A 137,699-nucleotide genomic window follows, 5' to 3' on the forward strand; every position below is an offset into this window, starting at 1 on the left:
GGTGTCCAAAAATGGCCATGGAGAGTTGTCTTTAGCCCAAAGATTTTCTGCCCCCATCAATGGCTATTCAGTCCAACAGTCTGGATTCAGATGCCTCTTCAGAGGTCATTTCATTTGGTCTTAGTTCCAACATCACCTTGTGGTTCTAACATCTCTAATTCAGATCACAAAAAGATGGTGCAGCCCCTGGGCTTCATCCTGCTGGGGAAAATTCCCCAGGCTGCTCTACACATGCCATGGGGTTTGCCAGGGCTCATCCTGCTGAAAAGCAGCCCTCCAACTTCAGCCATCAGTCTGCAGTGGTTGTGATGGACATGCCACCGAGGAACAGGCAGGAGGGCTGTAGTGGGTCTCTGAGCAGACACTGGGTAACTGACAAAGTCAACAAGCTGTAAGATGAGCTCTGGGTTCATGTGAGCACTGGGGGTGTTCATAGTACCTCAAGGAAGTTGAGGGGAGCACAGCTCCACAGAGTGAAATCCCAATTCAGACATGAGTTTGGGTGCAAATTGCTCATTGCACTGTGTGCTGTAGTGAAAGCTTAGAGCAATAAATACCTGTTTAGAGGTCTCAGTGAAGTGCTTAGAATCAGGTGAGCTAAGTCCTCCCTGAGTGACAGCACTCAGACAACCACTGGGGTGCTGGATGATTCAGAACACTTTGTGATTTGCTATGCAAACCTTTGCTTCGTGCCCAGCCAGGTGGCTCAGCTGAGCTCAAGGGACCTCCAACATCTCCATGGTGTCCCCTTGTCCCAGCGATGGGCCCACTTTCCATTGGGGTCCAATCACCCCAACACCACCAGAATTAGTCCTTACTGGGAAGGGAGCTTTTCTTTAGCTTATTTATATTTTGCTCATAGGGCTCCCTGGGCTGGCTGCTCACCGGGAACATCATCAGCAAAATAGCAAACAGATGTTATCCAAGATCGTTCATAAATATTTCATAGCAGCCTGTGAGCCACCCGGTGAAAGACAGAGACCTCAGCACCAGGTCTCAGCTTATTACCAAGCACCAACAAATGCTTCTAATTGTGTCAGTGGCGATGCCAATATTATTGACAGCAGCAGAGAGAACAGCCCGCTGCGGTTATTTGCTTTGCTGTGGGTACCTGGGCTAATAAAACGGAAATTGAAGGTGATGGATAAGACTTTGTGGAGAGTCTCTTCTTCTTATTAGATTAACACAGAAACATAAGCAAAAAGGGAAAGGCGAGGAGGAGAGGGAAAGCCTACAGAGATGAGCAAGGGAGCTCAAATGGATGGGGAGAGGGTGCAGGACTTGGAAAAACTTGCTCCACGCCAGTTATTTCCCAGCAGCAGCAGTGCTGTCCCATGTCACCAGGGATGATGTGACACTCGATTCGTTGCTGTTGCAGAGCATTTTGAGGTCTTTGCTTGAAAGGAGCTTTTATTAAAGTTCCTGCTTGCTAAGAACTGCCTGGGACTAATAAACACGGTTTAAGAAAAGTAATTTGGGGACATGACAGCAGCTTGGTGGTGTGTGCTTTTGGGTGCGGAATTGTGTGTGTGTGCAAAGCAGGCACTGCTCTGGTGCGTGGTGCCATCATTCAGACCCAAAGCAGCTCACTAATTCTCCAGAGATCCTCCATTTATTTGGAGGCAAAAGACTCCCATGTGAACATAAGACTTGCTATGGCAATATTTTATATGCATGTTTTAATCCTCTCTCTAAGCAGCCCGTTTATTAAAACTCGGCAAGTTTCAATTTTTGAAGCTGGTTTCTTGAGCTGTCATTATCCTCCTGCTGGAGCAGATTAGCGGATTGCTAGGAGGATGCAATTTGAGCTCAATTAATTCTGCTTCAAGTCCCAATTCAGAGCTGCTAAATAGCTCTCAAAGCCTCCCATCAGGATCCCAGCACTCCTCTCCCTGGTGAATTCAGCCTTGGGAGCACACTTCTATTGGGATTCCTGCTGCCACTGCCCCACAGCAGCCCCATGGCACCAGTGGGCACAATCCACGTCTCACCATTGCTCTCCCATCCAAAAGGGCTTTTATGAGACTTTCTGCTGGGTCTCTCTAAAGCATCCTGCACCCGGGGAGCGAACACAGAGCTGATGTTGCAAAAAGCCATCCCCAACGTTCGAGCTCTCTTCTCTTCTGAATCTCTTCTGTTAGATCAGCTCAACCGTTGGCGCAATCATTTTCATGTCTGCTTGAGTGCAGTAATGAGAGGGAATGGCAGAGTAAAGCAGATAATATGTAAAGCAGTGAAATAAAAATAGTCAGTCCGCAAGCCAGGGCGGTTTTATTTCCTTTGGGTAAGGCTTGCCTTGGCTGTCATAAGCAGGATTAAACCAGGGCCTTGAATTAACCTGCCGGGCCCAGGGCTGCAAATCCTCACTCGTGCAGTTGGGTCTATGCGGGTGGAAACTGGGCTCTGGGAGCTGTGTTAAATCACCATTCAAGCACAGGCATCGGCTGCTCCTTCTGCCAGCAGCTGTCCTTCCTCACATTCCTCTGCACAACCTGTACCACCGGGCCAGGATCCAGGACTGCCCAGACCATCATGAATCTTGACCTAGTTTACAAACAGGTATCGAGTCCATTTCCTCCGTTCTGGCTTTCATCTCTCTTCCTTCCTTGCTCTCCCTCTTGTGCTCACAAGTACACACTGCACGTCCTCCTTCCAGCTGCCAGCCAGCACCGCTCGCCTCCAGCCTGCCCCGTTTGCTCCCATCATTGCACAGTCAGACTGCACAGCCTCCCACCATCCTGCTGGATCTGCTCTCTGGAAGCCCAAGAGAAGTGAGCTGAGGTACCACCATCACCACGAACACAGAGCAGACGTCTCTTGTGGCTGCTTCTACTGCTTTTCTGTTAAGACAAGGAGGATTTCTAGAATGCAGATCACCTGGAAGAGAACAGACTGGGGCAGGGGGCACAGAGCCATTCCCTTGGCAGTACAGTGCTGCCCACAGCAGCTTTTCACAGTGAGGTGAAGACCTGAGACAGCTGCACTTTGCCCACAGCCTCCCCTCAGTGAATGCAATGAAACAAAAGAGAGCCCACATCACCAGGTGGGACCTCAGAGAAATGCCCATATTCCTGTCTTCCTGATGTCTGGACATCACAGGACTCACTTCTGTGCTGCCTGCATCCCTCAGAGCATCATCCCACTGTGAAGCTCTGGTCTTGTGGCCTCACTGAGAGCAGGAAGGTGCAAAGCAGGCACTGCTCTGGTGCGTGGTGCCATCATTCAGACCCAAACAGCATGCACAGAAACCTTTGGAGCTGGTACTACCTCACACGTGAGCCTTTCTGAAACTGTGTCCCCAAGGCAAGGCAGAAAACATGACTCATTGCAATATGTTGGCTTCAAAGGGATTCCCCAGCTGCCTGATGGACACCTGGCCCTGCAGGAAGTGGGCTGAAAAAATACTCAGTCCCTGAAGGTCAGCATGTGGCACACCGGTGGCCTGGCTGGGAGTGAAGGGCACAGCTGCAGGCGTGCCAAGATGTGCTGCTGGCACAGGTGCTGCACATCAGGGATTCTCCCTCCCAAATGCCTCCGCTGTCCCTTGTACATCATTTCATCCCTCTTTGCATGTTGCAGTCTTGACTGTCCCACGTCTTACAGTCAAGCACACAGGTGGGCTGCCCGGCTTTCCTGTTGCTGTCCATCATTTGTGGGCACATTACAGTGCAGGAGTGCTCCCACAGGTGGATGCTAGCACATGAGATTTGCTGTCTCCCAAAGATCCAGCTCTGCCCTACAGAGGTGACACCCACAAAGGGAAAGCTGCACACAGCCCATGTCTTGCAGCAGTGGGTCTGCTCACACAGCCACCAGCAGCTGTGCTGGAAAAATCTGTGACCTATCTCCATGTCCTCTGCCACTGCTGTTGCGCTCACAGAGATGCCCCCAGATGATGTGAATCCATCCAAACAGGAGGTGCTGGGCTGCTGCACCCCTCACATTGCCCCATTCCCAGGCAGCCAGCAGGGCTCAGTAGTGCCAGGGGAGGGTTCAGACCTGGTGCTGGGAGCACTGGTTGTGATGGGCACAAAGGCTGTGAGCCCGTCCAGCCCTCTCTCAATAAGCAGAGAGCAGTAGAGCACTTCCTGCTCATCAGGATCTTGCTGTAGTTAGGGGTGCTTTGTGCCTATTGATTAAGGGAGCTGCCTTTGTGTCTGGGTTCCCCTAAAACACAGCCAAATGCTTGGGAAGGATCACGGGAGGACTTTGCAGTTGGGGATCATGACCTCATCAGGTGCCATTACCATGAGCTGCCTTCCCCAAATCACCCATGGGTGATTCCCAGTTCATGGGAACCACTCCAAACTCCACAGACAGGGTCAATCACTAGCACATAGCCATCAGCTTGCCTAGGCACAGCCTAGAGCTGCCACCTGGAATAATCTTCATTACAGTGCACAATTCCCACCTTGAAGTCTTTATGGCACAGAGCTGAAAAAAACAAGTCAGCCTCAAAGCTGTGCTCTGCATCACAGCACCCAGCAGAGCCAGGGCAGGAGCCACACAGCATCCCCTGGACCTAAGGAGCAGGGCAGGTGGTGGAGCTGTGAAAACTTCTCCATACACATTAAATTTCCAGAGAAAAATAAAAGAAAGGGGGAAAGTGGTTGGAAAGCTAATGAGAACATCAACTAAATCGGTAGTGCGCAGCTCTTGCAGGCAGAGCAGAGGGGCTTCAACTGTTACACTCCCCTGCTGTAATTTCCAAAGCGGTTTTGCCGGCTTACACCAACATTAAGTCCTTCATCCGCTGCTCTGTCTGTCACCCAGAAGCTCCTAATGCCCAGCACAGCTGGAAAGAGACCAAACAGCTTCCAAAAGCAGCTGCCCTGAGCCTCACCGCCAACCCCAGTGCGAGGAGCAGGGGCAGGGGCTGTTGGCAGATGAGCAAAGATTCTTTTGGCAAACTGGAAAAAAGTGAAAGAGTGGAGATTTTGTTGTTGTTGCTGTTGTTGTTGTTTTTAATGGGTCCTTGCTGTGAAATGGGGGGATATTTATCAAGACATTTCCCAACAGAGCTGAATCTCTGCACCTAAACCCTATAACCAGAGCGCAAAGGGCTGTCCCAGCTCGAGGACCAGGCTACTGCTGGAGCAGCCAACAGATCTCCAGACCCCAAAGCAGGTGATACGTTAAAGCCAAGGGCTGTGCCTTTGTGCAGAGCCGGACATCTGGCACAGGGCTGCAGTGATGGCTCCAGCCCATGGCCTGCACTGCGCTCATGGAGACCCCAGTGGCGATTCTCATGCAAATGGCTGGACGGTGTGAACAGATGTGAAACATTTGGTTCTGTTCTTGTTGGCTTGTAAAGAAATTGTGTGACTGGAAGGGGAGAAAAAAGGGGCGAAAGTTTATAACAATGGTTCTCCCTTGGTGGCCCAAAGCGATGGAGTTTATGTCAGGCTGTGCCAAATCCATATCTCTGAGTGAATGGGACCGGCCCTTCAGGCTTTGAGGTAGAGGCAATGCACAAATATTATAAATATAGGAAAGTGTGGAAGCTGTGTCATGTCCAGCGTGGAGCCATCCATCACCTCCTCCCCATCCTGAGTTTACAAAGTGGTTTCTGACGGTGCTCAGACAGTTTACTCGGCTGCACGGACGGGCTGGAAAAGCTGACGGCATGCTGCAAGTATGTCGCGCTCACTCACAGGGAGCCCCGCCAGGAGATGCCCTGGCAGGTTTTGTTGATATTAGCAGACGGAAAGGAAAAATCCACCGGTGCAGAGAAGCAGGCGAGGTGGAAGCACGGTGCGGTGCGGCTGCCCCATCACCTCCTGCTGCCCCTCGCTCAGGGTGTGGGATGGGGACACAAAGCCTGACGGTGGCACAGCACGTGGCAATGCTCAGCCTCCTCGGCTGGTTTTTCTCCTGGCTCTGTGAGTACAGAATTACTGCAGGGACACCCAGCAGTGTGCGTGGGTAGAAATGTGCATCAAGATATTTAGCCATGCGGAGCAACCTATTCAGTGAGAGTGATGCATGGCATGCCCACACGTTTGCATGCTGCAAACATGCAGACATCCCAGGCCCACGTGTGCCCATGCCTCTGCCTGCTCTCCTGTGCATGCACACAATGTGAATGCTCACACAGCAGCATCCACCCCTCCACATATATACATCACATCCTGAGGTTGACTTTTCCCTTCTTCATCTGTGTGGAAATCTGGGACAAATATGGACACAATGAGGGGAACCTCAAGGCTGAGCTCTTTCCAGCTTGAGCTCTCCCAGGATATTTCTGTAGATGCTCCCAGTAGAACACAAAGGATTCACAGGTGGATGTGGAGGGCAGGAGGGAGCAGAGACTGGGTGTCTGGAAAACAGCGGATCTGATCAGTGCATGACAGATGTAGAGCCAGCCAAGAAGAGCCACTGTGGGCCACCGATGTGTCCAACCCAACCTGCCCTCATCACCTGTTCACCACGCAGATGTGACCACATCTCCCTGCACTTGCCCAGTTGAGGCTCATAGGGCACACACTGGGCACACGCATGGAGGGCAGGATCTCCCACCCCTGGATTTTCCCGTGGGCTCAGCACAGTGGCTGCTTATGGCCCAGCCCTATCTCAAAGCCTTGGCAAGTTCTCCAGGCATGACTTCACAGCTGTCCCCAAGCTGGCAGCGACTCAGCATCGCCTAGCAGGAGTACGCTGTCTGTGGACAGGATGCTAAGAATACAGGATTCAGCCCAAACTCCCGGGGTGATGTACGTGGGCCAAATTTCCCATACAAGGCAGGAATGCGCGTCTCGCCTTCACTCTTCCAGCAGGAACTAATGCTGCTTTGCTTCCTTTTAAAGTGCTCTCTCCAGCCCAGCCAACGCAGTACGTGGAGCTGCCACCAGCCCCATACTGCCAGGACACAGAGCTGCAGCCCAGCTCATAGCCCCCTGGTTCTTTTCCCCACCTCAATTGCCCTACTCCAGCCCTCAGTGATCTCCAAGCATCACTCAGTTAAAAAAAAATGACCCTTAACTTCAGTGCCCCTGGTTTAAGGTTTGGAGAGAAGCATGGCTTTGCACACTGTGATGAATGAATCCAGGACACGAGCACAGACAGCTCCTGTGTCCACTTAGGTTCAGCTTCACCATTGCAGTTCCAGTGGCTACTGAGCCCAATCTGGACCAGAACCCAAATCCTAACCCTAACCCTGGCCAAGCACAGGTGAAAACTTCAAGAACCAACTCTTCTCCTTTGGACCTTTTTCAGTTTCCTCAAAAGCACTTTTTTAACAAGAAAAAGAAAAAGGCTCTGTCAACAGTTTGAGAACAGCCTTCCCTGTGTGTTTAATATGGAAACATAAATGCAGATTTAGGGTTTAATTTTCCCTGTATTGTTTTCATTGTCTGGTTTGGCTTTTTTTCTTTTTTTTTTTTTTTTTTTTTTTTGGAGTGAAGAATAATATTAAGAAGCACAAAAGGCCCCGACAGTATTTATTGTTGTTCCAAACCACGGCTGGTCACAACCGTACCAAACCTGGCACAACGAGGCACATAGCAAACAAATAAAACAAGACACAAACAAAGGTAATAAAAGAGACAAGTATCTGTTTCGAAAGCACAGGGAGAGCAGCAGGAGTGTAACTACTTCATGTTCCAGCTAATATAGCTGTCTGGAGTGATGCTCCAAAAGCTATACCAAGGAGCATTTTATGGGTTTCCCTTGGAGAGCTCTTGTAAATATTTGCCTGCAGTGACTGCGGAGCACTGGTAATGTTGGGTGATTGCTTTGCTTTGCAGGCCAAGCAGAGAGAGCAACCAACAGGTAGGGGTGCCTGAATAGTGCAGCCCTCACCATAGGCAATATGCATGGAAATGTCAACACCCAAAGCCCAGCATGGAGCACCCAGACTCCTCCATGGTGCACCCAGCTCCTCTTATATGGCATGTATGGGGCACACAAACTGCCCCATATAGCAACCAGCCCCACCAACTAGCACCCAGACCATTCTACAGCACCATGCAGCCAACCACCACCATGAAGCACCCCATGTATATGCTTCATGCAACACCCAATATCAACATGTATCACCCAGAGCCCACCATATAGTACCCAGACTGCTCCATGTTGCAACCAGAGCCTCCGTGCAGCACTCATACGGCTCCATGTAGCACCCCCTGCATTCCATGTAGCACCCAACCCAACCATATGTCACATTCCCTTCCATGTGGCAACCAACCACCCCAGTGTAGCACCCAAACTACCCCATACGTCACCCAACCTCACCATGTAGCATCCACCATATAGCACCCAACCCCATCATGTGGCACCCAACCATCCCCATGTAGCACCCAAACTGCCCCATACAGCACTCAATGCCACATGTAGCAACTGCCATTTAGCACCCAACCCCATCATGTAGCATCCAGACCCACCACGTAGCACATTGCAGCCTTTGGGAACTGATGCAGCCACTTTCACAGAAGGCTGAGCCATTAACAATCTGCAGAGGCACTCCAGATATACATCAGCCTGTATGTTTCAAATGGGTTCATTTGAACACCAGCCCTTTTGCCCCCTAGATGCAGAAGCATTATCCCAAAATCCCAGAGGTCTTCCTCCCATCCATCTATAGGGTCAAGGTTTCTCCCTGAGCACACTGGGAAGGGCAGGGTGAGGGACAGGGACTCTATAAGATGATTCAGCCCTGAGCCCACGCAGGGCCTTCAGCCCCATTCAGCCTCCTCCTCTTACCATATCTTATTAATTCATGCTGCTGACCCAAGGCTCCCAGATGTCCACACACCGTGTGCCAGCTTCCTAATCAAGTTGGCCCAGCCCCCATTGGGAGGAAGGATCTGATATGGGTGGATGGAGCTGGATGCCAGCAGTGGCTGTTGGATGAGTGCCTTCTGCCTCAGCCAAAGCAGGATCAAGGTTTCATCTGCTTTCTGCTCGCAAGTCTGCTTGCTTGCTGGGGGCAGGCATTCAATATTTTGCAATGGGTCAAGTCAGTTTGTTGGGTTAAGTGAGGGCAGACTGAAAATATCTCCCAGAAAAGTCCTTTACTGAAGGATTTGGGAGGCTCTGCTCACATGGATTCTGTCCCCAAAGGCCTGGTGGGACCAGGACTCACCCAGGAACCATAGCAGGAGTGAGGACCCAGTGGGGCTCTCAGGGACAAGATGAGTCCCACAACTTGCAGTCAAGATGCCCTTGAACTTTCGTTGTGATTTCAAAAGAGAAAAACCCAGTAGATGGCTGAGCTCAATGGAGGGTTGGGATACGACAGGGCCTTCCTGCTCCCTCTCCTTCAGGTTCTCAGACCCGCAGGCTGCTGCCAGACTGTCCCCACTAGCTATTGTTCCTATTCATTTTAGATGAAGAGGCTTTTGTTTTCAGAGCCCATGCGGGGTCACATAGCCCCTTGGTGATCAGCCTGCTTCCCCCTGCCCTGTCCCAAACCCTGCTCCCCATCACAATGAGATGTTTTCTTTGGGAGCAGCTCTGTGTCAAGCCATGCTCCCTTTGCCTCCAGCCCTATAAGCATTCATAAAGCATTGGGTTCCCCACTCCCTTTTTGACCACGCTCCCAGTTTAACCCCTGATCCCATGTAGGCTATGTCAGTGGGAAAGGGGAAAAATCACAGCTATGGTGCTGCACTGGCATGGGCTGAGCGTTTGAGAGGATCTGGGCTTGAAGCCTTTCCTTGTGAGTTGTATGGAAGCATTTGGAGAGGTTGAGTTGAGTAAAAGGGAAAGCACCCTTTGCTCCATACCTCTAAAAACCCCCACGGTCTCCCTGGGATCATTATTTTGGCACTGGGACTCAACAGATACGAGCCGCACATCCTCAGAAGTGAGTATAATGCATCACCCCCAGGTTTCCTACCTTTATCAAGCTCTGTTCAGCAAAAAGTCCAAGTACCAAGAGAAACACATCCAAAATTAAGGACAAAAGCCAATCAACCTTCAGGAGCTGTCATGTTTGCAGCTTTGCCAGCAGAGCCTGCAGCAACATAGGTGCAGATGGGTAAACTTTAGGAGATCTCCCAATTGCTCTGACCAGTGAGTAAATCCCCTTTTTGGGAGACTGCTGCTGCAGCCCCACACTCAGCCCCGGCAGCAGCAGCAGCAATGAGTCAGGCTCTGAAAAATCACAGCACAGCCTTAAATATCGCAGCGCCGGTTTAAACACAGATATATTGAGCTTACTGCTTTCTAGACACCAAAACTCTTAAATAGAGTCTGGTCGTATTTTCCCCAGGCAACTGGTGACTGTTTCATGGAAAGCTGAGGTTCTCACCCATATTTCCAGGAAAAATAAAGCAGCAAGCAATGAGTGCTGTGGCACGGCGTCGTGCAGGCACTTGTCCCATCCCCTTCTCCCTTCTTGTTTTCCCCACTTGAAATGACCATTTATTCAAACTGAAAACGTAGCATTGTTCTGAGCACCCAAGAAAGAAGGCCCATAATAAGCAGCAGGGAGAAGTCAGAGCACTTCCCATTGATCGAATTCCTTCTGCACGGCCCACTCCAAAGCCCATTGATGTCAGCAAAGTCTTTTCATTGACTTCAATGAGCCCCGGATCACAGCGTAGGCTTATAAAGGCATTTAGGTTCCTAATGATGTAAGTAGTTGCCTAGAGGTGTTGGGGGCCTAACCTGCTTACAGCCCTTTGTAACTCACACCAGGCATCTGCCTGCATGTCAGAGCAGGGAAATACCTGGAACACAGCAGCATGGCCAAACACACACAGCTGGAACTGCATTTGCAAACGTCAGGTGAAGGGATCTGGTTGCACTGCTGCTGGGTGGGTTTGGAAATCCCAACATTCAAGGTGAGTGTCTGCATAGAGAGGAAACTTCATCAAGTTGAGAGAAGATCTAGTAGAATAATTCATTGCAAGTAACGTTTGTTATTAATTTTGGCCTGTTTATTATTTGGAAACACATTTCTAGTAGTCAGCCAGCTCTGCAGATGGCTGATTATTATTCACTGCAATTTTTTCCCCTTTTCATGGAATAATTTGTAGACACACCAGCTTAACTTCCAAAGAGTTGAAGTTTAATTCCTTAGTTAGGTCCACACCAAACAGAGGCAGGGGGGGGGTAGAGGGGGGAAGATCTAAGACAAGTGTTTCATGTGTGAGTTTGTTTAAAAATTCTGCAATCTATGACAAACATTTCAAATTAAAAGGACATTCCCACAGGCAATGAAATAATGAAACCCTCAGAACCAGGCAGCCGAGGCGAGGAGCTGATGGCTGCTCCGGCATTTCATGTGCTCTCAAAGGAGGAGAGCAAATTCAGAGGGCAGCATCGTGTTGTGTTTGTGGGAATGTCAGCATGTGCAGATTCCACAGCCAGCTTGCGAGTCATTTGCTCAGGGGAGTGGGGAAGAAAGTCTGATTTCAGATCTTTCAGCACTGATTTTAGATCTTTCAATGATGATTACTGGGCTATCAGCACTGATTTCAGGTCTTACAATGCTGAATTCCGATGTTTCCTTGCTGATTTTGTGTCTTTCAGCACTGATCTCAGGTTTTCCACACTGATTTCAGGTCTTTCCATGCTGATTTCAGACCTTTCAGAATTGAATTCAGGTCTTTCTGTTCTGACTTCAGGTCTTTCAGCACCGATTTCAGGTCTTTCCATGCTGATTTCAGGTCCTTCAGCACCGATTTCAGGTCCTTCAGCGCAGCATGAATTACAGCTCTCAGTGTAACAACGTCCCCGCAGCCGGACAGATGCTATAAGGAGGATGGTTCCGTGAGAAGAATCTTTCCCGGGTAAGGATACAGCCATAAGGCACACCAGGACTTTGTCCCGGGCACCGGGCTGATGACGGACACCGCGGGGGGGAGCTGAGACCCCCCGACAGACGCCCGCCGGGCTCACCGCGAGAGCGTTGGGCCGACGACGGAGCCGAGAGCGACGGATCCCTCCCCGGACCGCTCTCCACCGCCGCTCCCCGCGGACTCCCCGCAGCCCCCTCCCGCCGGGATGGGCGGTGCAGCCCCCGCCCCTCCATTGGCCGCCGTTCCTCCCCGCCCCGCCCCGCTCCCCGCCGGTGGTTCGGGCGAACTTTGCCGCGGCGGCCGCCGCACGTGGGAGCCCCGCGCCGAACCTCCCCCCAAAAGCGCCGGCGGCTCCCGGCAGCGATTCTCCCCACCCGGCCCCGGAGGCGGCGGCTCCGCCGAGGCGATGCCCCCTTGAAGCTCCGCCGCGGCGAGGCCCGGGGGGCGGCGGGGATGCGGCGGAGCGCGGTCCCCTTCCTCCTCCTCTTCCTCCTCCGCCGCCGCTGAGCGCTGCGGGGCGGCGGCGGAGCATGGCCAGGGCGCCCGGCCGCCGCCTCGGGGTAGCATGGCCGTGAGCGCGGCGGCCGCCCCCGCCGCCGAGCCGCTGCCCCGCAGCATCTTCAAGAAGTTCCTGGTGATGCTCTGCTCCCTGCTCATGTCCCTCTACGTCTTTTACTGCCTGGCCGATCGCTGCCAGACCTTACCCGGACCCATCATCGCCGCCGGCGCCGCCTCGGAGGAGGAGGAGGGCGGCGGCGGGGGGTACCTGGGGGGCTCGGCCGAGCTGCCCCCCTGGCAGGCGGCGGCGGCGCGGAGGAAGCGGCTCCTGCAGCGGCTCAAGCAGCGGCGGCGGCGGCAGGAGGCGGCGCCGGGCCCGGAGGTGCCGGCCGGGGACGGAGGGAGCCGGGCCGGAGGTTCGGGAGGAGGAGGCGGCGGGGGCAGCGCGGCGGGCACGGCCGGCACCCTGACGCTGCTGCTGGGAGAGGGCAGCAAGCGGCTGCCGCAGGCCATCATCATCGGCGTGAAGAAGGGCGGCACGCGGGCGCTGCTGGAGTTCCTGCGGGTGCACCCCGACGTGCGCGCCGTCGGCGCCGAGCCCCATTTCTTCGACCGCAACTACGAGCGGGGCCTCGCCTGGTACAGGTACGGGGCGGGGGGGCGGGCGGCAGCACGGCGGGGCCGGGCAGCGCTGTACCCGAGCCGGCAGTGCCCCCCGCTGGCCGCCGAACCTCAGCCCGAGCGCTCCTCTCGCTCCCCGCATCCCCCAGCCCGCGGCTCTCCACCGCTTCCCCCGTCCCTGCCGCTCCTGAACCCTCTCCGCCAGCCCCCTCCCTGACCCTCAGCTCCCCCCGCTCCCGGCGCATCTCCCGACTCTCGCGGGGCAGAGCTGCCGGATGCTCCGGGGGCTGCCAGCGCGATGAGCTCCGCGTCCCGGGGCTGTGCGGGGATGCGGGGTGGGAGCCGAGCCCCGAACCCCGCTGCTCCTCTGATTCCCAGCCCTTGAAAGCGGCTTTCCTGCCTCCTGCGTGCAGAAGGCGCACGTTTCCCATGCAAATGTTGCAGCAGCCCTGCGATGAGTAAACCCAAACTGTCAGTTCCAGGGCAACCCACGCGCTCACCTGCCTCAAAAACAAACAGTACGGTGGATGGGGTTCTTATTTCAGTGCGTTAGTGTTTCATTCAACCAAAGGGAAGGAGTCCCCTTGAGAAGAAAGAGAACGTTACAGCCAAGGGGCATTGTTGCTGTTCAGATGATTTCCTCATGTGTTTCAAAGTTCGCAGAGGAGCATCTGCCGGAGGTTCCTATGGAAAAGATCGGTTGGGGTGGGGGAGAAACAGCTCTTCTGCATCGCGCGTTTGTGGCTTTTGTGAATAAGCAAGCAAAAAGGAGAGGATTCGGGGCAGCCCCGGAGCTTATTTTGCTTGCAAGTGAAGCACGGCTGTCAGTAGAGAAAAATCAGCTCAGCTCGTGGTGACAGCCTGGAAATGTGGAGTAGGATAGTACCGACAGTCCAGTGTTTATGTAAAGTCTTAACACGTGGAAGTGATGAGCTTCCCTGCGTGTCCGACGGTGTCGGGAGCGCGCCGGGCTGCTGCCGGCAGCAGGGTGTGGGTTCTCCAAGCAGAAAGATTTCCTTTCGTGTGGGCTGAAGCTGTCTACAGAATTATATTTTTAGTGCACGCTTATCCAATTTCCACATGCCGACCCCGTATCAGAAACGAAGCATTAAAAAGGAATCTGCAAACCTCAAGGAGTTTAATCAAGGCTTGACTTTGAAAAATAAACACATGGCTTTGGGATGGCATCTACTGAAATTTATGGGGGATATGCAGGAAAGCTTATTTATCAAAGACGCTCTCGAAGCGCTGGGGAGCAGACAGCAGCGGGTTTGCCCCGCTGGCTTTGAAATGAAGCCTGGGCGAGGAGTGCAGACCCAGACAGAGGAGGAGCCATCGGCAGTGAGTGCACAGCACAGCCCTCAGCACAGGGGGTTTCATTTCCCAGAGGTTTGGTCCTGATCTGGCAGCTCCTACCGTTGGAGGTGCTGCCCTGCAGGCTGTTTGTGTAATGGTTATGTCTGAGCACTGGGTACGCGAGGGCTCCCATTAATTGCTGCAGTTTGTTTGTTCTGCTATTTGATGTACTGAATTTCACCATTTTTTTTTATTAGCCCTATGGAGGCTGAGGTACAGTGAATGCTTTGTATGGGATTATTCCTCTGAGACCTAATCTTGCCCGCTTTGCTTGTGTGAGTAATCCCTCCGAACGCACACGGTCCCGTTGTGATGGCAGTGCGGTGTCAGCCCACCAGTAACCCATTATCCACCCGTTGTAAATGCTCACTTTACAATGTCTCTCTCCATGGGTTTGCTGTAATCTTTGATGAGGGTTCAGTGCTGGGGAAAGGGCCAGATGTTTGCCAGGGGTCCTCATTTCTTATCTTTGGCATCAGAGTCTTAGGTTTCACGTGCATTTCTGTTTCCCAGCCGTCAGACTAAACAGCATCATTACAAGGCATAAACATGGGGTTGGCTTTCAGCGCCCACAGGAAGCCGGCCCGGCCAGCACCCTGTTGCAGGGAGCACCACGTTCATGGCTGTTTGCATGGACATAGGTTTGTACCAGGGGAACTACTTCTGGGTCAGTGGGTCCAGGTGGCACCGCAGAGGAGACCCTGGGAAGCACAGAGGTGAGATGTCATAGAATCATAGAATGGCCTGGGTTGAAAAGGACCACAATGATCATCTGGTTCCAACCCCCCTGCTATGTGCAGGGTCGCCAACCAGCAGCCCAGGCTGCTAAAAGCCACATCCAGCCTGGCCTTGAATGCCTGCAGGGATGGGGCATCCACAACCTCCTTGGGCAACCTGCTTCAGATGCAACCTCAGGTGTGAGAGGATTGTGGTTCCTCCTAGGAACAAAAGAACACCTCCAGTACCCGCTGCTTGATGTGGGGTGCACGGATGGCAGTGGGTCAGCATGGCCCTGGGTGCTGCACAGTGCACACAAGTGATGGGAAGCGCTGCCTGTTAAATCGAGCAGAATAATGGCTCACCTCACAGCCAGCATTGTGTCTGGGCGGGAAGGCAGCTGTCTTAAAGAGAGGCTGATTTTTAAAAATCAATCTGACTGGTTTAATTTGGGAAGTGTGACACCTCCGAGCTCGTGTGTGGGTTGAATATGGAGGGAAGATGTGTGCTGACGGAAGCTCTCTCTGTTTTGGGTTTGCGAGTCCCCTGTTTGTATGGGGACAAAGGGAGGGGAGGGGGCAGCCCACAAAGCTCTCATTGACTTCCCAGCACAGAAATCGCTGCTTCAGCCCTGAACAAGGCTATTGAGCTCACAGAGTTCAATAGCAGGTGAGCATGTGTTTTAATAGCGTTCAACTGCATCCCCCACCCGGAGCACGGCTGCACACAGCCTGGGGACAACTCAGGAATAGGGGCTAATCCAGTCAAGGGAAAAAAAAAAAAAAAAAAAAAAGCCTGAATAAAAAAATATCTGTGTTTGTGGGTGATATTGCAAGTCTGGCTGGTTCCCTCTGATCCTTTGTTAGCCTCGCGCTGATTGAGCTGCCTGTTGGAATGTCATTAGGCTGTCAGTCACCCCAGGAACATTTATTTCATATGTTTTAATCTCCCTGCTCTGCAGCACCGATGCCAATTCCACTAGAGCGAAGCCAAGCTAATGTCATTAGATTACACCCGATCCAGGGGAAGATGAAAGATGCTTCAAAGTTACCCCGTCAGGTTGGGAGTGTAAGTATCACTCCTCCCCACTGCTCCCAGATCTGGGGAGTTCTCTCTCTCATAATTAATGGCCTCTTGAGATTTCTCTACAAGGCTTTCTTTATTTTTCCTTCTTTTTTTTTTTTTTTCTTTAAGTCCGGGCAACCAGTGATGTTTGTGAGTGGAAGGGAACAGAGGATGTCTTGGGATGGTTTGGTTTGGGAGGGGAACGTGATCAGAGCTGCTGCTCACAGCTGCGTCCCACCTTCCTGTGCAATTTCCCAGCCTCAGATCACAGCAAAACGAGAGCCCTGGGGATGGAGGTGGCGGCCCACTCCTGCAGTGGTGGCTGGCCCAGAAGTCTGGGCTTTGTGGTCCCTGTGATTCAGCAGCACCATCTGAGAGTGCTTTGTGACCCCAGCAGTGGGACAGGAGGGCATGGATGGTGGCGGGAGAGGTGCTGGGGAGTGAGTGCAATTAATGAACATTGCAGCAGGCATCAGGAGGTGCAAACCTCTCTGTAGGAGGGAGATGCTGTAGCAATAGCTGCCTTGGAGCAGCATGATCTTATCACCTGTCCTCGCATCATCTGCAACACCACCAAGGCTGTGTGTTCATAACGTGCCCTGCCAGAACGTGGCGTGTGCTGTTGGACATCAAGTTCGTGCTAGTTTTGGTTTTCCACTCCCTGCTATGCGTGTGTGAGAAGTTCTGGTTTAGCAACGGCTGCTCCTTGTCCTGAGAACACCACGTCTCCCAAACACATCTGAATTGCAAATAGCATCAAGTGCAGCCCGCAGCAGTTTTTCTGGAGCGTGCAGCCTCGGACAAACCCATGCTGAAGAGGATCAAGGTCCTTGTTTATTTATTAGCTGTGTAATCAGATAACGTTTCACACTGAGTTCATTGTGCCAGGTGCTGTATAAAAAAGGAACAAAGGATGGTCTTGGCCGCAAAGCACAGATAATTCACTGTCGATAGCAGGTGGAGACTGGCTGGGGCAGGCTCAAAGTGCTCGTCTCCTGGGCAGGGAGTTGTCACAGGATGGTAACTGACTGGTTCTGGTGCTCAGCACTGCTTTTGCAGGGAATCTGAGCTTGGACACTCTAGGGCATGTTGGTGAAGGCTTGAAGCAGTTGGAAGGCTGTGCCCTATGACTTTGGAGGCACGAAAAGTATCTGCCCATCTGTAAAAGCAGGAGGGATGTCACTGCTTTGAGTTTGAGACATCTGGATGTGGCACTAAGGTTTAGCGATAGGACTCGGCCGGTCAGGTAATGGTTTTGCACTTTGTGATGTCAAAAGTCTTTTCCAACAAAACCACTTCTGTGATTCTAAGGCACTGAGAACACCAGGAAGGCAGATACAGACGGGCCTTTCCTTGTCGCAGATGCCTGGGACAGCCTCGGCTCGCTGTCACCTCGCAGCACGGCAGAGTGCCATCTAGTGTGTGTGCCTGATGGCACCGTCAGATGGTGGCACCGTCTGGACGCAGCACCCCAACAAATCCAAGTGCAAAGAGCTGGGGTTGGGGCTCTCATTCCTCAGATAAACCCCGCAACGTTATTATTATTGGTGGTGCTTTTAAATATTTTGCATCCATATGTATCACTTCTCTTTGGGCAGCGAAGAAGCACGTATCCAGTGCTGATGGTGGGGTGAGAGCTCCCCTGTTGGCACAAAGGGAGAAGTCAACCCCATCCCCATCAAAAAGCATCCAAACAAGTCAGTGTTTTATTGGACTCATTTTCTCAGTTCTGCCTGGGGACGTTCAGAGATTCAGAAGTCTGTGAGGCCCATCCTCCTCTTCAGCTCAGCTTCTCGCCCTGTTTGGTGCCCGGGTGCAGGAGGTCAGTGCCACCTGTGTGCCCCCCATCGCTCTGCCCATGCTCCAGGGGATTGCAGCAGGGTCTGTCCCGACCCTTCCTGCTGGTGCTGAGCAAGCTTGAAAGTATGGCCCGGCCGTCCAAGATTTTGTCAGCTAAATTCATAGAGCAGCATCTTGTGAAAAGCAGCGCGAGGCTCCAGCTGGCTGGGGCCAGAGCCCATTTATGGCAAAAATTGCGGTGCTTCTTTAGGGAAGCAGCAAATTCACCCTGCTTATAAATCCCATGTCCTCCTCTGGGATCGGATCTTGCAGATCCCAGCGGCCCTCCCTCCTGTGATTTCTCCACTGCCTGTGGGGGCTCCTGCCAGTAGTTCTGCTGGATCTTTGGGGCTGCCCCATCCCTACCACCGTGCCTGCAGCTGAGCTTGGGTTTCACCCCGACCTTTTGAAGTCTCTAATAAGAGCAGTTGGGTCTGGGGAGGGGGAAGGGAGCTGGGTCCTTTCCAAGAGCTCAGAGCAACGAACAAGTAAGCAGCAAATCGGAGAGTCACCTCCCCCCTGCGTGCCCTCCCTGTCTGCATTAAAACTCCTGAGCCGCTAATTACGCTTTTCCCCTGGAGAGCGTCGAGGTAACCCAAACTGCCTCCGCAGTGAAACAGAAGAGGTTGGCAACGGGGAGCAGGGGCTGCTGTTGTGGCCATAAATCTTTGCAAATTCATTACGTGCAGGTATTAGGGAAGGGAAGCGGATTAGGTTGCAGCTAAGGTCATGTTCCTGGGGTGGGATGCTGTGGGTATTTCCCCCGGTGCAGAGCCCTTTTGGGGTAGTGGGGCTGTTCAGGCATGGTCTGGAGGGCTGGGGCCGCCCCACTGTCCTGGCTGCTGTCCTTGCACTGCCTGGAACATGCGGGTTTTCATGGCTTGGGGTTAAAAACATTTCCCCCCAAGCTGTGGGACCATTAGCAGGACGTGAATCACAAATAATTCCGCAGGAAGACGTTTCTCAGAAATCCCTGATTCCCTTTGGGGACAGACAGCCCATCCTCCTTGCTTCCTGCATGTGCTGCATAACTTGCTTTTTTCAGTTGCAACACCATCAGTTGTGCAGATAGAAAGATCCCAACTTCAAACTCCCATTGAGCCACAGGCTGGGTCTGGACAGCATCCCCTGCCCTGGATGGTGAGTGGGAGCTGAAAGCAGCCCATCAGACCTTCAGCTTCCATTGCTGCTGTGCCATCTGAAGCTGCTCAATTTTCATTATAATTTTTTTCCCCTAACAAGACACTTTTTTCTGCTGAAAATGTTAGAAAGGGTGATTTGTTGTGATGTTTCCAGCTGGAAAAGGGCACCCTCCCGGAGCCCGTGCTTGCTGGGGTTGCCTTTTAAGGGAAAATACCAAAACTAATTGTTTCTGATTTCCGTGTTTATCTGATGATCGATATGTATGCACTTTCACATGCACATTTTTGGGCTCTAAAATGTTGCGTTTTATCAGTAACATTCAATTTCACTTTCATGTTCCTTATTATATCACCGTATACCAGCACCTTTCACCACTATTGGAACGTGTTTGTGCTGTCGGACCTGAGCAGTCCTGGAAGCCTTTCTGGGGGGAGAAATCCCACATCCCAGCTTCTGGGTTTCCCACCGTGACGAAGCTGTGTCCTGAGCCCTGTGGCATAGGGTTAGTGAGAGAAGGACCCTGTGTTGTACCTTGACTGGCCTTGGGAAGCTCCTTTAGCCTGGCTGAGTGATGATGAGCCAAGGCCATGCCCAGGTTGTGCCTCAGTTTCCCCAGCTGTGAAATGGGGCTGCGCTTACCCACAAAGGACTTTGTGAGAGCTGCTCTGCCTCCTGTGCTTTCCAGAGCGGTGAATCCACAAGAAGGGGCTCAGAGAGGAAGGATTTAGTGGGATGGGATGTGCACACCTGGAAGCCTCCAGAGGGGCCAGAAGTGGGGGAAGGGCTTCCTGGCCGGACCCAGATGCAGAACATGGCAATTAATTGAGTTTGTCTGCCTCCAGCATCATGGGGTCAGCATGGGGGTGGGACACAGGCAGGAACCCTGCACAAGCCCCCTGTGAGCAAAGCATTTGGGTGCAGATATCACAGGATTCATCTGCTCATCGCTTCCTGATTACAAATGGGGTGTCTGGCCGGGTGACAGTGACCTGCCAGCTTGCAGCTGGTGCCTGGATTTGTCCCTGTTTCTGGCTCCCATCTGTGCACCCTGATGATCCCAGGGGCTCTGGCAGAGTCGGTGCCACTGAGCAGCCATCACCCTCCCCTCGGCTCTGCTGACCCCGGCCAGCAGCACTGCAAACCCACAACTGGCCAATACCTTATGATCCTGCAGGCTTTCCTGACTACCACAGGGATGCTGAGGAACAAATTGCACTGAGGAGTCCCACACACACCCCGAGGGGTCACAGGACTGTGGACTGTTTGCCTGCTTTGCCCTACAGCTCACAGCAGTGTGCTTAGGGCCAGCATTTCTTACACTACAGAGCCATACTTTTCCCTCTAGTTTGAGGTGTAATCTAAATTCTGTTAATCCTCTTGTAGGAATCTGGCTGGGAGTCTTCTCCATCTGACAACTTGCTGTAAGGGGTGGAGGTGTAGAAGGGGTGATGGGCACCCTGTCCTGAAGATCCTGAGCAGTGGGGTCCTACAGAGGGATACCCCATGGCATCACGTCGGAGTTGGGTTTCCTCTGCTTTGAGTATGCCTCTCCCATAGGGTGTTACTATAGGATCACAGGGAGAAGTGAGCGAGGCTACCATGTCACACCTCAGCTCAGGTGCTTTTCTCCTCTCCATCCAGATTCACCTTGGTACCCATGCTTGTGATCTGGCACTCCCTGAAGGCTCCGATCATCCTGCTGCACAGAGCTGCTGGAGCTCACTGGGAGTTCTGCCATGCATGAAAGCTCTTCCCTCCATCTCTGGGAGTTTCCCACGGTCACACCTGCAGAGTGCCTTGGTGGGTCCTGCTCTGCTCCAGGTCACCTTGCCTTGCTGGGAGCCAGCTCATCCAGCAGCTTTACCTTACTACCCCAGGAATATATATATCTATCAGACCAGTGAGTTTTGCAAACTCTCTGGAGTCTGTCCGTCTGTCTGTCTGTCTGCATCCCACAGTGCAGCTGAACCCATCATCCTCACACTACAGCAGCAGTGCTTCCTCACCAGTGAGTCCTCCCCAGTCCTGCAGCTCTGGACTCCCAGGGCAGGTTTCCAGGAATGCCGTCCTTAGCATCTCCTGCTCAGCAAATCGTGGCCATCATATGTTTAGGGGAAAAATTGGATTTGCCTTGTAATCTAATCGATGTTAAATAACAGTAATTCTAACTCCGCGGCTCTATGTTTAAAGTGCAGTTGGTCTCTGGGGATCATCGGAGTTATTTAATCTAATGAAATCACCATTACTGTCTAATGAGGGTGCACCACGGGGATACCTTTCACTGTGCCTTTCCTTCCCTGGAAGAAAGCAATGGTTTAATAACTGGCAGCCAGAGCAGAGCATTCAGCAGGGATAAGCAGTTATGGTGCAGTGGGGTAAAGGTGGGGACCAGAGCTCTTTTGCTACCTCTGGTGTCTTCTTAATGTTAGGTGCTGTTTCTTGAGCTGTGTCAGTGCTGAGCACGTTTTCTGGCCCAAACAGGAGTTACGGTTTCTAACACCTCTCAGTACTTCATCCCACCTCACAGGCTGACTCCAGCAGGTTGCTCCCTGCATTTGCTTTCCCTGTCACAGTCCAGAGTGTTTTTGCCATTTTTTTTTTATTTTTAAATGTTGTCCCCCAAACTTGTTGTGCTTTTTTTGTTCTCATTAAGCAATGTTTCCTTATTTCCTTATATCCTTGTAGAGGGAGACAGGGCCTGTTCCCATGCAGTTTCTGAGCCTCCCAGTCAGCTCAGACTGCAGTCCAAGCCAAGCACATGCTGCTCTCCTACGCACGGAGCTCATTGTGTGCAAATAAATGAGAGTTACGGTAGCAGCAGGCAGGGGCTGTGCTGCTGTCAGCTGTCAGCGTGGCTGCATCCCACCTAGCCAGGGCATTGCTCCTTCCCCATAGCGTGTGCTCTAATTTCCCATTATGATTTCTTTCATAGAACTGATACTTACTGTACGTCGCTCATTTGCTGCTAAAATGGCAACCATTAGAGCAATAAGTGGCAATTACCGACGGAGCAGCATTCAGTGCTTCCCTGAAGGCTGAACCCTGCCTTTGTGGAATGGACACCCACAGTCTGCAGTGCTGGGGCTCCAGGGCAGATTGTTTGGGATGGGGTGGGGTGGGATGCAATGGGATGAAATGCAGTGGGATGAGATGTATTGGGATGGGATGGGATGGGATGGGATGGGATGGGATGGGATGGGATGGGATGGGATGGGATGGGATGGGATGGGATGTATTGGCTGAGATGCACTGAGATGGGATGGGATGGGATGGGATGGGATGGGATGGGATGGGATGGGATGAGATGGGATGGGATGTATTGGCTGAGATGCATTGAGATGGGATGGGATGGGGTACCTGCTGTAAGGGTGCCCGGCAGTCTCCAGGTGCAGAAACATACTCCATGTATGCCAGGAGTGGATGTATCTGGCTTGCCATTGGCAGCTGATGTGGATAAGGATGGGTTGTGGCTCTATGCGTGCTGCTGATCTACTTGGGGATGTGTCCCCATCCTCTGAGCAGCCCTTCCTCAGGCTTTTCCCGGAGAAACAGTTTCCATACTGAAAGAAAAAAAAAATAAAAGTGAGGGACATGTCTACTAATTCAGTCAACTCCTAAAAAACCATATCCATGCTGCACAATAGCACATCAGAGGTCTGTGAAGGATCTGACACCCCGGTGAGGTTGGGTGCAGGTTGGGTCCCCATGCATGTCAATGAGCACCAGGACGGCTGCATTCAGAGCCTGCAGCCCTCTCACACCGCCTTCATTATTTGTGTGCTATCCAGCGTCATTAAGATATCAAGTTCATTTAGGTACATCCACATTGGCAGTTTAATTATGTCTGGGTACTACTCTGTATTTTATTCATGGACTATCTGGGGGCGGTTGTCAAACACAAGCCCAGGAGATAAAGGTTTGGTGGTTGCAGAATGCTAATGTCCTGCTGGCTCCCTTTTGACAAATACACATGCCAGTTATTACCAAACTGATTATTTCATTCATTAACACCACATACATCAGCTCCCTTCACCCAGTATTATTGTATACATTCATCTTTTCATAAACAATTACCTGACAAGGTTGGGAAAGGCAAGTACTGGGGAATTAATGCTCTGATGGGAATTTCCTGGCGTGGGCTCGTAACAAGGTGCTGGGTGTGTGTGGAATGCCCCGTTAGTGTGATCGCTTCATTAATCAAATTAGGGACAATAGCACGTCACATGAGCCCTTGTCCCTCAGTGGGTTGGGAGCCGCTTGCCTTGTGCTGGGCGCAGCGGATGTCTGTGATGGGAAGAGGGGACCTGCAGTGGTGCTTACAGAGCATCCCCTGTGACCAGCCCACAGTGTGCAGCTTTTTATTAGTGTTATTACTGTCACAAGGAATATTTGCATGAGAACAGGTTCTTTGTTCATTTTTTGTGCCTATTTTCCGACTCTCTTGTGTTGCTTTCCCTTCCTACATTGGTGATGGGAAGGAGTAAGGCACCGAGGAACCAAACAACTGGGGAGCATCTGGGGAACAAAACCTCCATGTCTTCTTGATACATTTTTTTATAGTAAAGCAGAAAAGAGAATATGGGCAGACATGAGCAGTGACGAATAACCAAACCCATGTAGTAATCAGTTCTTGCAGCTTCCTTAGAGATAGTGGAGAACACATCCCACAGAGGCTCAGTGTGTTGTTGGTCCCATAGTGTCTGTTTCCATATATTGGACCCTTCATGTTTTCCACCCAAAGCTGCCACTCAGGACGAGTAGCTCTAACCCAGCCACAATCAGTTCAGCTTCTTCCTTGGAAAGTGCTTTGGGGTCACATTGCTGCTCTTCTCCAGCGTGGGATTTGCAGACTAAATAAGGGATCTGAGTGAGATTTAAGTGCCTATCTCCCTTAGTCCCCTTTGAAAAAAGCCCCACTGGGATCACTAAGAAGCTTTTGCAAAAGGCATTAATCCTCCTTGCTATCTCTGTCCATCTCTTTGATCACACTTAAGAATCTTCAGTTTCAGGCGTCCCAGCTTTTCAAGTGGCTTCAAAGAGCCAACATCTCACTGGTGGGAGCCCCTGGGTCCTGCTGGGAAGGAGCTCCAGTCCCTTTCAGTTGGGTGCCAAGGGGGGAAGATGAGGTTTATTGGCCTGGATCCCAATGACTCCTCTCCTCTCCTCTCCTCTCCTCTCCTCTCCTCTCCTCTCCTCTCCTCTCCTCTCCTCTCCTCTCCTCTCCTCTCCTCTCCTCTCCTCTCCTCTCCTCTCCTCTCCTCTCCTCTCCTCTCCTCTCCTCTCCCCTTCCCCCTTCCCCCTTCCCCCTTCCCCCTTCCCCCTTCCCCCTTCCCCCTTCCCTTCCCTTCCCTTCCCTTCCCTTCCCTTCCCTTCCCTTCCCTTCCCTTCCCTTCCCTTCCCTTCCCTTCCCTTCCCTTCCCTTCCCCTCCCTTCCCCTCCCTTTCCCCATCTTATCCATGAATGAGCTGGATCACCTCATGTCACACTGATGCCCAAGTGACTGCATCCCCATGCAGGATGTGGAGGGAAGCATGGGGTGAGCATCCAGCCCCACCTCTGCCTCTCCCCTGCTTGCTGCACAATGTGCTCATGAAATTTAGATCTGCAATCAAGTGAGAATTCCTGAAATATGTAAGATGACTCTGTTTGATACCGGGTGAGACAGTGATGCATTCCCTGGGATGAGGTGGAATAGCTGAGCATATAAAACAGCTCTTAATGCACGACCTTTTGAGCTGTGGCTAAAATGCCTCAATAGACAGCGGAGCTGGAGGAGGCCGGGTGAAATTGCTCTGCATCTTCAGCCCTGGCCCCCACCCCACACAGAACTTGCAAATGAGGCTACGAGGAATCTTTTTAAGCTTTCTGTTTTCTGGAGACTTTTGCCCTCTTTGCACTTGGCTGCTTTGCTCCAGGAATGAAAGTGGGCAGCCCTTTCCTCACCATTAAAGTTTCATTTAGCAAAAGGACAAAGAATTGGCACAGGAAGGATGAAGAATGACTGTGAGGGTAAACTTGTGTGACTCCATATATTTTAGATCATAGCCTGAGGTCAGTCCCTCTATTTTATAATACAGATAAAGGATTTTCTGGCCTTGCAGCAGGAGATGTGTGGTGATATATAAAGAAGTCGCTTCTCAGCATAATTTAAGAAACAACCTCTGTTCTCAGAAGAGTGGGTTTGGCTCTCCTAAAACCCTCCATTGTGCACACAACACACACAGGTGTACTTCTCCAACAGGAAAAGAACACATCACACTATGCTCCAGAAATTAAAAATCTCTTATCAAATCATATAGGACTCCAGCACAGCATCTCACAGGATGTTTTTACCTCTAGGAGAGTGAGGCTCGCCACATGGTGCACTGCTCCTGTTGCCATGAAAGTTGGCACTTGATCCTACAAAATCTGCAGCAAGGGAAAGCTCTGGTCCTGCTCCCGGGACAGCCAGTGTTCGTGCTGTGGCCACTTTTTTTTTTTCACTTGAAGAACGCGTGCGTTGCTGTGATCGTGCATGTCTAAAATGTGTTTGCACAGAAGAAGAACGAGCCAGACATGGAAAACAAGCAAATCACATTATGCACTGGAGGCAGTAATGCCGCTCCCGAGGGACAGAGATAATAGAGCAAAAGACAAAAGAACAATGGACTTTGCTGGCCTGAGCGCTCGCCTGATTGTGGCTTTGCTGGAATTACCCCCAGTGTCCTCAGTGTCACTGCTGGAACTGGACTGGGCACAGCGTGGGGCTGTGCAATGTGTGCTTCAGGTGCCAGCATCCCTACACTGCTCTGAGCACAGCTCTGCACAGCAGTCCCATGGCACGGCAGGTGTGGGTTCCTTCCAAGCTGGCTGTCATTTGGGTTTGGAAAAACTCTTCGTCCCCAGTTTTGGAGGCGATGGAATGGGATGCAGAGGACAGGGCAGGGCCCATGGGTGGGTGTAATGGGGACGGCTCTCCTTGCCAGCTTGGTGAAGGAGCCTCCAAAGCCAAGGCACCAACAGCTTTTGGAAGACCCTGGTTGAGCTATACCCTAAAGGCTCCTTTGAACAGACCACTGAAACTTTGAGATATGCTTCAGGCTTTCCTCTCTTCCCATTCCTTCTTTCTTTCTTCTTTCTTCCTTCCATCTTTCTCACTGTTCACTTCTGTCCTTGTCTTCTTTTGTTTTTCATCTTCTTGCTTTTCTTCTCTTTTCCTTTCTCTTTCTCTCCTTTTTCTGTCCATCTGTCTATCCTTCAATCTTTTTTAGATCTCAGCAAATTCCAGGGAGGCATCAGTTGTCTTTAACGCCCAAAGGAAAAATTGAAGGGAAGGGTTCAATTACTCGTGTGAAAAATGAGTCTCCTAACCGAGGTCTATCCATTTGCTAGTTGTGCTTGTTTTAAAACTGAATTATAGAGACTGCACATTTTTCTGGAGACAAATGCATTAATTTTTCTCAAAACAGACAAGAGGGAAGCAGAGGGAAAATAAGATAATAAGAGTTTCCACAGTGATTTATATGCCTTTGTGAAAAATAATGGGGGAGGCTGCAGCCGGCGGCTGGGGGGAAGGGGTGGCGGTGGCAGGGATGGCTGGGGGAGAACTGCCAGAAGTCCGAGCAAGACGTTGGCTTTGGATGATATAAGATAGCTTTACATCTTTCTCCTGCTTGAAAAATCTCTCCTTCTCTCCCTCTGTATACACACACATGAAATATATGCCATACGATGCTCTTCAAATCAGCGCAGGCCATGCTGTTTATACAGGAAAGGATTGTGTTTCTTGCCAACCTCTCCCCAGCCCTCCCTCTTCTGCCAAAGAATAAACTGGGACCTTCTGAAAACAAAGTGGTGGCTGCAGTTTGTAACAGATTTGCTCTTGTGTGTGTTTACCCAGGGCAGGAAAGCCCTTCCCCGGGGCGGCTGCCTGTGCTCTCAGGCGCAGAGCAGCGGAGTTGAGTTTATTTTCTTGCTATATCTGTTCCCTTTGGTTTGATTTACACGCAAAAAGAGATATTTTTATGATAGCAATAGCAAATTGGGTTTCTTTATGGCTCATGAGAGCTGTTTTACAAAATTGGACTATTTATGTAGTGTACTGATTGCGATGTAGTTCCGAATTTAATGTCTAACTGTAGGGGATAAAGAAAAAAAAAAAAAAACCAACACAGCAAATGGTGTTTTTTTAAAAGCTACAAGCTGTTTGTGAAGCAAGATGCAATGAGTGACTTTTACTTGAAAAGACAGTGGACATCAGCAGCTCTTAACGTTTGGCCAAGTGAAGGTGAATGGAGAACCCCGAGGGCTGGGGGCAGTTTCAGCAGTGGGTGTAATTCATGGAAACCCCCCAGGAGGACAACAGCTGCCCCGGTGGCAGTGCCCGTGCTGGTGGCTCTCTCCAATTACTCACAGGAATGACTCAATGCCTTTATTCCCTGTTGGTTTCTGAGTAGAAAATCCCACGGTGTTCAGAGGGATCTGAGAACAGAGAAGCTGAAAGCGATGCTTGAAAGCAAAACCCAAACGTCGTCCAGGGCAGATGGTTAATGGCGTGGTTCGGTTTATTTGCCCAATGCAAATCACATCCCGTCTGCCCGTGGCTGCAGGGAGGCCAGTTCCTGTTTGTTTGGCTAAAGCAAGGCTGAGATTTCTCCGCGGCTCACAGGTGAGGTCCCCAGGGACCACAGAATTATAGAATGGGTTGAAAAGGGCCACAATGATCATCTCATTTCAACCCTCCTGCTACGTGCAGGTCGCCAACCAGCAGCCCAGGCTGCCCAGAGCCACATCCAGCCTGGCCTCGAATGCCCCCAGGGATGGGGCATCCACAGCCTCCTTGGGCAACCTGTTCCAGTGCCTCACCACCCTCTGTGTGGATGGGGATGAGACATGAGGCTGTGGGATCAGACCTCCACTTCCATGCAGACACAGCTGTCCTCTGGGGGCTTCCATCAGCCATTTGTCTCCTTCTCCCAGCCCAAAATCTGGCAGCACTCTGTTGGTGGGTCTGTCCCCCCTCCCTGTGTTCAGACCAGGAGGGCATTTCAGGGGTCCTCATCTTCTCCACTGGCCCTAATTGAGGGCTGGAAAGATTCTTCACAGATTCCCAGGTTTTTAAAGAGGAGGCATTTGCATATTAATAAGAAGCTGTTCAGACTGATTGGCTTAATGTGTTTGGGGTAAGTATAATTAAACGTCAAGGGAAATATATCATGGAGTAATGAAGCTGAAGCTAATTTATCAAAAAATGAGGCCTAGAGAGGGAGACATTCCCAATAATAAACAGTTCCTCAACCTTCCTCTTTAGGTGCTGTGCTTGAAGCATACGCTCTTGGCAATCCGTATGGGGAGAAATGACCTGCATATTGCTTTGTCCTGGAGGTCCTTCTCATTTGTGCCCCAGTGCCAGCCCCCTGCCATGGCTGAGCCCATCTGTGAGATCTGTGGGGCAGAGATGGGGGATGGTCCCTGTGGGGCCAGCAGCAGCACTGGGGAGGGTGCTGGGGTGGTTTTACATACTGAACACTTCGGGAAAGAAGAGCAGTCATGCGGGTTTGTTGTACCAGACTCAGTTTTGCTACTGGGTCACTTATGCCTTTTTTTCTTTTTTTTTTTTTTTCCTTCTCATCTCTCTGTCTTTTTACTCCAGAAGCTTTTCAGAGCACATGCTGTCTCCTGCTCTGTTTATATACTAGGCTCCTGAATATCAACTCCTGTAGCCACAGCTTTGCTGTGAACAAAAAACGCAACCCTCATTCAGGACTGCAAGGCCAGTCCCAAAACAGGGTTTGCTAACATCAGGGTGGAAGGTGAGGCTCAGGCTGAGGTCCACACTCATCCCCACAGAAGCTGTGACCCATCTGCATCCCAAAAAAATCCCCCTTTGGCAAAATCTGGCAGAATTGGTAGGTTGTAGAGTAGTAGAGGCAGCTGTAGAAGGTCACTGCCAGAGGTGATGGGATGGATCTGGGCATGATGAGGAATGGCAGGGTGTGTGCTGCCTGATGCAGGGCATTCCCCAAAGGTGTTTGCTCTCTGCCTTCCCTGTGCCCTGCAAAGAGCACTGAGGTTGAGGAGCAGCAGGCTTGTGGTCACGGCCAAGAGGAAACACTGCAGGGCTCCCCTGCTGCAGAGGGGGCTGGGAAAGCCAAGGGAAGATGCAGTAAAGCCAAGGGAAGATGTGGTGAAGTCAACCCCAGCAGATGAAGCTCCTGGTGGCACAGCTTTGATGGCTTTCCCAGCCTCTCAGAAGGGAAAAGGGCTTTTCCTGGGGCTGAGCTTGGAGCTGGGCCATCGTCCATGGAGGCTGTGCCCAGGTCCCTGCTGTGGGGCAGCAAAACATTCTGGAGTGATTTTCTGAAGCACTGAAGTGACTGAACCCTTGCAGAGATGCCTGCGATGCTTGGCATGCAGCAAGGGAATAAATTAAAGAAATTGCTTTTTATAAAATAAGTGAAAATCATATAGATATATAAATATATGAATTATGTATATATATATAAATTATGTATTTAATATATTAAAAAAAAAAAACAACAAAACAACAACAAAAAAAAAAAAAAAACACCACCACCCCACTGCAGTGCTTTGTGCACAGACAGCAGTGCTGCTATGGCAGCACTTTTAGGTCAGAGCATCCCTAGACATCCTCTGGCTGTAAAGTGGCATTCCCTTTACCCAGCCCATCCCAAAGGAACAGGATGAGGGCTGGGGCAGACACACAGGGCTGCATTTTAGGGATGCTGTGTCAGGCTGTTGTCGTTACCCTTAACTTGTGTTTTGCTGCAGTTTCCTATGGCAGGAGCTACAATTCTCTGTTGGGTGAAGTAAGAAAGCACTTGCAGCCAATGCCATGTTGCTGTCTTCCTAATCTAGGCTCTTTTTAAGTATTTGGTCCTCCAGGCATTAGCGATGAGCAGCATGAGAAGGACTTGGCTGGGTGCCCCAATGGGCAGCGGTTCTGCTCCCATGCATCAGAGTGGGACATGAGTGAGCAACACTGATTTTAGCCAAATTTAACCATCCCTTGGGGATGCTGTGCCCATCCCACAGCCCAGAGGAGGCTGGATTCCTCCTCTGCAAGGGATGGCAGAGGAAGGAGAGAGGGGTCGGCAGCCATGCTGATAAGATGCTGCCTGACAGACGCAGCGTGGAAACAGATGCTCCCAGCTGCAGCTGTAATGAGATCCATAAATACCGAGGGTTGCTCAAATAAACGCCGGCATCCGCCACACGATGAGCTCAGGAGCTGCTGTTGTCAGCAGGCACAGGCTGGGTAGATTTGGGGCAGGAGGAGCACAAGGCAACGTTGCTGCAGCTCTGTGTGCAGGCTGCGGAGTGAAGGTGCCCATGCTGTGCCCAGCTCCAGATTTCAGGGTTGTTTCCCGGGAGCCTAAAAGTGCAGAGGTTGTGGGTATGTCAGCATGCTGAATGCTTCCTGCCCTTTCAGCTCAGCACAATTGGGCACTGGTTTGAATATCCTCTCAGGAACACTGGGGAGAACAAAAATCTCTGTGCCCTGAGAGGTGTCATTTTGAGACTGATGTCAGCAGGAGTTGGGTTTTACCCAGTAGTTCTACACCCAGTGTCCTGTTTTCCCCATAGGTGCTTCCAAGCATTTTCCACTCATGAACGTTCCTCGTTCCCATGGGTTTCCTTGGGATTTTTTGGTAGTCCTACCAGATTCCCGAAAGGCATCTCACCATATATTGATCCCACGTGATGTCTGAAGGAATAGGAGGGTCAGGGAGCTCGGCTGTGTCTCTGCTGCTTTCACAGCCCTTTCAGAGCTGCCAGTCCCCAGCCCAATGTGAGGACAGCTCCGTCTCGTTAGGCATTGGTTTTAATTTATTTATCTGTGCACACTCCAGGTTACATTATCACTCTTTCCAGAGCATCTTTCTTTTTAATCTCCTGTACGTGCTGTAATGGCCCTCCTGGGAGCAAGGGCCTAAGAGGAGGGAAAGGGAATTGCATGTGATGGCAGTGCTTGTTTTCTTTTAGCATTTTCTGATGCAGAAATGCTTGAGATGCTTTGGAAGAGGAAGGGAAATGGAGTGGGAAAGAGGACGAGCCCGCGTGGCTGGGGGCTGTGGAGGACAGAGAGAAATACACTGTGCTGTGGGGCATGAGGCTGCATTGCATGCACTGTGCCTCAGTTTCCCCACTCTCCTCAGCCAGTGGCCTCATGCCAAAGAAGGCTCTGTGCTTCTGTTAAGGCTGCTGCATGCGTGCCCTTCCGTCAAGGCTGCCACAGGCATGCCCATCACCGTGACACCAGGCCTGATCCTGGTTCCCATTTCTGCTTCATTCCCATCACCTGCCCAGTGCAGCAATCCTGTCCCCTTAGCTGCCAGGTGTCATGCTGCAACCAGCACCTCTGTCCCTGTGCTGCTGCAACGGGCTGGGGAAAGCCCCCAGGTGTCCCAGCTTCTTGCTCCCAGCTGTGCCCCCACACTGCAGCTTAGGACTTTTCTGCTGCAGCTGTGACACCGCTGCAGGCTGCAAACCCTGCACGAACACACCCTCCTGGGTGCTCTGCTTGTAGGGATGGAGCCTGATACATTGCTGCCGTTTCTGGACGTGAAGCACTGCTTTGTTCCCCAGAACCTTGCTCTCACAGGGACACACCACCAACTCCTGTCTCTAAGGACTCTGATCCCATGGCCAGGGTCAGGCCAACGCCCTGCTCAGATTTGTAAAGGGATCATTATGCAGTCAGTCAATAAAGAGACATAAAAGCCATAATAAACACGACATCAAAGATCATTCCTGCACCAGAAGTGCCTGAGGCTGGGGACCAGTTATAGGGACGTCCCAGGGTGACCCCAGCATGAAGGTGCCCACGAGAACGACTCACCCATTGGGGTGCATGAGCCACTAAACCCAGCACAGCACCCACTGCACGGCTGAGACCTTGGTGCAGCCCCACTAAGGGCCAACTGCGAGTCCGCACGCAAATCCCAAATGCACCCTTTGAGGAGAGTCCTCCTCTCCTGTTAAGTAATTAAATAAAGCCCCGAGCTCTACTAAAATTAAAATAACAGAATCCATTTATTCTGGCAGGGTCTGCTGGTGGCTGCTCTTGCCAAAAACATTTTTGTGGTTCTTGTCTTTTCAAGTGGCTCTTTCGCAATAAAACCCAGATGCCATTAGTCCAGGGAGGCCTCCAAGCAACTGTTTACGTCCATGAAAGATGCCCTTTGTAATTAATTAATCTCCTGGAAGCTGTGGCAGCACATTCCCGGTGGGTCCCAGCATGTCCCTGCCCGCCGGGCTGGCAGCCGAGGTGCAGGTTCATTCCTGAGCACTGAAGAAAGCCTTTGTGCTGCAGCTCAGCCATTGAAGGGGTTAATCTGCTCCTCAGGAAGACGCAGCAGAGATTTCAACACTTAAACTACCAAAACCCAAACAGAGGTTGGCATGACATTGCACGGGCTGCTGCTCTTGCTCAGTGGCCAAGCACAGTTGTAAGAAGGTGGCTCTTAAGCACAGAAGCACAGAATGGGTGCAGCAGGCACAGCTGAACAGTGGTAGGCAACGTTGGGTGCATGAGAACAGGCAATGTGCAGGGGTATTTTTGTCATCTGCATCCAGCTGGGTGTGATTAGCATTGGGGATTACTTAAGGCTGAAGTCAATCAGGGGTTCTTGCATCTCAGTGCCATCAATTGATTTAACCCACCAGAAATCTGGCCAGGCTATTTCTGACCCATACATCCTTTTGGCTTTGCAGCATCAGGTGATAGCAAATCCCAACACAGAAATATGGCTCTGCTTGGCAGAGGTCTCCCTTGTTCTGGTTTTGAACCTACCTCCATCCTTAGTGTCCAAAACGATATTCTATGGCATCATGGAATCATTAAGGTTGGAAAGACCACTAAGATTGTCTAGTCCAACCATCAGTTCATCACCACCATACCACTAAACCACACCACTCAATGTGACATCTACGCTCTTCTTGAACACCTGCAGGGACAGCAGCTCCACCACCTCCTGTCAGGGTGCTGTAGAGAGCGATAAGATCTCCCTTGAGCCTCCTCTTCTCCAGACTCAACCATCCCAGTTCCCTCAGCTGCCCCCCATAAGACTTGTGCTCCAGACCTCTGATAGCTCTGTTGCCCTTTGTCGTCCTTTAGCAAGTGACAGCTCTCTCATACCACTCAGCTTGTTTGTCCCTAATTCAGGGATTTTCCCCCAAATAGAAAACCTCAACAGACACCAACTAAGAGGTGGCTTCTGTAGGGACCATGCCTCTGCTCAGCCTCTATGCAGCTCGGTTTCAAACAGCAAGAATTGCACTAGGAACGGTCAATCCTCACTGCCTCGTTTGTTTCATAACGACTCAGCCTGGGATCTGGTTGTTATTGGTGTTGTTAGCTGTTGTTGGCTTTTCATTGTTGCTGTCTTGATAGATGGGTTTAATTTGGCCGGCGTATTGCCCAGCTTTGCACACCAGATGTTGCTGCAGCAGGGAGCAGTCCGTCACCATGCGGCATCACATGGGGTCAGTGCCTGGGGTCAGGGCATGCAGGACGCGGGTCCCAGGGCTGCAGTTGCCATGAGAACAGTGGTGGCACGGTGGTGAAGCCCCATCCATCTCCTGTTGCCCTTGGGCTGCTGGTGTAGGAAAAATCCGCTGCCTTGGATGGATGTCATGCAACCAAATGGTGAACCTCTGGCATTCTGCAGCCCCCATTTGGGGGTAATAACTGGGTGGTGTGAATCTGATGGATCTGATGTGGTGTCTCTGTGCAAGGAGAGCTAATGGAACTCCCGGGAGGAGCAGATGAACATTTGCTAAAATGTCCTGCACCTTTCTAGCTTGCCTTGTTTAACTCAGACGTCATCCACTGGCCAAATCCTGCATTCTTTTAGCATATCCCACCCAATGCCCAGCCCAGGAGAGCAGGAGTGACCCAGAACTGAGCCCTCATCTGGGCCAGGAGAGCTTCCCAGCATCCTGTACGCAGAATTTCTTTGGGTGGAAGAAGGAAATTGCAGAGATCAAGGCGCTGACATGGCACATTTTTATGTGACATCAGCTTGCTGCCACCTTGAAAATACCAAAAGATGGAGTCTTACATCCTGCCCCTTGAAAAATCCCTTGTGCCCTGAAGAAAGAGAGTCTTGTTACTCAAGAAATTCACTGTTATTATGGGGAATTTAAGCCAATGTGCAGGAAACGCCAGTGTGGGCAGGATGGAATTTAAAAGGGGTAGGATGTCAGGATTGTAGAGGTTTGCTCTGTTCTTCCAGTGTCATGGCATAGAATCATGGAACGACAGCATGGTGAGGTTGGAAGGGACCTTAAATGTCCACAGCCCTAACTCTGCCATGGGCTGGCTGCCCCTCACCAGCTCAGGCTGCCCAGGGCCTCATCCATGGCCTTGGGAACCTCCAGGAATGGGGCAACCACACTTCTCTGGACAACACCTCACCGCCTCTGGGTAAAGGAGTTCCTCTTCATATCTGACCTAAATTTCCCCTCCTCTTGTTTAGGACTGTTCCCCCTTGTCTTGTCACTATCTGTTCATGGTAGGATGAGAGGGGGGATCCATCTCAAGAAGTCCTTTTGAGGGCAGAATAGGATTACACCAAGTTTCTGGTGTGTGCTAAGATGCTTTCTGAGTTGGAGCACTGTGGGCTGACTATCCATGCTAGAAGGAAAGCGAGCTGCGTTGGAGTCATGAGGTGTGAGGACATCATGGCTGTGCTACTTGGACACCTCTAAAATACTTGGCACTAACGTGTCCCTCTCCTTTCAGGGACCTCATGCCCAGGACTCTGGAGGGGCAGATCACCATGGAGAAGACCCCCAGCTACTTCGTCACCAAGGAGGCCCCAGCCCGCATCTCCTCCATGGCCAAGGGCACGAAGCTGATCGTGGTGGTGCGGGACCCCGTGACCAGAGCCATCTCGGACTACACACAGACGCTCTCCAAGAAGCCCGACATCCCCACCTTTGAGAGCCTGACCTTCAAAAACAGGACTACGGGCCTGATCGACACCTCGTGGAGCGCCATCCAGATCGGCATCTACGCCAAGCACCTGGAGAACTGGCTGCTCTACTTCCCCATCGGGCAGATCCTCTTCGTCAGCGGGGAGAGGCTGATCAGCGACCCCGCGGGGGAGCTGGGCAGGGTCCAGGACTTTCTGGGCCTCAAGAGGATCATCACCGACAAACACTTCTACTTCAACAAAACCAAGGGCTTCCCCTGCCTGAAGAAGGCGGAGGGCAGCAGCAAACCCCACTGCCTGGGGAAAACGAAAGGCAGGACCCACCCCGACATCGACCAGGAGGTGGTGCAGAGGCTGCGGGACTTCTACCGGCCCTTCAACATGAAGTTCTACCAGATGACGGGGCAGGACTTCGGCTGGGACTGAGGCTGACAAAAATAATTTAAGAAAAGGAAAATATAATATAATATATATTTTTTTTACGTATCAGTAGGGGGCGGGGGGAAATACAGAAAAAAATAATAATAGTTGTGCTGAAACATGATTCATTCTTAATTTTTTTTCCTTTTGACCCTACTTGGTTCTTTCTTCTCTCAGAGATTTGTCACCAAAAGAGGCTGTGAACTGCAGCCTGGTGCCATGGACATCCCCTACGGCTTGGGTGCTTCTTCCAGCAGGCCCCTGGTTTTGCACTGGGATCCATAAAAAGAAATACTGGGGTACAAAGCTGCAAGGTGTCTTCAGGTCACCTTCAGAAGTGATAGGTGAAAGGAGGAGCTCATGGCCTGGCAGATCAGCTAGACTGTGGCTTGGAAATGCCAATTCAGACCTTTTTGTCCCGTTCTCATAATGAAACAAAGGAGGTGCAACATCTGATTTGGTTTTCAAAACCTTACTCTAGGAGATATTTTTTACTGCATAAAATCTTTGAGAGTTTTTCATTTATCCGTTTTTTGTTTGACATTTGCCTCTTCACTAAATCAACCTCTTTTCATTGACCAAATTTAATTTTCACCTTACAGAAGCCAAAAGCAATGTTCCTTTGGTTTGTTTTTGACCCCCCCCAAAAAAAATCACCAAAAAGAAAACAAATTATTCTTTTGACTTTAGGATGGAAATGGTCAAGCAGTCAGAAGTTCCCATTCAAGGGAAGTCCCTGCTCCCAGGAGCATGCACCCCTGTTGCTGGGCACTTCTTCCACTGGGGCCCATCTGAAGGGATTTGGGTGATGGGCAGGGAAAGGTTCATGATGCATGTGGACCTGTTGGGGATGCTCATTAAACATCTGGAAGGTGGTGGGACCCCGCCATCCCACTGCTCACACACAGGAACCAAGTTTACAGTGTCTGGCGGATGATCTTTAAGCCATAATGAAGAAAAATTGCATTCAGAATGAGGAGAAGTTGGTGGAAGGTTTCTTATCCTTTCCTGAAGAAGAACCGAGGGGGAAGTGGGAATGAGAGCATTGGTTGTGCAGGCCTTTGAAATTGTCAGGCAAAACGAATCTGTTTGCAATAACCCGAAGCTTTAAATTCTTTGCTTTGATCATTATCACCTTTTTTGGACAGTAGAAATGGCTCAGAGACAGAAATCTATTAGTGCAGCAGGATCCTGCATTACTGTGGGCTCCTTTATCTGCTGGTTCTTTATCTCCAGCATTTTCTAGGTGATAGGAGCACCTAATTATGGCATGGTGCTGTGTACCAACATGATGCTCCCCTTCCTAAGCCCAACTTGAAGAAAGATGTGATGGGGGCCAATAAACTTAACTGGGCATTATGGGCATTACCTGGAAAAGCTGGCTGGGAAGGATCATGAAGCCTCTGCTCACTGCCTGTCTGCATGTCTTCATGCCCCATCCCAGGAGGCATTCAAGGTCAGGTTGGATGGGCTCTGGGCAGCCTGATCTAGTAGCTGGTGCAACCAGCCTGCAGCAGGGGGTTGGAACAAGATGATCCCCTCCAATCTAAGCCAGTCTATGATTCTATGTTGGCCATGATCCTAATGAAATCACAGCGGAGTTTTCAAGGAGTCCAAAGAATTTCACAGGGAAAAGATGCAGAGCATGTACCAGAAATTGCCATTCAATAGCAGTCATTTCCAGCTTGACTGTCCTGCTTGCTGTGTCAGGAGAACAGCTCAAGACCTGGACAACTACATGGCACCAAGTCCCACTGCAGGTGCTCAGCCACATCCCCTCCTGGCTGCCTGTAGCCCCCATCCCTGCATCCTTAAGGACACAAACCCACCTGGTTCTGCATGCAAGGCCAAGTTCCCAAGGCAATTAAGACCATTTCATTTGCACTGTGGGATCCCAGGACTTTCCCCCACCGCTGTACCCTCAAAGCTAGTCTCAGGTCCCCGTGCCCTGATGGCAGGGCTGTGGCATGGGGCTGGTGGCAGCAGCTGTGTCCTGGCCCTTGGCTCAGTGCAACCCTATCTGGCCCCACTGCTTATTCTCCCCTTCCCACTATCCCTACCCCAGGCAACAAGGAGGTTTTCCAAGCTGCAAAAAAGAGTTACGCAGGTAGCTCCTTTGAGACTTAAGGATGGGGTAAGCTGTACATGCTTTTGACAAGTACAAATATCATTTGAGCATAATTTAAAAAAAAAATCAATATCATTATATTGCTACTGTCTCTCATATGGTCATATTTAGACTAGCATAAACTGCTTTATAGTGCTACAGATTGTTGTCCCCATATTGAACCAGCTCTAGCAGTATGAAGCACCTTCCTACAAACGAGTTTCTACAACTGCCAGCAAATCACTGCCATTAAATCCATACAGCTCCAGTGCATCCCCAAGCCCAACTCTCATATGTGCCTTCAAAACACTCCCAGCATCCCAAATTTAACTCCCATCAATGCTCAAATGCTCTACGTCCATTAATTTCTGACTCCCTCGATGCACACCTAGTCAAACCATGTAGGGATCGGGGGCTGTAATTGATTTATTTTTTTTATCTGGGCCATAAGTAGTTTTGAAAATCCCTCCACATATGAACAATGGCTTTTAAAAAGAGGTCATGCAATCAGATCGCTTTGAACTCTAATGGTGTTTAAGCCTCTAAACTCTTTAGGCTTATTTTAAAATCCAGCCATGAAGTTTAGATTATTTTAACCTAAGAAGAATTGAAAGTCAAGTGTTGAAACCTGCAGCCCTCCTGGGCCCACGGCACTGAGTATCTGTGTTAGGAGGACTAAGCAAAAGCAGCTATAAGTAAAAATGAAAGTGACCCTATAGAGTATGATTTTTTTTAAAAAAAGCAGAGAAATCAATACATTAATGATGAGAAATTAATTCAGGTAACTAAGATCTTTCTGATCTCGATAATCCAATGCACCCTTAGGCACTGTAAAGCTCGGGCTCCTACACCTCACGGTGTTTACAGTCTCAGAACATCTGCTTGAAAAGAAAACTTTACAGAGCCCTGAAAATTTCAGACCAGTTGGGATTTCCTTTTTGAGCCCAATTTGGCACTGTGAGACACGGCCTCTGCTGCTGGGACCTGGGGGAAGGCAAGGAGGGGCTGTGAGCAGCACTGATTGCATGCAGTGAATGTCCTCAGCTCCTACAAAACGCTGCTAGACAAGAATGTACCCAGATAGAAAGAACACAAAGGCCAACACGCCATGTAGAACAGTGAAGGTGACTCCTGTACGTGGAATTCGGAGTGGGCTTTGGGCTGCAGCACCACAGAGTCCAATTTCTGGAGCATTTGGTGATGCCCAGCCTTCACTGAGTCATTTTGACTAACCCTGATGCACAGCCTCCTTGGTTCTCTGGCACACACACTAGCATATGCAATGTTACATCTCCACATTTGGGGAAAAAATGCCCGTTTTCTTAACCATTAAAAAAGTTCTTGTTCTTACACAATGGTTTCTGGATTTTCTCTCCTCCCTCTCCTCTGCTCTGTGATGCTGTCATCTCTTTCCCTTTGGTGCTATTCCAGTATAAAGCAGACTGATTTTAATTTAATTTAAGAATGAAAAAGCACACATTTAATAAAGTTTACGGGTACTGAGAGGCTGTGCTCTCTTTTTGCTGGCGGCAGCAGCCTGGAAGGAGCAGGGAGCTCTGAAAAAGGCAAAAGCAGAATTACCCACTCGTGTCAGAGTCAGTCTACAAAACCACTTGAGCTGGCACTGCTTGGTTGGAGATCCCCACTTTGGCTCTTGATCTTCTTGGCATCACTTCCACAGCCTTCTATCTTGCACTTAGCGACGCTTGATGTCTTACTACAGTCTTTAGGCAGCAAAACACCTCGGAAAACCATGTCTTTGCATTTCGCTCCTCTGTTCCCCATTCAGCAAACCCTGCCATGTCCCTTTGCCACCATTCATGGAATTCCTTCTTTCCCAAAACCCTGCTCTGTGTGAAACCTGAGGTGGGAGCAATGCACCAAGAAACATAGACAGCCCCCATAGATCAGGTTCTCTGTGTGGTCAAGTAAAGCGATATTCTATTTACTTTTTCAGACGTATAAACAGAGAAAGTCCCAGGGAAAATATGTTCCCAAACTTCATAATATTTTATTAAACCACCGAAGTTTAATATAATCTTTTGGCTTCCATGGAAAAATGTTCCATTTCTTTGCTGAGCACCTTTGATTTTATTTTCTTTTAATTACTCCTATCCGGACTTAACAATGTGGGTTTTGCGCTCCACCCAGCGAGGAATATCCAGATTAGAAGTGTGGAATTTTGCTGAAATACAGAAATATCTGTGCGTGGTGAGGAGTCAGCAACGCCTGGGTGGAAAACTCTGGGACAGCCAACGTGTAGAATGAATTCCCCTCAGCCAGGCAATAACAAGACTGCATTCCTCAATCCACAGCATTTATTACCAGGACGTTGGCCAGCAATGTTCCTGGGGAAAAAAAAATCAGACCTCCTTCATCTTAATGCTTGTCCACAGCCTGCACAGGGGCGGCAGCTCTGCACTCCGTGGGGAAAGCTCTCAATAAATCAGAGCTGATGCAGCATCAGTGCCCAGGGTCACACGGTGGGAATGCCTTGGGATGTGGCATCCATCCAGGCGCGATGCTATTGCAAAGCCAACATCGCATAGAGCCCCAAAATCTTCAACAGCACTGGTGAGCCTGTGGGCACAGCAGAGGTGTGGAAGCCAAGCTGGGCTCTCAGAAAAGACTCAGCACTGTTAAATAGTAATTATGGTAATAATCATCTCATGGTCCCCAAGATAACTGCGTAATTTCTGGAGGCCAAAGCTGTCAGTCTGAGCATTACCTGAAGCTGTTCATGCAGGAACCTTAGGAGCAGCTCTCAGCCACCTTGCTAAACTTCCTCACTGTTCAAAACCTGCCACCAGGACAGCCCTGGCAATGGAGGGCCCTTTATCAATGACATCCCATCACCTGCCTCCATGCTCTGCTCCATCAGTGCTGGGCAGCAGTGATGCCCTGAGCAGGATTAGACCCATTTGGCCAAGTTCCCCCAGCTCTGTTCTTTTGTTCTTTCATCAACAGCGGTGATTCAAGGTATGTGAGCAACATCTAAAGGAAACAACTGAAAGGTATTGGCTGGGGAGCACTTAACTCCCATGTACGAGGCTTATGGAACAGAATCAATACATTTTCTATATGGCTTGCTGCAGAAACCCCCTGCTGTTGGGCACAGAAGAGATGGCAACAGAGCAAAGCAATTCTCCTGAGAAGAACAATTTGAACAGCACAAGTAGGGCTGAATGCATTGCATCGACCCAGCAGAACAGCCACTGAGCTAATGCCCAGCTCTCAGGGGTCCTGGGATCCTGGCTTCGAGTGCACAGCCTTTGTGCTTTCATCATGCTGGATTTCACCTCCTTTTGTTAAGTGCACAGAGATCATGAAAGCAGCCACAGGCTTATGATGCTCTTGGAGCCTACAGTGAATGCTGCAGGGCACTGATGGCACCCAAGACTGGCAGTGTCTGCCTTTCAAGGCTGTCCCAGACTCATGACCCCCAGTTTCAGATACACCAGCTTCCACCACAATGGAGACTGGCTCCCTGCTATGAGAACTCAAAACCAGCACTGGCTTGAGGCCCACCTCCTCCACTTTACACACTGAGAAGATTCAAGGTTAAATCAAAACATTATCTCTAAGGCCACACGTGCTCTGCTGGCAGGGCTGCTTGTTCACAGATACATAGAATCACAGAATCATTAAGATTGGAAAAGACCTCGCAGATCCCCAAGTCCAACCCCAGCCCAATCCCACCATGCCCACTGCCCATGTCCCCATGGTTCTTAAATACCTCCAGGGACAGTGACTCCTCCACCTCCCCAGGCAGCTGTGCCCTTTCATCACCACTCCTTCACAGAATAAATGTTTCCTACCATCCAGCCTGAACCTCCTCTGGCACAACTTAAGGCCGTTGGAAAAGGTTCCTAGAGAGCTCATCCTGCCCCATTCTGGACTGCACAGCTAAAGGGAAATCAGAGGAGCTGAGCTGTCCTTTAGATATCAGCTGCCAGCACAAACATACATGGGAAACAGGTTTTGAGTTCTTGAAAAAATGTCTAAAGAATTTCAAACAATTCTTAAGGCATGTGGGGATAAATAGCGAGAATCTCAATATTGTTTATAGTTTAAAAAAACACAACAGTCGGAGTTCAGTCAAGCCACGCATTTTGGACACATAGCTTTAAACATTTGGTTTCAATTCTCTCAAACCTTCAGCAAAGAAGCCCCATTCATGCGATACTCAGCTCACAATTCCAAACGAGGAGTATTACGGGCTGGAAAGCAGGATGCTTCTATTTCCAAACAGAATCTTGGCCAATCTTGGAACATCCTTTCAGAAAATAAAACAAAACCAAAACACTCAGTTGAGCAATTTGTCCAGGCTGCTCTCCTCCTGCTTCAAGTTTCATTAGGTTGAATTAGCTGTTTTTCTTAACAACAACAACAACAAAGGAATACTCTGTCGAAAACATCCTGAGCAGTAACGTCTGCAGGCTGAGTGCCTCCTCTGTAGAGTGGGAAAGTCATCACTTTCCCCCTTGCAGTGGAGTTCATTGGGAAAAGTCCAGAGCATCTCTCACTGAGATGTCAGCATTTGCATTTCTTCTATCAGTGTTCAAATAATGTTTTCCTGAAGGCTTTTCTTGTCCCTTTTTTGTCTTTTTCTTAGGGGATGGAGACCCCACCTGCACCATTGGCACTGGCCTCCTTCTCTGCTTATAATTAATTCCTGAAATATTTTTTTTTTACTTCAGACATTCCCTCACGTGGACAGCTCTCAGGACCACAGATTGCTGGGGTCAACAGGGAATTCTCTGTATGTGCTGCTCTGCATTGGTGGGTATTGTTAGGGTCCCAAGGCAGCACACCATTCTCAGGGCGGACAACAAACATCTCAGGAAATGAAAAAGGAACAAACTGGTCACCAGCATCCCTCATGGAGTGCACTGGGGATGATTGGTGGCCCCTCTTAAACCCATCAGATCTGGAGCAGAATGCAACCAGAGCAGAAGCCAAAGCTTGTGTGAGCCCATAGCATCAAACCCACAGCATCAAACCCCCACCGTCTGAACGCACGAAGAAGAGATTCTGCTCTTTTCTTCATGAATACCCCAAAAGACAACAAAATTGGACACTTTGTGCCACAACCCCCCCTAGCAAGCAAGTTGCTCCAGAACAGAGCTCTGCTCCAGGTTTCCTAGACAGATTTGGGCAGCGTTTTTGCAGATGTAGGGGTGTTCGTGTGGGCGAGGAGCACTTTGACAAGCCCTGCATTACCTCTGAGAGCTGCTGCTCAAAAATAAAAGGGAAAAACACAGGGAGAAAAGACTCCCAGATGTTGCACTTGACTTCACATCAGGCTCGCTGCTACCTGTGTGGCCCTGGCAGAGCAATGGGGCTCTTGGATGCGAGCACCCGCGCTGCTGCTGGATCCATCCCGAGATAGGAGCTGGCTGGTGGTCAGGGAGCAAAAGCCAAACTGCAGCCTTCCCCTCCCGGCCCGTGGGCTGCACTCCAGTATCTGCTGAGAGAAGGAAGGAAGGGTTTTTATTAGTGAAATGGAATAAAGGGATGAAGGGGGAGGTTTGAGGAACTGCAGGTGGGGAGCCACCGAGTGACTGCGCTGCAGCAGCTGCTCCTGTTGGGTTGGCTGCTGGAGATGGGCCACCGGCCCTCCGCACCCTTATTTCTGCTCCATCTCCTTTCTCTCCAGCACCACCACATCCATCCCCAGCCAGAAGCACAACCCAACCACCCATATGCAGAAGATGTAGCTCCATCTTCAGGCTTAGATTTAGGCACTTTTCACCATGGGCAATTGGAAACAGAGACATTCAATCATTCTCCTCTTCTTTTTATACTGCTTCCCACAAGCACTGAAATACAGCCAAGTTTGGGAGGTATTGGTAGTTTGGTGGACAGCTGATCTTTGTAAAGTGATATGCAAGCAAGCTCAGGAGGATATAATGTTCCAAGGCAACCAAAGCATATTTCTGTTTTTACATGAAATTTTCTGCTACCTTTTGGCAGAAGGTCTACACATACAGTCTTGTTGAAGATCTGTGCACTTGGCATCTCTGTGCTTAGATTAGGTGCAGAATTCTTAGTCCACATTATCTGTACCAACTCAATCTGAAACAACGAAGTGCAGGTAACTTCTGAAGCCCTGCTGTGCCATCAGCAGCCTTATGGGAGGTTCAGGCTGGAAGGTTCAGCCTCCAAGGAGCCAGAGGAGACTGCTCATGCATCTCCGTAGGTGTCTTCAGTATTTGAAGTACCCCACAACATCTCTCCAGATGTGTATTCATCTGGTGACACACACAGAGCCCCTTTTGTCCTTCCAAACACACAACTGAATTTTTTTTGCAAGCATCCAAAGGCATGATCCCTCTTCCCTTGGCTCTGCATGGAAGTCCCCAGCTGGGGTGGCTGGCTGCACAAACACCCAAAAATGTCGGTTGGATCCCATCTGCAATGACCTTGGCAGCTCCACACCTTGATATGTAGGCTGAAACACTGGACGAACATTCAGAGAAGACCCATGAGAATGGCTGAAAGCCCTGGAAATGCTCCTATAGGTGCAGGAGCCAAGCAAAATTACTGAATTAACAGCAATCTTTCCTTGGTCTGTAAGAGAAGACATACAGGATCTGAGCATGGGGCACAGTGTTTAGTCACTCACTGAGGTGCTTAACTTTGAGCATCCGGGTCTGGGTTTCATTGTCCTCTGATGCACACTGGCCAGTTGTATTATGGAGCATGAAGTAATTCTTAATTTTCCACCTTGCAGCTCTGAGACATAATGGACCTAAATAAATCTACTTTACACAAAAGCACCATGGGTGTACTGAGAAAATAATTCCTACACGTGTTCACCCAGACAGCAAGGCAGGCAACCAAATAAAAAGCTACACAGAGCTTTTCAAAAGAGCAATCTCAGAAAAAAAATCAGTGCTTGCCTCTAAAACTCTGACCGTGGCATCATTTTACAAAGAAGGGATTCCTGCATGGGATAATTAAAGACAGGCGTTTCAGTAAGGCACAGCTTGGTGGATAATCAGATAATGGGGAAAGCAAGGAGCTCCCCAGGCAGCCACCCCTGGGCTACAGGGCCAAATACTGCCTACCTGCCAGCAACCATCTCCTCCCCATCTTCCCTTCAGATTTTTGAGGCCGAGGGCCTACAGCAGCCAGATTTCAGCCATAACACTTCACCACCAACACGGTGGAATCCTACGTGTGCTGGAGCTTGGTGCTCCAGTGTGGGATGTGGCACAAACACGATGTTCATGAGTCTGATGGAGCAGCATCGCTAGCGGCGAGCGGCTCTGAAACAGGACCTCCATGTCTCCTTGGAACGAGAGGAATATCAATATTTTTGATATTTCAAAAATATCAACAGCCACAACCCAAGAAGCAAAATGTCTGTTTGTGGGTAATAATCCCAGACAGATGCCTCCCGCACACAAACAACCCGTGTCTCTGAGACGGGAGGCTCTAAATAAATAATCAACAAGTCCTAGAGCTGAATGCACAGTTGCTATTTGCATCATAAATAAATGAGGAGTCTTTTATTTACTCATTCTGGTGGCAGAGCACACAGCACAAGCTCCTCAGAGCTCTATTGGTGCTGCTCCGGCACAGCTGCTCGGCTGGGGATGTGGTGGCCACAGCACAGCTCTGTTTGCTGGGAAGGTTGGATGAGCACGGTGGGAAGGTCTCTTCATCCACATAGATGGGAGCAGGGGTATAGGAAACCCAATTCCTATTTGTTGCTGATGCTGTACGACGTTACGACATTTATAAGTGTTGACCCTCGTGGGTGCCTTCCAACTTGGGATTATTCTATGACTGACATTGTTTTCCACCAGTGTGAGGAAGAATTAATGCTCTGGGAAGTACCTTCAGAAGGAGCAACCCAAAGGAAAATCAGATTTTTTTATCAAGAGAAGTAGTCTTACAGTGGTAGAGAAGGGCTGGAAAGTGGGCCAAAACTCCATGAAATGCTTCAAGAAATAGAAATGTTCTATAAAAATTCTGGGAAAACTTACTTTTTCTCAGTTTTTCAAGACGTCGCACTGCAGAAGACACCTCAGTACCTCCCTTCTGCCATAGATTCCACCTGGGAATGCAGTGAAGCAGCAGCTGTTCTTTCTGCTAGGCACATGGCAAATCCTCCACCCACCATCACCTCTGGGATCAAATCTGCTCCTGGAACAGCAGCTACAGTGCAACTGCACAAACCTTGCAAGGGGCCAGAGCTTGGGTGCTGAGAACCAGCATTTGCGGTGTCCTCAACAAAAGTGAGACTGAACCAAAAAAAAGGCAAAAGTCCCCATCTATTTCCTTTACTGTCCACAAGACATGGTGAACAGCCATGTGCCGTTTCCAAGGAGAAAAGACACAAAATCTATCCCCGGAGACCCTGCAAGCCATCGGCCTTGGTTTTATGTAGGTATGTATCAAGTGTCACTGATCCATTTGCTTCAAGCAAACTAGCCAGTGGTGAATTAGTATTTTTTCTGCTCTTGGTGTCCTGAAAATCATGTTTTTTTTTCCTTTTTGGGTTTGGGGATGACAGATAGCAGCACTCACGGAGTGCACGTGGAATCCAACCCCATCCATGCACTGTGGTGGCATCTACAACCTTACATCCTCTTTTGGCTCATTGGTAAAACACAACCTGGACTCTAAGAGGTAAATGTGGGCAAGAGAAGCAGTGGTGCTGAGCTTGGAACTGAATTCAAGTCTTGAAAGTATCCCAAACGCAAAGTCATCCCTCCCCAAAAGCCACTGTCCCACAACCCTTTGATGACAGAAGGGCACAGACAATGCCACACTGACAGTGGAACTTTGCAACACAATAAGGAGGAAGCTCAAACAAGACCTTTTGGGACAGTTTCTGTCCAAATGAGGTTGTTCTGGAACCTCATCAGGACCCCAGCTGTCTATTCACACAACTGTTTTACCATCCATCCAATGGTCCAAACACGTTTGTATGCTTGAACAGTTCATCCCAGGATTTGTAATTCTCCTCTATCTGTGACCATAGCAATGTCACAGCACAGCATCGACCTCACTGCCGTGGCCCCCACACTGGGGTGCTCCTATCCACTGGTCCCACTGAGAAAGACACAGATTGGGAAATTTGGTGCCAGGAATTTGAGCTGCTCCAGCACTCAAAAGGCTGGCACCAAGCTACTAATACAGTTCAAAATTAGAGCTGGTAGAAAAATGTGTCATAGCACTTATTTTGCAAAGGAAAAGTCGTTTTTAGCATTTCTTTTTTTTTTTTAAGAGAAAGTATTTCCTCTCCCCGCACTACCAGCGCTCCATCCTCTCCCACCCCACTGGAATCATGTCTCATCTTGCAGAGGAAATTTTGATTTTTCATCAGGGGAAAAAAAAAAAAAAAAAAAAGTTAAGCAACCCAAAGTGAATTATTTTGGCACAAGTCTCATCCACTGCAGTTCCAACACTGTCACGACACCTCCAGCACAGAGCACCCAACCTGGGAACAGCTGCCCCGAGGACGTGCGGCAGCAGAGCCAAAGCAAACTGGTTGGGTTTTCCAGTAAAACACACCACTTCCAGCTCAGAGAAAGGCTGGTTTACCTCCTGGGACACGCACATTGGTGTACAACCTCTTGCTGTAGCAGAAGGGGAGGTTTCCTATAGGACCTGGTGGGTTCTTTATCACGAGGTTTGAGTGGATGGAGAAACCCACTCAAACTTTAGATTGTAGAGTGGTCAGGCACTGGTACAGAACGCGGCACAAGCAAAGGCTGCAAAGGCAGAGGAATGCTGGCTTGATATCCTCCAGGGTGCAGGAGTTGGCAGCTTTATCCACCACTATTTTTAACCCCTCTGGGATTTTTGCAATGTCGCAGCTTTATAATAAACCCGAGAAGAGGCAAAGCTTCACCCAGTGGCATCCCATCACGGATGGCACACAGATGACCGCTCTAACCTGAATGATCTGCAGTCCTAAAACAACTGTAACAAAGCTGTGATAATGGGAAACAACAACAGCAGAGATGAGCACCCTGCCTACACCACACTGCTGCTGCGTTCAGCGAGCTTGTTATATGTGATGTCAACAGCTACACACAAGCTGTGAATAGTTTCCTATCTCCTCCAGCCTATTTAAGTCTAGAGCGATTCGACTGACTTCTTCAGAGCTGTTTTGGATTTACACTGGCTCTGCTGAAACCAGGATGCACCACAGGGGTCTAGGAAGCGCACTGGGTCCCCATCTCTCCTTGGCACACAACAGCACTGGAGTTTGAGCAGAACTGCACTGATTTCCTGCCATTGGGCATCAGGACTTCTGCTCACAGTGTGTGGGTCTGAGAAGGGAAAGCCCTGATATGGGACATCCCCATCACCCCCAAGCCCTCACCAACCCATCACATTACTCTGTGTAAGAGAGGTGGCTCTTCTACGCAGGGCAGCCCTAAAAATAAGCAAAGAAACAAAAGAGATCCTCTCTCCAAAAAATAAACTGTGATTAATTATTCCGAAAAGGGCTGTTTATAGCTTGGACTTCATGAAACGGAATGCATGATTTAATGCACAATCTGACAATGTGCTGTTTTTCATTTCAGCACAATCAGGGCCTAAATCTGTGTCTCCCTCCCTCATCTGAGCTGGAAATGGTTTTATATTCCATCTCGCTTTAAATTATACACATCAAGTTTATAATGGGACACGGACTATTTTGTTGCCAAAACCTGCTCTGTAAGATCATCTATTAAACTGTATTTATTTTTTATGACAAACAAGAAAAATGACAAAACAGCTACCGAGCTTCTGCTAATGAGGACCAAATGCCCCCTCAGGCACCCTTCCCATCATGCTGAGCTGAGCTGAGATCCTCTCATCCAGGGACACGTGGAGCTGTGTTATCACTGTAGGCCTGCACTTGAGATCTGGGATGCGGAGTTTTATCCTACTGGGATGCAAGCAAGAAAACACAGCACTGGCACAGGAGGGGAAACGCCATTGGGAATAGCAAGATTGGCCAAGCTGACCTTCAGGAGAGTTCCATCTCAGCAAGGCATCTGGATTGGATTCCTCTCATCCATGCTCCTCTGCAGGGCTCTCATCCATGAGACTGTGACCTAAGTGGGGCAGAGCCAGGTGCAGCCGTTCCCAATGATTTCCTCTTGGACATGACAGCAACAAAAAGCCCTTCTGATCGGTACAAACAGGCCCTCATCAGCGTGGGGTACGTTTTATACACCTCAAGCTTTTCAATGTTGAAGGAAAAAATCATCAAGATTTTAATGCTATTTCAGCTTGAAATACTGCTCCATTTATATTACACTGTTAATGCAGAAAATCCCTCTACTGCCATCTTTGTTTATTTTTGCCACGCTAGTTACTAGTGAGCACAGCAGCAAGTTTTTATACCGAGCACAGCAACCCATCTCATCCCAATAAATTCCTTATGTAGCCTATGAATAGCCAGACACATGAATAATTGAACCATGGTTTAATCAACGTTAAAAGAATGCTTTAATCAAGACCAAATACGTCATTTCTCCTTGAAAGAATTACAGACCAAGGCTCTGGTTCTGGTTTCACAGCATAGGAAGAGCACACATCTCCTTGGTGAAGCTTTAAACAAATTAATCATGCCTTTCTCCAGGGCACCAGCACTGGAGCGGGTTAGCCAACCCTTCTGCTTCACCCAAAAAGTTTGGGATTGTAGAATCATAGAATTGTTGGAGTTGGAAGGGACCTGAAAGGTCATCTGGTCCCACTGCTCTGCATTGAGCAGGGACACCCACATCCCCATCAGTGCTCACAGCCCATCCCCTGACCTTGGCTGTCTGCAGGGATGGGGCACCACCACCTCTCTGGGCTACTCAAAATTTAACATGTGCTTCCTGCTGTAGCCACACAGTGAATGGGATACAATGGAAAGGAGATTGTGGAAGCAAATGCCCTGTCAGCTCGGGTGTGTGTCTGTGTGTCCCCTACCACTTCTGTGGTTTGTACTTGGTGGGCTGCTCAGCACCATACAGCAGTTTGCTCATTCCTTCAGGGATGGGGAAGAGAACTGGAAAAAAGGTAAAACTCATAGGCTGAGACAAAGATAGTTTAATAGAACAGAAAAGGAAGGGAAGATGATAATGATAGAAGAATATACAGAACAAGTAATGCACAATGCAACACTCACCAGATTCAGCATGATCCCTTTTGGTATGGGATATCCTTTTGATCTGCCGTCCCGGTGCTGTCCCTTCTCGGCTCTTTGTGTCCCCTCACTGGCAGAGCAACAGGAGAAACTGAGACGTCCTTGGCTCCATGCAGCACTGCTCTGCACCAACAAAACCACTGGTGTGTTACCCACATTATGAATCATAGAATATCCCAAGTTGGAAGGGACCAGAAGCATCATCCTAAATCCAAAACAGAGCACCATCCCAGCTATTAGGTAACAATCCAATCTATTCCAGCTGAAACAAGGACACCTTTCACTAACAGGGGACAGCCATGCTCCAATGGGACATCTGTGACCTAGGACATCTGACCAAGGACAGCACCAGCAAAGCTGCAAGTTTTAGGTTTCCATTCTCAAACTTGCCACAGAAAACACTGAGGGAAGCAATGCCTTCTGCCATCACACCTCCAACATCCTTTGTGCAAAACGTGGGGTACACACTGCTCATATCCAACACTGTCAGAGAAAGCAGCCCTGGACATCCAGTCCCCCCCCTCCAATCCCCCCGCAAACATCAGCTTCTTCGAGATGTGCATTTATCAGCTGATGAGATTTTGAAAGAGAAAATCATCACTTACATGCTCAAATACAATAGCAGCCAGTCCAATCTTCCCTCTATGGGGGAAGGGGAGGTCATGCAAGCTCTCAGCCCGCACTGCTGGCTCCGAGCTGCAAGTTTCCTCCCCTCCAGGACTCTCAGCGACGCTGTTTTGGTTCCAGGCAGATGGGGCACCCTCCAGTCCGGCTGCTTCGCCGTCTCCAGCTTTCTTAAAAAGGTCAGGAAACACTTTGCCTGGCAGATAGATGAGTCGTGAAGCCTCAGGATTTGTAGCAGAAGAGGCTATTACATTGCAAACTCCATCCTGGGGAGAAGCAACACAAAAAATCTGTCAGGAGTTTTTCAATGAAAAGGATTTTTCTCTTTTCCATTTTCTTAAAAAGATCAAAGAAATAAAAGAAGTTGGATCTTAAAGCAAATAATTCTCTTCTTCTGATAACTAGTTCTCATTCTTCTGGTGTTTATTTTCCAACCTGTTGCCCTCAAGGCCCTTCCACACTTCACTTTTTTTTTTTTCTTCCCCATTCTCACTATTAGAAGAAGGAAAGAGGAAAAAAAAAGCATAGAGGAGAGGAAATCCTTCCCTCCCTTAAACATTCATTCAGCAGCTCTTCAGTTCCCACTGCCCTTGTGTTGCACCACAAAACCCAGAGCATCAGATAACCACAGTGTGTGCAGGCAGCGGCTCTGAGAGCACCACGTGAGCAGTGATGGGGCAGCTCTGGGCTGGGAAGGGGCAGGTCAGTACCCACACCCCATAGCCACGTCACACCTGGGTGCCACAGGATGCCACAGAATGGCACAGGCGGAGTGAAAGCACAGCACTATAATTCCAGGTACACTCTCCATTCTAGGAGTGCTGCGTATTGAGTCTCCGACGTCCACAGGAACTGAAATGCTCAGGAGCTGCTCCTGCTCAGCCCCACGTCCCCTAATGCTATCCCTAATCCTCTGCCTTCCCTCAGCCCATTAGCACAGATATCACAAATGCCTGCCCCAAGTTGCCAGCCAAGCAGTGCCCAGCAAAACGTAGACTTTGGGTATCACAGAGCCCGGGCTGAGCTCTCGCATAAGCACAGCCTTTATCAGCTCCAGCATCTGCTGCACCAAACACCCTTCACAAAACCCATTCCGTACCAGATCTGCAAAAGTTGAAGGTAACAAGGTAACAGGCTGCAGCAGCATCAGGCGTAGGTGGCAGATCCACAACTGCTGCCACCAGGCAAAGCTCAACAGATGGGTAAGGAATAGGTGGCTTGACCCATGTACCTGCACACCATGAGCTCTGAGTCTCATTGAGTACATGGGGCTGTGAAAGGTTGAAGGGCCCAAGAAATGATCCTGGTTCAAGAAATGCTGTTTGCACCTTAGCATGCCTCAGAGCCGAGCTGCCTGCAGCCAGGCCAATTTGCAACAACAGAGGATGGGGGCCTTCCATCCCCTTTGGGAACATCACCCCAGGCTGCTGCTGCTCTGTGACCCCTGCTCTGTGATCCCTGCTCGCGCTGCTCCCTGAAAGGCAACCCAACGCCCAGCACCACAAAACAAACCATTGTACCTTTAAGGCGCTGCTCCAGAAAGAAAAGGCCTTTCATCGCAGCGAACAGCATCTCTTTTACTCCACGCACCATCTGTTTGCCAAGATGAAGAGCTCTGGGCTGGCAGAGGCTTAGTCATTCGGACAAGAATAGGTCCCACTGTACTGACACTTCCCAGCTCCCAAAATAAAACCACAGCGAGTCACTGGCTTTGCTTAGCCCATGGAGAACATGGAGCTGCTCTCGGGAGCATCTCAGCTGTTGCCTTCCCCTAAGGCAGAATCAAAAAAGGAACCCCCATCCCTGCGGGTGCTCAAGGTCAGGCTGGATGGGCCCTAATGTAAAGCCTAATGTAGTGGTTGGCAATCCTACCCACAGCAGGGGTTGAAACTGGATGGTCTTTGAGATCCCTACCAACCCAAGCCGTTCTGTGATTCTAACACAGCAGTGGGAACCCTGTGGTCAGTGGTCCCTACAAAGGCAGCCTTATCAGGTCAGGGTATTCTAGGGATGGGAGACTGCTGTACTAGAGCATCCTTACAACCATGCCTGGCAACTGAGACACATGAAGCCCCTCCTCATGTCATTCTGCTGGGAGGATCCCAATGGCCCCAATGCTCCAACATGAGCAGTGGCTGGGATGGGTGGAGGGGAGCTCTGATCTTCTGATCTTGCTGGGGATTTCCCAGCTCCTTGTGGCCAAACCTAAGCAGTATTTAAATACCATTGCCTTGCTCCCCCTCCCTTTCTTATTGTCACCTGCAAATTTAGATTAACAAGAAGGTTTGACAAAGTGCTACTGCATATGTTAATAAAGCCATTAGTGTCGGCCCGCCTGACATATAACCTGCAGAGCCTCCAATGTTTACTAATATGATTGTCAAAGCAGAGGAACATTACTTTTTAATGACATTTCATATCACTTCAGTTGAAGTAATATCCTGGGACATGATAATCAGAAAGCCATTTAGCCACAGAACTATGTGTCGAATAGAGGCTGGTGCATGAAAAATGCTCATTTTGTCAGAATTAAAACATTTGTGTTTTTGCTTCATAAGTTGCAAGTGCACTTGTGGTGAAACACATCGTGAAATATTCATTGGAAGCAGCTCGGTTTAGGTAAATGGGGCTTCCAGATGAAATGCAGGAAAAGGTTATTATTGCATTTGCTGTGTCTTTTACAAGCCATACAGCGATGGGCAATTGATACCTATGATATGCTTAACAAACCAATGAGGTTTTGGAACTTCTCCTTAAATAAAACTTCTGAAGTGGTACGAGTGGTCATGATGGCCCCAGCTGAGTCTGCTGCTGTGTGCTCAGAGCAGGGGAATGGCTGCAAGACGGAATTTGTCCTGGGTCCCTCAAGTAGATTACGATACAGAAATAAATAACTGAATAAGAATTTCTCCTGAAATAAAGTATCAAGGGGCCATCAATCTGATCAGAACAGCTTTCTGATAGAAACTAGCAATTGATTCAGTTGATATCTCCCGTCGGATGGGGGACAGAGCTGATTAAAGCTGTGCATGTACTATTAATAGGAGCAGGACGTCCTTCTGTCATTATTATTAATTATGCTTCTGTGATTACTATCTGTTCATCCATCCACCCATCCTTCTTCTTTAATCCCATCACTGGCCAGGTCTGGATGACACAAATTCTTACTCTCTTTTTGCTGCCAGTTTGTCAGGGTGAGGTGGAAAGACAAAGTCTTTTCCAGCCCTTTTCCTGTGTGGGCATGGTGAGGGTGGACAGATCACAGAATCACAGAATGGCTTGGGTTGGAAGGGACCTCAAGGATCTTCAAACTTCAATCCCCTGCCGCATGCAGGGCCACCAACCTCCACATTTAATACTAGACCAGGCTGCCCAGGGCCCCTCCAGGGGCGGGGGCATCTGTCCATAGATGGTTGGGCTTTAGTATCTTAGAGGTCTTTTCTAACTTTAACTGATTCTATGACAATTATGAGAGAGTGGGGGGTTGGAGATGTGTGGGTGTGAGCATTCGTTTGAGAAAAAAGCACAAAAATAGAGTTGCCAAAGCAGGAGGCCTGACCCCAGGGCCCCTTCCCACACCCACAAGCTCATCCCTACCTGGAGGCCAGGTTCTCCCAAATCCCTCAGCCACTGTTCCCAAGATAGGCAGAAATTTTCCTTGGCCAAATAATTAGGCTGTGATAAGAGGAAACAAATGGGCCCTCAGAGCAGTGAGGGCTGCAATAAGAGATGAATTATTAGTCCAAGATGGAAATCTCTTTTGATAAATGACTGGCCTCAAGCAAGGAAGGATTCAACAAAACACAACAACGTCCTTGTTGTGACACGAGGAAGGGGAAGGAACAAACCGTGCACAGTGCAACAAAGCCTCCGTGCTACTGCCTTGACCAATGGATTAATCAAGTGTGTCCCAAGTGTCACCACGCTTCTCTCTTTGCATTACTTCCAGCCTCCCCATGCGGAGGACAGCGATGGAAGGTGCTCACCATGACAGATGTCACTGTGGAGGGCGTCAGGAAGAAGTGAGGAGCAGAGCCTGCAGATGCATGGGGCACTTCAAAGCAAACACAGAGCACTCAGCCACGGCGGTCTAGGAACAGAAAAAGGAGAGAGAACTGTTTTTGCTGTTTTCCTGCAAGCAGTTGGCTTAGTAGGGTGGGGCAATGCCTCGTACTCCAAGTGGAAGAACTGCCATTTATTAATGCTGGCCCAGTTCCTGATATTTTTTTTTTTTTTAAGTACAGAGCTAGGGAAGAAAATCCATTGGTTGCTGAAAATAAACTTGACAATGAGGCACTGGGCATGCCATTGAAATCAGCAGGTTTTAACATCACAGCTTCTCCCGGACTTTGATGTTTGGGGGAATGCTGCCTGTGTGCTGCATGCATAGCAGAGTTCAGCATGTCTAACAGCAGGAACGTACAAGAAAACCTTCCCAAGACCCCTTCTGATCAGTATCCAGCCCCATGCAATAAGACTGATGGAGTTTCCTACCCCCGTAGCCTGGAATGCATTTATCCTGGGGGATAGGGCCTTTGGTACCACTACATTCAGTGGGATATTTAAGTAGAAGTGGTTAGTAGGAACATGCACACAAGAGCATACATACTGTGTATACACACACCCATACATACATGCTTTTGAAAAATCTGGCAGAAGGAGCTCGAGCATGAATTGCTAAATGTATTTCTTTCTCTGTCCTTCCCCAGAAACCGCTACCAAAACATACCTCTCCATCTAATGAGATTAGCAAGGTACCATGCTAGATCTTTATTAGTTAAAGCTGACCAGAGTGCTAAACTTGGCCTCAATTTTAAATGAGCTGATTGCCAGATTGAGGAGCGCAGCCAGCAAGTAGATTTATTCCAAATGGGTCTCTGCTGTTTGCCTTGGGGAATATGCTTCCTTCTCTTTAACTCCTTGAAAAATGGTAGCCAAATTTCTGCTCTCCTTACATTCCCCAAAGCCAGCAGTACTGCTGCTTCCCACTCACACTGACCTATGCAAACTTAATCACCCTGACCTTGGTGATTTATTTGAGTAGAAGGTAAGAGGGAATCAAACTTATTGGCTCTGGTGGCTCACGGGAGGATTTTGCACCAAGGATGTTTAAATATGGAAGTTCCTGCCTCCTCCACTTTGTCTGACTGGCAGCTTGAAGAGGCCAACACTCTAAATACTACGAGGGGAGCTCTGCATGCTGATATCAGAAGTGCTTGTTTACAGCATCTTCTGCACTCAGTTACTTTGGCTCCCAGTATTTCTCTTTTGTAAGAACAAAACAAGTGAGAAAGACAATTTACATTATGCAACGAATGATGCTAGCCTACCCTCACATGTAGTGATCAGTAGGAAATCTTTCATGAGATCTGCACATTCCTTTCCTCAGTCACGCCCAGAACCTCCCATTAAAGGTCTCAGAAGGACCAGCACATGCCTTGGGGGAAGGAACAGAGGCCAAAGCATGGCCACGTATGAGTGTTTCACCACAAACAACTTTCTTGCTTTGGAGTAGAAATGGGAAGCATACGCAGAACAGATCTGGTTTCCATCAGTCTGTTATTTATAGTGCTGGTTTCACACCGTGGCTTACACACACTCATGCTTGTTCCTTCAGACTCTCGGCGCTCTGCCCTGCTTCCCTCTTACCTGAGCAATGAATCTGTGAGTTTTGCCCTGCTGCAACAGGCCTGCCAGCACCTCAGCTGAGCATCCACTAAATAGCTCCACAGAGCTTGGCTGCTCATGAAATGAGAGTCAGTAAGCAGACTATCTCCAAAGCATCCTTCTGAACCTCAGGCGATGGTAGAGAAGACAGACTAGTTTATCAAGAGTGCGCAAGAGAGAGATCTTCTGGAGCCTCTGATTCACAGGCCCCAAAGAACTAATTGCATGTTTATGGCTGGATCAATCGAAAACACCTTTGGCACAGCAAAAAATACTGTCTGATGAAACAGCAAGTTGCTCTGTTCAGCTACTGCACTCTAATGGCTGCATGGTGGCAAAGGCTTGACAGAAAGTCCCACTTTGACCAACTCATCGGAGGCAGCAATGAGACCTCCCATACAAGCATCCCGTGTCTGGGCCTGTGATCCTACCCAGCACAGCTCCCTGGGAAGCCTGCAGCCCATCCACTTGTTGATTGCTCCTGGAGAGCAAAATGAGGGCGGTAGGGCCCATCTGGTGTGCCTGGAGTCATCCAGTGCTGTCCTAAGCTGTGAGCTCAAACAATGGCTGTTTGGTCTCTGCTGTTGATTGAATGAGATTTGTTGTCTGTAATAAAACTCCTGGCACATGATCAGTCGCTGCATATAAACCTAAATTACTCTAGGAAAAGCCAGGATACTGTCAAACAGCTCTAAAACATCAGTAAAACAGAGGCCAACCCCAGGCATGGCTCTGAAGAGCCATGAGTATGCCGGCGATGTTCTCCAGCTTCCCCTCAGGCAGACGCGTGGGCAAAGGGACTGAGGACAATGGCTATCCTTGAGAATTCCCTGCCAGCAACTGCATCACAACACAAAGGCCAGGGCAATTTCTAAGACGGCCAGGACCAAAGAGCAGAAAATGACAGCACACTCTATCCATGAGCCTATAATCAACAAGTTATCCCCACTGGATTTAGCTGGACAAACAGCACATGAGTTATGAAGCATGGCACCTTCTCCCAAACTTGCAGAAGATAAATTGATAGCAGACTGGATGGGAAACCAAAAGATGTGAGTTTGCCCAGCTGCCCTCCAGCAGCACCTCGCCATGCCAGGGGCTGCACAGCTGTGGTAGGCAGCAGAACAGAAGGTACTCCTTCCAGCAGCATTCCCTGGGCTACTGCAGCTCAGTGAGCATTTACCAGGAAAGCGCATAAGCATTTAGCCTAAGCAAGATGCGCCCAGGAGACCAGGTGATAATGTCTGGCCTACTGCTAAATCTATAGGTGGTTCAGGTTAGGGGAGATGGATGTTGCACCCTACTTCTGGAGTCCTAGGACCTGAGCCAGGGGCCTAAATACAGGTACCTGCACCTAGTGCCTCTGCAGACGAACACAGATGTCTCAAACTAGATGATGTGCTTACTGGGAACTAGGAATGAAAAAGGGAACTGCAATTACAGTTTTGAGGGCTTGGGATAGAAGGAACCACTTGCATCAAGATACTTATGGTGCTTTAAAATTTAGTTTACCAAAAAGAAGAAGGAGTAGTAACTTATTAATGATAAAGAGCACCTACTAGAGAGATCTCTAACTGCAAAACTCTCTTTTATCTAACACACAAAAGCCTATAAAGATCAAACTGCTGGAAGCCAAAATTAGACAAATTCAAACTGCAAGGAAGGTGCCAGTTTGTAATTGAAAGAGTAATGAGCCATTGGAATTACTCACCCCAGACTGTGATGGATTGTCCATCATCTGAAACCCTTAAATCCAGAGTTCTAAAATATGCCACACTGCAGGCGTATCTTTCCGTATTTGGAAACTATTGGTAAAAGCTTTCCAACTTGCATGAATCATCTGGGCTCTAAAAAACAAACAAAAGAAATATCATGCTGCCTGGTTAGAAAGAGAGAAAGGGTGCGAAGTGAGAATCTCTCTTTCCTTCTCTTTCCAAGGAGCATTCCCAACTCTTGCATACTACATAAGACAAAGTACATGTGAGATCTGTATTTTTATCATCTTCCCAGCAGGCAGGAAAGAAAAAACCACAGGGGAAATGGTCATCTGCCAAGACACCTCTGTGCTGGACCCATTGTGGGAGAGCGCCTGCTGCCAGCCATCGTGCGAGAGCAATAAACACCCAAGGCTCAGATACTCTCTCATTGAGGAAGTCTATTTTGCTGACTTTAAGGGCACGTAATAAAAATTAGCAGGAAGGGCAAAGGGAGGTAAAAGAGCTGAAGGCTCTGAGCTGACTCTCTGTTGGGCTCTGAGAAAGAGTTAAGCCCCAGAACTGTGTGAATAAATGATTTCTTTGCTTCTTTGGTGAATAATTTCAGGCTGCCCTCACAAAAAGACATAGAGATCAATTCAGCCCACTTGAAATAAAAACAAGATTTAAAGCTGCTGAGATATCAAGTGAAGTATTTCACCAACTTCATCTAGTTCCATTCTGAGGCCATGAAAAAGGGGTTTGAGAAATTAAATGTAGGTACATTTCTAAGACACCTGTTTTGAAATAACCAAGAGAAGTATGCCAGCTTGGAAACAGCAAAATGAAACCTTTTGACTCAAAACTGTTAGAGATAGTCTTTCTTGGCTGAAAAGATGTAATAAATTTGCAGATAGTTTTTATAAAACCCCCGCAGTTGCATCGGTAGGATTGCACGTAGACCATAACCAGGAAGGCCTTTGCAACACACCAGCTTGGAACAGCCCAAACAGAGAAACTCTGTTCCTCCTCCTTTCCCCAGTCCTTGCCTGCAAACACATCACTACAGTTAACACACAAAACACCATTCACTATAGTCAGAACATGGGAGCACACAGTTAGCTCTTACATCCAGGTTGGAATCAAAATGTAACAAAAATCTTAAAAAGCAAGGATGAAATATTGAGCCTTCTGAAAGCTCGAGCAGAAAGAAACGTTACTGTTCCTCAGGCAAACGTGAAAAGCGAATAAAAGTACTTTTTTCTTTATTCATTTGAGTTTATTCAGCCATATCCAGGGAAGGTGCTCCAGACTTACTCATGGCAGAGTGGCTTAGAGCAAAATTCAGCCCACAGTGACAATACTTTGGGTTCACACCAACACCATGTGGCCAGCTGCAGGCCCTCAAAGTAGCCAGCACTGCTTGATGTTCAGCCTTATTCTGCCTTCTATTACACTGAGCAGGTCTCTAGTTCAAGATCTGCTTTGTCTGAGGTCTGTTTGGGCTCCTGAACTTCTACAGAACTCCTAGAATTGCTACATCATCTCAGCACAAGTCATGGCTGCAAGTAGACAGCATCTTTATGATTCAGAAGCCAACAGAAACATGCAGACCTTTGCTAAGAAATTATACAGCTAAAGCATAAGTGTTTCCCCAGCTAGAGTTATCCAGGCAGTTCTGGATATAAATCATGTATGAGGAATTGTTCTTACATTGATATATTTTTTCAGGTCAGGACCTAACCACAGAGAGACTGAAACAACCCATGTGAAGGCAAAGAGGAGGTCAGTATGTGAGAGGAAAATCAAACCAGATCTGGCCATACTCAACCCAGCAGCTTGCCCCTCCTGGGCAATGAGAATAAACTGGAAAATGAGAATAATCACAGAATCACAGAATTGTAGGGGTTGGAAGGGACCTCTAGAGATCATCGAGACCAACCCCCCTGCCAAAGCAGGTTCCCTACACCAGGTCGCACAGGTAGGCGTCCAGGCGAGACTTGAATATCTCCAGAGAAGGAGACTCCACAACCTCCCTGGGCAGCCTGTTCCAGTGCTCCGTCACCTCACCGTGAAGAAGTTCTTACGCACATTCGTGCAAAACTTCCTATGCTGCAGCTGATGTCCGTTTCCCCTCGTCCTGTCTCCACGTACCACTGAAAAGAGACTGGCCTCACCGCTATGGCCGCCACACCTCAGATATTTATAAACCTGGATCAGGTCCCCTCTCAGTCGTCTTTTCTCAAGGCTAAACAGACCAGGTTCACTTAGCCTTTCTTCATAGGGGAGATGCTCCAGGCCCTTCGCCATCTTTGTGGCCCTCCGCTGGACTCTTTCCAAGAGATCCTTGTCTTTTTTGTACTGGGAGCCCAGAACTGGACACAGTACTCCAGATGAGGCCTTACCAGGGCAGAGTAGAGGGGGAGGATCACCTCCCTCGACCTGCTGGACACGCTCTTCTTAATGCACCCCAGAATGCCGTTGGCCTTTTTGGCCACGAGGGCACACTGCTGGCTCATGGCCAACCTGTCGTCCACCAGGACGCCCAGGTCCCTCTCTACAGAGCTCCTCTCCAGCAGTTTATCCCCCAGCCTGTATTGGTGCATGCAATTATTCCTCCCTAGGTGTAAGACCCTACACTTGCTTGTGTTGAACCTCATCCGGTTTCTTACTGCCCAGCTCTCCAGCCTGTCCAGGTCTCGCTGAATGGCAGCACAGCCTTCAGGCGTGTCAGCCAATCCTCCCAACTTCGTATCATCAGCAAACTTGCTGAGGGTGGCCGCTATCCCCTCATCAAGATCATTGATGAAGATGTTGAACAAGACCGGACCCAGCACAGACCCCTGGGGGACACCACTGGTTACAGGTCTCCAGCCAGACTCTGCACCACCAACGACGACCCTCTGCGCTCTGCCAGTCAGCCAGTTCTCAACCCACCTCACTGTCCACTCGTCTATCCCACGCTTCCTCAGCTTTGTTATAAGGATGTCGTGGGAGACAGTATCAAATGCCTTTCTAAAATCAAGGTAGATTACATCTACCGCTCTTCCCCCATCCACCCAGCATGTGAAAGTATCATAGAAGGCCACCAAGTTGGTTGAGCACGATCTCCCCTTGGTGAACCCATGTTCGCCAAGCTGATTACTCCTGATAACCTCCTTTTCTCCCAGTTGTCTGGAGATGGTATCCAGCACAAGCTGTTCCATCACCTTTCCAGGGACGGAGGTGAGGCTGACAGGCCTATAATTATCCGGATCTTCCTTCTTGCCCTTTTTGAAGACCGGAGTGACATTGGCTATCCTCCAGTCTTCAGGGACCTCCCCTGTTGTCCAAGACCTCTCAAAAATGATGGAGAGCGGTTCGGCAATGACCTCCGCCAGCTCCCTCAGCACACGTGGATGCACCCCATCAGGTCCCATGGACTTGTGGACCTTAGTACTGCCTAGGCGCTCACGCACGTCCTCTTTCCTGACTAAAGGGAAGTCTCCCATTCCCCAGACCCTCTCACTAACCTCCAGGGTGTGGGATTCCTGCGGGAGAGCCTTTTCACTGAAGACAGAAGTAAAGAAGGCATTCAGATCTCTGCCTTCTCAGCATCCCCTGTTACGAGGAACCCCCCCCCACTTATTAAGGGGCCCACATTCTCTCTAGTTTTCCTTTTGCTGTTAACATACTTGAAGAAGCCTTTTTTATTATCCTTTATCACTTTAGCCAGATTCAATTCCAGACGGGCTTTAGCCTTCCTTGTTGCATCCCTGCAGGCCCTGACTACATTCCTATATTCTTCCCAAGTGATCACGAGCCTGAGAAGGAAAACATAAAGGCTGAGCTTAAGGGAGAATCTCCTGCCTGCAATCCTGGTTGAACAGATGCCTAAAACCATTTCAGGATGTTTGTCTTGGACTCAGTGAGCCCTACAAATAGAGTAAGCAAAACCCTACAAAATGCACTTTGCATGGGTGGCAGATGGGCCCCATGGTCTGAGCAGGTATTGCCCAAATCTCACTCTGGTGTTCTGGTGTTCCTGCAGTGTAACTCTAACACCCACAGCCAGATTAGCTACAAGCCTATGCTGTACCCTGGCCAGGTCCAGCAGGAGAAGCTGTGGTCACCACTAGTAGAAGTACTTTCAAAGGACCTCAGGTTGGATATTAAGGAAAACTTCTAGAAGAGAGTGGTCAGACACTGCCCAGGGAAGTGGTGGAGTCACCATCCCTGGAGGTGTTCAAGAACAGTGTGGATGTGGTACTTGGACGTGGTTTAGTGGGCAGTATTGGTGGTAGGTAGACTAGATGACCTTAGAGATCTTTTCCAACCTCAACAATTCTATGAGTCTATGACCCACGTTTTTTTTTATTCTGCTCCACCAGAACAGTTGATTTTAACACTACTTGCAAGAAATCAGAGACCCTAGATCTTATTGGCCTCTTTGCTTGGAACAGCAACAAGACTCCTTAGAAATGCCTCCTAAACAGAAACAATCTGTCATTCAGACAAGCATAAAAACAATCGGGAGGCAATAATCATTGATGCGTTCATCCTTCCTTCTCCCAAACTTCCAGGCTGTTTTCCAGGTTTGGATCAGCTTGTGGCCCCAAGTGGCTGCATGCACACACAGCCACAGATTCCCATTCCCATCAAGCAGTGGGTACGCACCAACTGAGCCACAGGAACAGCGGGACAGAGGAGAAATCCTCCCCTCACAAGGGGAAATACAGCAGGCAGGATACCGAGAGGGTGGTCTGCCTGTTAATTCAGGAGACAGAATTCAAACTGAAAGCTCCATGTGGTGCAAATTAGCAGAAACTAATTCTAATCCATCCCACACTGGCACAGAGGCACGTCAGCCCCGCTTAAAATTGCACCTCCCTTCAGATCCAGGCTGCCCCTGTTTTGTGCGGAGAGAAAAAAGGATGGGAAGAGGCGGCACGGCGGCCTGCGTGCAGATGGTCCGGATTATCGAATCGCTGTGGAGTATCAGCCACTTGCCCTGTGCCCCATGATAAATCCCAGTCCCCTTCCATGTTTGTGGGGAAGAGCAACATGCTCCTGGGGCTATGACTGGGTTGAAAGCCTGCCTCGTTAAGGAGATGTAAATACCCAGCCCTTCTCAGCCTGTAATTGTCATCATCATCCTGTTTAGGAAACGAGCCACATCTTTGAGCAGTTACCCCATGTCTCCTCCACCTCAGGAGAGGGGCTGGGGCCCATTTCCGGCAGCCGGCAGCGAGCCGCCTTCCTCGTGGTGACGCAAACCGAGTTTGTCAGCTTGTGCATCCTCTGGTTCTGCTCGGTTTGAAGGTCCTCAGAGCAGCTAGAAGCTGTGAGCGCACAGCCTTCACCACAAAGCTGCCATTGAGCAGCACCAGGCCCAGCCCAGCGCAGTGCCTTCAGGGCAGAGCCTGCATCCCCACCTGAGGGGAAGTGACACTTCCAGTGGCTCTCGCAGAAAGCAGAGCCAAAACGCGCGCGTTCACTCCCTTTTGCAGGCAGAAAACTGAAGAAACACCCAACTGGGCCAAAATAAATACATTTGGCACCTTTCCTGCATCCGCACCGGCACGTTTGTGGTGCTGGGACTGAAAACAGGCCCAAACTTTATTTACACTACGGCCTCTTTCCATCACTTTGGCAGTAGGAAGGGGCTTAGTCTTGGTACATATTATATTTTCTTTTCAGCATGTGTAAATGAGGATCGAGCTTTCACGTTGCTTAAAATAGATGTAAATGACCCTTTATGCCATCAGAATGGTGCTTTCCTGCAATAAAAAAATCGGCCCCATTATGCTTTCATATCGTGCTCCACTCATTTAGTTTTGGTTTCCCAAACTCAGGCAATTCCCCTTGACCTTGGCAATCTGTGCTGAGATTTTACACAGCTGGGAGTAAATCCAGGGGCAGCAGAAGGCATGTGAGCTCAGATAGAAACCTTCAAACTAAACTGTATTTGAAGGCCAGCATATTCTCAATGGCCTCTCATTTATCTGTGACAATTTGTTTTCTTTCTATCAGTTGTTTTGAATATGGTTTTAAAAAACTTTGTATATTCCAGTCTTCTTTTGAAACTATGAAAAGGAGAAAGGAGAAAGAGGGAATAAAGAGACATTCTGGGCTTTCAGAGGGTTCTCCTGCCTCACAGATGGACTTGCCATGCTCCTGCTCTACCAGGAGAAGCCACCACCATGTATTCCTGCCCACAACACTTGCTTTGCTCCTTCACCAGCTTGCTCTACTCACTTCAAAGGAGGCCCTGATGAGAAAAGAACTGGCCTTCCTCAAATCTCTACTGTCACATGTTTTAATCTTTCTTGAAGTGATAGTGTTTGAGCACTGACCACACAGGCAGCCAAGCACGTGGCTGTGAGCTACTCGAATGTTTGGTGGCTCAGGTAAGTGATGGGACACCAATCCCTTCATGCAGAGGAGACCCATTAGCCAGCAAGAGCTGTCCAAGGAGCAGACTTGGTCCCGACACCTAGAAGTCTGGCGGCAGCCCATGGTCTTAGGCTCAGTCCTGAACTAAGTGTCCTCAGGCAGCTTTAGTGATGCACAGAGCCCTGCTCTTCCACTTTCCCCTTGCTCTGTAGGGCAAGCAGAGCCCTGTTAGGGTCTCTAAAATAAAGCAATATATTTTCACAGTGGTGTTTCTGCCAGTGAGTAGGCTCTAGAGCCAGGAAGGGGCTGGCTGTTAGCTTGATTAACTACTGCTGATGCTCCTCACTGCCCACTGCTTCTCCCCTTTCAGCTCCTACTTGTTGTCTGGACTACTGAAAAAGAAGGGCACCTTCTGGACTATTAAACCCAGATACCAACCACACAATTGCAGCTCAAACTTTTCTCATTCCAACAAATATGGTCTGCTTATAAACTGCCAACCAGCACACATAGAGACATCCTGACAAGTCATCAATACCATCCATCTGCCTATAAGAGCAGGAGAGAGTGATGCTGAACCCAACTGCAGAATAACTTAATGGAATATGCTGAAGCTGTGTCAGCCCATCCATTCCCAGAGCACTCTGTGGGCACTGCCTGGCTCAGCACAGCAGTGAGGCCACAGGATAACCCAGCCAAAGGGCAGAACATTTACAGTAACTATCATTTTCTCTTCCTTGCAGAAGAATGCACAAGGGATCATCGACACTTTCTTGCCCCCTCCTCTTTCCCTCTGCAAAACAACCTTTTCTCCATAGCTTTTCTCCAGAAGCAACTACAACTGCAAACCCAGACAGATCTTACCCAAAAGTTTACGAGGAACAGCTCACAGACACCCTGAAAACTTCAGCATACTACCTAGAGTGCTGCAGGTTATTATTACTTTTTAAATCTTAGTATAGTTCTGGGTAAGGATTTAATTGGGCATTATATTTCAAAGCCAGGGAGTAGGATCTATGCAAAGCACTGGCTAGTTTTTGCATTAATTGACCATCAAATTCTTCCCCTTTGCATCTGCATTCTATTATTAGAGAATGTAAAGCAGTTTACAGGGCTTTTAACCTCTTCAAGCAAACACTCTGTGCAAGTTATGCTGCTGCAGGGACCATACTAGCTTTATAGACTTCGTTTCTAATCCAAGGAGAGGGAAAAAAATGGAGAAGAGACGGAGCAAAGGAATGATTTTTGATAGTAAATTCAGCTGGTGTAAATCAGCAGAGCTCCATTACAGTAAGCCAGCAAAACATCAGCCATTTGATCTGCAATGAGGTCCTCATTCCCATAAGACCAAAGTGGTACCAGACTGTGTGAGCACACAGTCACTGGGAGGAAAATCTGTTTTATCGAGGGACTCTGATGACTTCTGCGGCCACAAGCCTGTCCCCAGAGTTCCCACTGTGATGGCTGCCACACTGCAAGATGGAAGCCTACAAATTTCTAGTGTGCAAGGGAGATGCACAAAGAACACAAGATCAGTATGGCACACATGGTGTGCACACACACTACCTTCCCTTCTGAAACTTGCAATCCACTAACAGAGGGGCTTGACAGCTGCACACCTGATCAACTGCTGCCCTGGTTCCACCTTAGAGCACAGCAGAAAAGAGAACAGGTAGCTGTGTAGTCTCCTTAAGAAAAGTCATATGAAGGGAGAAGATAAAATCTATCCTTACCAGGCAGGAAAAGCACTGTTTGATCTCCCATCTCTGTGCAGCAGGATCAGAAGGAAAACTCACTCCGTTTGCTGCCTTTGTTTTCTTTGCACAACAGTTCCAGCACCCCACAGCAGGCAGGATTCCCATTTTGCAAATCCCTACCTTATTCCTTTCTTTCACAGTAACCCAGAATGTCACTAAGCTGAGACCAGGACAGTGATTATGAGCTTGCAAACAATGGTGTAAGAGCCAGTATAATTATCTTGTTCCTAAGCATTTGATAATGCTTCCAAGTATCTTGTATTAGTTACTTTCTAAGGTCCTGAACGTCTGGCTCTCAGGCACTACGGTTTTATTGCTACAGAATGAGCCAGGAACCATTCAAAAGCTTTAAAAGGTCTTTTTAAATACTCAGAATGAATTTACAGTGTTGGCTGCCTGGCAAACGCAACAGGCATTTCAAGTGGAAAGGAACAACCCTTTATTGCATCTGCTGTTGGCATTTAGGGCACTGTGATCGCTAGCAATTCCTCAGCTCTATTGCACAGCATCCTGCAGACTGCTGGCTGTGCAAAGCCAAGGGCAGCCACAGGCTGGGCTGGGAAGAAAAGGTTCAGGTGATAGTAAAGCCTGGTTTAAAACTGACTGGGAGATTTCATTGGAAGAATTCTGTAGAAAATGATCAAAAGCTCCAAATGTCACAGAAATGCCTTGGTTCCAATTACCACCCAGTGAACCATAAGCTGGGCTCCACCAGCAGCACTTTCCCAGCTCTGTCGGTCCAGAACGTGTCCCACCTGCCTTGCTGTGCCACCTCCTTGTAGGCTATGGGGATTCAAGCAGCCAAGCCTGCCTCTCTGGACATTCCAGAAATCAGGTTGGCTTTTTTTTGCCAGACAGCTCTGGGGTGGACTTCTGAATAGTGCTGAGATCCCTGAGCATCACTGCTGAGGACACAGAATCACAAAGGTTATAGAAGGCTTCTGAGAGCACCTAGTCCAACCACCCATCTACCACCAGTACTGCCCACTAACCATGTCCCTAACAGAACACTGACCCTTCCCTTAAATATCTCCAGGGACGATGACTCCACCACCATGGATCTGAAGATGTGGATGCTACAGGGAAGAGTTTCTCCAAATTCTTCTGCTCCATCTCTGCCAAGACAAAGCCTGTAAAGCCTTCGCTGTTCCCATGGTCCCACTGCTCTGCTCTGCGTCTGCCAGCATCTCTCCCCCCAAAACCTGCAGGGTCACACTGTCCCACCCCAGAACAGGTCTCTTCCCTGCACAACATCTTGGCCTTATCATTTCAAATGCAGAGAGTAGTGCAATTATATGGGGGTTCCTCCATTATCTTCTCCCCTCCCCCATAGGGACTCTTTTCCCTATGAAGAGATGTGGAGCAGGATCTGACCTGCAGCCCCCTTTTTAAGATCCAGCTCCTATTTCCCATTCTAGGAGTGTGTTTCCTGCCTTGGTAGGATACTGGTGCTTTGGGGCCTTTCTCTGCCCATTCTGGGCTCAAGAAGGTCCATGAAAATGGTATCTCACCTCCACTGGCTGGTAAAGGCTGCTTAGGAAAATATCAAGATATATATAAGAGCCAACTGCTGTGTCCTTCCCTGGCACAGCTTCCAGAAAACACAAGTTTCCTCGGGACACTAAAGGAAAGCAATTGGCAAAGAAAACAACAGCCAGGAAAACGTTTTCCAAAGACTGAACAGGATAATTTAAAGATGTTATTATTAATGATGGCAATCACAGTGCTAGGAAGCTCAGTGCTTTTTCATACAAGGCTGAGAAAGGAAAAGGAACAAAACTAAGTACCGTCTATGAGCAACATGGAGCTGTGGAAACCAAACAAGATGAGTCCCTGAACAACCAAGCCAAACCCTCCACTTGAGTGAGCCAGTGTGGGTCCTACAGAGTTCAGGCTGGAGAGAACCAATGCTACATCCCACTGATCAGGGCAGAGGATATTAAAGCAGAGCTTTCCAAAGACCTTTTGGGAAGTAAGCTCAAACTCGCTGCAATTAAATGAGCCAAGGAATTCTCCGGAGGCTGCAAGAATCCCTGTCTGCTCTCCGAGCCTCCTGAGAGCCACCAGAACTGCTGTCACCCATATCACAGCCCTACGTGCGCCTGTGCTCCTGCACACACTGTTGGACTTTTGCCTGGGATGTTTCCTGAGGATCGCGCCGGGGCCAGCAAGCCAACCGGTCATTAATTCTCAGGAAGCACCTACTGCCTCATTGGTAATTACTTAAATAAACTTCCCTTTCACGGTGCCTGAGCCAAGGCCTTTCTTTCCGACACGTCCCAATAAAGCTTTATTTAAGGTAAGATAACACGAGGGCTACGCACGAGGGCTGCACCTGACTAAACACTCAGCCACGGGCGATGGCCGGATGGCTCCGGCAGGATTTCATCACCTCGTGCTCCTCTCCCCACAGCCAGCTCAGCCCCATCGAGCTCACAGCGAGCAGGGAAACGGCCCGTGTATGATTTCCCCTTCTATATGCAGCATATATCCTTCATGCAAATCTGTCTCATAAATCACTGCATCCCAGGTGCACCGTGGAGTCATTTGCTAGGAAAATACTGTTCCAACCGAAGGACCCAACATACCGCAGTGGTCTTTATGAAGGGTAATATCCAGGATGGGGGTGACTTGGAGGCCTGCCAGGCTCCGAAAATGATTCATCCTGCCTGACCTTAAATCTTGGGTTCTGACTATTGCAGCCGTGTTTGCAGGCAGGAAGCGTCAATCATGGCGTGCTCATATCCCAGCCGTGGTGACAGAGCCCTGGGGCCACACGAGATCCTCCACCTGAGAACCTGGGGGTAACGAACAACTCCATATTAACCAAAACGAGGTCTCCGCAAACACCAACCCAACACGTCATGTAGAGCTTTGTACACCTTTTGCTTTCTGCGCCTTCACTAAAAGCTGCAGCCCACGCTTTTCTCACTTGCATGGCTTTGAGAAGATTGTATTGGTCTCAGAGATTCAGACTTTAGATCCCAGTCCCAATGCTCCAAGAATGTCTCAGATTTTAAGTGCACAGCTCTGTCCACTGATAGGGAATTCTACCCAGACAACTGCTTGCTACAGTTCCAAAAAAAGCCTGGGATCTCAAATTCTCAATTTTTCCCAGAGCATTCAGTATGTGCCCAAATAACTTATTTTTTATGTCAGCAATAAGATTTGCTAATCAGACCTTTGACTCTCTTCCATGCAGACCACTGAGATATTTTAAAGTAGCTCGTGAGCACAGGACTCATTTTTCAGAGGGCAGCTTTAAGTTACCAAAGGAAAGATCCATTTAAATGCAATGTCTAATAGCTTTGTTGTGGCAATAGGGGATATCAAAGAGTCAAGGGAGGAATATTGTACTCAGCTGAGAATATGGACGAGCAGTCAGACACAAAAGCCTTTCTACGGCTCTGACAAAGAAACAATAAACTTAAGCTCTTGTAGAGCTTAGCTTAAGCCAAAGGGATAGAAAAAGAAAAAAAAAAGAAATGCAGAATTAAGATGCCCAGTCTATTGATATTAAGTACAGTAATGAGGTGACATGCAATACCATAAAAATTATTAAAGCTCATAAGAAAAAATAAAATAGAAAGACACGCGGGTCAGGGATTTTCAGTAATATCCTACAAATGGACATTTTAGACTATTTAGCACCACAAGTCCCCAAGGCTTTATCCATATTCAGCACTGCCAGCACCAGCAGCAGACAGCAGGAGCTCAGCTCTCACTGTGCCTTGGCCCCAGAGCTGCCCTTGGGTGTTTTAACCCTGAGGACAGAGAGATGGTTGATCAGGATCGATCAGGAGCAGGGAGAAATGGCAACACAGGGCTGCTCAAATGCAAGCACCTACAACTCGATGTGCTAGCAAGCAGCTCTCCTGCATACCACAAAAGAGATGGGGTTGCCTCCTTCTCCCACGTAGCTCGTGGTTGGCATGTGGCACCAGACAGAATTTCCATTCTTCAGTGTTTTCACCACTGCACCTCTCAAACCCATGGACCGGTTGATGTCTACCATATATTCAAAGCCAGTGTAAACAAGCCCTGCTGCTCTGACAGCCCTTCTGTTGGGTCCAGGCAGACACACGAACGTCTGGCCCAGATGTCATGCAGGAGGGAGCAGATTTGCCCAAACACACACCAGGGACATTCAGCAAAATGCTTTGACCTCTGCCCTCCTAGAATGAAAACAGCCCCTCCAAACTACCAGAGAGGGGAAGAGAAAATTGTAAATGACTTTAAGTGGGATGGAAACCTCCGAGGTTGACGATCACAAGCTAATCTTCTTGTCACAGGAGCAGACTCACCAGGCAGAAGGGAATTCCTGCCTTTGACTGGCCTAATTAAAGGCATCGAACTCTGCACCCGCTATGGCTTGATGTGCCTTAATGCAATCTGACATTCGGCATACGCGAGGAACGCTGACACACACATACGGTTCTCATTGCTTGAAGGAGTTGGCATCCACAGTGTCCCAGCTGCAGTATGCTTCCCTTCCTATTCCTGCTGTGGGGTGGCAAAGGGGGGATATCTGTGCATCCAGCCCCGTCCAGCTCTCTCAACTCTGGGGGGCTAGACTTGATGCAACAAGGTCCCACATAGGGAGAGGACCCTGGTCCAACCCAGCAATGAAAGGTCATTCAGGGCTGGGATTCAGAGCTTTTCTCATGTGAATTGCAAGTGGGAGGCTCTGGCTGTCTCTCTCCTTTGCAGGGACAGGAACAACGTGTTGCTGTGCCTTTAGAGCACAGGATAGTTCCAAGCATGAAAGTACAGAAGACTGCAAAGATCTGATATCAGGATCTGTTGGAGCACATTCAGAGGAGAACCACAAAAACGCTCCCAGGGATGGAACACCTTCCCTACAAGGACAAGCTGAGAGCTGGGACTGTGCAGCCTGGAGAAGGGAAGGCTCCAGGGAGACCTGTGAATGGCCTTTCCATACCTACATATAGAGAGAAGGGGACAGACTCTTGGGCAGGGTCTGTTGTGCCAGGATAAGGGGAAATGGTTTCAGACTAAAAGAGGGAGATTTAGACTGGATATAAGGAAAAAGTTGCCCACAGAGGTGGTGGAAACCCTGTCCCTGGAGGCACTCAAGGTGAGGCTGGACAGGGTTCTGAGCACCTGATCAAGCTGTAGGTGTCCCTGTTCAGTGCAGAGGAGTTGGACCATATGGCTTTAAGAGTCTGTTCCAAATCAAACAATTCTATGATTCTACAGTTTAGGATACAAGATGAACTAACTGGGCATCTGCATGCAGTGATTTGCATCACAGACACTGTGTCCCTCACCTCCTGTTCCAGGTCTGGCCTCTGTATCAGGGGATACATCGCAATGCGTGACATGCTCCAGAACAGCTGGACCAGCCCTGAGAAGAAACCTCGCCTTAGGAATGGATGGGAAGGAGGCGCAGGAAGGCAGTTGGTGGCAGGTGGTCCTGTGCTACGGGAGCACCTGGCTCTGAAGATCCATGTTGAGACTCAGACCCTGAAAAACAATAAAGCTTCTCAACGGCACTGTAAGAAACTAACTTTCCTCTTCAGTTACTGCGTAAAAGATTAGAGTCCCGCAGTACTATTACTTGTGCTGCAAGAACAAATGTTGGTCTGCTAGGTCATACGGCAGCAGGCTGTGTGTTTACATCGGAAGGTCCCAAGTTCATTTCCAGTTAATGATCCGTAAGAGAGACTGCAACATTTCTCACAGGAAGACTGCTTGGAAGCTACAGATAGGCTGCTTGGACTGGAGTAGAAACAAAGCAGTGAAATACTTGTCATGAGTTATAAATCAGAAGCCAGCGATGCTCTACAGGAGCAATAAGGTTTGATGCATGCTTGTACCAAGAGCCAGTCAGTAAAAGCTCCTTCAGAGTGAAAAGAAATATAGAGATGGTGAATTCAGTGCGACTGAAATGCAGAACATGTTCAAATTCATATTTAATAAAGCAATTATTGTTTATTATTGAAGTATCAATTGATTATTAAAAACACATTTATTGAGGCTGGACCACAAGGTAACAGATATGTACCTCTGGCATAGTTGCGAAACCTCAGTAAATAGCGATTATTAGAAACACATTTATTGAGGCCTAACGATACCATAAGATGTGTATCAGTTACAGAGCTCTTAAAACCTGATCAGCGCGTTCTTAAGCCGTATTTACTGAGGGTTTATAGCAGCAGCAGAGCTACATGTCTTCATTTAGGGTTGCTAAGCCACACGGAATATCATCTTAATGCTCATTTGATACTTGATTAGGTCACATTTACAAGGAAAAGGCTACACCAACCAATGAGAATGAGGAAAAAAAGCAATCACTTTCCTGCTGCCAAAAACACAGATCTGAGCGACTATTTGACCTGTTGTCAAATCTTTTGCTAATCGCTGAGCACCAGATTGGCTGCAGCAAACGGACCATGGGTGAGCTGAGGATACGGCCGTGCAACGCTTCCATCCCAGTGCCTGGTGCTGAGCAGAGCAGGAGCCTTACAACCAGCCCTGAGCTCAAGCCTCCATCAGGTACTGATCAGCCTGCACTCAATAAACCTCTGTTCTCCCCAAGGAACTTCACTGGGTCCCTCTATTTCGGCACTGCCACTGAAAACGGACCGTCACTAAAACTGCACTGATGTTGAAATTAAACAGAGACTGAACACTGCCCAGAAGGAGGGAGCTAAGCAGCAGAGAGGACTGAAACTGGAGAGTGACCTGAGAAGGAAAATATCCACCAGTGACATGACCTGAAAGCACGCAGACAGCAAAGCCTTCCACTATCAGTGAGCATCGTGCCCAACCAGCACAGCTCCTAAAGATCTTGGGATACATCATCTGGGGCACTGGGAGGAAGGAAGACATTGCACTGATCTACAGCAGCTGGAGTGTGGCTCTGCCACTGCCAAGGTGAAGGAAGACACATGTCAGCTGGTGCTGCAGGAACATTCACCTTTGGAGCTACCTGCCCAGAAAGGTGGTGGATGCCCCTTCCTTAGAGATACTCAAGGTCAGGCTGGAGGGGGCTCTGAGCACCTGATGGAGCTGTAGCTGCCCCCTGTTCATCACAGGGGAGTTGGACTAGATGATTTTTCAGGGTCCCTTCAACTCAAACAATTCCGTGATTCTACTTTCTGCTTCCTGAGTATTTCCCAGAACTCACCAGGCAGATCCCCTCCAGCCATCCCTCACCTCCAGCCCCACAGTACCTGCAACCCATTCTGCCATCTCCATCCCATACACTCAGGGCACCCCTACAGCACAGCTACTGGGGACATCCCTGCACCAGCTGAGCCTTCCCCATGCCTTAGGATGAATGCATGAGATCAGCTCCAAAGGACACGGTGAGCCAAACAAAGAGGCAGGATGGAAACCACAGCGAAAGCAACAATTTTGCCCACATCACGCAGAACGGTTTAGGAAAAGCCCAGGGGAGAAGGGAAGTCTGCTCCTTTTCTTTCGCCATGCCTCAGACCTCCCTGCCTCCCCTGCAGAGGAGGAGGGGAGAACAGAGCAGAGATTACCAAAGAACTCCCCTAGCTCCAGTCTACACTGTTCAAATTTATATATTCCACTACAGGTGACATCATGATTGCTGGAGTCTGACAGGTGATGCTGTAAAATGCATGAAACCATAAAAATTTCAACAGCAGCAAGCTCTATTGCTGCTACATCTGACAGCACTTAGCTGCCCAGCTAACACAAATATTATAAAAGCACTCGGGAAAGAAATCCAACCTGCCTGACCTCAGTTTTGGACTAATAAACAGTACAGCATGACCAGATTTCACCCACATATAATAAACAGAGGGCTTTCAAAGAAACCAAAGCAGGGTGTTGGTAGGTGTAAAGAACTAAGGAAAGGGATGAGTTAAAAGTGGGCAGTTATTGCTGAATGCAGAGGGCTCAGTTCCCAGCCTGGGCTGCCCCTCTGTCTCTGCTAAGAGGACATGTCTTAGAACTGCTCAACCACAGCTGCAAAGATGGGTAATTCTCTAAAGTAATGCTCATTTCTTCTCTCTACTGAGAAATAATATGTAGTCTTGTATCAGAAAGTTGCACAGTAGATGAAATCCAAAGGAATTACTGCCCTTTATTTCACACACTCAGTGCTAACCATACAAGTGCAAAGATCTGCTTCTATTTCTTTCTGCCATGAGGTCCCTTTAGTCTCCCTGGGGCAGGAGAGCACCTTGCCTGATGGAAGGAAGGAGGATACCTGCAGGCAGCAGCCTCCCCACAACCACCAAGGTGAGACAGGCAGACACAGGCTCCAGCCAGGCAGGAGAAGCTGAAATGGTGCTCGCTTTCTCCAAGGGAACTGGTTTCCATGGGTCTCCTCAGGGTTCATCAAACAGACAAACAGGCAGAAGGAGCCTGTCACCTTCTGCACACTGTCCTCAGACGGGCAAACCCAAAGGTCTGTACACAGAATATGGGGAAGGGATGTTTTTTTGAGAGGTGTTATGGCAAACCAAACAGCATACAGCTTCGGAAGTATTTCCAACTGGCCACCCCAAAGGCTTTATGACTGGAGGTGGGGATCCCTGGAAACCAGTGCTGGGATGTTCCAGCTGTCCTCAGCCACCTCTCGGGTCCCATTTCCAACCCATCCCACAGCCAGGCACCAGCTGCTGCTACCCATGCACAGCACACCCCTGGCACTGTCCCAGCATCCAAAGCCACCAGCGACTGTGCCCAAAAAAGAAGTGGGCAACCTAACCTAGCAGATCCATCAGTGCCAAAGCACACCTGCAGGCTGATTCACAGTTAGATCACGGTGACAGGCAAGCAGCAGAAGTTGCTATAAATACCAACATAGCTCTATTAAGTCCCCCTTTATTCACACGACTGGAGAGCTCTCGTTGAGCTGCTTGCTTTCATGGATGCACACAGGAGAGGCATAAGCCGAGCAGCAGGCACCCACCCATAGGCTGGGGCTGCTCCCAGGCAGAACAAACAGCATCACAATCCCTTTGTTGCCCATACAGCTATTGCAACTGGCAACCTTGGTCAAACTCCTAAATATGGTTTTAATTATTAAAGCTAGGCGTATTTAAATGCCAATTTTCAACCAAGGATGGAACCGCGAAATTGAATACAGTATTTTTAATCACAGGTTTCAACAAGCACTTCAGCGGAAAGTGTATGATTATTTGTTCACAAAATCATTGCTGCTTTTCCACCACTACAGATTTCCTCTTTCTATTGAAGTTACTGTTAATAGATACGGCTGATTTTTGAAACAACTTTTGCAGTTCCTGGAAAAATACACATATTGAAAAAACCAAAAGGATGTCCACCGGACCGAGTTTAAATCTTTTTCACATAAATGGTTTCTTATTTTGCAATCAGATTTATCCGAATTAAGCTCAAACGATGGAAACGTGATGGATACAAGCAGTGATTAGAAGCACCCAACAAAGACCCATATTTGAGAGGACCTCCTCAGCGAGGAACATCACTGTAATAAGGGACAGCACAAACTGCAACCAGGTGGGACTTCACCTCTCCTGCTCCACTTCCTCTAAATCTCCAGCTACAAAAGCCCCCAGCCACACATTTGAGCCCCCCATGGAGCTGTGGGTGACCCCATCCATTGCAGGGGAGCTGGACTAGAAGGCCTTTAAGAGTCCCTTCCAACTCAATTGATTCTATGATTCTATTTTTACCAATAGAAGCAGACATTACAATAATTCCAGTGTGGTCTTTGCAGTCATCTTTATGCAGAGCAGAACGATATTCAGACACCTCATTTCAGCTAAAATAAAAGTGATGCCCATGGGAAGTTTCTATCTAATCACACCTTGGATCTCATCCCACATCTCCCTGCAAAACGCAGCAGAAAACGCCAACGGGACTTCCAGAGTGGCGTCAACTTCAATTCCTACTTGGGTAGCGTGATGGCTCAGCTCCTCTAATTAACATGAGGCCGTTATCAGGAAATGAGCTCTCCCTGCCTCACTCAGGAGAGCAGCTCTGCATCAAGAGCTCCCACCTCCCGCAGCTGTTCTTTTGCTGGATAATTTCCCCACCAAGACTCCAGACCAAAGGGAGCAGAAGCAGCTGCCCCAGCGGACGGAGCAGCACTAACAGAGCCCCAGTTAATTCCTATCGAGCCAGGAGATGGCACTCCACATCGTGCAGAGCAACGCTGGGCTCTGCAGCCCCCAGCACCTCCCTTCTGTGCCTGGAGAAGTTTCTTGCACCATCAGCACCTACACGAGCTGCAGGGCTGTCCAGGACCCCCAGAGCCACCCACCCACCCGTGTGTCACCACTGCAGCACCTGCAGCACTCCTCGGGCACCAGCTGGCTGCCAGCGGCTCTGCTCTGCAACCCAAGAGTCTCTTTACTGCAATTCCCCACTTTTTATGGAATAGGCAAAAAAACGTAATAATAACCGATCATAAAAAATCAAACTCGTTTACCTTTCAGGAGGCAGCTCAGCACAGACTATTACAGGGTAATTTGGTACATCATAAAGTTTCCTATTAGAAAAGAAAATAGGGCTGCTTGCATGGGCTGCCAATTGGAAATAAAATAGTAGTGGGGTCGTGATCATTAGCACTGCTTTTTCTGTTAGGTTTGCTTTCCATCAGGGTGGGAAGAGTAGGGAGATGGAGACTAGGTACAAGGAGATGAGATGGGTCTGGCAGAATGGAGAGCTGAACAGGAGGCTCTGAATTTAGATGGGATCTCTTCCTGCACCCACTGCATTTACAGCAGCGAGCACCACTGGTATGAGTGAGACAGGATGAGTTTAACCACTGTGCTATTCAGGATCAGCACTTTTTTCTTTCCTTCCCTTGCCCCTTCCCCTTTCCTTTTCCTTTCCATTTCCTTTCCTCTTTCCCATTTCCTTTCCCTTTCCTTTCTTTTTTTTTTTTGCAAAAAAAGTGAAATTGAGATTAAAAAAACAGGCCAGCTAAGACTACACTGGCCTCTCACTGTGACTGCTCACTGTCATGGACAAAGGCCCAAAGTGCTGCATTTGTGTGCACTTCCCAGCACATTCCCCTTTGCTGCAGGCAAACTCCGGCACTGATTCTGTGCCTCCCATGCCCAAATATTTCCCCAGTTCCTGGTTGTACTCAGGCAATGCAAAGCACCCAGCAAAACCCAGCCTCCTGCCAGCTGTATTACAGGGCACAAAGAAGTACCCTGGGTCCGTGGGGCACAGCAAAGCACGAAGTGTTGTGACTGAGGCCCCATAGGGAAGCAGAGGCAGAGGCAGGGAGGGCGCCTGGGCTCAGGATTGCACTCCAGGATCCGTGGCACCCACCCACTGACACCACAGAAGAAACCACTGCATGGAGATCCAGGGCTGTCAGCTTAGAGTTTAGGGCACAGAGGTCACAAAGGGCTTCACCACAACTACACTGCTCACACTGGGACACAGAAAAATGCCCCTCATGCCAACAATATCTATGGTCCAAAGCCTCAGCTTCCCACCACACCTGCTCCCCACTGCCTTTGCAAACCTCGTGAGATGACCACAGGAGCAAAGTGCCAGGGAAAGTCATGCAAAACCATTCATCTCATGGCCACCCTGGTCCCAAGCCAGGCTCTGATAGATCCACTCCCAGATACCAGCTGGGTGCAACGCTCACACGGGCTGATCTGTTGATGCTAAAGCCAGGAAGGTCAGCAGAGAGGTTGAGTACTGAGGTGAATGTTTGATTAAATGAGGTTGGTGAAGGGTTTGGAGGGATCTGTTGGAGATGGAAGTGAAAGCTTTATGGAGTGCTGGTGGGTGCTCCTGACAGCACTGGAAACGACAAGGATTTGGCATGGTTCTTCCCCTGCCATCTGACTTCCAGGCTCCAAAGGCACTGGGTGACTGATGAAACTCTGCTATGCAACATTTTTGGCTTTAGACTCCATTTTATCACAACGAGCCCTGAGCCTCGTTCCGTGCAAGGGGCTGTTCACATTTATTCTTAACATCCTCCTAAAAGACTTTCTGCCACCCCCACCCACTCAAACCCCGCAGATCTGATAGCCCCTAACTGAGTTACTAGCCAACAGGTACAACGTGATGCAACTTTCAGTCATAGTCATCTTTTATTACTAGGACTCATTCCTTAAACATTTTCTTTGACTTCTGTCCTTCTTCCATTTTGGCTTTTCCTATTAATTAAAAAGGCAAGTTTCAATAGCCCAAGATTGAATTATAGGGCTTGTTTAGAGCAGGAGGAATGATCAGAGCAAAGGGTAGAAGCTATATATGTAATATATACATATACTTACGATACAGAATTTTGCTTCCAGACGTTTGGAACAAATTAAATAGAGGATCAAATTAACTAGTGATTGAATTAAGTGGAAAGCATCTCATTACCTAAAAGGCGGAAACATGTGTCACTTTAAAACAGCTAAAAATAAAGCAAGAATGGGTCGAAATGAAAAGCAGGAACCTTGCAAATCTCAGCCAAATCTGGGCTCTGTTGAGCCCTCCAAATGTGAAGGCTGTAAATAAGGTGGGTTTTGCTGCATAGTGGGAACTGCTGGGAAATGATGAGCTTGGGAAACAGATGTTGCAAAAATGAACTGCTGCACATCGCATTTCATATGCTGGCAATCAAAGGAACATGTGCAGGGTGAAAGGGGTCTCATCTGCAGATCACAGCTTAGCAGGAAGGGTTTGGGATGCCCAGGACATCACCTTCCCCCACAGGGAGATACCCAGGGCTTCAGATCTGTTACACGGCTGAAAACAGAGTAACTGCTTATTCTGTCAAGTGGATTAACAGTTCACTGTCAGTCAATGTCTGCAATTTGCTCTTGCAACTCACCGCCCAGAGAGTTATTCAATCCGACTGAATTCCAAGTATTTCGCAGAGAGGACCAAGCCTGGTGATACATTTGCATCACTTTAACCCAAAATGAAGACATCTTGCGGCTGTCTTAATTCAGCACCTTTGTTCAAGGGCTCGCTCCTCTGGTTTCCTGACACTCAATTTCCCCTGAAACCAGAGAAAGACTCAGAGCCTTTTGTTTCATCACGAGAGAAGTGAGATCACTTCACGTGTTTCTCCCCTCCTGTGACACTGATGCTCATCTTCCTTCCTGCTCATCTGGACTTTGCCAATTCCAGCTACTTGCCTTCTCCTCCCGACACAACATTTCACTTAGCACTGCATCAGATGGAAACCGTACTGACCTGTCCCTGTGAGCACGAAATCCCTTTTTCACTCCACCTAACTCCAGTCCCAGACCCAGTATGAAGAACCAGGCTTCAGCCCTCTCCCATCTAACGCCGTATTTCTTCCTTTTGTTCCTGTTATATATCACATTGTGACAAATGCGAGTGGAAGTTTTCCAAGATAAATAACGTTATCTTTGCAGAACCCTACGGCACCCCATGGCAACTCATTATTTTTCAATTAAATTTACTGTTCATTGGCAGTTGCTCTGCTTTAATTTTCTGCCATTTGTTTACTGAAGAACGAAAGGCATAACACAAAGCCCTATAAAAGTCAGACTAAGTTAATTAAATGTGAAACTAGGAAAGCCTAACTTTGCCTCCAGAGCAGTTTTATCATAAGATCTCCTTAAAAATGTCGCTTTTTGCAGGGATTTATTTAGACATATGCAACCACTATTAATTAAACGTGCGGTCCCTTCGCAACTCCCTCCAAAAGACACTTAGCAGTATTTTGTAACCACTGACTGCAGAAACAAGAGTTTGCACGACTCACAAAGCCAGATGAGGAACATATTTCTCAGTCAGTCCCATATCTTCAGCCCCCTTCCTTACATGATTCTGAAGGAGCATATAGACAAGAAGGGGAACAGCTGTTTACGTGGGTGGGTAGTGATAGGACAAGGGGGATGGTTTTAAACTGAGACTGGGGAGGTTTAGGTTGGATATTAGGAGGAAGTTTTTCCCCCAGAGGGTGGTGAGGCACTGGAACAGGTTGCCCAAGGAGGCTGTGGATGCCCCATCCTTGCAGGCATTCAAGGCCAGGCTGGATGTGGCTCTGGGCAGCCTGGGCTGCTGGTTGGCGACCTGCACACAGCAGGGGGTTGGAACTGATGAGCATTGTGCTCCTTTTCAACCCAGGCCATTCTGTGATTCTATGATTCAGCCATGGTAAGTACCACTTCTGTTTGTAGCAGCAGCCTCTGCAATTTCCTTAGATAAGTCACCACACTTTAGATTGAAAGCTGGGCGCAATGTATTCATAAAATCATAGAATGGCTTGGGTTGGAAGGGACCTCAGAGATCACCTACTTCCTACCTCCCTGTGGCAGGCAGGGTTGCTGACTGCTAGATTTCCAAGCTATTAATTCAATTTGACAGGTCACAAGTAGATTTTCAGTGCTAAAAGATTCCAAGGTTGGAATTTGAAGCTATCTTCCTGAGGAGGAAAGGAAGAGCACAATCTTGTCAAACACACAAATTGGAAAGAACATGAATAATTAACAGATGATTACAACGTTGAAAGAAGTTGTCATTTAGGCACCCAAAAGCCAGTCTGAACAACACTGAAGTCAAGGCTTCAGTATTTTATTGGGACATACTGCATACTGATCACACCTCTGAAGTGCCCATGTTTGGTCCATACTCTTATTGAAGGAATTTGCGACCCTGACTGCATGGAAGGAAGGTTTCTCACAGTACCAAGAATCTGAAGACTTCCTGGACAGCTCAGGTGATGCCAGGTGCTGTCTGCTCTCATTTTGAGTGGATAAATGCAGGTGAAGGCTTGCAGGGCAGCATGGAGACACTAGACAGAGAATACCAAATGCATCAGTGTGTGCTTGATCTCCCTGCTACTGATCTCCTGGGAAGCAAAAAGCGGTGCTGAGATGGCAGCACCTTGAGGCAGGTGCAAGTGAAAGGCAGTGTGACGGCGTTGAGGTGAGCTTTACATCTTGGGCAAGGTGAGAGAAGCACAGTGTCAGCAGCTAATAAGTTTATAAAGGGGTTTCTTCCTCAAGCCAAATGCAGCCCAGATTTATAACTCCCCCATACCACTCTGAACTTTCCGACACTCCTCTTGAAACATTTCATTATTGCTCCATTACTGTCATGTTCTCTTAAGGACCTGGAGGGGGGAGAAGGTCTCCATTTGGAGACCAGATGCCATTTCTATAGATACTCACAAAACTGCCCAGTGCAATAAATCATCCATTCACCCATTGGAAACGGGCTTTGAGGATATCATAAGCTTAAAAAAGAAAAAGAAAAAAGTGAAAACTGTGACATGCCCTATGTGTAACAGAAACTATCCAGAAACAAAGATGTTGAATTGGTAGCAGGGCACCTTCTGCTGTTTGCAGCCAGACTGCCTATCTGACATGGAGAAAGCAAAGCAGAAAAATCCTCAACAGCCTCCACACTATCTCCAGACACACACCAAGACTCATGGCTGTCTGTACAGCATCACAAATCCTGGCCAAAACAGGCCGGTAGCAACAATTTGTAGCAGCTTCTCCCAGACAGCCCTGGTTGGACTAACCCCAGAATGAGACTGGCACATCAGGGAGGACCAGTATGGAAGCACGATCCTCAGCCCACCTTCCAGGACACACCACCCAAGCTGAGCTCTGGAAAGCGAGCAACCAAGTATTTTCCAGACCTAAAAGCTGATTTGACCTCTTCTTCATACGGCCAGAGCAGACCAGACTTCAGGCAGAATCACAAACACTACAGCCCCCTCCAGTACTGATGTCCTGCAGTCAGTATCCTCAACCAGAAGACCAGGTTCGAGGATCCCACTGAGCTTAAAACCCACTCTCAAGTTTCGTCTTAGAATGCATATATCAACTGACAGCTCTCCTCCATTCTCTGGACAGACACTTCTACAGCATATTACCATCCAAAATGTTCTTACCACTTTGATACTTGTAACATGTCTCCGTTTCTACATATGGAAACCACATTATATATTCCAGATGGAAATTCATACGTTATTCCAGAGAAGGAAACGAGAGCTATTTCATAGTAGATGCATAATTTGTTGTGTGAATATGAAATACGTGACTGCCTCACATGTTATGTTGCGAGCTAATCATAAAAAAACATAATGAAAAAGGTCCCATCTGTCTCTAAATCCTATAATCCAACTGTTCGCAGCTAACTCCAGCTCTGGCAGTACCTGGTATACATACAGCAAGGAGAGTTTTCTGTGCCAGAGAAATACTGGAAACCAGAGGAGCATGTAAAAAGCTCCAACTACAGTTTCATCTGAGGCAGCCTTAGAGAGAGGGGACACCTTACGACACCTCTTCAGCTGGCTGAACTCATTCCCCAACTCTTCAAACCGTTCTTGACCTGCCTTTTTATCCAGGCTACCCTGTAATTATCTTCTTAACATAATTTCCCTGCATTTCCCCTAAGAGTCTTAATGGGATCACTGGGAAAGATCCAGCTACACATTTGAAAGCGTGAGGGCAGAGTGCTGTCCCCAGAAGACCATGGGAATACTGCTGCTCATGTTGTCAGGCTTGTGATTGCTAACTGGAGTTTGCTGGCAGCTGAAGCAGATCTGCAGTGCTGAGTGCTAAGCAGGTGGGTCTGCCCTGCTCTGCTTCTAATGCTGCAGTTTCATTTATCCACAGCCAAATTCCTGAGCTTGATCTTAGAGTTTTACTGCAGTATCACCAAAGAAGCTGCTCCACTGGCACCTCAAGGACCACTTTGAGGTTTGGCTTGGATCTAACATTGGGCAAGGGGCATCAATGGGATGGTTACAGGCTCTTTGTGCCCTGGAATCAGGGGGTGCCAAATCTTTTGACACACAGCAGCTTTCACTCCTCTCCATTAACTTCAGGGACTCTCTCCGCTTTGTTCACCCCCTGCACCACCCAGGATCCTGCCCTACAGCCAAAGCAGCATGGCTACACTCATCCATCCATGGAGAAGATGCATCCCTCTTAGAGCTGAGCTGTGGCAGCAAATCCATCACTTGTGAATGATGGTGGAACTCCACAGTTATGTCACTGCTTCTCCGTGCCCAGGACACAAGGATTTCAATGCCAGATGGAACAGCTCACTTTAAAAGAGCCTTTTTTTTTTTCCCTAACCTCTAACAAAGTATTTCCAAACAAGAGCCCTTTTATTGTTATGCCACTTTCAAGTCATGATGAAGTTCTTAAACATCTGGGCCCGGGCCATTGCCTTTTGAATTTAACCAGTCCATCAGCAATTGCATTTCAGCAGTATGAGTTGTGTCTGTCTTTCCCCAGGCCTGCACTCCATTTCCCACTCAAAATAAGCCTTATTTATCATCACTCCTCCCCCTCCCCCCCAGTCTCTTTTCCTATCTTTCACAAAGTCTGGCAGAAATGGCATGGCAGAGCCCTCTCCCCTGCGGGCTCCTCATCCTGAGGAAACACAAGGAGGACATTAGCAGGGAATTTGTTAAATGCATCTCCTAGGAGAACATGGGAAGCAGACCCTGTTATGCAGAAGGACAAAACAAACACAGCCAAAAAAAGAAAAAAAAGCTCTACCTACCACCACCAAACAATCTCCTACAGTCCTAAGCAAATGAATCTGGATGGAAAATTCCCTCCTGACCCCATATGTGGGGACTGAGCGCAGCGCTCAGGCATTTACAAGAAGGTGATGCCAACAGGTCTGAAGGGAGCTGCTCACCTCCTGCTGTGCTGCAGGCCCCAGGAAGAGTTTCCCTGGCCAAGCAGAAAAAAACAATAACAAATTATGCTTTTTTTGTAAAAATAGGGTTTAAAAATTGATCTGATCTCTTTTCAAAAACGTTGGGGATATCAACAGATTGGATATGCAAGGACTCAAAAAAAGCTTTTTCAGGTCCTAGGCATTGCTGTTTTGTTACATAATCCCTTCCATAAATCTATCAGATTGCATCTTAAAACAACTCCCCAAGCCCATCCAAAGGCAGCTTGACCCTTCCAGTCACAGCAATTCTCTGAGAATTCCTGCCAACAAGGATATCTGCAATAATTCTCAGGTTCTGTTCCCTCTAAGTTGTAGATCCAAGATGGAACCTTGTCAGGTTTCCATCTCTCCACATTGTAGATCCAGACTGTCCCCACCAAACAGCAGTCCCTTCCCTCAGCTCTCTCTTCATCCAAAGAGAAAAAGCACCTACCTAGGCAGTAAGACTGCCAAGACCATGGAGTCACAGAAACACAGAACTGCTTAGGCTGGAGGAGACCTTAAAGATCACCTTGTTCCAATCCCCCTGCCATGGGGCAAGATCTAGATCACCCCTTGGCCACGCTAGTATCTCTCCACCATTGAGGGTGATGACATTCTACCTTAGATGCCGCAGTTAAGTCCCCAAGTTTAATGGGATGAACCTCTGGCAGAGTGTCTCAGGCTACAGATTAAACCCGCTTAAAAGATTACACAACAGCAGTTGCCTGGATTAAGGTAATTCTGCTGGCTTGAGTCCAATTAACTAAAGAATGTACATCAATGTAACCTAACTTCTCCTCAGTATTAATCATCCCAAAACCTTTGTCCAACCTGTCTTCTACAAGCACAGCACTTAAACCATCACTTTAGAGGGTTCCACGTTAATTCAAGACATCAAGTCTATTGCAACCAACTAAAGACACAGATATATTTCAGCAAGTTTTGATCCCATAGGATTCTTCTTTAGTTACAAACTATGCAGATGTTTTAATCAAGAGGTCATGCATTACTGAACTAGAAACTAACCTGTAGGTGTCTTGGCCAACCAGAAGACATAGAGATGTTTCTGGTAGGATCTGCCTTCCATCACACCACAGACTGAAACCAGTGAATTCTGCTGTCTCTGTTGAGAGAAAGGCAAATTAGCAATGATGTTAATTCACACCTGTCACAGCTCCTGTGGATGTCCCCACACCCTCAGAACATGCCCACTGCATGCCCATTCCATCTGGAAATCTTCCCAGATTAGGACGTTTCCAAGTGCCTGCTTACTGCTGACGGCAAAAATCATATAAGGAAATACCCCAAAGAATAGGTAACATGGAAAGGGCAACATGGAAAGGAAGGGAAAAGGGACTGTGGTGAAAGTGCACGACTGGCCTAATCTATCATGTACATTTGGGAAATTGGTCACCTCTGGTCTTCAGTTTGTTTTGGTTTTTATTTCAGCTTCTGAGCTCGTCAGGAGGACAGCCACTGATGACTCCTTTTCCAATCTCAGCCCAGTGACACCAAACAAAATGTTTGCGTGAGTGGGATTCACTTCTGCCTTGGTCACCTTTTCTCTTGATTCGGTTGTAAATCCCTTCTGGATCCTTTTTAACACAAGAGGTAGGGAAAGGGAAGAATCCTTTTACCTCGTGGACTTGGGTAAAACAAAGCATCTAATTTCAAGAGCAGTCGCTTGCCTTAGGAAGCATGCATTGACTTTTACAAACAGCAGACAGTATCCTGAGGCTTTTGGACGACTGCTGTAATGTTTTCTGGCTGGATGGTAAACAGCCAGGTAACCATCTCAAAGCAGGGTTTGAGGTTCCTCCCATTTTCCATAGAGACCACAATCCAAGATCCTACCAGAGAAACAAGTGATTTATCATAGCAGGAGTGCCTCGTTAAGATTTATTACAAACCCTTGTGATAGCTCAGGAGAACTGCTTGCAGGAGTCATCCAGCATACCAGAATGAGCAAGACAGCCCTTCAGGTGGAACTGTGCTATCCAAATCCCTTTACACTGACCTGCAGTCCAGAAATGCTGCGACAGCCACAGCAGCTGTCCCACATTAACAGATGCGAGCAACTTTTAACAAGAATCAGGCACAGAGCTGTTCCAAGCCTCTGCCGTAAAACTGATGAACTGAGAGGAATACAGCAAAGAGAAACGGGGAAAACATAGCATCATGCCACAGCTATTTGATCGTGATTTACATCCCATTCCACCTTATCTTAGCTAAGTCTTTAGGAGAACGCTACACGTGCTGCACAGAAATGGCACTTTGTTCCTCGCTGTGAGTTCTGCTTCCTCAAATGATGGTCCTGCTGCAGAGGAGCAGCACTTGCTGACATCCACAAGGCACACATGCAGCTGTTGAGTGCACTGATGGCACCTGCATGGCCACAGCACAATGCCCACGCTCCCGGAGTTACGCTTTGAAACGTGTGCAGTAGAAAACACAGCATCAATGTCCTTGTGAGCATCGCTGCCTCAGCTGTGCTGACGTCTTCATCCACAGCCACAAGCAGCCTTCCCTGCACGGACAGCTGGGGAAAGAGGAGATCCCTGGCACAGAGATGACAGCCAGAGCACACTGCCAGTATTCAGAACCAGACTTTCCGCTGTTTTGTCTCCAAGTGACATTTTTGTTTGCTTGTCTAAAAATTGAGATTGTAAAGGAAAGAGGATGAATGTATGGCAGAAAGAACTGTGCAATGAAGCGCAACATTTTGGGGGTAAAATGAAACATTTCGGTTGTCCCATTGTTATTTTGTTTTCCATGACAAAAAAAAACAAACTAAAAGAAGCAAGTTTTCCATCTAGTGTGAACACATTTCCCTTCGTGATACAGCAGATATCTGCATTTCCCACACCTATCCCACAGTATGTCGGAGGGAGGCTGATTGCGTCTACTTACAGCATCAAATTCAAGTGTTCTAAACTGACAGGTAACCAGTTCTTCCCATTTAAGGAGTCAATATCAAGTTCTCCCCATAGCAATTAGAGTGACTTTAAAAGGCTGTAGAACCCAGAGCAGCTACTGCCTTTCAATTGTGAAATAACTACTTTTGTAGTGAGCTCAATAACACAAGGGAAAGCTGCCCAGTATATGAAAAGATCCAGGACACCATTTTTGAGCTTGTTTCTCCCATCAGCGCATAATACTATCCAGCTCACACATAGCTGAACTACAGCATCTCTTCTAGGAAGATATCCAGGTTCAAGGTGAGGCATTCAAGCAGGAATGAATTTCCCCCTCCCCTTGTTGAGCAGCTGCTCCACTAGGTAATTACCATGCTGCTCCACAGTTGTCTGATTTCCAACCTGAGTTCAATTTCCATCCACTGGATCTTCTTATATCCGTTACACATCAGAAATCCTCTCCTGGTGCAGGGAATCACACTGTTTCTTAACTTTCTCTCAATAAGACACAGGCACTGAGCTCTCTAAGCCTTCCTGAGCTCCAGACCCTGGCTCGTCCCACTACAGCTGAGGTATCCTCCAACATATATCCAAAATGAGAACAAAAGTCATCACCCCATGTGTAGAGTCATAAACTTCATGCTTTGCCAACCAGAATCGCCCACTGAAACTGTTCCAGCTGCAAACCCCACCTTCCTGCCCCAAATGGGATATGTCAGAAGGAAGGGAAAGGCAGGCTCCAGAGCTCCTCAAAGCAGGCTTTTACTGATGCTAGGGGTCCATCAGCCCAGAATTCTGTTCTTTACCATGCCGTTGTGCCACTTCCCTGAGTAGCATGAGCTGTTTGAGATGGTTTCACTCAAAACTGCACCCATCCTTGGGGAAGCCAACAATTCTCCATGCAAATGACTCGTTCCTTAGGCACTCGCTTTGGGAGAGGTCCAAGGAAAGGTTTTGTGAACAAATCCTTCTCTGGATACCGCTGACATCCAGAGTGAAGACATCCCATCAATGCCATTCCTCCTTGAAGCCCACTCCTCTACTGTTGAGTCGTCGTCCAAAGAAAATATATTAAAATCAACGCCCTTAAATATGACAAGCCCTGAAAAAATGTGCTCTGCAAACAGAGACGATCAATCCAAAGCTGCTCAGGAGGCAACCCCCAGCTGCCAGGCTGCCTGTCAGAACACTCACACACAGTTTTTCCCCAGTAAAATACTGCTCACCTTGCTGGACCCAGCAAGCTGCTGCTTGCTGGTGAAAGCAGTACTAAAGAAGCCTGAAGCAGGCTGTGCCTTGCTGTGTTTATTCAATTCAGAGCAAGGCAAATCTAGCCCTTGACTCAGCTGCCCTGCAGATAGCACATCCTGACAGGAGGGAGCTCAGTGCTTCCCAGGGGCTATACTGGTGGTCTCAAAGCAGATTTTGTTATCTCAGCAGCAGCTGCAATTATGGAGCCTAAGGAAGCATATAAACAAAAAAGGAATTGAATGATTTCATGAGTGAATTTAGGGCTTGTGACAACAAAAATGGAAAAGTAACGTATGCAGGCAGGGCATGGGGAAATGCTGGAGTTTTCAGCAGTTTGACCAAGGCAGGAGCAGGGAGCTGCTGAATCAGCCCTGGAGCCAAAGCAGTGAGCTGCCATCCTCTCTGGACCTCCAGCAATTCCTCGAAGATTTCACCCAGTTCTGCCAACACCCAAACTGAGCCCCCGCACCTACAGATACCACAACACAGCCTTACTCCTGAGAGCCCAATCTTACACCTCACCTTCTACATACACCGTGCCCCTCTACCCAAACCCACCACGTCACCTCCTTCCCAACCTGCAGCAACCTCCTGTGTGCAGCTTCCAAGCAACAGCAAACCATGAAACAGGGACACAAGAGGAGCAGCAGAGCTAATTACTGCTTTAAACAGAGACAGTCTAGCCATTAAGAGAAACTATTAAGAGAAACGGTGGGTTATCCACCGCGTGCTCTGCCCAGAGTGGCAAAGATGTTTCAGCCAGAAGTGAGTTAGTGGGCTCAGCTGTGAGGTTAATGGACAACATTTCATAGCCTGATGTTCAGAAGGTCAGGTAGATAAAGCCTTCGAGTTTCCGGCTCTACGTCCACATCTCTAAACAAATGGATGAGGGAATAACAAAGAGGCTCCTCCAGGCTGCTCTATTCTTAAGTTCAATCATGGGAAAGTTGGGGTAAGTTTATAAAACAGTAGCATTTTCTCTTGTGTTTGGCATGGCAGGAGGCCAGGACTGATCTCTATTCAGTGCTGTGTATCACGTTTCAGTGCTCTCTGGGTAAGGTTATCAGCACTGACCTGCCAGTCTCACACATTCCTCCCCAAGAACAAAACTGTCCATCAAACGTTTCTTTGCTCTGGAGATAAATTTGGCACCCAGGTTCAGTGCAGGCAGAAAACTGATCCTCCAGTGCAAGGAAACATCAGCACTGGAGGGGGTTCTGTTGGTGTGAGCACCGACCCGCTACCTGAGCCACCAAAGCTCTCTGGGACGTGCAGTGCAGTTCTGCAGAGGTAATACAAGAAGGTGGTGATGTAGCCTTGCAAAGAGCCAACATCTCCCTGCACCATCTTCAGGGCACCGCCAGCTCCTGCTGCAGCAACACCTCTCTGACGCCTGCAAAGTAATTAGCAACAGCTCTTACTGCTGTCCCCTAATGGGAGATGGCCTCGTTAATTACACTACACTGACTCAGCTTAGCGTGCTTGGAGATAATAAAAACACTGTTAGTCCTCCTTCCAAAATAAGCAGTGAGCTCTCATTTTACAGACACTTACAGAAAGATCCCGCGATAAAAATATGACACCTTGTGTTTCAAGACTTTCCGTCATGCCTCAGAGTACCTCGTGCCTAAATATTCCCTAAAAGAATCTGCTCACCCACTGCTGAACTGCCTGCACCAAACAGAACGCTATTTTAGGGTACCCAGCAGAAATAGCAGATCAGGCTGAGGTGAAGGGGATGGAATAACTCCGCTCAGACTGCAATGAAGCACTGGTTTAACATCCACCTGCACTGCCTTACAAGCACGGAGCACCCTTAGCAGTAGGACCCTCATGGAGCTCATCAGCCTCAGTTACATGAACCTGGTTGCTCATACAGACTAATTACATATTGTTCAGGATGTTAACACCTTTCATTTACAAACCACATCGCTTTCCAACAGTCTGTCATCTGTACTCCCTAAAGAGCCAAGGAAGCCCGGAATTTAAGCATTTCACAGTACATGCAGTGCCTAACACAGTGCATCCACAGAACCACAGTTTGTCCTCCTGACCTGAAACACAGGAAAGAACAAAATTTCAGAGTGCTCCCCCCATCGCCGTTAAAGAAAGGCAGAAGGATTGAATCACCTGATAGATGAATCCCTTTTCCTTTGCTGATTTTTTAGGAAGGAGGGAAGGAACCCTCCCATGGTTACTACTACATGGTGGGACTGAGGCCATGGCTTCTTTAAGGGAGAAATAACGGGTTTATTGGGGAAAATAAATAATGCTACTCCCATTCTGAAGATGTCCCGAAATGTTTCGTTCTCTTTCTCAAGTACATTAGTTCCAAAAAATTATCAGCATTTAATTTTTAAAGAGGGATTTAAATGGTTCTGGGGCTTGCAGCTGAAGCAAAAATGAATCAAACGAAACATTTAAGGCATTCCATTTATTTTGCTAAATAATCCTCCTCTTAGCAGGATCAGAAAGAAATTAAGAAACATTTTTTTTTTTCTCAGTTTAACAACCCAAAGTAAAAAATCAATTATTCAGAGCTCTGGTGCTGAGCTCTTTTGAAAAATCTACCTTTCCAATATGCCTGAGATCATTAAAAGATATTACTTAGCACAACCATGTGCACCAAATTAAAGGGATCAGCACTAGGTGGAAAGCAAAGGCTGTGTTTAAAAGCAATCTCCATAAAAATCAGTGACAACATTTGACAATTGTTTGTATTTCTAATAAAGCAGGTGGTTTCGTCAATTATAATGGAGATGCAATCTTTCTTACAAGTAATGCAAGTGGAAATACTCAGTGCTAGAGAAATTAGGCTGAGAAACCACATATATACAGAAACAAGTCGTGTTCCACTGAATGAAAGAGGGATGGAAAAGTGAAAAATTAAAGGCTAAAGGCAAACTGAACTCAAGTTTTTACTTCTCAACAGTGTCCTTTTAAAGAAACTACCCGTTAAGTTTTCTTTCCAAACACTGAATCAACAGGGAAAAGGGCACTGGGATCTGACCTTCCTTTAATAATACATTGGCAGTTTTTCCTTTTGAGGGAAAGACGTTTTATAAGAGGAAAGACAAACAACCCCAACAAGCTTAATAAATTTGTTCACGGAGAGAGCTGAAAAAGGAAGGACCACAAATCAGGACAGGCCCTCTGTTTTTCTTTCAGACCTGTTTTTATTTTAGCACCTTTTCTTTAAAGAAAAGAAAGGCATACCATAATATTTGGAATACCAGTGGGTGTTAGGGAAAACAGAGCCCACCCTGAGCCGGGGAGGAGCTCAGCCCCGCTGGGCAGCTGCAGAACCAAAGCACAGGGAGCAGAAGCACAGCAGGGAGAGAGCCCGTTCTCCTCCTTTAGCTCTTGTTTCCACTCCTGGCTCAGAGGTTGCTGGTTTATTTAATCAACTAAGTGGTGTCTCCCAGGATGGGTCCTGCTCTCAGTTAACACAGAGTGCAGTTGAACTGCTGGTACAAGCCCTGTGTTTCTGGGAGGGATGTGTCTGTACTAAAGCATCTCACCAAAGTTTCATGTAACCTGGGGGAGTGAAAAGATAAGGGAGGAGAAAAAAAGCTCAAAACTGGGCACTGCTGTCAGATTTGGGGCTGGATTCTCAACTGCCTAGGGTACTGGGGGTTTTGTAATTGCACAGGTTGGTGTACAGGGATCAGGTTGTTTCAGAGGTTTTTGTACCTCCACCCATACAAGAACAAGTACGCTGAGATCAAAGCAGCTTCCAGCCCAGATCGTAGGGGAGGGTGCAAGCAGGCAAGCAGCACCAGCACAACAGCCTCCCAGGAGTCAACTCCTGGGGGCCCAGAACCATGGAGGGGCCCCATTGGGAATCTCTGTACAACTCCAGTCACATCCTTCCTGGCCATGAGAAAATGAAGAGCTATTGTGAATGCGTCTGAGGACTCCATCCAACCCACTGCTCACTAGATCTCCTTAACACAGGGACCAGATTGTGAGGGAGCACACAGCAGAGCCCCAGTTCCTCAAAGTGACTAGGGCACATCATTTCTCTGTACCTTGGACAAGTAATCCAGCAAGAGATGGAATGAGGAACAGTCAAGATGTCCCTTGAGCCTCACAGCGTTAAAAATTCCAGATGAGCACATGCAGCAGATCCACACCTTGGACAGGTTCTTGCCTCCAGCAAAGTCCATCCTGAAATGGGCCAGAATTGAGAGCAAGAGGAAAATCAAACTCATGTAGCTCAAGGACAGAGATTTAGCTCTCGACACAAAATGGTTATTCTCTCTGAAGCAGGTACTAAACTCCACCAAAGGACAATGTTACACCCAGGCACTATAGACTTCAGTGCTCTAAAGAGACCTCATCTTTACCTGAGCTGGAGGCTGGACCACCCTGCCATGGACAAGACCCTCTTTTCCCCAGCCCTCTCACTCATTGTGTATCCATGCTCATCTCATGCTTTAAAACAACAAAAGAAACAAAATGCCCCAAAACAATCCAAAATGTAGAAATGAATTCTTGCTAACATTCTTTTCGTGATTACTGTATAAACAATAATCCAGTGAAACGAGCGATACCAATCTCCTTTAATGACTCATTCACCAGATTTCCACCCTTGCCTTTCAGACCTCAGCATCACTGTAGCAGTGTTTTGTCTCCTACCCATCAATTGATACTTAAATAATGCATAAAACTGTCTTATTTAAATGCATGTTGAATATTTATTTGGAAGCTCATCACAAGTTGAAAGATAACCTTCATTTCCAATTCCCTTTGGGATAATCAGCTAATTGGGATCAGCAGAAGCTCAGTCTCTTCAGTCAGCATCAGAGCTCTTCTAACAATGCCTTTGGCACACATGGAGAGGCTCAGTCCCTCGTGCCACCTCATCTAACCCAAGGTAATTGACAAGGAGGACTAAAAAGGAAAGAATGTAAGTGGTCACAACCACTCACCTCTTCATTCTCCTTTGTGATGCTGGACGTAGGCCAGGCACAGGCAGGAAAGAGCCAACCACTTCCCTCAGATTACTGCTGAAACCAAATCCTGGCCATAAGCTCGGAAGGAACCTGGCACCTCCTGGCATGGGCACAGCAGGACCTCAGACTTGCTTCTTCTTATACAGATTGCTTTGAAACATCTTGTCATAAATTCAGTTCCTAAAAATACAGGGCCTGTGATAGAGCCTGGACTGTTTGCATCTCCAACCTGAGGAAGTAATAATGCCTTCAAGGCAGCATGCAGCCCTGCTTTCTGATGTGAACCTCCCTCCTCTTGGAGGAGCCCATTGACTCGGTGCTTAGGGCTGCTCCAGACCCCTGGGATGCAACAACTCAATGCTGGAAAGCCGTTGGTAAGTGGTCATTTATTCCACACTGATAACTGGTTTTTGTTTCTTTGTAAGGAAACAAAACTGTTTCAATAAATTAGGGAGAGGGAGGTGCATGATATCAGCTCAGGAATAAGATCCAAAGGACCGGTCACACCTAACCTCTGAGAGCATTATGTGAAATGCTCACTGATGGCCCCCAGGAGCCACCAAAGCCCTTCCCCCATCAGCAGCTGCTGGTTTGTGACATGTCCCTCAGTACGAGACCCAACAAATCAGCACATGGAAGAAATGCAGCCATGCCCCGAGCCTGGCAGGTCTTTGGCAGCAGCCACCAGAAGCTGCACAGGGAGCAAACAGAATCACTTCTGTTAATACCGTATTTTAGGCTTGTCAAGTTCACTTTTAGTGGAAATCCAATCAAATAAAGCTTATACGGTAAACATCAACTAATTTTCATACACTTCATTACTGAAAATTAATCCTATTTCTCTCCTTTACCAGGTGAGCGTCTCCCATTGCTGTGCTCCACCAGCACAAGGCAAGGCAACCCACGGGACATGGGAATCATGCTGCTCAGCCAGAACCTTTCCTACATTTGCACTCAGGAATTATTTTTCATCTTTTCTCCCCAAACACCTGCACCAGTTTCAGCCAGACCCCTCTTACCTGGGACCAGTGCAAGGGAATGGTGGAAGAGCTCTAGAATCTTCTCATAAATGGAATCTCCCATTAGCTACAGATTTCCTCCTGTGCAGAAAACAAAAGCACACACAAGAACCCCAGTGCACAATCCCAACTTCCTGTATGGATTTTCTAAGAATCTGATGCAAAGTGGCTGGTTTGTGAGTGAAAGCTATTGGACAACTGGATCCTGTAAGGACCCCCACTAATATGTGGCGGTTTGTCCAAATTAATGTAATAATCATGGAATCATAGGATGGTTTGGGTTGGAAGGGACCTTTAAGATCATCTAGTTCCAATACCCTGCTATAGGCAGGGACACCTCCTTCCAGACCAGGTCACTCACAGCCCCATCCAGCCTGGCCTCGAGTGCTTCCAGCATGGTGGCATCCAGAACCTCTCTGGGCTACCTGTTCCAGTGTCTCACTACCCTCACAGTAAAGAATTTCTTCTTAATATCTAGTCTAAATTGACCCTCTTCCAGTTTAAAGCCACTTCCCTTCATCCTGTCACTAATAATGTTAAATGTCATTTATGTACATCTGGAATGAGACCCAAGCAGTGTGGAGGGAGCACTGATGCACACGGCAGGGACACGGTGCAGGGACTGTGCATGTCCAGCCATTTGGACCCAAACCCAAAGGACTCCCACGGAGAGGAGCTGCCTCCTCTGCACAACAGTTCCTCCCCCTTCCACCCCATGGGACACTGGGATCCAGAGAGATGGATCAATCTTACCCCGGAGCCACAGGTCTCCTCTTACATGGATGAATGAGAGCCCACACTGAAACCTGAAATATTTTCAAGACCAATCATTAACATCCAACACGTGCAGGCAACAGACCAACTATTCTTCTGAGGAAGCTGGCATGTCAAAATCTGGTATTTCCCTCAGAAAAAGCAAGGAAGGGACACGTGGCTCCAAGGAGCAGCCAGCACCAAGTAGGGCTCCCTGCATCTCCATCGCATCCACCACCAGCACAGTGCAGGTTTTCCTCCTCGCTGAGACGCAGGATGGAGAGGTTGCACACAAAGGAATCCTTCGTTTCCAGCTGTTTCGAATTTTCTGTGTACTTGGAAAAAGTAAAATGATTCTTTAGCACCGAGAATAGCTGGTGATATTGAATTTGGAGTGTGCAGGCAGGGATTAGCTGAACGGAAATGCATGGTGGATGTTTCACGGGTGTTTTACTCATCCAGGGAGAGAATAAAAAATGTGGCAATCGTTATTCTGTGGGATATTTAATCCCTTCAACTAATTTTGCGTGAAACAGGCTTTAGATTCCACTCCCTCCTCTTCTGGTTTTGTTTTTAAACTCTTCCCCACCTTCTTCTCTTCCCTCTTAGAAAAAGGAATGAAAACAAGAAATGAAAAATTTTCCCTTCCCCATCCTTCAACTTCTCTCAAACCACTCTCCTTTTCTTCAGGTGGGTCCCAGGTAACCTTTGACATGTTTTTAAATCTCAGTGCCTACTCTAAGGCTCCTAATTCCATACTTCAGCACCCGAAGCGTGAGCTGGCTTTAAAAAACGCTGAGCACGCAGCAGCTCCCAATAAATTTCACACCCTAGCAGAAGTCCTGTTGTCGGGAACTGTTTTCATCCCCTCATTTGCAGGTTGCCTTCATTACTTCCTTCCCTTGGGTCACAAAAAGGCTGTTAGTGACATCTCCCATTTACCAGGTGCGGCAGTATAAATTCAGAGTAACTCCACTGAACTTAATGTGCTTAATGTAGATACTCAGAATCTGCACTGCTGCAAATGAGATCAGAATTTGTCCCGGCCACAGGAGCCAGAGGGAGGTCAAATGCTTTACATACATTACCTCCTCTTCAGCATGCTAATGATGTGCAGTTTTGAATGCTTTTCCCCAGACGCTGCAGTTCCAGGAATGGCACTAAAAGCATTAAAAGGAAGCACGGCAGACCTCGCCTCCGGATGCCCGATGAAGCCACGCACCTGATGGAGGCAAACGGTATGAAGGTGAGCTGGGAGGGGGCAAATTCAGCAGTTCCCAAAAAAATAATCACAAATCCACCCTTGCTGATGTCACTGCTCCCATTCCTGGCTACTCAGAACACACAGCACTGGCAGCCGTTACAATCAACGCTGGCCATGAGCATCTGTTTACAAGGGTGGATAGTGATAGAACAAGGGGAATGGTTTTAAACTGAGACAGGGGAGGTTTAGGTTGGATATTAGGAGGAAGTTTTTCCACACAGAGGGTGGTGAGGCACTGGAACAGGTTGCCCAAGGAGGCTGTGGATGCCCCATCCTTGCAGGCATTCAAGGCCAGGCTGGATGTGGCTCTGGGCAGCCTGGTCTGCTGGTTGGTGACCTGCACACAGCAGGGGGTTGGAACCAGATGATCACTGTGGTCCCTTGCAAACCAGGCCATTCTGTGATTCTACGATCCTTCCTCCAGCCCAGGACTCCGGTGCTGGCACCCAAACAGTAGGACATGCTCACATCCCCACTGTGCTGGACACAGCCCTGCCCCGCGTCACTACTGCTGCTCAGGCTTCAGCTTTGCTTAACATGGACAAACACCTCACCCAAATTTCAGTTCAGCTGTGCTCTGCCATCTGCTCATGGTTTTCCTGATGTTACCTGTGCAGCTCCATCGTTTGAACACAGGCTGAAGCACATGTGGTTTAAAGCTGGATGTTAATTAGGAACATTTAGCACGTCAAATACATGATTAATGCAAAGGGTTTTAATTGAAATGAACCAGAATTCCACAGGTCTGCTCTCCTTCCCTACTTTTGGGGGTAAAGAGCCTTTTTTTAAAGCAAAACCAGGTCAGAGACTTGGCTGGTGTAAAGCAGCCTATTTGTATTGGAGGCGATGGAGGCTATTTGCTCCAGCTGAAAATGTGGCCTGAAAACTGAGGGCTGCATTAAAAATAATGAGAAAAATGTCACAACACTACTCTGCATTGTTTTCTTATTAACAAACATCGCTGCGAGGCATGATTAAGGGAGCTCATCATTCACATTGTAATTATGAGGTATTATTTGCAATATCATTTTAAATTTGCCTCTCGGTAATCCACTGAAGAAAATCTGATTTCAGCTCACTTCACGATTATGTTTTTGCTAACAGAATAATGCAGGACTGCTTTGTTTGGACCAGATAACGGACCCCACTTTCATGGGGCAAAAAGGAACCTCATGACTGCAAAATAGGAAACAATAAAGTATTTCGAATTCATGAGGTTCAATATTAATTTCACAGTTTGCTTTTTGGAGGGAAAAAAAAAAAAACCAACTAAACCAAACACAGGCTGTGTAGCAAATGAAAACTTCTCTGGCCTGAACTTGCAGAACTACAGCAGAAATTACAAGACGTTGCTTCAGGTCAATTTTGGGACAGCTTTGCTTTGGCACTCCATAGCAGAGCTCCAGATCTCAAAGGTCCAAACCAAAAACGTTTTGAATTTTGCCATCTATCTGGCTTATTCCATCGCTGATGACGAGTCCCCAGATGCTAATGGCAGTGAACTCTGGAGTGCTTTTCAGGAGCAGCCCAAAAATCTGATAGCACATCCTTACCCTGGCTTGTCCCATCTACCCACGGAATACTTGACAGCACTGATCGGATGTCTCAAAAAAATAGTGGGTGACCATGAAATGGAAGGGAATCCAATGCACACCAGGCAAGAACTTCAGTTCTGGCCTATTCCCATCATCAATCCTCTTAATAATCTCAGAAAGTTGTTATTTTGGTGTAAGTGCCTGTGAATACCTGCAGCACGCTATCGAGTTTTAAAGCCGCTGAATGCTTATTGCCCTCGCTTGCACAGCTTTGCCTAACTTTAATGATTTGAGATGAGATTTTACAGGTGAAAAATTGGCCTCCAGGAACATTTTTTCTTTAATTTATACCTACAATGACCTACCCCTTTCTGGGCTGAGGACAGCAGAAATAACACTCTCCAGCTAAGTTCAACAGCTCAAGCAACTTTTCCCTTAAAAATTCCTCATTGCCTTTTACACTTTGGAGCAGGCATTTTATTGGGGGTGTCCCTGCGGTCGTCCTTGAGAAAACGGGGCCAATTTTACAAGCTTTTGTAAAGTCAAGTTTGCACAAGCTCAGAAATACCTCCCTGTGCAGACAGATCCATCTGTCTGGGGCACACACTGTGGTGAGGCTGCATGGTGCCATCCCTCCTGCTCAGCTCTCGCCATGGGAAGGCCTTTCTGCCTCACTGCCATCGAGGTGGGAAAACACTGCAGAGCTTTTTGTGAACAAGTATTACAAGTGCAAATGGCACTGAGATAAGGAGGAGCAGAGCCAAGGCTCAGCACCACCGCTCAGACCTGCAGGAAAGGTGCTGGTCCTTACCAATAAACCCACACCAAACTTAATCCTCATTGCTGGCATGAGGGGGAAAACCCAGAGCACACCCCCAGGCACAGCTATTGAGTGCAGCAGGAGTTTGGCACTCACAGCCTGAGCGCCTGGCTCAGGAAAGCACCATTCAGTGCTGTCAGAAGGAACAGACTGACCCACGAAACCTTCCCCAAGCAGTGCTGCTTGAGGCTTCACATTTGCTGAACCTTCAGCAACCTGAAGCAAGCATTCAGCTCAGGCTGGCTTCTGCAAGTTGGCAAGATCATGGGGCCTCCCTTCTGCACCAAACCATGCACTGAACAACTTCTCATCTGAGCCCGTGGGCTCTAAAAACAAGGCAGGCAGCAGGAGCTAACGGGCTGCAAAAGGCAAGCTGCCTCTAGCTGGCAAGGGAATGTACTGAACCTTTTTTCTCTCTTCCTCTGCCCTCCTCCTGCTTCTTTCTTCCCCCATTCCCTCTTTTCTCAGCCCAAAGCCCTTAATCTCAATGCTGATAATTGTAATTGCTCTGCTATGTGGCCATCTGAGCAGCTCAGAAATGTCCATCTTGGGCCAGTTCTGCTCACGATGTGGCAGAATAAACAGAATAGGCAACCAGACTCCTCCAGAATTTTAATTTAAAACAAATATGGAGTCAAATGAGTATTAATCATCTTCCTACTGAAGGCTGGTTTTGGCAGGGAGCTCTGAATGCACACTGCCATTCAATCGGATAAAGAAAACAGTGATGGGACGGCAGCTGGAAGAGCTGCTGGGGTTGGACTGGGTTCTCTCCAGATCCTTCTGCCCACGACCAGAGCTGTGATTTACATATCAGCCAGATGATTCCTCCTTCAGCTGCTGGGCTTTGGCAAGCGATCTGAGGAGGTTATGGCAAGCACCTTGCCCAGGGAGAGCCAGCATGGCAAGGGGCAAGCTGCTGCACTGCAGGGCAACTGCGAGCAGTGCCACGGGGTAAACTTCTTCCTCAGGCTGAAGAATGTTGCCTTACAGGCAGTGGGGTGGTGATGGGAACTGGGGAGAGCTGATGAGCTCATTAGTGCTTGAGGTGGTCAAAACACTGATGTCCTCCAGGGGGTATCAGGTTGGGAATGAGAGAGCAGTGATTGCAATCCAAATTTGTATTACTCTACACCTCCTGTACCAGGACATTGGTTTTCCAGTCACGTAACCAATTAGAGATTAGAATTTTTAATTAACTTCCTTAGCAGTTCTGGGAGGACCACACATTTCTCTAACCAGACAGCCCACTTATTACACAGGTCAGGTGGCTTTCCACACTGCAGCCCTGCAGGACTGGCTCCCTTCACCCAGCCCCAGAAGCAACAGATGGGGTTCTGTCCACTAACAGATGAGAGGGTTTTGGCTGGAAATGTCCAACTCAAAAGTGAATCTGGCCCGTGATACAGCTAAATTTCCTTTCAGGTGAATTATCAAGCCAGGGAAGGAGGCATGAATGATATTATTTGTCTCTCTTGTCTCCTACAACTACATTATTGCAACAGGGTTCCTATGAGCATTATCTACGACTTTGCTGAGTTTGCAGATCATCCCTTTAATTGCAGTAGTTTTGGGAGAGGTCAGAAAAGAAGCTGATCCTCAGGCCAAGAACCAGAAATTGCTATCTGAAGCTCACTGTCTGACTCTGCCAACACGTCCCAGCACTTTTTGACTCAGACTAGGTGTTGATAAACAGACCAAAGCTGGCTCTTGCAGGCACTGCTGCCAACAGCTGCAGGGGCATCCAGCCCTGAGCTGCAGCATGCATGAAAGCAAAAAGCAAGACTGAGTACAGACAGAAGCTCTAATCTGAAAATCCAAAGCGTAAGAAAAACTGCTGTAGCCCAGGATGAGAATAAGGTGACCCACTGCCACTACAAGGTGACCTGTTCTTTCCCATTTCTGATGCTTCTGATCCCCCGAGTCCCCATGCGGCCGCACTGTGAAATCCATTTGAAACATCAGAGAGAGATTGTATATCAAGCTAAAATAAATTCATCTACCCACCCACCCCCCTTATAGGCCAACAAAAGATTCCCCCTTTCTCTGCTACACCCATTTCACTGCCCTTTGGCTCAGCAGCTCAAGCACATCATGGAAATAAAGCATGCCTTCGGTTCCCTTGAAAATCCAAATTGAGATGCTCGAGTTTATTTCATTCTGTTTTCTTAAGCCCAAATAGAAAAATAGGTTTAGAAGCAGAAAAAAATAATAATAATAATAACCTGCCATTTCAATCCCGTTCAGGCAATTAGCTCACTGCTGGCTGCGTGCTAATGCGATCGCCTCTCATTGTTTGTTCCTATTTATGCTGCTCTTTAAAGTTCATTAAAATCACTGCTGCTATCTCACACAGAACAACTCTTCAAAACATCAGTGTCATGCGGTCGGGAAATCTATGCTTTGAAGTTTCCTCCTGCATTCATTTTTATCAGGCTTTTTTCTCCATTTCTCTCTCCCTTTTTTTTTTCTACCTTTCTTTTCCTATATATTTCTTTTTCTTAACGACTAAACCAGTTTCATGCTCTTCACAGTTATTCCGAAATCTGTTCCTCCTGACACAGCACTGATACATCGTTCCTTGCTCATAGCTATTTTTCTCATTTCCATCATTTCTCGCCCCGCTTGCTTTGGCTCTGCTAAGTCCATCACAGCTTTGTTTTTATATCCTCGTCGCTGTACTTTATGGCCCAGTAAAACCTAGAAAGCTGCTTCACAAAGCACACATGCCAGCTCTTTGATGTTTGTGTTTGCGTGGCAGCTTGCTGGAACTCAGCACTCCCCACCTTGCCCTCCTCACCAGCTCTGCAGCAAGGTTGGATGTTAGGAAGAATTTCTTCTCAGAAAGAGCAGCTGAGCATTGGCACAGGCTGTGCAGGGAGGTGGTGGAGTCACCATCCCTGGAGGTGCTCAAGGAACGGGCAGATGCAGTACTTATGATCAGTGGCAATACTGGTGGTAGGTGGGCAGTTGGATTAGATGACCTCAGAGCTCTTTTCCAGCCTTAGTGACTCTGGGTTTCTAAGCCATAGGTCAGCAGCTCTAGCAGAACCCGATATCTCCACTGTGGCCAAGTGCCACAGCTCAAGCTGCCATAAACCTGCCATAAACCACGGGCATCCAGTCCTGAGCTGCAGCACGCACGAAAGGAAAAAGCAAGAGTGAGTACAGACAGAAGATCTAATCTGAAAATCCAAAGCGTAAGAAAAACTGCTGTAGCCCAGGCTGAGGGAGCTCAGCTTGGCTTGCAGGGTTGCCCCATGGCCAGTCCTGGGACTGAGGGTGCTGCCCCTAAGGCTTCTGTACCTACACAAGCAACTCAGAGGACACAAGCAAGGGTCAGCACTGCAGGGGAATGACTGACCAAGGGTCTGAAAACAAACATCAGGAGATGTTTTCAGACTGGTGCCACACCTGCCAGGTAACATCGCCTCTCCTCGTGTGTGCATAAAGCCCAGGTCAGTAAATTGGTTGGTGCTGGATACATCCACCAATAGAGTCTGGATCACCAACCTTAGCACCTGCCCACACCCAACAGATTCTGGATTGGACACAGAAACACATAAAGACAGAATTACCTGTATGATTATTTAGAAATAGCTTTATGGAGAGATCACTTTTGTTCTTTACACTCAAATCTCTCTTTCTGAATAAAAATTATACTGTTTTACGTTGTATAAAAATACAGTTAAAGCTCAACTCAGAGGTTACCTCACTGCATATTTTTGTTCCTACGCTCTTTAGAAAGTGATATTTCCCTCTGACCCAGAAGAACTGGAAAAACTTATATGCTGAGAATGAGCAGAAGACCTCTGTCGGGAGGCAGAACTGTTTTTCAGCCTGCAGTAATTAACGAGTGCTGTAGACCATCACTTAATACGATACAAACAGAGCTGCCAAATCTCAGGATTATATCTGGAGCTTTACTCTCAAGTCCGCAGCATCTGGAAACATGTGATTTTAAGAATATCTCAGCTCTGATATTTTTTTTTTCAAATGCTTTTCTAAATTCTGTGGCTGCAGCTTAAAAACACAAATTGTAAAGGCTATCAAAAGCACAACAAAAAGTTCAGCATTAATATTTTTTTAACTTTTTCTCCTTCCAAGCTGTCTCTTGAGCTGCAGCCTTGATCCACGGTATTTTGGTGACCAGCAGTTGGTGGTGCTCAATCTGTCACGGTAAATAACAAATGCTGCAAGCCGTCCCTTAGCAGTTTTACAAACAGTTCTGGCTCCCAGAGAAGAAGGGTCCCTCCAGGGCTGGGACTTGTTAACACCAATGTGTTTGCACCTTGTGTAGAGAAGGCACCACTCTGATCTTCCAGGACTTCTGAAAGGGGAAAACACTTCTTCCTTCACCACGACATGAGTAACACAAGATGGGCAGTTATTTCATTTGGCTCAGCTGAATATAAAGAGCCAACACTTCCCAGGTCCCTGCTCGCTCTGCAGCTCCTTCGGCTCGCCCATCACAAACCAAAGGGGAATGTGAAGGGCAAAGCTGCCTTTCTGGTGAGCCAAGGAAGGCTGCCCAGCACCCACGCAGCTCTCACAACTCACTCCTCTGGTGACAGCAGAACAGAACCTCACATCTCAGCAACAAGCCTACAGCCGAAGTGGGTTTATCCGGCAGGAAGGCGGTGTGCTCGTTTGAGCTGATCAAGAACCTGTGAGTAACTTCCATGGGAATACGCCCTCTTTCATGGACAGCTCTTGAAAGAGAGTTCACACATCACTCAGGACTTCAGATGAACAAAATATGAGAAGTTTTTGATTTTCAGCTGCTTCACTTTTCTTCTTTCCCTGAACCCATTCTGCTCTCAAGTGGGATGCGTTCCACAGACAGTCTCCAAGCATCCACAAGGCCCTGCCCAGACCTCTGGCTCCAGCCCCTCATTTTCACACACCAGGGAAGGCAACAACCACTCCAGTACTGATTTAGCCTCCTGGGCAAGAAAGGCTCTCCAACACAGCACCCAACACAAACTCAATGCCATCTATCCCACCACCACTGTTACATGTTGCTAGGGCAGGAAGGTTGCCCAAGACCAGCACAAGGGTTAACATCAGAGTGCAATAAATGCACTGTCAATTTAATCTGCTTTTTACAAAGCCGATTTGTCTGCCTTTTCAAGATATTCACCACTGGGGTCTTGAGCATGAGTTGAAGGAGGGGGTGGAGAGAGGCAGAGTGTGCGAGCAGAGTTTAATGGGGCAAAGTGAAGTGCCATGAACAGGCAGCTCTCCCTTGTTAACCCTAGAGAGAAATTCTGGCTTCAAATGCCTAAAGCAGCTGCAATGGGATGGAAATGTTTCTGCTCTGGTTATTGTCATCCTGGGTTTGGGTCCTAAATGTTTACCTCTCTGCTCAGAGCCCAAGGTTCACTCTCTGTGACAGTGCAGGTGCTGATGGACAAACAGAGAATTTCCAGATGGTGCTGGAATCCCAAGATAGCACAGCCCTCCCTGACCTACTGAGCTGGGCAGTGGGCAGAGACAGCCCAGCCCTGCGTCCACTGCCCTTCCCTGCCCTCCACCACACCTCCTTGGCTTCCAGCAATGCTGTGTCTCACACAGAAGCAGTGCCTTCAAACACACGGAGGAAACCCAAACTGGCAGCACTGCCCTCAAGGTGTCCACCTGCAAAACCTGGTTGCTGCTCCTTGCCTCCTCCTGCTCTCCATGCACCGCTGCAGGGTGAGGTCTGTCAGTGGCAGCTCCCATTGCCACACAAGGTGTCCCTTGGTGGGCATTTGCAGACTCTCTCATGTCCTTCAAGTTCTTCTGAGGCCCTCTCCCATCAGTCCTGCTTTCACACAAGCCTGTGCTCTGGGTCACAGTGGTTTGTACCCAGAAACTACACTACAAACCAAGATTTTGGGGCCGCCCCATCGTGCAGGCTAGATCCAGACAAGCCACCAGTGCAGGAAGCTGCACGTGAGCTGTGCAGTGGAAAATGAGTAACCAGAGCTAACACCGTGATACTATCTCTGAGAATAATCACGCACTGAGCTCCTACCATGTTGTTTATAAAGGCAGAGCAGGCAGCAATCCAAGCACAGCCACGTGGGAACAGTGCAGGAATGAGCACACAAGGCCCCTCGCTTGCGCAGACAGGACATAAAACAGAGACAGGGAATTTATTCCACCCTATACTGGGCTGGACTGGGGCTTCTCCACTCTCTGCTCAGTGGATTAGCAGCCTCTAACAATGCCTGTCACAACAGCTCTCCATTTCATTTCCAAAAACTTGATTCTGTTTGTAATTTCTCATACCTGCTAATCTCTCCTGGACGTCCTCTGGAGCACAGGTTGTGCTGAGCCACGCGCCGTAGGCTCACACAGCTGGCTGCCTGGCTACCTGCTGCAGCAAGGCCAGGGCAATGAGCAGAGCCTGAGTGTCTCGGCTGCAGGGCTTCTGCCTACAGGAACAAAAAGCAACAGGCATTTTAGAGACATGCCCAACTGAGCTGGTGAGTCAACGTGGCACTACCAAGGGCTACAACCGCTCATCTGTGCTGCTCTAATAACCTTCCAAAATCACTTCTGGCATCTCACACAAGTCTCCAGAGTCCCTATCCTCTCCTCCTTCTCAGTGTAAAACTCCAACGACTCTTTTAAGCAGCAAGGTAGCGCACAGAAGCAACCCTACAGAAATAAGCCCCTGCACCCCAGCAACCACAGGCCACTTTGAGGGAAGAACGCAGGCTGCAAACACAAGGGAGGGGATTACGAAGCAGCTGCTGCAAAGAAAGAGGCTTCTGTTTCCAGCAGCAAAAGGTTTCCTTGGCACAAAAATAAGCCCTGAGGCCACGTCTGATAAAAATTTCCTTCACTCCTGAGCCCTCCCTCTATTGATGCATCACCATTTCCACACTCCATCCCTTAGAGGCTGCTCCTCAGCCACCAACACCAGGTGATGGGGACACGACAGCAGCACTGACACCATTTGGCTGTGCGCTCTCCAACAGCACAAACACGTGCTGTGACGTAGGGCACAGACCTCAACTTCTTATGGCAGCCTGGAGCATCACAGCCTCCACGTGCCACTCATAAAAGGAACGTGAAGAACTGCTTTGCAACGCATTTCTCCTATTTTTCCCCTTTCTCCTCAGCTCCAAATGAATGCATTTGGCTGGGGTGAGAAAAGGGGGAGAAGGACACTGGGAGTTATTCACTTATTGCAGCCCTTCTTACATCGCATTTTCCTCCCCTTACAATCTGGCCCTGGCTGGTTTCCCAAGAAAGAACAGAGAGCCGGAGGTCCATCCATCTCTATTTAAATGCCTTTTGTACTGAATTGAGTAATTGTTCCTCTATTTTACTCTGAGGCTAAAGGTGACTAACTTAAAGGTGATTATCTTTTGTTAATAGCCTACATTAGTGAGCGAGATCTCGGAATTACCTTTGTAATCCTTCCCCACACTTTAATGTTGCTATTATTATTAATATTGTTCTTTAAAACACACTTCTCTCCTGCCATGTAGAGGCAGTGGCTGCTGGTTCTCACAGAGATGGTGGTAATGTACCTTCCATGACCACTGGGGAGGATCCTGGAGCACCATGCACAGCTCTCTGTGCAAGCACTGTCATGAAGGAGGCATTTGTTAAACCCAACTCAGGATGAATGGAGACTCAATAGGGACAGCACAGATTCTATACTGTCCTTCACCATTTTTCATGATTTAGACAAAACATTTTACCTATTAAACAAACCCATCCTCAGCCCTCCATCCCACTGCAGGCCGCGGGGCTCAGAGACAGGGCTCCTGAAATATCCCGTCAGGAAATCCCTGCAAAGCATAAAGAATTGGCATGAGGCTTATATTTTTCATGGCCTCGGTTTTCTGCTGTTTCTGCTCTAACAAATGACATTTGTCAAGCTTTCCTTACATTGTCTGCTCAGCACTGCCCTACTGAGGACTCCATGCCAGGGAGACCACCCCTACCCACCGAGCTCCTCTTCCCCACAAGGACACCTTCTTGTGCCCACATTTCCATAAGCAAAACAAGACTGATTTGAATAATGCTAACAAGTTACCGGGATAATGCAGCAGCAGAATTAACATGCATTCATCTGCTCTAGCTGAAATACACTTCACACAAATGTACATACTGCGTGTTGCTTCCAACGTCTCTGCCTGTTCTTTCTTCTCTTTCTCCTGTGTTTATATTACTTTTCACCATCTCTGATGCAGAGGAAACGAACTAAAGGTTTGGAGAGAAGTGTATAATTTGGTTCAAGACAGGCTAACATTTTCTAACATCATCAGCATTGTACTCAGGTATGAAATGTGCAATTTTATCAGCATATTCAAGGTAAAAGGTAAAAGTCTTGCTATTAAAGATAAAATGTTATGAACTTTTAATGCTAACTATTATTATTGAACAGCTAAATGTCCAGAGGTAGAGAGAAGAAATACATTTCCCATACTGAATTTTAAGCTGTGAGGTAGATAAACAAATGACTTATTTTTTCCACATAAAATGTACATTAGGATACTATCATTAAGCTTAAAACATTGAGCATTGAGATGCAAGGAACCAGCCGTGCCACCTCATCATCATACACTACTTTCCAGCTGTGTTTGACACCTTCTGTGACCCCAGAAGTTAACAAAAGGGCAACAGAGCTGTGCAGGGTCTGGAGCACAAGTCTTATGGGGAGAAGCTGAGGGATGGGATGGCTCAGTTTGGAGAGAAGGAGGCTCAGGGGAGAGCTCATCGCCCTCTACAACTCCTTTACAGGAGGAGGTGATGAGGTGGGGGTCAGCCTCTGCTCCCAGGTAACAGCAATAAGATGAGAGGTGATGGCCTCAAGCTGCACCAGGGGAGGATCAGGTTGGATACGAAGAACAATTTCTTCTCAAAAAGAGTGGTAATGCACTGGCACAGCCTGCCTGGGGAGGTGTGGAGTCACCATCCCTGGAGGTGTACAAGAAAAGGGTAAATGTTGCATTGAGTGACACGGTTTAGCTGCATGGTGGTGAGGGATTGATGGTTGGACCTTAGTGGTCTTTTCAACCTTAATGATTGTATGATTCTATGATTCCAGAGCCTGTTTTCCACTTGCAGGCAGCCAGCTTGTACCAACCCATCTCTTCTTCACTAGAATTAGTCTAAATTGCTGTGCTGTGCAAGGTGAGCACATTCTGTTGTGTCAAAGACATCAAAATAACACATTTCAAGCCACCCCTTCCCACTTGCATCAGACTGAGTGCAACACCACTATGGTCAAGAGAACTGAGCCAAGAAGCATCACCAACCAACCCCCACGGCAAACCCCTCTGACCAATCCCTTTCCCACACAGAGCAGTTTAATTAAACTCATTAAATCACAGTGAGAGCTGGCCCCGCTCCCGCCAGGTCGAGCAGAGCAGCACAGGCCCAGAACCAGAAACATGGAGATGTGGTACTGAGGGACACAGTTAGTGGGCAGTATTGGTGGTATATATGTACATACATACAGGTGAACGATTGGACTAGATGACCTTAGAGGTCTTTTCCAACCTTAATCACTCTATGATTTTAAAGAGCTTCCATTTTTGTGGCTGCCATCAGTCAACCTGGCTGATTGCTCAGCAGGCCCAACACGGCGCCTACAGCACAACGCTCATATCTCACGTTTGGTTTTCAAGCAGGAGTTCAGCAAGCCGAGGGAAATGCTCTGAGCAGCAAAAGGGAGGAAAAAATATATGAGAAAAAAAACGTGGAAACGTCTGTTTCAGAAAATAGTACTTGGCTTTTGAGAATAAAAAGCTTACCAGTCAGAAATTTTCCAGAAAGTTCCCATAAAAAATGAAAGCCATAAAAAAGGCTTTCATTTTTTCAATTCCAAAACATACATCTTTTCAACTGAAAAGCTCTCAAATGTAAGCAGTTTTGTTCAGCCATGATGTTCTGGCTTTGAGTTACTGATAGAGCATGGACGGTTTTAGAAAATAGCAAATACATTCCAGAGAAATTTGTATTTCATTAATTTTTTTTTTATTATTATTATTGTTTTAAATGAAAGAAAAGTTTTGGAAGAAAAGTTTCAAGCCCAGTTGTGGTTAGGAGCTCTGAACGTGCCCAGGACTGACTTAACCTCACCTCTGGATGACATCTGTCCTCTGCCTTCAACAGGGCTCAGCTCTCCCCTGGAGATGACACAAAGGTTCCACATGCTTGCTAATACCACGCTCACAGCCTGTGGTTCTACAAGCACCTGTAACAGAAAAATAAGCTTCAAAAAGAAGAAAACGAGCAGTCCTAAGCTTGATGACCAAATGTGTTATTTGTGAAAGGAAATTTCCAGAAGTTGGCTAACTTTAGAACCTACATTTTGATAATTTGGCTAACACTGGAGAACAAGATTAAAAACGCCCCCAAAAGCCAGGTCCTCAAGAAATATTCCATGCTTCTTTCTCTCTGGCATGTAGAAAAACCACAAGAAAAGTCTTTCCTCAGGTTCTATGCAATCTCAGTTCCTAGCTGGAGAAGAGCAGAGGCAAGTGGAAATGAAAATCTGGAGGGACGTTCATAAGGCTGAAGTTTTTGTCTGGATTTGGATGGAAGATGGAGAGAAAGGCAAATTCATGAGATAAAGGAGATGGGAGGGAAAGAGGCAGCTTGCATTTCAGCAGGAAGCTTCAACAACCTTGAATTCTGTAAGGGCTGAAAAGGCTGGAATTAGATCACACACCATCCCACCAGCAGCAAAGACAGTCTGAACTGGAAAAAGCTCAAACTACCTACACTGAGAGATAAATGAAGAATGAGGTCCAGCTCAGCAATCAAACCCACACCCAGCACCAAACAAGCTCTTGTCCACCTACCTTCAAACTGAACAATACTTGCTCTGAATGGGATAAAAATCCCCTGGAACCACCGAAGGCATGTACATGGCACATAAAAGGAGCCTGACTCATCTAACCTGCCTTCCTGGACAGCAGGAAGCTGGGTGCCCAACACCCACATGGTGTTTCTCCTCTCCCTTATGCTGATGGGTACCACGCTGCTCCCCACTCTCACAGGGTCTCCAATCTCAGCTTTTTCATATCCCCATCCAAAACAGCCCCATCAATACCAAGAGGATTGCAAGCCCTTGTGCATGGCTCACCAGCAGTACGTTGGAGTTTGGCTGAGCAAGAAGATAAAGTGAACCACGGGTCAAACATACAACAAGTATTTTGATTTAAAGAGTTGTGCTGTGGTCAGAATGCACGTGCAGGTTGGAAGGAAGCAGCCTGGAAGGGGGGTTTCCTTCCTCAGCTCCTGCCATCTGGCAAAAGGCTGTGGAAGTCATCTGATGCCACGCGGAGCGGTTGGAGAGGACCCCAATGCACAGGGAACAGCCAGGGCTTTGTGTGGCTCCACGTGTTTTCCTCCTCAGCCAAAGTGTGAACTCACCAGAGGAACCTCACAGACTTCAGTGTCTTGTTCGTGGGCAGCCAGTGAGGAGGAGAACACGGACAGGGTTAGGGAATGGATCACCTCCCTAGGATGCCTGTTTCAGTGACTGACCACCCAGAAGGTAAAGAACTTTTTCCCAGTGCCCAGCCTGAACCTCTCCTGGCACAGCACTGCGCACAGCTCCTCTTCCTGCAGTCCAGCACACAGGAAACATGCACTGAACTGCATCTGAGGTTTCTCTTAAAGCAATCACCAGGAGACTGGACAACAGATGCAATTGTATCCCAGTAAGTGTGAGAGCACCTGGACCAGTTTGAGCCCAGCTGTACACAGCAAAGATTCCTGACAGCAACTACAGGACGGATTTAAATTGATGTGGTTAGCTCAGCACTGCCCTTTCTTGTAAGTGAATGTAACATTTTCCAACAAGTCCAACCCTTATTGCAGTTTCACACAATAAGACATACACAGAGAATATCCTCAGGCCCCAGTACTGCAGGTATGATTCCCTAGTATCATCAGTTTGGAGCAGCAAATCAGTGAGGCTCTTTTTATTCCCATTTTTCTATGCTCCATTTTCAAAGTCCATGGGAATAAACCACACAAGAGCATTCAAAATAGGGCATGCACACATGAAATTTGTTGGCTGTTTCAGCTCCTTAAAATATATTCCCCAGAAACTGCCAATGAACTAAGAACTATTGGGAGCAACCTGCTGTGCACAAAGCAACCTGGAGTTGGATGAAGACATCCCTTGGGATCTTGTCCTGACTCCATGTCCCACAGTTTCAACAGAACAGGTGCTGTCTTCACCATGCTAACTCAACAAAAGCGACAGCTCTTAACTGGAAGATCTGCATGGTGTGGGAGGACACCAGAGCCTGGATCCCAAGAGTAAAGATGGCTGCAATGGATCTAAATGCTCACGGAGCATTCAGGAGTGTTCAATCTGAACAAAGTGTACTTTTCAGGACAGATGTCTCTTGCTAGCTGAACATACACTACACACAATGGGTCCCACCTCCTGCTTGGATACATTACACATGTGATGCCATAGCAGACTTTGTTACCAGCATCATTCAAACCTTCCCATTCTCAGATGTCATTGCTTGCTCTACGTTTTCAGCCTTGCCTGGGACAGGAGGTAGCAGCAGATCAATGCCTCTCCTTCACTGCTGACCTCCCCATCCACTGCGAACACAAAACCTCACCTCCTCCCATCTCCAACCTCACACTCTGCAACCCGAGCCCTTTCCGCAGCCCAGCCTTTGCTGCTCTCAGTAGGAACCACACTGGCTCCATTAATCATCTTTTCCCTGCCTGACACCCAGGCATCCCACCTCACATGTTGCTGCTGGCATCCCGACTTCTGCACCACGCACATCCAACGCCATTTGTTCAGCCTCACCATTTATAAGCCATAACATGCTGGGCTGCACCGTATCTCTTTTCCTATTCAGATACAGTTCTAACAACAATCTGGATGAGATCATACAGAGAGGAAATGACACTTTCTGCCTGTTCTGAGGACCAAATGGCAGCATTATGCTGTGAAGTGCCACAGACATTTGATAAAGCCATTATTTGTATAAAGCCATATTTGTAGCCATTCCCTCCCTTCCCAAAGCAAAACAAGAGGAGGGGGTTTTCTCCTGATGTCTGCAATACAATGAGGACAAGGTTGTGGCAAGGCAGGAATCAGTCACTTCTCCCAGGTAACAGCGACAGGACGAGAGGAAATGACCTCAAGATGCACCAGGGAGATTCCATTTGGATTAGGAAAAACTTCTCCTAAAGAGTGGTGATGCATTTGGCACAGGCTGCCCAGGGAGGTGAGGGAGTCACTGTCCCTGAAGGTGTTCAAGAACCGTGGAGATGTGTGACTTAGGGACATGTATTATTGGCCAATATTGGCAGCAGGCATATGGCCTATGAGATGATCTTAGAGGTCTTTTCCAAGCTTAATGATTTTAGGATTCTATGAATGAGGTAGAAGCATCTTCTCATGAAATGAACAGCTGGCAAAGTCCAGGTACAGACCAGCTGATCGGTTCCTATCAGCCATGCATTGCTCACTCCCCTCCTAGCAAGCACGGCAGACACAAACAACTTCTCTACAGCTGGAAACATAAATTCAGCTTCCATAATACCCAGCATTTGGGAACAGTGCTGCTAAGCTCCCCTGCCTCTTTCACAGCCGTGTACAACTGGGGCAGACAGAACACCGAGCCCAAAGCCCAACAGAAAACGCGATCCTCTCTGGAGGGAAATTTCAACTTTTCAGCCAAAAAGTGCAAACGGTGTCCCAGAGTGCTTTGAACTTAATGAGGCATGTTATTTTTAACTTTTATAGATGAATATGTCATTAAAAGCAAACATATTTCTAGGTGGGGGAAAAAAAAAAGCTGAATTCCCTGCAGTTTGGACTCCTTCGAGACCACCTCTACTTTCAACATGAGACAATAAGTTATAAAAAGAAGACAAACACACTGGGCATCTTCTTCCTTTCCACAAATGGCATCACAGCATTGCTTCCAAATAGATAACAATATTGTTTCCTCTCATTTAAAACAGTACTTGGTACTCCTGTGTAACCAAGAGCCGGGTCTCCCCTTGCCAGCACAGCCATCTGAAGGCAGCACGTGGGAACCCAGCCCAGGGCAGATGGCTCCGTACCCAGTCAGGCACAATAACCATCAGTCAAAATCCATAATTGTAAATTGAACTGAATTGAAAGCTCTGTGCAGGCAAGGAATTTAGTTCATTTTGGGGTTTGTTTTATTTGTCCTAAGGGCTACTGGCGCAGATGAGAAGTAGGAGGGGAGCTTGAAATCAATCTTGCTAGAACGGCTTCTTCCCAGCAAAAACATCCACGCACAAAGTAGCTTGCAGCAAACGATCATCTGGTGGCTGGTTTTGAGTTATAGCAGCACAAAGTTGGGCTCTGACTCCATCTCTGGGCATTCAAGCACTCTACACCAGAAGCACTTGCAATCCAAAGATGCAGTTTTCAGTGCCAAGAGAAATCAGGTTTCCTTCATACAGGATCTAAAGGTGGATTTAGGAACCGTTGTGGAACCACATCGAGAGCAGTTTTGCTCAAATCCTCCGTCCATCTGCTAATCTTCCACCTCCCTCCAGGAAGCATGTGTCAATGGGACGATGGAATGGCTTTATCCACACAGATCTCACTGCTCCTCGCTCTCCCCAGGCTCTCACACTGGTAAGTGTGGCTCCTCAAAACTCACAATGTGAGGAATGCTGAATTTTCTCCAGGAAAAACAAACTCATCTCCCAGGTCAGGGAAATGTGACTCAGTTGTAACATTAGCAAAGCCTCTTTTGGACAGAGGTGAAGAAGGCAGACATAATCACCATTCTTCCCTTGGTCTAATCTGCTGTGGCTCTGGTGCAGATCCCAGAATCCATCCCAGCAGCACCATTACAGCATCTCCAAAGAGGCATAGGAAGGATGACGGCTCCGCTCTGCTCCACTTACAGGCAAACGCCCATTCCTAAACTCTACAGCTCCCAAAGCTGCCAGATATTGCTTCCCCTCAATAGCACTGGGGACATAGGGGTATCCTTCACAACTTGATTTACAGAGGGATTACAGACATCACTGGGAAGCTTTCAAGCCAAGCACACATTGCATTCACAGATGTTCTGCAGGGAACAGCATGATCTGCTCTGTTTGCACCCCTTTCCTAAGAGCAATCTGCAGCCACATCAGTGCCATTGCCCTGGCAACAGGAGGACGCAACAGGAGCCAGAGCACAGCTGGGAAAAGAGCAAAAGACCTGGGCAAAAGAGTAGCAGGTGTGTGGCAGCATCCCCCACCTGCATACTGGGCAACGAGGACCATCCTGCAGCAAGGAGCCCTCCTCAGAACACTTGGCCATCCAGCAACCAATAACCAGAACAAGATCTCCAGTTCCTGGTCAGACCAGAATCCACCATGGGAAAAATGGGAGGGAGCAGCAATCCCAAAACTGATGTGACAGAGAGCAGTTGTGCTTGTATGTTCCCAGGGGGCATGAAAGCTTCGGGATGCCTTTGCCATTCTTTTGAAAAAGACACACAATGAAAGCTTACTCCATGGTAGCACAATGTCTTGGTTTCAGCTGAGACATATACAATTTCTGACATGGGTGAGCTCCAAACCAGCTCTTTAACACTGCTGGCTTTAAATCTCTACCTCTCTGAAGTAAGTCCTGATGGATTTATTCGAAGCACCAGGCTGGGTTCCCAAACGGTGCCAACCAGATCGGAGGCCAGTGGAGCCCTGCCAATCTACACTAACTTTGTATTTACAAGTATTTACATCTACTTTCAATGGGTAGAATTTAGAGATTTGGAGAGGTCAAAGTGTTTAATGCACACTAAATCTCTCCAGATTATAAAAAGCAGCACTAAATCAGCAGGGTGAATAAAGGGGTAACAGGCTGACATTTCACAGGCCTCGGCTTTTGGATATGGGCCACAGCCAGGACAAAACCCACAGGCACGGCCCTACGGCCTAACCTCAGGAAACCACGCAGTGAGGTGATACCTACTTCGCTATTTAAGTCCTGAGGTGAGTAAGGAGGCTGTCAGCTCAGGAAGCTTCGTACTTCTTGGTTAGGTGGGCAGCCATGAATCATAGAATGGCCTGGGTTGAAAAGGAGCACAATGCTCATCCAGTTCCAACCCCCTGCTATGTGCACGATCACCAACCAGCAGCCCAGGCTGCCCAGAGCCACATCCAGCCTGGCCTTGGATGCCTGCAGGGATGGGGCATCCACAGCCTCCTTGGGCAACCTGTTCCAGTGCCTCACCACCCTCTGGGTGAAAAACCCCTTCCTTCCACGTTGTGCCACTGTGTGCAGGTTAACTCACAAATCCTGTCTCTGAGCATCCCCATGCACACCAAGCTTCACTCCAGGCAGAAGAGAGATCAGCTTTTTCTGAAACTGACAAAAAAAAAAAAATCATTGGAAGGGTGGCACTGCTTTTAAAAAGGGGTCAACAGCAGGTCATCAATACAAGAAATTAGGTCATGGCATCTTAATTGGAAAATCATGAATTTGGGGCCGTCCTCATGACCATAACACAGCAAAGACCTTTGTTCCAAGCACTAGGCAAAGCCAGCCCTGTTGGACAAAATAATTTTTCAGGCAAATTCTCATTGAATAAATCTTTTACGCTGAAGGGAACATTTTTCGGTACTCTGTTTTTTAACACCATTAACTTTAACTGTCAAGCCTGACAAGTATGGAAAAGTGTTTTCTTACAAAAGTTAATAGAAAAAAACTAAAAGGAGTTTTTTCTCACTACAAATGAACTCCCCGTTTTGCCATTTAGCTCTAATTGCTATTTTTTTCTGTCCCAAATCTTTTTTCCTCTCCAAGATCTGGACTTTAAGGAGTCTGAGTAGACAGGCTTTAATGCTTGTTTATAGAACTTCTGTACCATGGGTATATTGTAATGAACTCATTATATTTAAGAGAAGGACCTGTGAAAAACCATGACCTGTTAATCCCATTCACTCACACACTTCTGGTTTTCTCCCTACTGTTTCTAAGTGTCTACATGAGTCCTTCAACACATTCAGGAGCCTAAAAATACACTGGGACTTGCAGATCCAAATCAAGACCTAAATTAACAGCCACACAGAGGTGGGACACAGCACACATCTGAGCAGGGCTGCATCCCTCCTGGCTTTACCTTCTGAGCGGTGCACCTGGGTTCAGGTGTCCCCTTAGTTGGTAGAGAGCATCCCCATCTCCAGATAGCACTGTGAGCGGACAGGGGACAAATCCGTTTATATAATAAATGAAAAATCTCCACGTATAATAAATATATGAACTCCCCATATAATAAATAAATAATCCAGCTTAGCTGTGCAGGCAGATGTGCTGCGGGAGCCTCTGCTGCCCCAGCACGCCGCTGCAACCAGCTGGGCTGCAAAAGCATAAAGCCTCAAGTGATTTAAAACATGTAACTCGATTTGGAAGTGTCCACACTGGTGGGATTTGTGTCAGTTTACCTCTGTAAGTCCCCAAACTCAGTTAAGCGGCTTCCCAAACCATTGGGGATCACTTCTGCAGGGCTCCCAGGAGAGGCAGCCACCAGCATGCAGCTGTGTTTGCACTTCTCATTTCCAAGCAGGTGAAGGAATCAATACGAAGCTAAGTGAATTAATCTGGATCTAGAACGCTTTAATAAATAACAAGGCCTGCAGAAAAACTTAGCCCCTGCTTCATTGTCTCTTTCAGAAGCCTTCACCCAAGCTGGTAAGAAAGATTGAAGCTCCTAAGGCACTTCTGGATCAGCCTGGTTTTGTGGGACAGCCTCTGGCGTTGGTTTGAACTCCTGGTATCAGGGCTCGTTGGATGAATCCATTACAAAAACCAGGAGAGATTGCTGTGATTTCCACTTCTGATCTCCAGGATAACCCAAACCTTAAGACTTCCCAGAAACAGTTCCTCCTAAAAGGAGAGTGGATATTTTTAGGAAAAGAAAAACGTAAAAATTTCCAGCAAAACGGGAAGCTTCACATTTCTTGGTGCTGCTCCCACTGCTGAAAACATGTTTTATTTCTAGTCTGAATGTCCCTACCTTCAGCATCCCTCTGCTGGATCCTATTACGTTTGTCTGCTGAGCTGAAGTCCGCCTTCAGTTGTTTCCATGCCTCCCTCCAGCAGCATTCAACTCTCACCGCCACCTTCCCTCATCAGACAGCCCAAACCTTCCGCCCCCAGAGGAAGATGTGCTTTCCCGTAACTTAATAACCCCTAAAACCCTTCTCTCAGTTCTCTCCAATTTATCAACATCTCCCACAAACTACCAAAGTCCCAATTGGAAACTGCAGGAGGAGCACCTTCCTCCTTGTCTCCAATATTCCTCCCTTTCGTGTGGCCAAAGAAAACATTTCTCTCTCTTTTTTGCCACTCTCCCATGCAGGGCTGCTCCTTGGCTCAGGGTTCTCACAAATCTCGAGTCATTGATCCCCCAGATATGGCCCAGCTCTACATGGGCTCTATGAGAACACGCTGCTTGTTTTCATCCAGGTTACTAATGGAATGTAAATCACTCTGCACTGGTGATCTGTCCTTTAATTTATTTATCTCCTCTCCATATTTTGACCTCACCTCAAAGATGGATCAGCGATAACTCCTGGGCTCAATTAGAAACATGTCTGCCCACTGATGAATTCCCATTTAAAATCGGAGATGACAGCAGTTTTTCACCCATTCCAGAAGTGCCTAATTGGTTTTCTATCATTTGTGTTTTACATAAAAAGTTACTCGGAGCCAAGACAACACTTTCACAGGAGCTCAGAGTAATCTGGGCTGCAAGGAGGTCACCCAGCCTGCCCTTCTGCTCAGAGCAGGCTCAGCCCCAGGCTGGTCCACCATACCCATGGCTCATGGAAGCCGATGACCTCACTGTTATTACATTTATCAACACAACTTGTAATCTTCCTGGAAAAAAAAAAAAAAGAATCTAATTAGACAAGCACCATATTCTATAAGCCCATGTTGACTGACACTACTTACATTAATCCCTTTAATTCTTTACTAATTACATGTACTATCAGCAATTCCATTATTTTGTCTAGGATTAATGTCAGGCAGAAAAATCTGCAGTTATTTGAGCCACTTTGTTTATCCCTTAAAAAATAATAGCACTAAAGTAAACTTCTTCCACACAGGCGTAACCTGCTGGTATTCATTATCTCTAATTAAGAGCTACTATATAATATTCTTTCGGTATAAAGGGTCCTTTCTTCTTATAAGACCTACTCACACAATCTTGCCTCTTCCCCTAAGAAACAGGAATATTTGTTGAACCCTTCAGAATGCTGTACAATGTTACCAGCGCGATCGTTTTCATGTAGCACTGATCTATTGTAAACTTAATTATATCATTCGAGAAAGAGAACTGCATTTCTATGGGGATTTCATTTTGAAAGCCATATGTTGGAGCCTTGTACTGCAAATACTAAAAATGTGCTCGGAATTCCTAAAATTACACTTGAAAATATCCAGACACAGAAACAATCGCATCTAACATAGAAGAAATTCTATATTGGGCTCATTTTTACAGATCAAGGGGAACTGATGACAGGATGTAAAAATATAGTAGCAGCTTAGGTACAAGGGACTGATTTGATTACATTTGTTATGTGCAAATAGAATAAAACCCAAACGAGTAATGTATCTACTTGATGATTTAAAGCGCCAGCTTAACAAAGCTGAAAATAATTGCAAAGCAAAACAATTGGGGGAAAGAATTTGAGCAGGAATTTGTGAATGATAATTGGGAACTGCTCAAGACCATTTGCTGGCTCACAGAAGAACCAAAATCCTGCAGGCTGCAGCTGAAGGCAGCCACGTGTGCAGGGCAAGAGAAAGCCAAGGCAGATAGATGGGAAGCTCTTCCCTGTGGAAGACATGAAACGTGAATGACAGTGAGTATAAAACAGCAGCAAGGAATGATACCAGAGTGGTAAGGGGTGTCGTATAAGGATTGAAGGAGAATAAATACATCGGGGACAAGATGATTGATGGGTTGGTGGCTGGACTAAATGATCTTGGTGGCCTTTCCAACCTTAACGATTTTATGACTCTATGGAAATAGAAAAGGAAGGTTCTTCATCTCCGTGCGAGTCAAAGATTGAGATCCATAAGCAGAAAACACGTTGCAATGGACAACGCCAGCAGGACCTGTGCTGGAACCATCCCTGGGTTTGCACTCAAACCAGAACACCTGGAGGTCAAACCCCAAGCCCATGTCTGCATTCAGTGCATCCCCAGCCCCATGCCCACAGGGTCTGGAGGAAAGGTTTTGGGGTGGCTGCTCCACGGCCCCATCTCACAGCAGTGCAGACAGTGCCTCAATCAAACCTAAAGGCTCATCCAACAGGGTTAGCATCCAAAAAAAAAAAAAAAAAAAAAAAAGAGTATCTCTGCATGCAGCAGTAGGCAGATGGGACACAGGCTGACTGCAGAGTCAGGCTGAGCCAGAGAGGTCACACCAAGACTTCCTTGTACATTCTCCCTCCAACCCACAAAACAGAATGCTTCACTCTAATGGGGTGAAACAGAGAGACAAACAGCCCTCTGCAGAGGCACAGATGCAGCACTTGAGTCTTGTGGAGGAGCAGCTCCTCTGGTCAGGACTGTTCTGCAGAGCACAGCTTTGCAGGGAAGGTCCTTAAGGGTTAATGCCCTCCTCATCTCCTCCTCCTCTTCTTCTTCCTCCTCCCCGCTCCAGCAAAGGATCCTTGACAAAGAATCTGCATTCAATATGCACCAAGAGAGGCTCTGGTCTGGGCTTTTTAATAAAGAGCAATTCCTTTGCATTCTCAGGTGTCCCTTAAAATCAAGCCCTGATATTTCTACTGCGTTATTACCACGGTCTGTAGATGTCTTCAGACTCAGAAAAGCCATTTGCTCTGCAGGTATGCTTTGCCCCTGCAGTGCTGAACAGTTCCTCTCTGTTAAGAAAAACCCCTCTAGAGGAACTAGTACTTGGAGCCAATTAATGGACCTCTCCCACCTCCTCTCTTGCCAGTTTTTTTTGGCAACAGCATCCAGTCCCCACAGCTGAGATACTGGTCCCTACAGCGTGTCATTAAGCAGCGAAATCAGGGAAACAGCACGTGTGACCTCAGCAAGGAGGAGATGCTGCACTTTTTTCTAACCTTCTTAATGATGCACTTTATGTTTCAGCCCTTGTGACACTGCTAATTAAGTCTGGAGAGCATAGGGGCCGGATGGCACAGATAAATTCACCTCTAAGGATGTGGAAAGCCCCGTGATTACAAACAGGGGAGAAGGGTGTTCCTGGAGCCAAGAGGACATGGAGAGGAGCACCTCCAGCACTGGGGAAGCTGCAGAGAGCCCCACAGTGGGGCCCAGCCCTGAGGTCTGGGCTGAGGAAGAGTCACCCTGTGCTGCCTGACCTTCAGGCTCTGCCCCATCTCCACTACACTGCCCATAGACAGCCCTGGGTTGAGAAGAAAGGGTTGCATTCAACTCCCCAAATTACTACATAGAAAGCTCACTCCATTCTGGGAGCAGAACAAAGAAAGGGGAATTTAGGTCCAGATTAAGCTTAAATGCAAAATTTGGAATCGAGAGATCATGTTTGCGTTCGGATTCACAGATTCTTATCTCTTCAGATGTAATACTCTGACCTCCTGCATAGCTCAGGTCAGACAACTGCAATCAGAACAGTCTGTTTCAAGGCCCTTAACTTCTGTTTGAGCTACAGGGTATTCCAAGGAGGACACGCATTCTTGATTTGGAGTGATCAAACCATGGAGAATCCATCGCATACCACAGTAAACTGTTCCAGAGGTTAATTACTCTCCCTGTTAAAAATTTGTACCTTATTTCCAATTTGAATTTTTCTGGCTTCAGTTTCCAACCATTGGATCTTGTCATGCCTTTGAGTGCTCAATTATAGCTAAGGCATCAGATCCCATTTCCATCTGTCAGTGCTTAAGCACAGAAAGCTCAGTAGCTGCTTCTCATGAGGTTTTCAACAGGATCTGAATGACCAACAGTAACGTTTCTGTCTGCTTTCAGGTCTGACTTAGAAACCAAGCCAAAAGGGTGAATTAATTTTTAGTAATTAGCGACTCTTTAAAAAGCTGGGCAAGAAAGAGATCTGGATGGAAAAATTCTAACAAGACAGGTTCCTTCATTGGAAACTTTCTGAGCATCAAAGCACGGCAGTGAATTCCTTGCACCATGCTATGCAGGTTGGGCTGCAACCCAAACAAGCACCCAATTGGGATGGATATGCTCCTCCCTAAACCACCACGGAAACAAACTTCTCCTCTCAGGTTGGGCTGGAAGAGCCTCTCTCCTACCATCTCCTTCCTTCTTCTATGGAAGAAATTCATTTGTTGACAAGCAAAACAAAAGTCTGTATGTTCAACTAAGTAGCAAGAGGTGCCATATGCAATGCTACGGGATAACCCCCCTCCCCAGCAACTGTCCCACTGGTCAGTATCTGCTCAAGTGCAGATCTGGTGACACTTCCACTAACAGGGATTTTTCTCTCTCTAAAGAGCAACAAACAGCTCCTACGAAACAAGACTGATGTCTAACTTGGACAAGACTCATGAATCCAAACTGCCAGAGTGAGTGCAGCAGCCACCGACTGCTTTCAGGTGAACTTCAGAAGGATGTGTAGGGAAGTGGGGACTTGGGATCTTCCACATGCAGGATGTCACTGCATTGATGCAAGCTCTAAGGACAACCAGTGCTTCCCTGCTTGAGGCACCGGTGCCACATTCTGCCATTGAATTAGTTTGCCATATGACAGGCAGACAAGCTATTTGAATATGCCTGGGGCCCAGTGGCTTTGTCTTGCTTTCACTGTTTCCTCTATACATGCAGCCTCCATTATGCTGAGAGAAGAAGGGAATCAAGTTTATCTCCTAGACAAATATTGATTTGCAGGCCTACCAGCAAATGGTCACTTTGGGTTTTCACTGCTTCAGCTCAAACTGTTACTTCTCTCATTGCTTTCCAATACAGCCCAAAAGACACAACCACAGTGATCTGGATTCACAGATGACACTACATGCAAGGCCTTACAGCCAAGAGCCATGCAAATTTGAGCAAATTCTCAAGGTCTGTCCAGTTCATTGACAAACACTTTTTTTGTCACCAAAAAGCAACATCAAAGTTCTCTTCTGTCCTATACAACACTCAAATCTGAGGGAGTCCAATTCACCCTCATGATGTCTGCTTCTATAGAGCCAGTTCCAAAAGGTCACAGGGAGGAGGTTTGGGCAGGAGCTGACAGCTTTTTCATGGATGATGCTGTTCACTAAGAATCCCGATGCAAACTCAGAGATAGATGTCAATGGCAAAGACCTCCCAGGTCCCTTCACCTTTCCTCTGGCCACCACAGGACTGTTGCCAAACCCACAGCTGCCCAGAGCTGCTTGAAATGCCATCAAGTAGAAAAACCCATTGAAAGGCAGTCCTGTGACCCAAGGATCCTGGCTGGTCTGAGCCCAAAGCAAAGCCCTTTTCCAACCCAAAAGCAGCCCTGGGTAAGAAACCAGGCTCCAGCAGGTCAGCTTCATCCCTCGCGTTCCTCAGGTCATCCTTCCCCAAGAGTTCTGTTACTGAGCCTATTTCTGACCCTATAACCTTGGCCGACTTAATCCTCCTACATCAGAAGGAAACAGAGATTGTTTTTATCGTATCTACCTGTCTCAGATTTATTGTACCCAGATGGATGACTCTGGGCTGTGTTTTCTATTAAGAGGTATCTTTATTTTATCACATCAATAAGAAAGAGGTATGCGGGTCCTGAGGTCTGTTCAACCCAACCATCAGACACACGATATTTTTCTTTCCTGAAGAGAACTGCTGGAGTTACTAAGGCCCTAAATTAGCAAAGCTCACAAGTGTAAATGAAGCTTGAGAGTACACGCTTAAGTCCCGTGAAGATTATGGTAAATTACAGTCCAATTCCAGCAGGCACTTGCAGTCTTTTATATCTACATTTGTAACTATATGATTACACGTTATCTGAACACACACACCTCAAAGCACGTGCTTGAATATATTGCTGAATCAAAACTCCAACACTCTCCATGCCTGCCCCGCAGCAAAACACAGCAGAGTTATCAGAATTCCCATTAGCAGCGACCACATCTTAATAAAACTCAGTTTTAATGCTGGGCTGATCAAAACACCAGAGGCTGCTAAATGACAGCACCTGCATCTGATCTTGCTTTTACACAGTAAGTGCAGGGACACGAGCTCATAAACAAGTGAGGAAACACGTTTAAGCAACAACCCACAACTTACTCTCAGCAAGCTTACCGATGTCAGCACATGTGATAAAATTAGCCTGTTGGAGTCTGTGATTTTGGTATGATTATCTGCTAATTGCGTGCTGTAAGCTGAGAGGGGTGGGCTTAGCAGCTCGCCGGGGGCTGCTGGCTGGTTGTCTTCCCACAGAACTTGCTCACAAGGCATCTAAAAATAACTTTATAGGCAATTCTCCTTCTGAAGGGAGAGGCAGGGCAGAACAAGAGCAGGCAGGTTAACCTCTTCATGCCTGAACATCCACGTTTGTGCACAGGTATCCGACCCCCACGTCAGCAGAATCTAGCCCTTGGGCTCCTTTTCACCAAACACAGCCATTGGCAAGGCCTTAACACTTGTCTTTTTCTCATTTCCTCCAAACTCAGCTTGCTGAGCATCACATCTGCCCTTCTCCTCCAGCACCTATGCAAACAACGTTACCTGCCCCACAGGCTGGATGCTCTCAGTGCTCTGCAGGGCTACGGAGCTCTGCTGTAAAGTAGCTGCTATGAAGAACAGCCTGAAGTCATGTAGGGCTGCCCAAGCCCATAACACCCCATAACAGCACAGTTTGGGTCCCATACAGACACTGTGAGCAGAGGTAACCCAGCAGTTGCCCTGCACCCCACATCCGCCCGCCCCACAGCCCCAGCAGCAGCCGCTGGCTTCCACCTGACTCTGCCTTTATATATGTTTATCTCATATTTATCCCCATAATAATGGATACAAACACCCTAAAACATCTGGGAAAATACAACAATGTGCATTGTCAGAGGCACATGACAAGTGCATGAAAGTCGTTATTTCGATGGAGGAAATCTATCAGAAGAGAAGGAAAAAAAAAAAACAAATTGGATGAAACACAAACAAAATTTCATCCATTAAGCAATTCTATTAGGCTACAGACCAAAGGAGGATATTGATTCAAGAAGCACAGTGTGAGTGACTAAATGCTTACGAGCATCAGAGACCCACAGCAATCAATTACTGCTCACAGCCAGTTACTGGAGCTGCTCTTAGGATGTGTTTTCCAACATCAGTGATTTGCTGAAAAACTCTGCTGCTGGTGCTAAATACAACAGAATGCATATAAGGACTACGGCCAGTGAGCACACAGGGAAAATTTAAGCCTCTGAACAAGTTAATTATACTGTTAATGACAGGCAAAGCAGGACAGAGCACACAGACCTTGTGGGAAGTTTGAACTCCTACAATTCAATACAGCATTCAGAAGAGACCAAGCTTTTCTATTTCTTGGATAATCAGTCATGTTTTTCATGACAAATTCACCCCCATATTCAACACGATGAACTTATATGTTGGATTAAAAGCAACAAACATCAGCAGCTGTGAAGGCTGAAGTCTCCCTTAGCACTGGCACAGCTGCCCAGGGAGGTGAGGAGTCACCATGCCTGGAGGTGTTCTGGAACCATGGGGCACAGAGGGACACTGTTAGTGGGCATGGTGGGGGTGGGCTGGGCTTGGACTTGGAGATCTGAGAGGTCTTTTCCAACCTCAGTGATCTGTTGACTCTTAGCACGTGGGCAGGTGGGGTGAAACTTCCAGATAAAGACACAGGTAAAAGCCTAACTACAAAGCAAAGCAGTGCTAGAGATGTGCTAGAAATCTCCTGCAGTTTCCAAATGACTTCATATCGCCACGCAGACAAGATGCATCTTTTAAAGGCTTGGCTTTTACAGATTGCTGAAAAGTAGCTGAAGATGCCTGCACGTCTTGTACAGCTCTTCTGCCTTTCATCCCAAATGAAGACATGAGCCAGCCCTGCTACTTATTGAACTGGAACACACATTGCAAGCCTCCTGGTGCTGGCCCATCATTACTCTTTCCCTTGAGAAGAGGCTAAGCCTTTTTTCCCAGACAAAACTCAGTAAGTGCTGAGGGAATGCAGAATCCTGCTGGCAGAAGATAGGCGTTTTGCATGACCATTTCCCTTCTTCTGCATGAATCCCCCTTCTGCATTTCTCCTATGCGGACAGCATTACACTATTTCTAAACCTAGCTTTCTTTTTATCATTAGCATCATCACCACTGGTTTCCACTGGATGCAAACACACATCTGTGCATGTTCCCCAAGTTAAAGCTGCTTTCACAAATCCCCCCTTCCCTGATCCCATTGCTCTATGGGGTTGGCTGCTGGCAGCCCTTCCCCAGGCATAGTAAGGTGCCCATCCCCACGGGGTGGGATTCACTGAGAACTCTGCCTTCCAAGTGGGCCTTTTGTATTTTGCTAATTCTCAGCATAAATAAAATAAAATAAAATAAAATTAAGGAACCAGGACAGCTGCTGGAGGCTGTTGTGAAGCTGTAATTTAGCAGGGTTTATGAAGCCAGACACCCTGCCTCTTACAGAAAGCACTGTATTCCCAAGAGATGCTTTAAAATAATGGGATCGGATATAGTTCCAGTATTTGCTCATGTAAATTGTTTTTCTCCCCCCCTTTTTTTTCTCCTGTTAGCTGACGCAAAGGATTAAAAATATCAACATGTGGAACTCATGCAGACAGTCCCTCAATAATCTGTTTTTACCCACCAGCCCCCCAGTCTCCCCCCAGAGAGCTCAGAAACCAAAACCAGTAAGTGTTATGAGACCTAAATTGATTGCAATTTAAAATGTCATGAAAAAATGGAGGTAGTTTCTTAACTGTGGACTGAAACCAAACATTTCAAAGAAACTTCATCAACACTCCTCCCACAGAAGCCGGCTGGCTAAACAAGAAAGGTGTGGAGGTGCTGGAGGGGATCCAGAGGAGGACATGAGGATGCTCAGAGGGCTGGAGCACCTCTGCTGTGAAGAATGGTTGAGGGATCAGAGGGCGATCCTATGGCCATCCAGGAGACACGTGCTGCAGTACCTCATCAACCTCCTAACACACAGTTGGTACTCCCTCTGATCCTTGACAGCACATCCTTACCTGCCACAGCCCGACCACATACAACGTCCATGATGCAGCATTCCTCATCTCCATGGTGTTTCACAAGTCCAAAACACGCCAAACCAATTGCGCATCTGTTGACAGTTTCACAATACATAAGCAGAGTTGATTTTGCTCAGTCCATCACTCATTCCATCAATACCCACAGGCGCTTTTCCCTCAAACGACTGTTTCACTTTAGCAAAGAAGGCCAAACCAACCTGCTGACGGTTTGATACCAGTTCGACAGAACAATTCAATACATTACACATTTCTACTTCCACCCATCAATACTTATCCATAGATGAAATGAAGGAGCTGCCTTCCAGGCACATATGTTTAGTGTCAGCTCATGACTGGAGGCTAAATGCACCTCCCTGACTCCAAAAACCTCCAACAAAGGGCTCCTGTGCACTCGAGATGCACAGCCAGGGTCGGGTAGAGGTGAGGAGTTATCCCTATCTCAAGGTTACTCACACAATGCATAAATTCCAGGATTGAGTTGCAGGCTCTGCAGCAATTGCTCACTCAAAGTCAATCACTTCCAGTGGAAACCAAGGAAAAGCAGAGGCCTTTGGGTCCCACTCAACTTCCAGGAGGGAACGAGGCTCTTTGAGCAGCTTTCTGTCTCCAGAGAGCCTCTTGAATGGCAGACCTTCTCCCGCCAGCCCCTTCAGCAGACTGCAGCAACATACAATTTCTTGCAGTATTTTGGAATTAATTCCAGTTCAGCAGGGCAGGAGAAGCAAGATGAGGTCGGGAAGAAGCACGAGAGGTCCTAGCAAGGTCTGCTTGTCCGGGCACACCATGCTCTGAAACATCCCTGCCCAAAGGACCCCTGCCATGGGCTGTGGTCTCCTTCTACCAAGCCAAAGATCTGCTCTACTTGCCCTTCACCCAAAAAGCAAGAAACATCTTACAGAGTAGTCAGGAAAACCATGAAGAAATCAAACTGTCCGTAATTTTCACGTATACTAAGGGAAGTATTTTCCCTAAATAACGCATAGGCAAGAAGGATGAAAGGATGAGAGACAGGAACCACCATTATTGCCTAAAATCTCTTTACCCTCAGAGCCAATTACTGTCACCAAGTTACAACTACATTCTGCAAACACAAGATTTTGGTCTTGGGACCATACACCAATATCTCATTTGCTTTAAAGAGATGCCTTTAATTACACTGCCCAGATGTGTGATCTGAGCATCTGACAGAGCAATTAATACTTACTGGTGAAGATCAGCCTCTATTTTCAAAAGCAAAACTGCTCTTTGCCTCACAGGAGAGCAGAACCTTCATTTGGAAAAGGGGAATGCAGCTCCGTCCCCATCCTCACAGCAGCACTGAGTCCTGATGAATTTCCATCCCATCCCACAAGGAATTGCAAGGCTCAGGGTAGCACCGTTTGCAAAGTGCTTTGAAACCATTCTATGGAGGCTACAGAAATGCAAAGTAGTGTTATTTTATTACCTCTCCTAAGCTTTCAGCATTTCCAGCCAGACTTGGGCTGCTGAATCCTCACACACACACGTCAGAGGGGGAATTCTTGTCTCCCTAGCCAAGCTGCTGTGAGTTTTTTGCTGAAACAGCTTTCCTATGGATGCAGGCAATGCCCAGTAACACAACCTAGGCAACTGGTACACACGCCCTGCAGCCCCTGGCCATCCCCAGCTCCTGATGCTGGGGCACAGCCAATTCCCACTAAATTCAGCACTGCACAGCAGCAAACAAAGCACCAAACCCCAAGTGCTGCACCTGCTGAACACAGTGTCCCACTGGGATAAGCATGTCCCAAAGGGAACCAGCACAAAGCGGGATCAGCTGGTGCTTTTGCCCACCCCATACAATGTATTTCCCTTCTATTCTTTCCCTCCTCTTTTACAGTGGTAGGTGGGAACACAGAAGAGCAATCTTTCATCGACATCAGAAGCCATCAATCACCCTCTAAAAACAGCTGAATAATAGAACAAAAAGAGAAAGAGAGAGAGAGAAAAGGATCGGGGCGGGTCTGTGGGTATGGAAATGCCTGTCCTGGTGAAATATACTGTAAATTAGTCTGAGGAAGGGGAATTTGGAGCCAGCAGGGGCCCCAAAGCTCACTTAATATCAACTCCAGAAACATTACGCTAATGTATTTTTAAATATGATTTACAGGATGCTCTATCTGAGAGCATCAAGTGGACGGAGGAAAATGAAGAGCTGGGCTGGCACTAAAGATGTGGCTGGGGAAGAAGCCAACACCTCCCTGCTGCAGGACCCAGGGCTGAAAGGGAGAGGAAAAGCACATGAAGGGCAGCAGGGCTGCCTCGCCAGGTCCCCAGATTCCCTCAGAAATAAGAGCAGTGGGGATTTAGGCACATCCCATCATCAATAAGACACTTGAGCAGCTGGAAACTTCACCCTACAGAGTTTGTATGGGGTGGATCCCTGCACAGCCCAACCCCAAGGGACAATATCCCAGGCTACTTTTAGGGTACACAAGGCTGAGCCACAGCTACCTCCAGGTAGGGATGCAGGTACAGCTTCTCTGCAGAATGAGCCCTCTTCAATATGTAGGCTGCTCTGAAAATAATGCCTCTTATTTATTTCCATCAAAACTGAGGCAGATACAAAAAGCACAATAACATATCGAAGAGAGCAAATCCTCAGCTACAAAACAGTCTTTTCCAGCAACCACCACCACTAGCTGAGCCTTTTTGTCATGATGAATGAGAGCCTGCATGCCATGCTTATAAGTCTGTACCAGCGGAGGTGACCCACTGCTTCACAGCTGCTACAACAGCATCACTGCTAGGAGAACATGCTGCCCATGCAGTCCAACTTCCACTGTGCTCACATCCAATATTTGGTCTCCACAAACATTCACAAGTGCTGATGAATGTCAGTGGGTGCCATTTTTTCCACCTGGAGGAATTCAGTTCCCCCCTTTCGCTCCACCCACGCTGCTATCAGACGGCATTTATCAGACTGCACCTCTGCTGCCCTCTGCCACATGGCAACAACACGTAATGGAATATTGTTGGGAAGGTTCAACCTGAAGCTGCCATCTCACCAACATCCACCTCTGACACTGAGGGTCAATAGAATAAAAGAGGAAGCATTACTTTGTGAGCAGCCCTTGTATATCAAACAGCTCCATTAGGATGAGCATCAGATGGAACAAAGTGGAGGAGATGAAGCTGCCCCACAGCTTGCTGCACTGATTCCTTTAAAACTGCCTCTGCAGTGGGCTCAGCTCCACTCAACCCACTGCAGAAATCCCCTCCAGCAGCAGCAGATGCTCCTCCCAGCAGTAATAGCTCCCTGCCACAGGAGTGCAGCCAGCTGTGATACAGGAGCACAGGTCCCAGCCTGCCATCCTCACACTGAGGACAATCAGATGGCCCCAGCTGCAGAGGGACTGCTTCAGCACAGCGCTTAAGCACACATTTAAGTTTTAGCATGTTCAGAACCATCCCCGGCCAACACAGCATTTCGGCATGGGAACAGAAAGACACTTGGGCAAGGGACTGAAATTAGGCATGGTTTGGTGAGCTCAGCCATGATGCTGTCATCCCAGTAATTTTCACCTGCCTGGGCTTCTTTCGTAATAGCTTATTTTTAATTAAAATGTCCTTCAAGAAAGAAAATAAATACTCGCTCAGTTTAATGCTCTGTTTCCAATCTCAGTCGATTAGAGGGTAACTGAATAAAACAAACATAAATAACTCCACTGTAACACGCTCCCACCGCATCACCCTGTGAGTCTGACAACGTATTTCAAGTTATTAACACTCTTTGTAGCTCTATTCATCATCATCTTCAGAGTCAGGCTACTTCAAGAGGCAAGTGAGCTTTTAATGAGCCCTCAGACCGAAATGGGAAAAAAAAAAATACATCCCATGCACAGCACTCTAATGATCACCTAATTCATTTCATTCTATCTGCTGCTGTGATTTATGAATCAGGCAGAAAGACTGAAGACGTTAAGTAAACCTCATGCACACAATACCCAAAATAAGACGCTTGCTGCAGGCTGTAAGAAGAGATGGGTGGTTCCCCAGCGTCCTGCACAGAGCCTTGGGCTGCAGCGTGGCACATTGGCTCGGGTTCTTCAGGCTTTTCTTCAATAAATGACTTTCTGTGACTTTATTTCAGGTCCATAAGACACCTGAAGTCTGCAAGCAGATGGATCAGACCCCACAAAGTCACAGAATCGTTAAGGCTGAAGAAGGTCTCTAAGATCATCTAGTCCAATTGCCCAGCCACCACCAATACTGCCCACTGACCACGTCCCTGGAAGCCCTGCTCAGGCTCCCTGTCCCCCCACACCCACAGGGCATTGCAGGGGTAACTAACCACCTGTAGCTCACCCCAAAGCTCTCCCATCCATGAGCAGGGTTCAGAGCTCACACAGCAATGGAAAGCAATGGCACAGGGAGCAGCATCCCCTCCTCTTCACTGCCCCATTGCCAGCTCCTACACCTCCTCACAAAGCTTCACATCCTATTTGCCTTTCCCACCGTGCACTGTAATCCCTCCAAAACTCAATCCAGTTCTTCTTACCCAGCAGCACCTGCCCACCTCTGCACTCTGTTACCCAAAAGCTCACTGCAAAGTGCATTACATGGATAGTTTCCACCTGTGTTCTGCTGTAGCCCTCCTCAAAGGGGGAACCATTGGAGGTTTCCCACTGCTGTCCATCTGCTCAGTTTTAGCAGAGGTTTTCACATCTATTGCATCTCTTACTGCAATGAAATGTGGTACAAGATCCTAAAAACAGGAACCAAGGCAGGCAAACCCACAAAAGCAATTTATCCAAGCAGGGCATGGGAAGCAGTGCAGCCTTGATGGTCAAGTGTGTCACTGTGTAATTCACAGCACACTAAGAAAATGAGAGAAGCAGAACTAATGCCACCATCAGCTGGTCTGTGAGATGGAAACGGCACCTATGGGGAAATGAAACACATCCTTCATGTCACTGGAAAAATCTCAGCAGCCGCTGGTTGTGCATTTCAGAGGCTGCTCAAAATACCTGGCACATCCCTGTCTGCTGGCAGATAAAGGGATTCCAGTGCATCTCACCAGACTCATTGGGATATTCGTTCACAGCAGCAGGCAACAAGCAGCTGAGCAGTGGGGAGAAGTGACACGTGCCCAAGCACCAGTCGGTGCTGCCCTCCAGCAACGGAGGTGAGTCAACTCTTTACAAGTGTAGATGATGGCAGGATAAGGGGAAATGGTTTTAAGTTGAAGGAGAGAAGATTTAGGTTGGATATCAGGGGGAAGTTCTTCACAGAGAGAGTGGTGAGGTGCTGTAACAGCTGCCCAGAGAGGCTGTGGATGCCCTGTCCATCTCTGGAGGTGTTCAAGGCCTGGCTGGATGGGGAATTGGGCAGCCTGGTCTAATATTAAATGTGGAGATTGGTGGCCCTGCATGTGGCAGGGGGGTGGAGCTTGGTGATCCTTGAAGTCCCTTCCAACCCAAGCCATTCTATGATTCTATGAACCTGGCTGAAGTGGAAGCAGCTGGCAGCCACTGATAGACACTGAGAACCTCCATGAGACCTGACAGCGACAGACATGCAGATCACTGCCACAACCACCAGAAAGTCAGCATTAAAAAATAAACACAAGGCTCTCAGTGAGTCCGGGCTGCCTTTAAGCATAGAGAAAACACACCGTGGATGCGATTGAAAGATCCGAGGATGGGAACAATGCAGAAAGGGGTGCTATCCACAACACCCAGAGATCACTGGGAATGGGCTCTGTGGCTGTGTCCTTCCTCCTGGAAGAGCAGAAGAACTGTGGCATCTCCAAATGTTTAAGAGTTTGATGAAAAGCTTAATTTTTCCCCAACTTATGGATATGAATCACAGGGAAAGAATGCTGCTGACAGGGAAAAAAAGCTGAAGCCTCAGTGATGTGGTACTGACATATCTTTTAGATGGAAGGGAAGATGAATGCTGATGCTGGAAATATTAGTGGAGAACAAGCAGACTCTGCTGTCAGAAATCAATAGCTACAGACTTATGTACGTTGGTCACATCCCGCACCGAGATGAAAATAAACCTCAGGAAAGTAATTTACAGGAGGGAAGCAGAAGCAGGCGGGCAGCTCGGGGTGCTGCAGCTCACAGCCACTGCATGTCACTGCCACTGCACAGCTGGAGAGACTGGGCTTCATGCCACAGTGCTTTGAGAGATGTCTCATGCATGGATGAGGGACAGACAGACTGCAGGACGCACAGAGAGGGGCTGGCCTTACACCCTGCTGGGAAGCACAGCAACGACACCCCCACTCATCCCACCTGAGGTTTGCACTCCAAAGGCTGAAAAGCAGATGCTAACACAAGTTTTCCTGTGAAGCATCACTGCCAGAGGGAACAAATTTTATACACGTGTTTGTATGCACACATCCATCCTTACACAGGCAGACGCCCAAGCTGCACACACATGGTGACAATGCCCCAAGGTGATGCCACCTGTGTGCCCCCCTTGCCTGCAGCCCCCAGCATAAGCACTGCTCATAGAATCATAGGATATCCTGAGTTGGAAGGGACCCATAAGCTTCATGTTGAAGCCATCCCCACCGCCTTCCAGCCACACAGTGCTGCTGTCCCTGTCGTGGCCATGCGACATGACATGGCCCTGCTGTTGCACCAGACTGAGCTCCCCAGTAGGGATTCAGAGCCCCTCATGGGTATCTGGGGATGGCATCTCCAACACAAGCTCCCAAGCTATGATTTAAAAGCATGGCCAAAGCAGAAATGGCAGAGATGGGGCCCTGATTCAATCCAGCAGAACGCTGTGAGAGGTGGGAGCTGCTGCTGGGAAAGGAATGGGAACCCATGAACCCAGACCTCTCTGAGGGTGACATCCAAGAAGCAACACAAACCTGTTTTCCTGAAATCCACCTCATCTGGGAGCTCTCAAGCACCAAAAATCACCACTTTTCCTTTGAAATTGCAGGGCAGCAGCCCAAGGTTTCACGGCAGACACAGAACTGCCCATGGGGACACAGGTGCCACTTTCCCTTGGCAACTCGACAGAGCTGTCACAGTAGGAATCACAGAAACACAGAATGGTATGGGATGTAAGGGACCTTAAAGACTATCTTATTCCAATACAACGCAGCACTGAACACTTTCCATCCACCTTAGCCAGAGCCCTGCTAATAAACTTCTGAACAACACATGCTTCTGAGCATCCATGAACTGCAAATAGAGTTTGACAAGAATCCAAAAACACTTCATGACAAAGGAAATTAAGGAGCAATTGAAGGCTAAGAGTGCCTCTTTAGGTGCACAGCACAGCCTGCTCCAGCACAGAGCCAACACAGCTCTGCTCATCACTGGAGCTCCTACGATCCACTGCTGTGAAGCAGAAGATGGCAGATAACAGCTACCTGACAGCACATTTCTTACATCAGCTACGTGTACCAGACAGGTTTGAAGAAGCTGACAGTTAAATTCATGTAGTTGAGGTCTGCCCTGCTCTCTCCAATCGACTAAGCATTAGCTTTGCGTGCACCAAAAGAAGAGCTTTAATCACTGCTGCTTTCTCGGACCTTCGAGGCTGAGCCATAATATCCCAATCCTGCACCAATATCCAAACAGTGTCGTGCTGCCCATGCTGTTGCTCGCCTCTGTGCTGCTGTTCTCCATACAAATCACTCCAAAACATAGCACAAAACTCAAACAGCTGGGCCACAATGCCTCTGATTTCCTCTGGCCAGAGTGTGTGCAAATAGCACCGACTTCCTAAATGAAGACAATAATTTGGGGTAATGCTGAACCCTCTCCCCAGCCAGCCGGTCAAGGAGGGGCTTCTCCTTCCATAGGGCCTTTGATCTTTTCTGCTTGGCCTTGCTTTTGGCAACGCAGGGGGGTCAAGGAAATTGTTTTCAGAGTCCCACAGCCCATTGATTCCCATTATCATGGTAATGGCAGACCCAAGAGCCCACAGCTTGTAGCCATGCCACCCCTTGGCACCACGCGTCCCGCAGAGACCAACAAGTGCCCATCGGTTCCACCCCATGAAAGAGAAGGTGAACGTGGGGAGACCTCACCACCTGTATTATAATACACAGCTGTATTGAAATTTTCCTGGCAGAGCTGAAATTTTAATGTTTAATTTACTTGAACTAATGGGTCACAGAATTCCCATCTACGCTGAAAATACTAATGAACCTTCGGATGGTCAGAGAGACCTCCAAGCTTTGATCCCTTTCACTGCTGTATTTTAAAACAAGCAGTTCCTTAAGAAGGTTAAGGAAGCAATAATAAAGAATTTTTAGTGTGTGTACATGATCATTCCATACTGATGCACTTCAGCTTTAATAATATTGTATTAAATTTTATTGTAACCTTGCTGACATTTACTGCAAGGGAAAGTGTGTAAGCTTAACAGCCTTATAAAATACAGCCCAGTAATGTACCTATAAAGCATAATATTTCTATACCAATGATGAGCTATTGCAATTGCATCCAATTTAGTGGCTCATTATTAACGAGCGCAATCACCTTCTCAGTCACATGCTCCGAAACGCAGCGTAGTATATTGATGCCATTTCACATTTTACAAGGCAGCTGCTCCAATTTTGCTCAGCGGTACAATGATCTGACAGTGGAAATTCTCTTCTCATTATGAATTAGCTGTAAAATGAACCTGATGATAAAGAGGAAAGTCCTCGTGCACATCACTGAGGCTCTGGTATATGCAAAGGAGGGAAATTAGTTTACACTAGCTGAGACCAGGTCCATTAAAGCTGACTTGCCTCCTTCAACTCCTATAGATGGTCTTTTGCTGAGAAATTATACTATTTGATAAAACTTTGATATAACAAACTATTATTGAAGTCCTTTTAGAGTCTCAAAGTTGGGTCTCCAAGTGCCCACAGGCTGCTCCAAGAGCCCTTGGCCATCTCTGGAGTCCAAGATGCTCTCAGGAACCCCACCTGGTGCCCATCAGGGCCTTATAGAGCCTAAATATCTTGGTAAAAACAGAGCCCGGTGTTGTATGCTGGAAAAAAATCATTGAAAAATCAGACATTAGTGGAATGTAAGCACCTCCTTTCTTGAAAGCACTCCTGAAAATGCCTGCATTCACAAGCACTGATCGCTAGAATCCCTTAAGGCTCCCAAGTGAGCCCTCTCTGGCCTGCTCACTGCCAGGCTCCCCCAGACCCACCCCATTCTGGAGAGCCAAAAACCCACTCAGTCCCAGAGACCTGGCTAAGAAACAGCTATACTGTCCTTACAATCCCCAAACACAAGCAAGTCCTCTGGATCCTTCCCAAAGACACCACGGACAGCGAGGCACTTGACTAAAGAACTTTCTGCCCTTTTTTAGAAGAAAGGACAAGGATACAAACTCCAGCACAAGCAGCATTTTCCAGTGTGCCCCCCAATAAACACAACTTGTCTTCTCCCCGACCCTTCCCAACAATGCTTTCAATCCTCAGCTCAACAGAATGCTTCCACCACCACTGCAAACCCAAACCCTGGGGTTTCCTGAAGGGTGAAACTTCCCTGTGGGCAGAAGGGGAGCACAGCTACGCTTCAAATACCTACCAGCTTTATGAGCACGGTTCCACATCTCCTCCAGCTGCACTCAGGTAAGGCAGGAGGAGGCAATGGGGCAAGGCCTACAAGATGTGACGGGTACCCTTAGCGTGAACCCGAGTTCAGGATGTCTAAGAACCTCCATCGCATGACAGAAACACGGCGCAATGAAGTCCTCAAGAGCAGCTGGGGATTTTCTGAGCTGTCAAGGTGACACAGCCTCAAAGCAGTCGGTGCTGCTCAGCAGGATGAGACAAACACAGCTGGTACCTGGAGGAGATTAATTCCAAGAGTCATCTTGGCTGAGAGACAGGGAGAGATTTCGAGACACCGTGTATGTGGGGTAAAGAAAATAAGTAGTTCATTTTCTTAGAGCATTAAGCTGTAATGGCTGTCAAGGGGGATTACTGATATTGTTATGCCAGTGTCAGCACATGTTGTAGAACAGCTAAATTTTGAATTTCCATACTTGCTTAATTTAATGTTCGGATAATCTGACAAATGAAATAGGAGCCTCAAAGACACTTTTTTCCCCTCTTCCTTTAAAAAAAATCATTCTATTAAGAATGTTAAATTCTTGGGAGCAAGAGTTGGCGTACACTGAGGGCACATACTAATCTCATTTATGCTGAGATTTGCTTTCTGTTAAGCAACAGAAAAACAGCTAATCAAGCATAATTCAATAATACATCATCTGCAGATGCGAAGACTCAGAAGATTGGTATGGAGCTTTGCCTACTAAACACAAACTGATGATCCAGGCCAGGTGCATTTAATTGCACGTGGGGTGTGGGTGCACACCTAAATAACTCTGGGAGCTCCTCCCCAGCTCTGGGCTAGCTGCAGCCTGAGGTGGCTTCCAGCACAGGGCGAGCAGCATCCATGCTCCAGCACCATCCATTGCCACTGGGCAGCCAAGGTAGGAGCCAGCCCTGCTTGAGCTGCCAGCACCGTCCAGCTCCTCCAACCCCACTGCCCAAGGCACAGCCAGTTGCTGAGGATAACATCAGCTGGTGACACTGCCGTGCCCTCTGCACCATAACACAAGATGCAGTGAAGATCTGTCACAGTGCAAAGCATTTCCAGATCGCCCCAAAATGACTTTGCAGAAAGCCTCAGATGGAAAAACACGGCTTGCCCCGCTATTTCCACAGCTGGATCTTTGCTACTCCATGCTCAGTGCCGCTATGCATCATGAAGAACTCATGGTCTAGGGCTGACCCATTCTTTCTAGAGCTGTCTGGAAGAATGCATTTCTGTTTTGGGAAAGGGTTCAGTTCTCATTTTCCTTTTTTCACTCAGATTCAAGGCAAAAATATCAGGTGCTTGAAATCCCCTAAGAGGACAGGGATGCAGCCAGGGAGAGCTGCCCTGGGCTGCTGCCACAGTTCTAATGTCCCAGCTCCTCATTAGAGACACTGTGCCAAGGACCTACAGGAGAGCCCTCCAAACCTGTAAAATCAGAAACATCCCCATTCCATACACTCTTTGGCAAACCTGCAAATTCCATCTCCTAAATGTTTTTTAAGCGCTACTACTAAGCAGCTTCATAGATCAATGTCAGCAGTAGGGTAAAAAAAACTCATGTTTCAGACTAACTTAAAAGAAACCAGGTACAACCTCTTTGCCAACGCTGCTTCTGGCCAACATCTGATACGTAAGAAAAAGCCATCTAGGGAGGCTGGGATGGAAAAACCAGTGATAACGGATGGACTCGCAGAAGGATGGTGCTGTGCACGAGGACTTGATGGCACATAACCCATACATATACAAACAGAAGACAGAGATGTCTCCCTTTGTTCTCCATCCCTTTTTGTTTTTAATGTTCTATGCTAATTTCTACGGAATTACTACGGCACATTTGTAAACACACATGAAATGCAGACAGCTCTCTGCAATCACGGCTGTCTTGGGCTATTAAGTATAATATTTAGCTCAGCCAGATGCCACCAGAAGTTCGCCAAGCCCATAAAACAAGCTCAATCACATATTTCTGAAAGCGAGAACGTGAAGCCATTTTGGAGGAGTTTACATCTATGTTTGAGCATTTGTTTCCTCCCATCTGGCAAACTTTCTCCAAGGCAGAGAGCTGAAGCCCAAGGGAAGAAGTTTTTGCATTCAGTCACCTCCCAGCAACACCCTCTCAGAGCAGGGCTGCTGGCAGTCCCCTTGGATGGAGCTCGTTCATGTACCACTTCTAACTGCAGAGGCAATTAGAGGAGATGCTATTGCTTTTGATGGCACTCAGAGGAAAGCAGGACCCCAAGCTCCCTGCTGGCTGCAAGCCCCAGGGCTGGCTGCTCCCAGCAGCCCACACACGCAGCTCTGCAGGTTTTCATGGTGCTAAAACCCAGCACCGAACCCCTTAACGCTGCAGAAAAGAACTCCACAGAGGGAAGATAACCCCACAGGCTCCAGACCCACAAATAAAGCTACACACAGGAACCTTCCCACACTGAGCACCTCAGTCAGGTGGGGTGGGGATTCCGTAGAAAAGCCTGAGGCCAGCTGGGCCAGGGGTGTTCTTACCTGCAGGTGTTCTGAGCTCGAGACACTCACAGTGCTGTGCTTTGTGTGTCAAACTGCACCACGAGCTTCAGTTATCCCATGGCAAAATATAGCAGGAATAGGAAAGCAAAGGCCTTCAGCTCATGGCATCTCTCAAACTGTAACCTTAGAGAGTCTTAAGTTATGTCCTGACACAAAGCTCTGCAAAGACCAGAAACCTGGAAAGGCACAGGAGGCACCCAGGACAGCTGCACCAGGAGCTGCCAGACAGCCAGGGCTCCATCCAGCCCATGTGCCAGCTGCAGTGACGGGCACCAACAGCACAGACAGCAAGGAGCCCCAAGAGAAGGTGGGAAGCATTCATCCTTGCTGGGAATGATGCTCCCTGTCTGAGCCCATCACTTGCTCTGACATTCCCCACTCCACAGCACTGAGCACAGCAATGCTCACCCTCTACACAACCCCAGCCAAGGATGTTCTCTTTTCTATCATCCATAGGAAGCATTGGATGGTTTAACACGCACTTCATGCGTATTTATTCTATTTTTTAACAACTCCACAATGCTCAGCAGCACGAGTCCTGCTGTAGCTCTTTCGCTGGTGTGCACAGAAGCATGCACACCCTGCCCAG

General features: G+C 48.0%; 2 protein-coding genes across 9 annotated transcripts; one reads left to right on the forward strand and one right to left on the reverse strand.

Moving 5' to 3' along the window:
- Window positions 1-12,024: 12,024 nt before the first annotated feature.
- HS3ST3A1 (heparan sulfate-glucosamine 3-sulfotransferase 3A1) lies at window positions 12,025-38,957 on the forward strand. The gene is made up of 2 exons (XM_085239971.1): window positions 12,025-12,890; window positions 34,735-38,957. The coding sequence occupies exons 1-2, from the start codon at window positions 12,313-12,315 to the stop codon at window positions 35,351-35,353; spliced, it is 1,197 nt and encodes a 398-aa protein (XP_085096097.1). The 5' UTR covers window positions 12,025-12,312; the 3' UTR covers window positions 35,354-38,957.
- A 2,532-nt stretch (window positions 38,958-41,489) lies between these two features.
- LOC104913764 (uncharacterized) lies at window positions 41,490-108,072 on the reverse strand. Of its 8 annotated transcripts, XR_014887406.1 has the most exons (16): window positions 107,955-108,072; window positions 105,979-106,070; window positions 105,566-105,655; window positions 104,139-104,284; window positions 93,491-95,465; window positions 92,448-92,651; window positions 91,545-91,683; window positions 84,762-84,942; window positions 84,374-84,470; window positions 71,014-71,209; window positions 68,311-68,520; window positions 54,216-54,319; window positions 50,211-50,495; window positions 49,588-49,728; window positions 42,772-42,924; window positions 41,490-41,730 (listed from the first exon to the last, which is right to left on the reverse strand). XR_014887406.1 is itself a non-coding variant. In XM_085239972.1 (15 exons), exons 6-9 carry the CDS (start codon window positions 92,576-92,578, stop codon window positions 71,109-71,111), a joined length of 468 nt encoding a protein of 155 aa, XP_085096098.1. In that variant the 5' UTR covers window positions 92,579-92,651; window positions 93,491-95,465; window positions 104,139-104,284; window positions 105,566-105,655; window positions 105,979-106,070; window positions 107,955-108,072; the 3' UTR covers window positions 41,490-41,730; window positions 42,772-42,924; window positions 49,588-49,728; window positions 50,211-50,495; window positions 54,216-54,319; window positions 68,311-68,520; window positions 71,014-71,108. The 8 variants fall into 8 exon arrangements, 4 of the variants coding, with proteins under 4 accessions (XP_085096098.1, XP_085096101.1, XP_085096099.1 ...); XR_014887404.1 differs by lacking the exons at window positions 68,311-68,520; window positions 71,014-71,209; window positions 84,762-84,942 and adding an exon at window positions 57,608-57,743 and having other exon boundaries at window positions 93,491-94,578; window positions 95,332-95,465; XR_014887407.1 differs by lacking the exon at window positions 71,014-71,209.
- Window positions 108,073-137,699: the final 29,627 nt, after the last annotated feature.

This window comes from Meleagris gallopavo, chromosome 20, assembly GCF_905368555.1.
Source record: "Meleagris gallopavo chromosome 20, MGAL_WU_HG_1.1, whole genome shotgun sequence".
NCBI lineage: Eukaryota > Metazoa > Chordata > Aves > Galliformes > Phasianidae > Meleagris > Meleagris gallopavo.

What these genes read in the sequence shown, in the direction of transcription:
- LOC104913764 (XM_085239972.1), bottom strand. Translation starts at nt 92,578, where the DNA reads ATGCCAGGAGGTGCCAGGTTCCTTCCGAGCTTATGGCCAGGATTTGGT. An exon ending in TGCTGGATTACTTGTCCAAG is followed by an intron (nt 84,471 to 91,544) that starts GTACAGAGAAAT and finishes TTCTCTCAACAG; the next exon opens with AGACAGCAGAATTCACTGGT. An exon ending in GTTGGCCAAGACACCTACAG is followed by an intron (nt 71,210 to 84,373) that starts GTTAGTTTCTAG and finishes ATTGTTTTTCAG; the next exon opens with GGTCTGAGTCTCAACATGGA.
- HS3ST3A1 (XM_085239971.1), top strand. Translation starts at nt 12,313, where the DNA reads ATGGCCGTGAGCGCGGCGGCCGCCCCCGCCGCCGAGCCGCTGCCCCGC. An exon ending in CGGGGCCTCGCCTGGTACAG is followed by an intron (nt 12,891 to 34,734) that starts GTACGGGGCGGG and finishes CTCTCCTTTCAG; the next exon opens with GGACCTCATGCCCAGGACTC.